This window comes from Adiantum capillus-veneris, chromosome 9 (genome assembly GCF_014529385.1).
Source record: "Adiantum capillus-veneris isolate H3 chromosome 9, ASM1452938v2, whole genome shotgun sequence".
Taxonomy (NCBI): Eukaryota; Viridiplantae; Streptophyta; class Polypodiopsida; order Polypodiales; family Pteridaceae; genus Adiantum; species Adiantum capillus-veneris.
Window position 1 is genome coordinate 91,695,948 of NC_140939.1, and position 144,179 is coordinate 91,840,126.

The window sequence follows — 144,179 nt, forward strand, 5'->3', positions numbered from 1 at the left end:
CCTTGTAGCTATGGTCTTTCAAGTTTATCTTTGTTGTGGTTTCCATATGTCTCAAGTAGATATAGTCATATCCCCAATCTTGGACCATTTTCAGTTGTCTCATGAATGGTCTTCCCAGAATGATGTCATAATTGTTCTTCTTGCCAAAATCAACAATAGCAAAGATTTGCTCATATTCATGCCACAAGAAGTAAAAATTACTTTTTCTAACAATCATATGGGCCGTTCCATGTGTCCGTCTGTAAGATGTGGTTTCATCCTTATAACCCTCACTGCTGGTTTTTTCCATTTTTTCCACACCTCTTTTGTTGCGATGGAAACGCCGGCTCCACTGTCAACGATTGCCATGGTTTTTACACCTTGAAATTCCACAGGAAGAGTGGTGTTCCCATCTTCTCCCTCATAGTACTTGCCTACCTTGTTTAAAGGTACTGGCCTAGTATTTAGCTGAGGTATTTCAAGCTCTTTTATCCCTTCCTCAATCTGAGTCATTGGTTTTTTAACGCCAAATTCTCTAGGCATTTTCCCATAGTTGCCCACATGTTTGGTCGTATTCTAAGCAACTCGGCCAACGTTATTGTACAGGTCACTAGTGTCAACAATATTTCTATCAGACCTTCAAATTGATGACCTTGTTGGGAGACAGTCTCTGTGATGGGACTGCAACAACCTCTGACTTGGCCTCGTACTCTCCTGTATAGGATGGTAGTATTCTTAATGAATGGGGTTGACTATCCATAGACTGTACATATCCTTTGTCTCCCCAATATGATTCCACTTCTAGATTCATTTGAGATACAGCTTCAAATTCCTCTATTGGTGGAAGAGACACTCCTCTTCCATCACTCGTTTGGTTTACTCGTCTACTTATCTTACTTGCTTCATTGGCCTCTCAGACTTGTTTCCACAATTTGTCAAGACCATCTATTTCTTTACAGCTCTTACGTATAGCTATGTGAAATCCCTTGGAAGAGTTATCCATAGTATTCAACACTATCCTTGGTGCTAATGTTGTGTCCTTGAGCTTTGGTTTGTGCTCGTGACTATAATGTGTCTCTTTTTGTTTCTGGTTTGGTGGTATTACTGGTGTAGGTGGGACAGGGATGAAACCCTCAGGTTTTCCAATTTGTGGTTCTAGTAAAGCTTGGGATTTTTGAATCATTTTCTTGCATATTTCAAGCCTATCCCTTTCTAGTTCCGCATATGGATATGTCATCCAGCTTTGTTCTTGGGTTTGGTTGTTTTTGAGCCCTGTTTCATAGGCTTTTCGGAGGGCGTCTAAATGCTCATTAACCTTCTCCACCAACACTGATCCTCCTGAGCTAGCACTTTTTGGCTCACTTTCCGTTGATGGTTCTATTGGAGGTTGAGATGCCTCCGCAAGAGAAGATGCAACCTTTTCCTCATGTTGTCTTATCTTCTCTTCAGCTTGGGTAATCTTCTCAGCTAGGGATTTCTGCTCTTGTTCCCTACGTGCTTTCATCCTAGCCTTTCTAGCTTTCCAGTTGTTCTGTTTGCTCTTGGTTTTTTTAACTAGGTGTATCCGTCTTTGGCTCACCCATCTTTGGACTCATGTCAGTTTCTGTTTTCTATGTCTCTCTGGGTTCTCAGCAGCTTCCTTTTGAGCTTACGCTCGCGTAATACTTGAACTGGTATAACGTTTTCATTTTCCAAGCTACTGGGTAGCTGAACAATTCCCGAGACAATTGTCATGATCTTTCTGACTCGATTTGGGTTTTTTGGACAATTTGGGATCAAGTAAATGACACCACAGTCAATACAATAGGCATTCACTTGAGTGATCTTCGTTTGAGACCATGGTTTGACCAAGTGTTTTCCATGGCTTTTGTGACAATCTACCTCTGGATGAGAAGCTTCTTCTTGCAATTCCTCTTGGCTGTAAACAAGATTTGACCTTGCTAAGCTGCTATTCGCAATGAACCACAATGTCCTTTTGTCCATCTCGTACCTTCTTTCTTCAGGTTGAAACGTGGGAGGTAGAGGTTGTACCGGCCTCACCACTCCATTTGTTTCTCTCATCTTCTGCTACTTCGAAGGGCAATACCCACTTTGGTTGTTATAATACATTGTATCTGGTACTAGAGATTGTTTGTTAGATGCTTTCATCATCGGTGTGTATCTCATGTCTATAGGCATTCTAGCACCTGGCAATAGAGGTTGTTGTCTTAAGACAAGCTGTGGCATTGAAACTCCTATTGGTCCCGGCACATTCTCCATAGCGTATCTAGGTGGAGGAGGTGCTACTGGAATAGGTTGCACATATCTGTCCCTATCGTTTTCCATGCCATAGTAACACTCTTCTCTCATATGGTTTGTCCATTTTCTCTCAATTTTACACCATTGAGGTTCTTGGAGGTGAGATTTAACCAGAGGAGCAAGTCTTTGAGCTAATCCTTCTATAAGCTTCATTTGCTCACTAGATACCTCTATCTTTATTGTGGGTTGGATTCTTGGTGAATCACTCCTCTGAGAATATGTGTCACTCTCACTCTCAGTATCAAATCTTCTCAAGGTTCTGCTCTGATTTGGATACGAGTAAGTTATAGGGGGTGCTGATGGTACATATGGTCCTGTTGTGGCCGTAATTCCACCTCTATAAAAGTCACGTTCTATGGTTGCATCTAGGCAGATTCACTTGAGAAGGCATGTCTGCCATCTCTGTGATCATTTCATCTCTCGTTATCACAGGTGGAGGTGTGGTAGAGGTATGCTCTGCTTGAGGGTTAGAGCGTTCTTTTTCAGCCCCTCCCTCTGCATAAAATTCATCCTTCTGAAGCTCTCCAAGTGCAGAGGAAGTTTTAACATTTATTTCTTTCTCAATCTGTGTGATCTTGCTCCTGTGTGGCCTTCCTCTCATTTGGACTTTTCTCCTTGTCAAACTCTCCCTCTGCAGCATTTCTCATCTTGGAAGTCCATCCCTTCTTTTTCTCATGTCCTTTCTCAGCTGCCCTTATGGAATCTGTTTGTTGCAGTCCATCAGCAGTCATTATTAACTCTACAACGTGGTCATCCAGCAGGGTTTGTTCTGCATCCATGCTCACAGTATGTGAAATTGCAAGCAGTTGTTGGATTAGGGTGGCACAGTATCAGTGCAAATACTCTATGGTGTACTTCTCAAATGGACTCTGCAAAAGATAAACAAACTGTCACAATGTTATAGTAATGCAGTGAAAAATGCATATCTTTGACATGAATGGCTTTAATGCACTCTGGAAGGGAATCTAGGTGGCTCCATTTTTGGAATTCTTGTAGGAATTCTCGTGCTTGGTGGAGATATTTGTGGTCCTTCATTGACCAAATATCCACCTCTTTCTAATGCATTGTGTGGGTTTGTGCCAAAATGTGGATAGATTGGCATTTCAGCACTTCTAGCTTGGCTTTTCATACCTCTGGTCATATCTACAAAAGGATTGATAGATTGGCTTTCCATCCTGATGATCTTAGCTTTCTTAATGTCAGGCCCACTCAATACTCTCAAGATAGTCCTTAATAAGCACCTTTGGCCTAGTGCAACTCATCCCTTTTTGCACTTGATCAGATCTCTCAGAAGTCAGGAATTTGTGACTCTTTTGGTCTCTGGAAACTAGTTCTGGGTACCCTAAAAGTTTGGATTTAGGAAACCTTGTAAAATTCAGCTCTAAAACAAAAACCTATTGGTGTGTCCTATTGCCCGTAAGCTTTCTTCCCGGCTATACATGACTCAATTTGGAGTTGTCTATCAAAATCTAGAGCAGTTTTGGTGAACTGCACTTGAAACAGCACTCAAAACAGTTTCAAGACTAAGGATTTTTGCTTGTATCTTGACCAAATGTGACCCAAATTTGTTGAAACTTGGTTACTAGGCTTCTTTTATGTTGGCAAACACTTTTTTGAGTTCAGATGTAACGTTTGACCTCTACTTTGGCACTTGAGACATCATATGTGTATAATGTCTTTTGTGGCAGAATGGGGTGACTTTTGTTTCATTGATTCCTTATCACTCAAGCAACTCTCAACAAGTTTCAGAATTCAATTTGGACATTTTTTTTAGTAAGTTAAGACCAATACAAGTCTGAATCTTCAATTTTCTATCTTTTGCTCTCTGCAAGCCCAAATGAGCTCCAAATTGTATGAAATTTTGGCTAGGGACTTCTTTTATGCTCTAGGACACTGAGGTATACTCAAATGTCGGATTTGACCCAGATCTCGCTTGTGAGACTTTATACGCGTATAAAGTCTTTTTGCTCAGATTTCACTTAGATTTCTACCCAAGGTACTCCTTGATGCATACAACAAGAATATGTGATTACAACAAATTTTGGATGTCAAAAATGCTCACCTTTTCAATCTTGTATCTACAAAATTCTCTTTAAATGCAAAAGTATGTGTCCAAATGAGTTGAAATTCTGCAAGCAAGCTTAACACATCATCTCCCAACCCCTATGTGGTCAAAAGTGAAATTTGACTTTCATATCCGGTCTTGAGACATCATACGCGTATAATGTCTATGTGCTTAGATTTTGACAAAATGTAGTCTATGAGCTTGTCTTCTGGTGCTTAACACCCTGGTATGCTCAGATCTAAATTTTGGTCTCTAAAAGTGCCCTTTAGACATCATACGCGTATAATGTCTAACTGGTCAGAATGAAGTGAATTTCACTCCAGAGGTTCCTCACTACACTGGCAACTAGTTTCATATTTGAATTTTGACACTTTTTGAGCAAGTTATGGCCAATACATGCATTCACTTGCCTAGATGCGACTTATGGTCTTTGGAAGCTCAAAAATGCTTCAAATTTGATGAAATTTGGCATGCATGCTTCCTAGCTGCTCTAGATCACAAGGGTACATTAGTTGTGACTTTTGACCTTAGATATGGCCTTGAGACATTATACGTGTATAAAGTCTTTTTGCTCAGATTTTAGTTATGTTTCTACCAGAGGTGCCCCTTAGTGTGTAGATCAAGAATATGTGCTCACAACAATTTTTGGATGTCAAAATTGCACAAAATCATCAATTTTACAAGGAAATCTCTTGGAAGAGTAAAATCCCCTTAACTCTCAATCTATATGTCCAAATGACATGAGATTTGGTGGGTGTGCTCAACACATCATGTAGAAGATGGATATAATGTCAAAAGTTCACAATTCTTGCCAGACTCACCCTTGAGACATCATATGCGTATGATCTCTACCGATGAATTTTTGGACAGAATTCATTTACATGCATCCCCAAGTGTCTAGCACTGGTTTTCTAGCACTTCTACTAATTTTCATGCAAAAATATGCTCAGAATCTCAAGTTTTCCTTTTTCCCGTTTTCAACACTCCGTCTTTTGTCTTTTGGGTGTCAAGAGTTGGTAAAAACTCTAGTTTCAATGTATACCTAGGGTAAAACCCCCCTTCTGAACACACTGATGCATTTAGAATTTTTAGTTTTGGTCTCCAGATGCCCCTTGAGACATTATACGCGTATAATGCCCAAGTTTACAGAATTTCAATTTTTGTACAGAGACCTCTTGCACATGCCCTCTTATATGCTCAGCACCAATCAGCCATGCAAAAATGTCAACAGAACTCTTATTATTGCATTTTTTTTCCTCAAAAGTAGACTTTATCGTGATTTCAAATACAAACAAGCACTTTAGCAAATAAATCAATGATGAATAGCTCTATATCATAATCAGATCACTTACCTAAAGCTACTCCTACAAATCATATGTGGTTTTGCATCTATGAGTAGAAAAAACGCTTCAATGCCACACACTGTCTAGCAAACGCTTTTATCACCTCACAAACCACTCGACCACCAACAATTACTCTAATCTACAAATCCTAACTAAATTTACATAGTCACAGACCCTCGGCAAGACACACGCTTCCTGGCTATCCACTTGATCTCGGAATACCCTCTTCCGGATCCACTTAAGAAAATGCTTTCTTTAGCCAAAACTAAAGCAAGCAACCATCACACAAGTGTTAGTAGGAATACCTACCTAAGTCCTTGTATCCCCGGCAATGGCACCAATGTTGCGGGAGTGAATCACACCGCCCATAAAGTGTATGCAACACAACCTAGATCAACATGATGTCAATCGAGGACGCAGATGACACGATAGGCATACGGAGGAAATCTCTTTAGCTTGTCAGGCTGAGACCATCCTACACATACAACACTCTGGAAGGCCAACTAAACCATAACCTAGAGTCTCACTACTCTCAACAACACCACCTAGCCACATACACACAAACGGAAGGAAACTCATCAAACCATGTCAGAATCATACGAAACTTAAGGAACACCATCCCCTCACTAGGATACACATGTCCCAATGCCTCTACACTCAAAACCCTAGCTCTAAATCCATCTGCAAAAAACACATATAAAGACAGAGCCGAATTTTGAAAGTGCCCGAAACTAAAATCTATGAGTACCTATGCGTAGCTTATGTTGCCACGATTCTAACGACTACTTGCACGCAAAAAACAGACATCGTTTGATATACTTACAGCCGTAAATAGCTCGTAGATGAGCGAGCTCGTATGCTCCGCTCCACGAGGAATGCTTGGCATTGATGCGTAGCTCTTTCCGAGTCTAGCCAGTCGGATCTACAATGTGATGAACGAGCGGGGAGTAGCGCCAGGATGAATCTCATGCTCTCTCTCTCTCTCTCTCTCTTCCTCTCTCACACACAGTCGACGACAGCATAAAACTTATGATTATGATAAAAGTTGTCTTTACAAAATGACCTAGGTACCTTATATACTAAGGATACCTTAGGTTAACCAAAAGAAAATGACATCTTTTTTTAGTGGAGTGGATGCCCTCATCATGTGAATCCTCCACTTTGAATTCTTCTCAAGCCAAGCCATTCTCCACTTCGGTTGCCGCTAGCTTGGTTGGGCTTCTGACGTTTCTTGTTCAATGGCAACTTTCTTGCAAAGACATTCATATCATATTAGAGAAAGTGGAAGTGAGCATGTGTGCCAATCTTCATTGATTGTCATCAGCTTCAAAACCTGTAGATTAACTGAATGGAGGATTCTAATCTCCCGTTCTAGTGCTTTTTTTCAATGCTCCTCCTCCCATTCCAGTGCTTTTTTCCAATGCTCCTCCTCTGTACATGCAATCTGTTCTTTCATTTTTGCAATGGCCTTTTTTTTAAAGCGGTGGGTTCTTTCAGCTACAGTTTTAGGCACCGCAGGCTCGTTTGTATCCTCTACTCTTGTCTCTAGAGCTATACTTGTTTCAGGTGCTTCTTGGGTAGTCTACTATTTCCCTTTATCTACTAGTGGTGGGGATGTTAAAAAAGGGAGCTTTTCACTTAGAGCTTTTCCAAAAATTATAGAGCTTTTTTTAAAAAGTCACTTGATTTTTGTCAAATGTTTGGAGTAAACCCCAACCACACATACAAGGCACAGTAAAAGAGCTCAACATTCCAGAGACAGAAGATGAGAAACCATGAAGAGAAATGCACATTGTATGATGAAGATAGGATGAATTGATAAGAGGAAAATTTTCTATTAAAAACCTCAAAATAGTTCTATAAAATGGACTCCAAAAACATTCTCTAAAAGATGAGTGTGTAACAGAACAATAGCCCAAGTGTTATGTGAGAGGCTTCCCAAATCCAAACCCTACTTTAGAAAGAAAACAAAAGTTGAAAGGCTATTACTGAGCACTGGCTATACAATCCTTGTGCATTTGCTTTTGGCTTTGCATTCTTTACCAAAAAAATTGATGGTTTCCTTGAGAACTTTGGTCGAGCATAGACAACTAACTAGGTGATGGTCGATCCACTCTCCATATCCATTTGTTGGTATTGTCATGGTTCTCCTTTGATGGTGAGGCAACGCGGTAATGACCGTTGAAGGGTCATAAAAATTGTCCGAAGGCCAATGACTCTACAACATATCAAAATGCACCCACTTTGAATGTACCCTACGGGATGACATCTCAAGATGCTCTGCCAAAATGCCATGCTCACAAAGGCATTCCAAAACATGAGCCGCAAAACACTATCCAAAAAGAGGGAATTCAATAGGCATTTTGAAATGCACCAAGTCGGTGAGAGCTTCAACACTGTCAAGCTTGCTACCTCCCCAAGCCTTGTGTATCAAAACGAAGGCACTTGTAGCCAAAGACACCTTGGCCACTGAAAAAAGGTGTTTCAAGATGTTGCTAGCAGAGACCTCCTCACGCTGCTCTTTGTCGTCCCTTTCTTTGTCACATGCATCCCCAACTAGCTCGCCAATGGCATTTTGAAACGCACAACGAAGTGCCACCTGTACCTTGCGTTGTGTCGCCCATAGTTGTTGGTGCCCTCCTATGCCCACTTAGCCTTGCATTATCTCTAGCATCTGAAAATGTCGTAGCAAAGTAAAATGCCAAGAGCAAGCCAATCCTCTAAGCATCAAAAAAACACCCACCAAATGAGCCTTCCTTGCCACTGCCATTCCTTTCCCACACGTACGGGATCTGATACCATGTCAAAGTCGATGATGCGGAGGTGTACATAAGCAGGAGAATACATGGAGAGAGAGAGAGAGAGAGAGAGAGAGAGAGAGAGAGAGAGAGAGAGAGAGAGAGAGAGAGAGACTCTTGAACCAACCAACCTTGGCAATGGATTGATGATACTACGATGGGGGCTAAGTGTGCTTATATGGCCACCTCAGTAAATTTCCCTACCAAGACTTTGAAAAATAAGAAAATAAGTGAAATAAATGCCTAAACACAAAAATAAATGTTGGGATCACATTGGGTAGCTCATTTGAGATGCCATAACCTTAACGTGTTGCCCATTGTACTCTAACCAGGATGCCTTAATGCTCTAGTATTGGAGGAGGGTCTTGGAGTGACAGAACATGAGTAGAGTCTAGAGGTTGAGGGTTGAAATTGATAGTTATTAAGTTTATAAACATTTAATACAATAGTGTTCGATGGTCAACTGAACCTCTCAAGCCAAAGAGTATTATCTATAGCAACTGAATGATAGCACACACTGCTCTAGACCAAGTCCAACATGATATAATGAGGATGTCAAGGCTCAATAGTCCATGGAGTGTGCTTTTAGACCATGGCAACTAACTTGAGACTCTAGATCAGACTCTAGAACAAAAAACTTCTAGACTAATGATCATCCAATGATAAGGGATTTCATCCAAGAGCAGAATATGTCTATGAGATGCTACCCGAATTCAACACAAAATCTCCACGAAACACATATTTAGGAATATAGGAAAAAATGCATAAATTTGGGACAATTCTTTGTGTCACATGAACTTGAAGTGAGGTTGTGTTGTGCTACGTTGTTGCACACAAGAAAGCTATGGTACAATGTTTAGTGGATGCTAATGAGTATGCAAGATCTAATATTGTGTGTTGTCAACAACCATATGATACACTAGGGTGTGTTTTCACATGATAATCTACAAATACACACACACACACACACACCGAAAATCAAGTTTTCCACCCACACATGCTTCATTGTCAAAATGATTGAAATGTGAGTTGCAAGAGAGACGGGTAACTAAATTGAAAAGAACGCCATTCATATTGAATGAGATTTCTTGAAGATTACAATGTTGATAATGACTCTATGAGTCTACTAACTTGAAGCATTGCTAGAAGATTACAAAGCTGTAATGCCAATGCTAAGCAAATCATTCCTCCTCATTTGCACTGACATTTGATGTTGTCTCATAATCTGAATCTCTTTGGCTTTCAAGATTATTGCCTTTGGAGTCTTAATTTTTTTCAAAAACTGTCAGATCTGACTAAGTACCGTGACTATGAACCAGCACTTGATTGTGCATTGTATACTTAATGTGGTAATTACGACAGGTAATTGCTAAATCCAACTAAGTGGTTTGACTATGAACTAGCGCATGACTAACGCCCATTCCCACTGTCTACATCAGTCCTCCCCGTTCGTTGAATTTTTGCATTCCAAAATTTTAGATATCCATCTGTTGATGTTAACTAGATCCACAAGGATGATTTCATAATACTTATAGGTGGAATCCTGGTTAATCCAATATGATTTGAGCACTCTCAATCGACCCCAATTCTCTTACGACCACTCTCGGCATCAATGCTTCTGCTTTCCTCTCGTCTAGAGCCTTCTCAGTGTCGTCTACTGAACAGTCTGGGGTGGGACCTGAAATGTCCCAAGTTGACTTGTTCCTTGAGCACCGGAGCCAACATCGTCCTTCTAGATGAGCCTGTAGATTGCCTTATGCTCCAGTTTCTCCCTTTGGTCAGTCATCATCTCGACTTCATATGGTGTCAGAGCATTCCATGTCTTTGTATCAACATCAAAGAGAGTTTTCTTTCCTCCAGTAGGTCTAATTGTGGCCAACTTATGACAAATCGATGTGGTGTGAATCCAACTAGTTGTATCTGTTTGGTAAGGCTTGATCCGAGCCTTAAAAAAATATTAGCCATTTCTCTGAACTGAGGTTCCAAGGCTGCTTTGTTGGCAAGCTCCTTCTTTAGAATCTTTGATGTCTCGACAGACAATTGAAGTAGCTCATTGGTGTACTTGATCAATATACTGATCTGGCTCCTCCATCGGGTCATCATGCCTCTGAAGTTGATTAACTCATCCTTCAGTGCTAATATTGTTGTCTTCTATTCAATATCATTAAGAAGCTCGATTTACCTATGTCTAAGAGGAGCTCAATGTAAATTCCAAAGACGAGGATTAATCAAGCATAGTATTTTAGTTGTTCTTTTCAGATTGTGTCTACTCTCATTGTGCTCCATCACCCATGAACACTACTTTAACTTATCCCCTGTCAGCGCAACACTTGTTAAGATTTCGCTAGTTTCTCAAGAGAGTTATCTTGAGAGGCTAGAGGCATACAATTGTATCTCCTTTTTGAGTTAGCTCATAAGGTAGTTGCGCACTTGGCATTATAGCATTAAGCACATCCATCCTCTTAGGCAATACCATCACTTCTCTCGCGGGCTCATGGTGCCTGACAAAAGGCGGGTCTTTTTCCGACCATTCCAAAAAGATCCCACAAGCTTTTAAAAATGAACCCTCTTCACTGGGCTAAACTTAATTCGCCTATAAGATGCTAGTAGCAGCCTTTACTTGCGTTAGCTTATCCTGGGTCTCCTTCTCCTCCATGACTTGGGATCTAAGAAGATCCACTATCTCTTAAGGCACGATTATTGTGTCACATGCAAATACTTGAATACAATGGTACACCTTGGTGCTATCATCTCTAGACGCTTGCATATTCTTGAGCAAGTGGATTAAAATTCCCTTCCCATCTCCATAGAAGGGCAAATTCTCGTCACATAAATACACTATAATGACCTAAGTAAAGCCTTAAGACCCAAAACACATTTTCTTCATATTCAAACCATAAATATATGCCATGATTATGTAGACATGACACATGAAGTGGCATAATACCACCAAAATCACAATTCAATAATCAAACCAAAAGTCTGATGTGTAGTCATGCCATGAATATATAGGAATAGCACATAATAGACAACAAATTGCCATGCATAGCTAGATCAGAGTCTAATTTCTATGATGTTATAGATCTCTACTCAAATCTTAGATGTAGCTGAACTAGATAAGCCATTAGTCTCACAATCATGCCGAGAAGTAGTAGTGCAATCTATTGTTTTGCATTGGAGATGTGTAGTCGAGCAAGTCGATTATGAGAATCTTATCACATCCTCATGAATGAAAGTTATATGCATCATTCTTTGAGGCTGAATGCTAGAGATATCTCTAGCATCAACTTTAATCTCATGATGATCTATTGGCCATAGCACCTAGATCCTTCAATTTCCCCAACCTTCTCCAAATCTCAAAGATTTGCATTAGCAATTTCCGGCTTATCAAGTTGGGGCGCGTTGAGTGTAAAATGATATGTGAAAAGCTAGTAATTTATGTTTATAATGTGCATGAAATTGTATTTAATGGAATCCTGACTCTTTAAAGCATGAAAATGTACGTATTTTGATCTTTGGTATGCATGTCTCCTATAGTGCTCTGAGTTCACCACTTGTGAGAACACTTGCAAAACCAAAGACTGTGGGGACTATAGCCATCCAATTTCCCCAAGCAAGAGATTGGGAGTGCTTCATTCTTGAGGCACTTTGCAATGGCACGACTAAAATTGCATCAGCTACCTAATTTGCAAACAAAAATAGCTCACATGGATGAGAAGTGTAACCATAATTCGACAGAGTAGAGAGAAACCATCGCTTGCAAAATGAGAGTACTTCCTCTGTACTCCCAACAAATCCTCCTCCAATTGCTTTTTCACAACTGTGGTCTCATGAAAAATGCTCTCTACATAGGCATTCCTCGTTGAAAGGAGCACTGGATCGCATCTCTGAGCATCACTTATCCAAGGGTGAACACTATCGGCCATCAAAACGAAGCCCATCTTGCATCTCCTCTGCCTTGCATCCACAACATGCATGTAAATAATCATGTTACTTCCATGGACAGCAATAAAAGGGCATTTACTTCTCAGGGCTAATAATAAGAATTGTATAATTGGGCATGCCTCAGTCCATCAATGAGCTCATGGTGGATCCCTCGATATTGCATACATGTAGCACACTTACAATCACAAGAAGATTTAGAAATTCTTTCATGTAGGAATTTGGAGTCTTTTCCAAGTGTTTTTCATACAATGAATAACATCATGAGCTTCTGTGAGGAGGCACCGCATAGCTAGGTACGATTCGGGGCACGGGACCGCCGGCCACCGTCCCCTGCCCGCAATTGTACCTAGCTAGGTATGCGGTGCCTCCCTCACAGGGCCGGCAGTCCCCTGCCCTCAATCGCACCTAGCTAGGTATGTGGTGCCTCCCTCACAGAAGCTCACGATGTTGAGGTAAGTCACAATGTGGGAATTATTGTGAGAAATTGTCCATAACTTCTTGTGAATGGACAAAAGAGGTGATTGACAAGCGTCAACGTCCCCGTTATTGCAGATAATGCCATCTACATTAGCCACAGCTGCCAGTGATGTAGATTATGCCTGCTCAGTCCATTTATTATCAACTACCATGTGTCTCAATCCATCTTTACACTTCACTAGTATGCAAAGAACCATTCCATTAAAAAAATTCATGCACCACTCAGTATTGCAAGCTTTACTTGTGATACGTTTAGCAATTCTTACCGCCTGAGCACAAGAAATGTCTATGGTAAACACATTCTGTAGGGCTTCTTCAGAACCCATTTAAAAGATGCAAGGGTTGATCAACAATGGTTGAACCCCGTGTTAGCTACCCATTATCCTCCATCATAAGATCAAGCAAGTGTGCCTTGCCTCCATGTACATTTTTGCATGCATATAGAAAACCCTTCAGAGCTAGGAGTCCCCTTGACACCTTAATTGCTAAAATTCAGATTTGATTTCGCACCAAAGATGGAGAATGAAGTCCAAACAAAAACAAAACAAAACAAAAAAAGAGCTCCAAATTTCAAGCATTCTTGTAAAGCTTACTGTTTGGGGTGTTTGTCCTGTATATTTTTGTTGGCCGTTCGAGCTTGCACACCTTGCCAAAGGGGTGATTGGCAGCAATCTTATCATTGGATGGATCTTCATCACCAATGTCCTTTGCAATTCTTTCCTCCCCTTCACAAGAAGATTTAGAAATCCTTTCATGTAGGAAAACACAGTCTTTTTCAGTGTTTCTCATACAACGCATAACATCATGAGCTTCTGCTTGAGAGGCACAGCATACCTAGCTAGGTGCGATGCCTCCCTCACAAGAGCTCATGACGTTGAGGTAAGTCACAATCTGGGAATTGTTGTGAGAATTTGTCCAAAACTTCTTGTGCTTATACGCATTGCATGTTTCTGTTTAAGCATGGTATGTGGGTCAGGAATCTCATATTGACTAGGCTCCTTGGGATACAGGGACTTACTGTCTCATGGTTTGAGCGGCTGGCAGCTCTTTAGACGCATGGATGCCTAATATGTATGGTATTGTAGCAAATTTATGATATTCACAAAGGAGGCCATGAGTACTTCCTCGAGCTTAGAGGTGATATTCTCTTTGCATGGGAGCATGCCATGCTTCACACACATGCAGATTTTTCAATGAGATGGTGGGGTTCTTACTCAAACTAGCCCCCCTACTCTCACTCCACCAAGGCATTTTCAATGCTGGCCATGATCTTCGTGTCTCATATCATCCTGATCACCTTACTTTCACATGGTGTCAAGTGGTAGGCCAGCTTAGCCTTCTTGTGCATCCACCAGCCCATGTACATCGAGTTTATCAGGCATGCCTTCCGGAGATTTGTCGCGTGCTCGCGTGGTATGGAGAGCTGTCCATTTACTTCTTTCAAGAGCTGGTCTTAGTACTCAGTTGCAGAGCAGATGGGCTCAATTATCTAGTTCGAGCTCTTGAGTCACTTGAAGAGTTACCCAGAGGCTCGGATTTGCTTCTAGAGCTGGTTTGGATATTGGCTACATTTCTAGGGGCATGATGAGCTTTCTTCATCATATGTTGGGGCCTCATTATACCAGGGATGGGCCTGTAAGTCAATGTCTAGCAACGGTCAGCTTTTATTTCCTAATGAAGTCAGACTTGCATCGTCACCACCCAGCCCATTTGGGCTTACATCTGGTTTCTTACCCGAACGGGAACGCATGGAACGGGAACGCGGAACAAAATGCCATTCCCTGTTACGGGTACTCACGTTTGAAACACGAAACGGGGATTCGGAACGGGAACTTGGAATGGGAACGGGGAATGGAGACCTGAAAACGGCCATTCCCTGTTACTATGCATATTAGCCACGATGATGTATTGAGTAGAGTCTCAGGTTATCCAGCACATTAAGATTTTCTCATGTTAAACTGATCATTCAATATGGGGAAGTGCCAGGGGAGAAACAGCTAGAATATTGGTTAAGTTGGCAGACTGGCCACAATAGGGATCCAAAGGAGGGAAAATAGGGATCCAAAGGGGGGGGCATCTGCAAAAGAGCAATGTGCAACAATGGGCTTTAAAGACCCTAAGGTTCAGTCCATTAAGACTTCCAAAATTCAAAGGTTGTGTCCAATGGTCAAGCTTAGTTAAATTGGATGCTTAGTGAGTGTGCCAAAAAGTCTTCAAGGCTCCTACATAGGAGGGGGCGAGCCCTGTAAGGAGGGGATGAGAGAGAGACACACACAGACACACTCATAGGCTCCCTGTACACAAAGGGAATAAGGGACACATGTCAGCTCCCTAGACCAATTGCCCACAAGGTGCACTTAAATCCTATTGGATGGCCATAGAGGTGGACCAATGAGAATTAGACTTGACCTATGAGACCAAAGCGTTACAATGTGGTGAATCTGATACAAAGTCAGAGTAACAAAATGAAATGACAAAATGATAAAATAAAAGTACTCTGGGATCCTAAACTAGTAGGCGTGAACTAAGCAGCTATCTAAGGTAGCTAAATCACAAGTCACAAGAGATCCAGCATCGGTCGTTGGTGGATCTCATCAATTGCCTCCATGGATAACAATCTGATCGGGCGTCGTGCATGTCGGACCAAAGTGATCCGAATCCTCTAATGTAGCCTCTGTCGATGCTGTGTAGTCCTCCGCCATCGTGGGCGTCTCGGTCTCTCCAGCTCAATCGCTCAATCGATCAGTGTGCCTCTAGTGTGAGGCGACCAGATCTGTTGTCGTAGTAGCTCCTCTGGAGTCCAGTGTCTACTCTAAAGAAGTCTATGATGTGTCTCTGAGACTGGCTAGCCTCTCCTCTCATCATGCTCTCTCTGTGTCTGCGCAGCTCGAGCAAAAACCCACCCAGGCATCTCTGATTCTCGTACCTCATTACTCTGGAGAGTGGTCCAAAGCCTTCTCTAAACAAGCAATGGAAGCGGCCTCGTATCTCGTATTAGAAAGGACAGTGGCATGTGTAGTGTAACTCTGTCTCAGACTCCATGTCACATAGGGTGCATGTCCTGGCCTCTACTGGCACTCCGCTGTATCTCCCAGTCTCGATCCGCAGCTGGTGTGAAGATGTGAATATCTCGCCAATAGCACACCGTATCCCATGAGACAAGTGGGTGTCCATGTATCTGGGCCTCGTCACAAAACCGTCCGCCGTAAGCCGGAGAAGATGCTCTCTATAGAAAGCCATCTTCGTGCCCAGCTCCTGTGCTGGTTGTACCCATGTCCTCCTGGTGTCTAGCTGAGCCAGGTCCTCGCAGATGAGCCTGGTGGTCTCGAACTATGTAAGAGTCAAAGAGGGTGCATCCACAGTGAGTACTAGAAGGGGGGTAGTGTGTCTATACTGAGCCCATGTGCCTAGAACCATGACGTCATCTTCCCATACCAACATGCTGTGTCTCCCTGCCTGGCTAACTGTCGAGAGGACTCAAGTGAAAGGTGGTCGTATCTGTCTCTAGGAAGTTCCGACAAGCGGTGTATGAAGGAAACAGATCTAGTGAGCGCCTCAACCACTAGTGAGGGGGCAACTAGCTCTACTCCGATAATGGCACGTGATACTGAAGCCTTGGCTCTAATGAGCCGCGAGATCATGGAGACCAGAGGCTTCTCCATGTCACCCCATCCATCAGTACGACCTGTTCTCCCGTGATGATCCAATGAAGGCCCCCATATTTCAACTCCATAGAGCAATGCAGAAGCCACCAAAGTGTCAAAGAGCCAGAGCTTCGTCCAAGGCTCCTGAAACTGAATTTGTGAACACATCCTCTCCAATTTCCCCTATGCCGAATGGACTTTGCTCAATCTAGTCTCTACTGCTCTCCTCAAAGAAAATGTTGGTCCACTAAAAACCACTCCAAGGTAAGTGTAAGCATTTGTAGATTCCACCGTCTTCTGGCCATATGCAAATGCGGGCACTAACCTCCTGATCCACTGTGGGGTGGTATTAAATACCATGACCTTGGTTTTACCAAGGTTGACAGACAAGCCACTCATGGGCAAACTTATGCAAAACATCCAAGTGACGTTGCATCCCCTCCGGAGACTCGGAGATCAACACAATATCATCAACATATAACAATAGCGGAATCCATGTCCCTGCCAGCGGTGCACCTCTATCACCATCTCTCTCAATGTAGTCAGAAACCTCATCCAAATACATACCAAATAGAGTAGGAGAGGGCGGGCATCCATGTTTCATCCCAATAGTGGAGTGAACCGGTGTAGATAGACCCTCTGAGTTGCGTACATGTCCTACTACTGATCTGTACAGTGCCATGATCCCCCAAATGAGCTATGTGGGTACTCCCATCTCCTGTAATATGCGCATCAATCTAGCTCGGGTATTGTGTCAAATGCTTTGCGGAAGTCCCCCATGGGATCTGCCCTCCTCGATGATGGCCCTGAGTCTCAAGATATGGTCAAGAGTAGAAAAAACTCTCTTGAACCCTGCCTGCCCAGCAACACGCATTCCCTCCCTCTCTACCCATCTACTCAGTTGCTGCTCAAGAATGGATGCGTACAACCGTGCCAATGTGTGTCCAATCATGATAGTGCAATAATTTCCAGGCTCCATAGGGTTTCTTGACTTGAAGATAGGTACAATCGTAGATAAACTCCAAGTATCAAGCAAGCCCTCACACATGGCACGGTTAAACGTAACTGCTAGAAGCTCTGCTAGTAGATCTCTGGCATGCATGAAATGCTCAGTCAGTAAACCATCATGATCATATGCTCTCCCAGTCCTCATCCTGTCAATGGCCTTCTTCACTGGTGAAAAAAGCTGTCCATGGATCGAGGGCCCGGGGGGGGGGGGAGGGTGGCTGCTGTCCAAAAACTGTGTACAAAGATGATGCGTACTGACCCGAGGTCTCTATAGAGGTAATGGCCCAGGGGAGGGGAGGGGAGGGGGGGGGGGGGGGGGGGGGGGGGAGAGAGAGAGAGAGAGAGAGAGAGAGAGAGAGAGAGAGAGAGAGAGAATTTTAACGTTGTAAGAAGCTATCCCCAGAGACCTCAAAGATCTATCCGAAGAGAGAGAGAGAGAGAGAGAGAGAGAGAGAGAGAGAGAGAGAGAGAGAGATGAAATGAAATGTTATATTAACGTCTTCAAAAGGCCAAAGTGACCTATGAGACGAGAGAGAGAGAGAGAGAGAGAGAGAGAGAGAGAGAGAGAGAGAGAGCTTATTTACTTGCATTCCAGAACAAATGTCTGAATGTACCAAGGCCTGTGAAGAGAGCTCAATGTAAGTTACCACCTTTTAATATCCTACATGAGATCAAAAATAATAAAACAAAAAACACTTCCAAACAAACCCCACAGAAACCTCCCTCCGTGTGCGGTGCACTCCAATTTTTATCTATGAAAATTATCAAACCTTTTTGAGTACACAAAAGTATTAATTGCAGCGAGTGCACAGGCCTTGCATGCCCAAAAAAGCAACATATGAAAGGATGAGAAAACCAGGGTATCCTTCATTTGCCGTAATTCAAGGCCAATAAGAAGGTAGCTCTAACAGTGGAAATTCCAAGCATAATTCTACAAGAAAGGACTTCAATGTACTGTGAGTGTTGTGATCCAGAACCACCACCAGCACAACTTTACAATGTGGCCACTGGCCACAACAAGTTCACACCCCACATAGTTGCTAACACAGAAAAAGGCCACAAGATAACGCAAAGGCAAAGACAAATCAACTTCTAAGTGAACAACTAATCAATACAACTAAACACAAAATCACCCATGGAAGATTCCCTCCATAACAGTAGTGGCATCAAGAAAGAAGATGACTGCATACAATGGACGATGCTCTCGTTCCACATAGAACGCAAAGACCAGCCGTCCTTTTAGTTACACATAGGAAAGATTAACTATACCTGCAGAAGCATGGGCTTCCAACTCCGAATGAAATTAAGCCATATGTTACTTCTGTGAGGCATTCAGCAGCTACTCATGGGTACACATGCTTACACAATTCGACATCTGGACTGTAACACAAGGTCCGAACTTCTCAAATTTAAGTTTCTACCCCCCAAAACAGCCCATATTTTACTCCAGTGCCTATACGAACTCTGCATACTGGATGAAATTTTGGTATGACAGCACCCAATCGTATCATTTTTAGAAGCCTTAAGCGCCTCATTTCTGTCATCCTTGTAACCAATGAAGAATTTACTCAACTGGCAAAGCCATTAAATTACAGGAAGATGAAGCTTTGCCGCAGGTGAAAATTGGATGTTCAAATGGCTATCATACAACATCTGCCAGCAAGCTTCTGGCCGATGAATATACAGCTGAATGTCTCAGGTGCTTACGTTGAACACCGGGGAGTATACACGTGAAGGAGCTTACAATAACAATGCAAAGCTATCAGGCTACATAAGGTGACCCTGTATGTAAATTTTGAGGAGCTAGTTGACCTTGCTACAATCGTAAGCTCATCGAAGTCTGACACTTTGGCATGCTATTGTTTGTTGACTAAATGGGAAATTTCCATATTGACAAGTATTCTGGAATTCGTTTGTATCCTTGTTAAAATTTGCTACATCATCAACCTCTGACATCCTGGTATTCAAAATAATAAATACAACATGAAAACGTCACAGAAATTTATGACAGCTGTGCATAATGATTCTTACCTTTGGGGCTAGATCATTGAGCTCTTTTATAGCAGATAATGCAGCATGCAGCACCATCTTTTTTATCTGCTTAAATGGCAGCCCGAAGCACACAATGTCAGTCCCATACGAGATCAGAAGCTTGGTATGAAAAAATCACACCAACCGCATCAAAACCATGCACATAAAAACAGCACAAGTGCCTAATGGTAAAAATTTACACTTTTCACCAGTAAAACTCGACAAGTTTCAGAAGATCTCTCTTTAACAGAATTGCAACTTCTTCACAACTGCATACCTCAAGCTTATCCTCCTTTGCTCTATGATCTTTGGGCAAGAACCGATACTCTTCCGCAAGGCGTACACATTGATCAACATTTTCAGGTGAGACAAAGTCCAGAGCTACTTTAATACAGGACTGAAAACCAAAAAAAAAAACAATGGTGAAGTCACAACTCACAAGAACACCAGAACAGAATATGTTAAAAAGATTGATAGATCTAAGCGAGTGGTATAGAGTCCTAGAGATCAACAAATAGGTTAGACATTAATAACTAATACCCCAATGGACCTTACATCAAATGTAAACACTATTCTTTTTCACCAAACACATTAGGCCAAGTATATAGCATCCTAAAGTTGGTAGGCGCAAGAACTGTGGGTAAGTGAGCAAAGTAGCACCCTCTCACATGCACATGGCTCTATGTGCCAGTGGACATGCTTCATCGACTTCCAGAGCCAATTTTTCACCTATCCCTAAATAGGAGTGTCTAGAATCTAGGAGAATTAGCACCGGCAGTTTTGTGAGCTTGTTCGCAGTACTTGCATGTCCGGACAAGTCCATTAGATAAGGTTTTCCAGTTTTGCAACCCTCTTGCATAAATGGTTTGTACACGCGTTTTGACAAATGTTATGAGGATTCCCACGTGAGCAGATGTGTGATTGTTTCAACCAGAAACTAACCCCCGGTCAAACATATTAATAAATCATTTCAATGACTTATTTTTAAGGGATATGACAGAGGTTTTGCCCTACCTAGTCCTTGAGTGATTTATAACACCCATCGAATCATCTATTGGCATCATCTTGCACTAGCGCCAATGGCAGAGTTCTCACAGTGTTTTGCTCCAGATCAACCCCTAGCGTTTTTGCAGCAATCAGCTAGCAATTGCAGATATCAGCCCTAGAGCTAGCCTTCCACTTGCAGATCAGCCAGCATTTTCAGTTTTCAGCCCTTCCGTCGCCGAAGGTGCGCGAGATCTACGAGCACTAACCTCTCAGATGTGGTCCAGTACTTCAGCATCCCATTAGCTTCTCCTCAGCCTCGCCACATCTTGTGCTCCCATTTCTGCCCATCATTGGCATCAGGGGAGCGCAAATCAGTGCCAGATCTACCCCTTGCTGGCCATCCGCAATCCCTCATCGAGAGAGATCCAAAACTGCATGAAATCAGGCCCGGAGGTGCTTCATCTTATCTTGTCCCTCTCTCCCTCTCATCTCTCATGTCTAGGCTAAAAGAGAGCTACATTGAGGAGCCATAGCGGTAATCATCTATGTCAACCCCACATCAAGGAACATGGGTATTCCTGCTTCTAGGCGTGGAACTCCGCCATAGCCGTATCGACTCCATCTCTCTCTCGTAAAGTTCAATGATTTTGCAATTTATCTTCGTGTGTTGCTATTTATTTCTCACTTGGAGTGTCCAAGCCTGTAATAGTGGTATCAGAGCTCAGAAGATTTTCTTCTACGCAGAATCCGATCCCTTTTGCAGCACACATAGGTTCTCGAGGAGAACTTGACAGAGCAGTCAAAACTTTGTTTGTCAAAGAATCTTCGTGTCCTTGCCTCGGACTTATTAGCCACTCACCCTTAGTCCATCGCGCATCGACGCACTCCCGTCTTCATCGCTCTAGCTTAAGGGGCATAAGCCATAAAGAACCCAAGAGCACACATCAGTTTTCGCCGAAATCCTAACAGAGATAACACCTCTCAGTGGGGAGGCGAAGAAAAGTTGAAACCCAACGCGGGAGCTAAAGAAAAGAATGAAGAATTGGGCAAACTTTCGGCGGGGAAATTTGCAAGAGTAGAGTACGGACATCAACTACAGGTTGACACGCCTGTGAAAAAATTAGTAAGGACTCCGAAGCATCTATAGACGTACCCGATGAATGAGAGTAGAGTACGGACATCAACTACAGGTTGACATGCGTGTGAAAAAATTAATAAAGTACTCCCAGAACCTGAATCATGTGAAGCATCTATAGACATACCCGATGGATGAGATTCACCCAAGATGGCGAGAGTCCATTGATTCTCCTCTCCATTCAGGAAGAAAGCTGAAAGGACACACGAGTGCAGACAAGCGGAAACTGTACTCGCAGAAAGAGTTGGGCAGAGCTCTTGACAATAAGATGAACCAGATAATGAAAGGCTTGAAGCACTCTCGGAAGAAGAGGAAATTGGTGGATTTCCCCCGTTATTTGAGTTGGAGCCTACTTTCGAGGTGGCAAGCAGGTCCAAGAAACGTGCTCGTTTCAAGGATGACCCAGGTTTTTCTTCGTCTTCAAAGAGTTCTCACAATTCATCGTTCTCTAGTTCCAATGAGGATGAGAAAAGGCAAAAGAAACAGAGATAAAGCAAGGAAAGCAGATTTCTGAAAAAGTCCAGAAGGCATGGGAGGCCATCTAGCAATTCAGAGGAGAGCTCGTCCTCTTCTGACAGTGACCAAATCAGCAAGAAGACCAAGGAGTTCAAGGAAGGGGGTCAAGCCGTCATGTTTGAGACATTTTCACGCTACCAGGACACCCATTAAGACTTGAGTTTATATAGTAGTTTGATGTTGCCATCTCTGGAGGTTGGTTCATGGAACACTCCAAGGTGCGGAGGGTGGCTTCCTACTTCACAAGAACTGCACAGACATGGTGGTCTACTCTGTTGTTACGCAAAGAAGTACCTACGACGTGGGTAAGATTCAAGAAAATTTTCACGTCAACTTTAATATGATACGAATATGAAAGAGATGTTATCGCGGCTTGCCATCATTTGAGAATGACTAAGAAAGAAACGTTGGATGACTACTGCCATACGTTTTGGGATACTTACTTGCCAGGGTCCTCGTTTCGGAAGATTACTTTGAGGGACCAGATTGAGCACTTTTGTGGAGCTTTGCCAAAAGAAACTCGACAGTATTGTTCCTCTAAAGGCTTACCATGAGAGTTACCTCCTCACAGTCCTGAAGATCACACCATTGATTTGATTCCCGGCAATGCGCCACCGAACCAGCCACCTTACAAAGTTAGCAAAGCCCCAAACGAGGAAATTATGAACCAAGTGAAAGAGCTTCTAGAGAAGGGTCTCATTCAGCCCATTAGATCACCTTACTGTTCGCCAGTGTTAAAAGATGGCTCTTGGAGAACGTGCACTAACTGCAGAGCTCTCAACAAAATCACCATCAAGAATAGGTCTCCAATACCCAGGATCAATGATGTACTGGATAGGCTACAGGGTTCTACTTGTTTCAGAAGAATCGACCTAAAAAGTGGCTATCATCATATCAAGATTGCTCCTGGAGATGTATACAAGACCATGTTCAGGACATCCTTTGGATTGTACGAGTATTTGGTGATGCCTTTCGGTCTCACAAATGCTCCTACAACGTTCAATAAGATGATGACAGGATTTTTCGGGAGTAATGTCACAAAGTGATCACGTGGCATGACCACCAGGACACACCCTAGCAACTAGCAGATGATAAAATGATTTTATAGGTTGTTCCAACTTATGGGCCCCTTTCCGACAGGGCCCAGGGGACACTAGAGTTACTGAAATAACGAAAATAGCGTGGCTAGCTGACGTGGCAGGTTGTACGGACATCGTAAACGCGCTGACTACTGGCATGGCACAGTGTACAGATTTTCGCGATTTGCATTGCAACTTTTGGGAGCACCATCTTTTGGGACAAGGTGCTTTTGAGTTGAAGCTTTTCTTGTAATTGATTTTTTGAAGGCCATGGGCCTATAATATGTACTCAAGGGCACTCCCTCTCTCAGTTTTGCCAGAGAGCACTGAGCAGAGAGGACCCTCGAACTTTGTACTTTGCTCAAGCATTACTAAAAAAATAAATACTGAAAGGGGCACCAGACTTTGGGACCAATACCTCTGGGCACAAAACTACGCCGGGCCGTGTCGACTCCATTGAATTGTGATAAAGTTTGTGAAGTGTTTTTAATCATGTGTCATGCCAAATTCCCAACTTGGGGTGTCGAAGTTTGTTACAGTGGTATCAGTGCTCAGTCGATTTTCCTCCTACCGAGAATCCGATCCCTTTGGTCGAAACACACATGGATTCAATCAACGAATCTCGCAAAGACCAAAGTAATCCACCTTACAATTCAGGGTCGGGTTAGAGCACGGGAAATTCAAATGGATGACAACCAGCTCCTGATGATTCAAAAGAAGAGTACAGGCCACCACGACCTACGGAGTGTGAACGAATGGAGATGCAACGTCAACAGCAGGTTGATGCTTGTGCTAAGCAGATGCTCCATTATTCGAAGCATCCCCAATATGCAAAATTTTTTACCAAGCATCCGATCGACAAAATGCATACTCGGTGGCATGCAGCCATCAACTCACCTTTAAAGTCAGCATTGAAGAAACCACATGTTCCGCGGGTGTACACTAAAGATGAACTTGATGATGTGGTAGAACGACGAGTCAACCAAATATTGAGGACCATGAAGCATTCAAAGAGACACAGCCGAGGAGCAGACTACCCTAGTTATTTGGGTCGTCGGTCTTCTTTTGCAGATGCATGAAAGCCAAAGAAGCACATACATTTTGAGGGTGTTTCCACTTCATCCTCATCCTCTTCTAATTGTTCAGATAGCTCCTCTAATTCAAGTAATGAGGACCAAAAGAGTAGGAAGCGAAGAAACACTTAAGACACTGTAAGAACAAGAAGAAGGCCAAGAAGCAGATCCCACTGAAGATCTCGGAAATCTTTTGAAGCTCTGAGGAGGATTCATCCTCTTCTGAGAGTTCGGACTGTGATCAAATGTTTTATTCTAAGAGGAAGCATTTTTATAGAGCCAATCAATACGACTTTCTCAAGGATAAGAGAAAGAAGACCAAAGAATTCGAGGGTGACAAGCACTAAAATTTGATATCCTTTTAGGTTTTCGAGATTCTCACAAGGCCCTAGCTTTTATTCAACAATTTGACATAGCTTTTTCTGGAGGGTGCTATTCAGAGCACTCCAAGATCAGGAGGGCAGCATCTTATTTGAAAAGAAATGCACGGACATGGTGGTCGACTCTTGTGTTACGAAAAGAAGCACCGACAAAGTGGCTAAATTTCAAGCGACTTTTTATTTCCTCTTGCCTCACTCAAGAGTACGAACGTGATGTGATTACCACTTGGAATCATCTTCGGATCACTAAGGGAGATACTTTGGATATATATTGAGAGAGATTTTGGAATGCTTTTCTACCTGCCTCCTCTTTTAAAAAGATCACCTTTAAGCAGCAAATCGAGCGATTTTTTTGTGAACTTGCCAAAGAGATAGGAGATTACTGCTTACTACAGAAGACCGAGTCCTCCATACAGCAATTGATGGGACATGCTAAGCAAGGGTTTGCTATGCATTCGGGTAATTTGACTTATCCAACTGATCAACTTTTGACGCCGAGGACCGGACAAAATTCAACAATTGATAACAGAAGAGAAGGGAAGTTTCAAAAAAAGAAAGATACACATCCCCGACTGACAGAGGAACAGAAATCCAAGTACCTCAAAATAGGGAAGTGCTTTGATTGTGGGGAACAAGATATATTTCCGCACGGTGCCCCAAAAAGGCACCTAGTGGACAATCAGAAGATAGGCCAGAGAGTTCCAGAGCAGCCGAAGAACGTGGAAGAAAAGGAAAGACAAAACAAGACTAGTACCAATTGTGTGGGGACCGACCCGGATCAGATGGATAAAAGCACTGAACTTTGCCGCGCATGGGGCAAAGTGCGAGACCAAGAAGCCCTAATCTTTTTTGACGGAGGAGCCAAAGCCAATTTTATTTCACCCAAATTGACGGCTCGACTTGGAATTACGCCCAAGCAAATGGGGCCACAGGCAGAGGCTGTTCTAGCAGCATCCGGACGGGATGTTGCCATTAAACCTGTCACTAGCAAACTTCGTTTGCGTTGTCAGGGGTATTTAGGGCACGAGGACTTTTACATCATGCCTTTGGAAGGGTGTGACGTCCTCCTCGAAATCCCTTGGTTCCACAAGAACAGCGCCGTGGTTGATTATAGGGCCAAGAAAGCGACTTTGAAGAATGAGAAGGGCCGAGAGATTGTACTTGATGTAAAACTGAAGGGCGAGTCCTTCCTACTTGTATCGGCTTCGGCCATTTCCAAATTAATGAAATCCAGTCTTTTTGTCACTCGATCTTCTTGAAGGAACTAAATGATGAACAAAGGTCAAATATGTCTAATTTAGAAAACAGACGACAAGAATTTCCACACGCACAGGCTGACTGTTTCTCTGAAGGCCTACCAGGTGAGTTACTGTAACAGACTTGGACACTCCAAGTCAAAAATCAATCGCGACAGCACCAAATAACCACTTCAAAACAATTCACAGATCACAATAGATTTGCACTGGCCGGCGGAGTTCCGTGCCTAGAGATATTGGCCCCAAAGACTAGCGCCCCTTTCGGTATTTCTTCAATCATCAAAGTACAAGAGAGTAGTTAGGGTTTCACTCTCAGACTCTGCGTCCGGATGCTCTCAGAAGTGAAGCCCTCACCACTTATTTAAAGATACAAGGGATGCCCAAAAGCAGAGCCCCAAAAGCTTTTAAAATAAAAAGCATCAGTTCTCTCTCTTAGAGAGTCTTTTCTCTCTTTTTTTTTTTTAAAGCAAGATTCGCGTCGCTCATCATTTTCCAAAAAAATATATATCAGCCTCCGCGATTTCCGGAAATTAGGGTTTCTGGCAGAAATTAGGGTTTTTGTTGTCCCCCACGTCATCACTTTGTGACATACCCCCCTCTTGAAAGCATTGTAATCGACCGCGATTACGCCTGCAAAACCGACAAAAGCCATAAACCGTCTTAGCAGACAGTGACTGTTAGTACCTACGTACTAGGAACACACATCTAGGACATGTACAAAATGGACAGTCATATCACACGACATCACAGGACATCACATGACATTCAACATTCATTCGGATCTTAGACCATGATTTATCGGCAATGTAGCTAGCAATCACATCTAGGTCCAATCGGGACCTCATCGATGTCCGATTGACTAACCCCTATTGCAACCATGTCTATTCGAGATCAATCAGACCAAAATGCTGCAGTCATTTTGGCTATCAGTTCCTGCACTCACAAGAAGTCAAGAACAAATCAGTATCATTATAAGGAATTCCATTTCATAAAGTCATCCAGCAGAATACTGTCAGCTCTCAGTATCCCTGAAGCTCAAAGAGACATCAGTGACTTTAGTATCAAAATCAAGGCATCTGTTGACAAAGGAGCGGAGTAACTCCCCTATTGTGCATCCCACTGTACCAGATCTTCGGCCAAGTTGAGTTTCTGGGTTTCGTTTGGAGTAGACTATGCTAAACCAAAACATCGAGGTAAAGTTTCACAATCCGAGGAGTATCTGCTAGATCCTCCTCCTCCATCCACTTCGCATCAAATGCAGGAAAGTTCTTGAACTAAACCAAGAACCGCCTTCGGACTTTACCTTTCTTCGTATCGTTATGTGCCAAAATCTGTTTAGGAACAAGGATCTCCTCATTTTCTTCCACTTCGGGTTGCTCATCAGGCTCCCCATCATCAGGCACATCACCCTTAACAGGGTTCAAGAGACTCACATGCAATGCATTATGAATCCTCCAAGTATCTGGCAGTCTCAATCGGAAGGAGACATCATTTATCTTGTCAGTGATCTGGAAAGGTCCGTGGTATCGCATACTAAGCTTTGGAAAAAGCCTCTCCTTTCCCTTTTTCTTTCGTAGGCGTGCCTTCTCAAAAGTAAGAGCACCCAATCATCCTCCTTCAATTTCAAGTCATGACAATGGCGATCCGCTGCCTTTTTCTGTCGTTCTTGAGACTCCTGCAAAGTCTCGCGAACCTTGGCAAAAGCCGTATCCAAATCTCGCGAATATTCATCCGCTTCAAATTTCTAATCTTTCGTGCTCAGGAAGGATGGAACCTTCGCAGCACTTTCAACAATCTCACATGGCGTCTTCCCCGTCGAAGAGTGTATCGTGTTATTGTAGGCAAATTCCACCAAAGGTAAGTTCTTTTCCCATTGAGTCTTCTGATCCGAGATACAAGACTTCAATAAATCTAAAACCACTGAATTGGCAATCTCAAATTGCCCGTCAGTCTGCAAGTGGAACGATGACGAGAACTGCAACCGCGTGCCAATGTTCTCCCAAATTGCCTTCCAAAACAAACTCATAAATCTGGGGTCTCTGTCAGAAACAATCGTCTCAGGCGTGCCATGTAATCGGAAAATCATCGTGATCATTCTGTGTTCTTGGGAGATCAAAAATGAAATCCATTGCAATACTTTCCCAGGGGTGGGTGGGTATGGGTAAAGGCTGTAACAATCCCTATGCCTTATGCCTGTCAAACTTGACCTTCTAGCATACCAAGCAACTGCGCACAAACTCTTCCACATCCTTTTTTAATCTAGGCCCAAAGAAGTATCTCTCTACCCCCTTCATGGTGGTAGCAATGCCGCGGTGACCCGTAAAAGGTGGACAGTGGCATTCAGTCATAACCTTATCCCTCAACGGTTGTGTAACACACAACATAATCTTTTTCATCAAGTAGCCTTCCCGAAGGGAGTATCCAGCTACTGTCTCCCCATCCCGTATCCGTGTGAAAATATCTACAAAATCTGTATCTGTGGCATACTGATCGACCATATCCTCGAAGCTCCTATGATGTATCGCGGAAATGGTCAGAACCAACGGTTTCCGAGACAAAGCATCTGCCACCACATTCTTCTGTCCCTGCACATGGACAATCTCGAAGTGGAACTGTGACAAGATGTTCACCCACCGCATGTGCTTTTTCGAAAGTTGCTTCTGTGACGAGAAGTAGTGCAAACTCTGATGGTCTGTAAAGACAGTAAAATCTGCTCCGAGAAGGTAATGCCGCCACTGAGTAAGAGCATGGATAACCGCCAAAAGCTCTTTCTCATAGATCTGTGCTGTCATCTCCGGCCTAGAGAACAAACGGCTCTCGTAAGCTATGACATGGCCTTCTTGCATCAAGACCGCACCCAGACTACGACCACAAGCATCACAATATACTTCAAATGACATCTGCAAGTCCGGCAAAGTCAAAATAGGTCTCGTAGTCAATTTCTCTTTCAATGTCCGAAAGGCAGTCACCTCTGTGGGCCCCCACGAAAAAGGTACTCCTTTCTGTGCCAAGGTATGCAAAGGGGAAGCAACCTCTGCAAAGTTTCGTATGAACCGCCTGTAGTACGAACACAGTCCCAAGAAGCTTCTAACTTCATGGACATTCCTCAAATCGGGCCAATCATGCATAGTCTCTATCTTGGCCGGGTCCATTTTCACTCCTGCTGCTGACACAATGTGTACCAAAAAGTGTATCTCTGGTAGGAAAAATTCACTTTTCTTTGCATTAATCACTAACGTGTGATCGCGTAATGCCTGAAAGACTTGAAGCAGATGATCTCTGTGTTCTGCCTCATTCTTGGAGAAAACAATGATGTCGTCAAAGAAAGTGCCAACAAATAGTCTGTACTCTCAAAAAAATCCTGTCCATCATCTGGTTAAATGTCGCAAGAGCATTGGTTAAGCCAAAAGGCATCACCAAAAACTCAAATAACCCAAAAGTCGTCCGAAAAGCTGTCTTGTAGACATCTCCTGGCGCTATCCTAATTTGATGATATCCACTCTTCAAGTCAATCCTGCTAAAGCAAGAGGATCCTTGTAACTTGTTGAGTATATCATCGATCCTAGGAATCGGAAATCTGTTCTTGATGGTGATTTCGTTGAGAGTGCTATAATCGATGCACATTCTCCAAGATCCGTCTTTCGTCAAAACCAACAACACTGGAGAGCAATACGGTGAAGTACTAGGCTGGACAAGACCCTTTTCCAAGAGGTCTTTCACTAGGTTCATAATCTTTTCATTCTGTACTCGGCTCACACGGTAAGGTGGCCGATTCGGTGGCGTGCTTCCAGGTATCAGATCAATGGTTTGATCTTCAGGCCCTCTCAAAAGCAATCGGCATGAGCGTGGAGAAAAAAATCTTGGCGTTCTTTTCTTCAGGTTAAAACATATTCAACCTTTATCCATCGTTCAGTTCTCCCAAAGGAATGAGTAAGAAAACTGAAGTTCATCAAGTACAATCTCTAAGCCCTTCATTTATCAAAGTCGCTTTCTCGGCCCGGTAGTCAACCACGGCGTAGTTCTTGTGGTACCAAGGGATCCTGAGTAGAACGTCACTCGCGTGCCCTGAACACCCCTGTCATTGCAAACGAAGTTTGCCAATGCTCGGTGTAATGGCAACATCCCATCCGGGTGCCAGTCGAACTACCTCCGCCTGTGGCGTCAATCTGTCGGGCGTAATTCCAAATCGAGCCGCCAATTCCAAGTGAAAAGAAGTTGGCCTTGGCTCCTTCAAAAGAGCTTCTTGATCCTTCACTTTGCCCCAAAAAGTGGCAAAGTTTGTACTTTCATTCATTTGATTCGGTGCAAGTCCCATGCCATGTGGTACCAGTTCTGCTTTTCTATCTCCCTTTCTTGCCACATTCTTCAACTGCTCTCGAACTCTCAGACTTGTCGTCGTCTTTACCATTCTGTTCTTTCTGTGCCTTTTTAGGGCACTTCGCGAAGATATGTCCATGTTCCCCGCATCCAAAGCACTTCCCCTCTCTGATGAAGCGAGCTCTCTCCTCAGGAGTAAGCTTGGGTCGTGTATCCTTTTTCTCTCGGTTGCTCTTTTTCTTTCTACTTTCATTCCCAGAAGTCTGTTCGGCTCGTTGTGTCGTGGCCTCATCTGTGGGGTAGGTCAGACTGCCAGAGTGAATGGCAAAGCCCCGCTTCGCATGACTCATCAACTCCTAAATAGAAGTTGACTTCTGTTCCAAGCAGTGATCTCGGATCTCTGTAGGTAGACCCAAGGAAAACCGCTCAATCTGTTCTCTGAACGAGATCTTCTTGAATGAAGAGGCGGGTAGAAAAGAGCTCCAGAATCTTTCACAATAAGCATTTACTGTATCGCTCTTGGTCATCCGAAGATGGTTCCAAGCAGCTCATATATCTCTTTCATATTCTTGCGTCAACCAAGAAGAAATAAAAAGCTTCTTAAATTTCAACCATTTAACTGGCGCAGTCTTGTTTAAAAGAAGCGTGGACCACCAAGTACGAGCATTCCTCTTAAAGTAAGAGGCAGCTCTCCGAATCTTGGAGTGCTCTGAATAGCGTCGTCCCGCGAAAGCGATGTCAAACTGCTGTATAAAAGACAAAGCCTTCGAAACATCTGAGTATCCTGAAAAAGTATCAAACTTGATCGAGTGGCCACCTTCCTTAAACTCTCGGACTTTCTTGCTTTTAACTTCGAGAAAGTCATACTGGTTGGCTTTGTAAAAATTCTTCTTGTTCGCATAAAACTTTCCGTCATCCGAATCTGAGTTGTCTGTACACGAGTCCTCAGTAGGACTATCAGTCTCTGGGCGAGATATAGCCTTCTTTGCCTTTTTCTTGCCCTTTCCCAAGCTTTGTTTCTTGCTTTGCTTTTTGCTTTTTCTCTTGTCTTCTTGGCTCGAGTCTGAAGAGCTAGAAGAACTGTCAGAAGAAGAAGAAGAACTGGGTAGGTCTTCAAACTTGACGCGCTTCTTCAATTTCTTTGCCTTGTCAAATGTCGACCGACAACCCAAAAATCCCGGGAAGTCAGTGCGTTTCTTCAGCTTTTTGCCGTGCTTTTTGGCTTTCTTTTGCGCGTCAAAAAGCTGAGCAATCCGTGCATCAACCACGTTCTCCAGTTCCTTCTCCGTATATTTCTTGGAGGCAGAAGGTTTCTTGAGAGCGGGTTTCTCGAGTGGTGTTGTGGTTCTCTGCCACTCCATCTGTACCTCTTCCAAAGAGGTCTGGTTCATATATTTTGCCATCTTTGGGTCCTTGGCAAAATTGAGCATCATCTTTGTTGCATCGCCAATCAATTGACGACGCTCCATCTCTCTTTGCTCCGCCTGAGTAGGCCGAAGTGGGCCATACTCTCTGTCTGAATCTTCGTTGTGATCCCAGCCCGCATCTCCAGATGCAGAGGGAGTCCATTGATCATTGTCTGAAGCCATAGGTACCGCGGAAAAAAAATTCGGGGATCGGATTTCCCGTAGAAGAGAAATCGGCCGTGCTCTGATACCACTATAACAAACTTGGACACTCCAAGTCAAAAATCAATCACGACAGCACCAAATAACCACTTCAAAACAATTCACAGATCACAATAGATTTGCACTGGCCCGGCGGAGTTCCGTGCCTAGAGATATTGGCCCCAAAGACTGGCGCCCCTTTCGGTATTTCTTTTTATATTAATCAATCATCAAAGTACAAGAGAGCGGTTAGGGTTTCACTCTCAGACTCTACGTCCAGACGCTCTCAGAAGTGAAGCCCTCACCACTTATTTAAAGATACAAGGGATGCCCAAAAGCAGAGCCCCAACTTTTAAAATAAAAAGCATCAGTTCTCTCTCTCTCTTAGAGAGTCTTTTCTCTTTTTTTATAAAAAAAAGCAAGATTCGCGTCGCTCATCATTTTCCAAAAAAAAAAACAGCCTCCGCGATTTCCGAAAATTAGGGTTTCTAGCAGAAATTAGGGTTTTTGCTGTCCGCCACGTCATCACTTTGTGACAATTACATCCTTCTCGTCCTGAGGATCACACGATTGATTTGATTCCGGTAGTACACCACCGAACTGGCCACCTTATCAAGTTAGCCGAGCCAGAAATAATGAACCAAGTAAAAGAACTTCTTGAAAAGGGTCTCATCCAACCTAGCACTTCGCCTTTCTCATCACCAATATTGCTAGTACTAAAGAAAGATGGATCGTGAAGAATGTGCATTGACTACAGAGCTCTCAATAAAATCACCATCAAGAACAGGTTCTGTCACGTGACACATCCAACCCTATGTGTCCGTGGACAAGCTTCAGCACGACAAGGGTTCAGTCAGTCCAGTCAATCTAGATTTAGAAGTGATCTGGCACTTTTGTGAGTCTGTTCGCAGACCGTGCATGCCCAGTCACTTAGTGTAGATGCATATCCTCTAGTTGCACGCAGCATGATCATAAGCATTCCCATCAAAATCCTTCAAGGGAATTTTCCAGTGCATTTAGCCTATTTTACCTATTTTTTACATTTTTCACTTATTATTTTTAAGTGACTTTTGTTGGAAAGTAGGTTTCTCAAGCAAGACTCCCAACTCTAGGCGATTCTACCCCAAGTAGAGCTTCCTAGTGTTTTCCTCAAGAAGCATCGCCAGACATCAGCCTTGGCGTTTTCCATCAAGCCCCATCGCCATCCACACCACAAGCCTAGCATTTTCATCCACTAACGCCAGCAATAGCAAATTCAGTTAGTGTTTTCAGCCCTCGTTGAACCAGCGTTTTCAGCCATCTATAGCAGCGTTTTTCAGCAATGAAGCAGTCTCAGATTCAGCCCTAAAAGACCTGCAGTTTCAGCCCTAAAGAAGTGCAGTTTTCAACCCTAAGACCTGCAAATTTTCAGCAACAAAGATCAGCAGAAAGCAGCCGCAAAATCAGCGTTTTGGATTTGCAGCGGATTTCAGCCCATAGTGTTTTCGGACAGCAGAAAAAAGATTGCAGATTTTAGCACTTAGGTCGGTCTCGCCATCCCCGTCGTCGACACCGACATAGCCTAGACTTGCATCAGTCACATGCATCCGCATTGTACCAGTTTGTGCGATCAATAGTAGACCACTCTCACCGACGAGAGTGGGGCCTTCGGAGGAGGGTTTACAACGTCTCTGGTGTCGTATCTCTCTTCTCTCTCTACCTCTCAATCTCATCCACTTGCACGCACAGTGTCCATTCACTTTGTTTGTGATCATAGCACTCTCTCATTAAGAACGGAAGGCTCTACCTTCCATAAGAACAAAAGGAACCTTGAGCACAATTCGGAGCACTCATCTTGAGCAAAGCGCAAACATTCATTCCGCTACACCTTACACGTTCCCTATTCCAAGGATCGATGATATTCTCGACAGACTTCAAGGGTCCTCTTGTTTCAGCAGAATTGATTTGAAGAGTAGATATCATCAGATCCGAATTGCTCATGGAGACATCTACAAGACAACTTTCAAGACAACTTTTGGTTTGTACGGATATTTGGTTATTCCATTTGGCCTGACGAACGCTCCAGTGACATTCAACCGAATGATAGATAGGATTTTCAAAGAGTATCGATCGTTTGTGGAAACTTTCTTTGACGACATCATCGTCTTCTCTAAGAATGAAGCAAAACACAGACACCACCTTTTGCAGGTCTTTCAGGCACTGCGGAAGCATAAATTGGTTGTAAATGCAAAAAAGAGCAAATTTTTCTTGCCTGAGATACACTTCTTGGGAAAAATCGTCTCGGCAAAAGGGATAAAGATGGACCCAACCAAAATTGAGACTTCGTGATTGGCCTGATTTATAGAATATTCATGAAGTTCGAAGCTTTCTGGGCGTCATTCGAAAATTTGCAGAGATAGCTTCTCCTTTGCATATACTCACTCAGAAAGGGGGTCCTTTCACTTGGGGACCGACAGAGATTACCGCCTTTCTAGACTCTCAAAAGAAAAGTTGACTATTGGACCAATGTTGTCCTTGCCAGACTTGCAAAAGCCATTCAAAGTTTACTGTGATGCTTGTGGTCGCAGTCTGGTCGCAGTTTTGATGCAAGAAGGCCATGTGATTGCTTACGAGAGCGGGATGTTTTCACGTCTTGTGTTGGTTGCACAGATTAACGAGAAAGAGTTGTTGACCGTTATCCATGCTCTTACGTAGTGACTACTCGGAGCTGACTTTACCGTCTTCATAGATCATCAAAGTTTACGCTACTTGTCGCAGAAGCAGCTTTCGGAAAAGCAGATGCGGTGGGCTAACATCTTGTCGCAGTTCCACTTCCAGATAGTCCATGTTCAGGGACAAAAGAACTTAGTGGTAGATGCATTGTCTCGAAAGCCATTGGTTCTGGCTATCTCCACGATACATCATCGAAGCTTCGAGGATATTGTAGATCAGTACGCCACAGATCCTAACTTTGCATGCATCTTTCATCTGATACAGAGTGGAAGAAAGTTGCAGGCTATTCCATGTTGCACAGCTATTTGATGCGAAAAAAGATGTTGTGTGTTACATAGCCTTTGAGGGAAAAGGTTTTGACAAAGTGCCACTGTCCACCTTTTTTGGGCCACCGCGGCATAGATACCACCTTGAAGAGTGTTGAGCATTACTTTTACCGGCCGATAGATCCTAACTTTGCAGGCATCTTTCATATGATACAGAGTGGGAAGACAGTTGCAGGCTATTTCATACGGGACAGCTATTTGATGCGAAAAACGATGTTGTGTTACATAGCCTTGAAGGAAAAGGTTTTGACAAAGTGCCACTGTCCACCTTTTTTGGGTCATCGCGGCATAGATACCACCTTGAAGAGTGTTGAGCATTACTTTTACCGGCGGAGGCTCAAAAAGGATGTGGATGAGTTTGTCGCACTTGTTTAGTATGCCAAAAGGTCAAGTTTGACAGGCATAAGGCACCAAGACTTCTACAGCCTTTACCCATATCCTCTCGCCCTTGAGAAATCATTGCTATGGATTTCATTTTTTATCTTCCCAAAACCCAAAGTGGACATAATGGCATTTGGACAGTCACTGACAGATATAGCAAGTAGGCCCACTTCATTCCAGTAAAGAAGACAGTTAAGCCTGACCATTTGGCGAGACTATTCATCTCATAAATTTTTCGGTTACATGGCATGCCCGAGTCCATAGTCTCGGACAGAGACCCCCGATTCACCAGTTTGTTTCGGAGGGCAATCTCATTCCACCAACAGACGGACGGGCAGTCTGAAATAGCAAATTCAGTGGTTTTGAGTTTATTGAAGTCTTACATTTCGGATCAAAAGACTCAATGGAAAAGTACTTGCCCTTGGTGGAATTGGCCTACAACAACACGGTTCATTCATCTACGGGGAAGGCGCCATTTGAAGTAATCGAGGGTGCTAGGAAGGTTCCTCCATTTCTAAGCACCAAAGACAAGATTTTTTAAGCGGATCAGTACACAAGAGATTTGGATACTGCTTTTGCCAAGGTTCGCGAGGCTCTTGAGAAGTCTTAAGCACAGCATAAGAAGACAGCTCATAAACATCGACGCGACTTGCAATTGAAGGAAGATGATTGGGTGCTCTTACGATTTGAGAAGGCACGCCTGAGGAAAAGAAGGGGAAAGGAGCAACTTTTTCCAAAGCTAAGTATGCAATATTATGGCCTTTCCAGATTCAAGAGAAGATAAATGATGCATCCTTCAGACTGAAGTTGCCAGGTGCTTGGAAGATTCACAATGCTTTTCATGTGAGTCTCTTGAAACCTTTCAAGGGTGAGGTGTCAGTCGGCAGGGAGCCTGAGGAGCAACTTGAAGTAAAAGAGAGCGAGGAGATACTTGTTCCTCAACAGATACTGGCTCACAAGGAAAGGAAAGTGAAAGGTAAAGTAATACGGAAGTTCCTAGTGAAATTCAAGAACTATCCGGATTCCGGCATCGGATGCGAAGTGTATGGAGGAGGATATGGCATATACTCCTCAGATATTAAAACTTTACCTTGAGGCTTTCGAACTAGCTGCCTCTATTCCAAGAGATCCCGCACATCAGCAGGGTTGAATCTGGTACAAACGGGACTACACAAGAGGGGAGTTACTCCGCTCCTTTGTCACAAATTACCCAGATGGAATAAAGTCACTGATTTTCCTTTGGATTTTAAGGATACTGATGTGCTAAAAGTATTCTACTTTATGACTTTATGAATGAAGTACTTTAAAATGGGAATTCCCAAAAATGGATCTCATTTATGTGTCCTCTCTCATGTGATTGTGTTTGAGTGCAGGTTTGAAAGACAAAATCACTGCAGCATTTCGGTCTTGAGATTCTATGGACCACCGTCGATAGGGAAGGGCTCGCCACGCCGCCCCTTGGGCGGCCGACGTCCTACAACCCAACAGCATTGGGTTCTCGCAGGGAACCGTTTCAACCCTTTGTAGCAGGATTCCCTTGAGGAGTCTCCCTCCACCTCCAACAAACACCCCCCTTCCCCCCCCGCCACGCCTGCCGATTCCTCAGATCTAACCCCTCCCCCCCTACTCCCACTCTCCCCCCACCCCACCCCCCGTGCCACCACCCCCCCCCCCCCCCCCCTCCCTCGATGGGCCCTTTGCCTCATCACCCGACCCATCCCGTACTCCCCCTCCAACACAAGGGCCAGGTCACTCATTCGAAGCTCGACGCTCACTTAGTGGACACCACTTCTCGTACAAATCTCTCCTTTTGCATCACTCCCTCGTGGGCTGACCAATTTTGACATTGGTCGACAGTGGGATTTCTTTGACTACAGTTTCACCCGATTCCTCGGCGAACCGTCTCCTGACCTTGAGGCAGCTTGCTTCCGAGTTCACGTCCTCTTTCAACTGGATACAAGGGTAGGCTTCTCCTTTCCATTGTGTGGCAAGGATCACACAGAGTGGATCTTGCACACAGTTTTGGATTGGCTCCAGGTCTCTAGAGTTTTCACACCACACAGGGGACCTCGGGGTGACATATTTGATACAGACACTTTGGCCTTTCGCCAGATTCAATGTGACGCCACCAGATGCAGTAGGATGTAGGCACATTGTGGTTCACTTTTTTACCGACATTCAAAACCCTCCTTGCTATGTATTTGTACAAGAGGATTCTTGGACAGAGGATGTAGCCCTACGGACTGCACGCTCTGCCTGGGCCTGGGTGGGACAGTCACTTCAGACACGCCTATTTAGAGGTCGCTCGGATGCAGATTATTCCCAATCCAAGCCGGCCTCGAAGATAGCGAGGTTGGTTGTTGCTATAGCATCAGTCTTTTCTCACTTATCCCCATGAGGATTGTCTCATGGAATGTATAGGGTTTACATGGGCCCCAGTTTCAACATGCATCAAGAGCTTCAGAGATGCCTTGTGGGTGGGATGATTGATATTCTTATGCTTCAAGAGCACCATCTTTGCGAGAGCCGCATTCGGCGATGTGGTCAGATTCTACGTGGCCACTATGAGACATTCTCATTAGCTGCTTTTCGGCTTGGAGGCATCCAGGGAGGTTTATGTATGACTATTGCAGACTCATGGCAACAAGCCATTGTGGGCAGAGGTATTATTGTGCAGGTTCACGGTTGCCTCCTGAGCTTCCTAAACATCTATGCGTCCAATGTGGCAAGTGCACGAGCTGAGTTTTCATCGCATATTGTGGAATCCCTACCGCATGCAGAGCAGTGGTGTGTCAGGGGAGACTTCAACATGTTGGAGGACCCCTCTGAAAAGATTGGAAGTAGATATGCTATCGTGCCCGAGGCTGAGTTGGTAGCTTGGGAGCGCTTATGTAAGACCTTGAGGATTTCAGATGTTTGGCATCATGCAGGCTTTGTGCGACCCCCAGAAAGCTTATCTTTCTCACATTTTGACCGCACAATAGAAGGAATGAATCTCTCTCGGATATATCGTCTCTACCCCAATAACAACATATGTGACATGGGAAAATCTGTTTGCATTTTGGCAGGGACTACATTTCCAGATCATGCGCCAGTGGTTCTTACTGTGATACACAACCAGAGGAGTGGGAGTGCCATGTTACGCATCCCAGAGAGGATTTTGCTGGATATAGAGCTCAAAGATCGGGTGGTGCCACTTTGCACGGAGCATTTGGGCACTCAGGGCACCCCTGCTAGTAGAGTGGCCACTGAACTTCCTAAGCTTAGTTAGTCGCTTCTTCCTCCAGGAGTCTACAGCTCACCTAGCTACAACCAAGGAGGAGGAGAAGCGTCTCAGACGGGGAATTGTTTCCTTACAACAGATGCAGGAGCACCACCCTAACAGTCTTCGGTTGGAGCAGCAGATGCAACACACTCGACAAGAGCTGACCACCATTGAGGAGCAGCATCAATGAGTTTGCCTTTCATCGGCAGACATCTCAGTGGACCCAGGTGGGCGACACAGTTACTCGTGAGTTCTTTGAGACTGTGGGGCCCCGCCATGCGTGCACCAGTGTTGGTCAGTTGAGGAGACTCGATGGGTCGGTTGCTTCAAAGCCTGAGGATATGCGGCAATTGCTACTAACTTCTACTGTGAGTTGCTTTTAGCTGAGCCACAATCAAAGCGCCAAGATGCATGTAGAGAGCATGTTTGGACACAGATGCCTTGCCTAGAGACTGAGGAGATGCATCAGAGACTAGAGATGCCTTTCCACCTAGAGGAGCTCCACGCAGCCCTCTGTCTAGGGGAGGATGGGTTGACTCCTAGCTTTTTCTTGTAGTACTGAAAGCTCCTTGGTTCGGATCTTTGTAGCGCCTACCAGCACATTTTGCACACTAATGAGATGCCCGACAGCATGAGTGAGGGTCTAATTTATCTTATCCCCAAAGAGAGAGGCTCCTTGGATGAGATTCGGCAGTGGTGGCCCATCACCATTCTCAACTCAACCTACAAAATCTTAGCAAAGGCTCTGAGTTTGAGGATTCAGCCGCTACTTGAGACTATTATACATCAGACCCAAACAAGATTTGTCAAGGAGCGCAATATCCTTGACAACATCTTTACCTTTTGGGAGGCATCTGTCCTCACACGTCTTCCAGGCAAGGATCTTGTGATACTACTACTCCATTTTGAGAAGGCTTACGATAGAGTTGACAGGGATTTCCTCGAGGGCACTCTGTGTCACAATCTGCTGACGTGTCAAAGCCCTGAAGAATGGACCCAACTTACAGATCCCAGCCGAGGGGCCTAAACCCTAAGAAGAACAAGTAACAGAAGAAGATGTCCTACCAACTTATGGGGACCCCATCCGATGGGGCCCCAAGTGACATAAAGGATTAGAATAAAGCTGGACCCTGACACACACACACAGCGTGGCACTGATGACGTGGAAGATTTTCGGAAATTACACTGACACTGCTAACGTGGTAGGCTGTATGGATTTTCGTGTTTTGCACTGACTGCTGACGTGGCAGTTGTACAGATTCCGTGATTTACGCTAGTAGTTTTTTGGCATTGCTTTTGGACCAGAAGCTTTCGAGTTTGAAGGCTTTTCATGTAAACTGCTTTTCATGTAAAATGCTTTTCATGTAAAATGCTTTTCATAGGCCAAGGGCCTTTAAATATGTGCTAAGGGCTCATTCTCTGGCATGCTTCCTAGAGAAGGTGCAGAGTCTGGAGTACCGGCTTGTATTGTGTTGATGCAATATAAAGAAATACCGAAAGGGGCGCCAAGGTTTTGGGCCAATACTCTCTGGGGTGGAATTCCGCCTCTCTGTGTCGCGTGTCGCCTCTCTCTCTCATTTCAGTTGTTATTGAAGTGCAAAAAGTCTGTTTAGTATGTTCTTTTCTATTGGCACGTGGTACCCGTCTTGTGACAGTGATATCAGAGCGCGGCCGTTTTCTCTGCTACCGGGAAATCCGATCCTTTTCTCGCGACACTCATGGATTCAAGCAGAGATTAGTCGACTTCCTTTGCGTCTGGGGATGCGGGAAGAGATCACGAAGAAGATTCTCGCGAGGAGTATGGCCCGCCTCGGCCTACTCAGGCGGAGATTGAAGAGATGGAGCGTCACCAATTGGTTGGCGATGCGACAAAGATTGATGATCAATCTTGCGAAGGACCGGAAATTTGTCAAATTTTTGACTCAGCAATCCTTCTACAAAAGTGCACACCCAGTGACAGAAAGCCACAGAGCCACGCATCAAACCGGCGCTCAAAAAACCTCCTACTCCGAGGATGTTTACAGAGCTAGAATTGGAAGAGGTGGTTGCTACACGAATAAGTCAGCTTTTGGACGCGAACAATAAAGTCAAAAAGCACGACAAAAAGCAGAAGAAACGTGTACGATTTGAAGGACCACCCAGTTCTTCTTCTTCTTCTTCTTCTTCTTCTTCTTCTTCTTCTTCTTCTGACAATTCTTCTAGCTCTTTTGATTCGAGCGAAGAAGACAGACAAGGGAGAAAGCGAAGCAAAAAGCAAAGCTTCGGAAAGGGCAAAAAAAAGGCTAGAAATAAATAAATCTTGCCCAGTTTCTGACAATTCTATCGAGGATTCATCCTCCGACAGTTCAGACTCTGACGATCACCGGTTTTATGCCAAGAGAAAGCATTTTTACAAAGCCAATCAATATGATTTCCTCGACAACAAGGGCAAAAAGGCCAAAGAATTCAAGGACAGAGGACAAGCGGTATAGTTTGAACACTTTTCAGGGTTTCGAGATGCTCCCAAGACTTCAGCGCCTCTATCCAACAGTTTGACAGAGCATTCTCTGGAGGCCGCTATACACAGCACTCCAAGATCAGACGGGCAACATCTTTTCTGAAAGGCAATGCACAGACATGGTAGTCCACTCTCTTGTTAAGGAAACGAGCGCCAACAAAGTGGTTGAAATTTAAGAAACTCTTTATCTCTTCCTGACTTACACAAGAAGATGAACGAGACGTGATTACTGACTGGAACCATGTTCGGATGGTCAAGACAAAATCATTGGATTCTTACTGTGAAAGATTCTAGGAAATTTTTCTACCTGTTTCATCCTTTAAGAAGATCAGTTTTAGGGAACAGATTCAACGATTTAGTTGTGGGCTTCCCCAAGAAATTTGAGACTACTGTCTCAAACAGAAGTCCGAGTCTATACAACAGTTGATGGGACATGCGAAGCGAGGATTTGCTATACATTCGGGTAAATTGACTTACCCATCAGATGAACCTTCAACAAGTCATAGCAGAAACAATCGACAAAAAGATAGACGACCTTCACCGACAGAAGACCAAAGAGATGAATATTTCAAAGCAGGGAAGTGTTTTGAATGTGGTATCGCTACAAAGTGTCCCAAAAGGGCACAACAATCAGAATGACTAGCACATTGACAGAACAGCAGGATGAGGCGATACTCATTCCAGGACAACTTTTTGAATTAGCATTATTTTGCTTTATGGATTTATGAAACAAAAACTTTTGTTTCGGGAGATGATTTTGAATTTTTAATAAAACTGATGTTTTCTAAAAGAATCTAGATTTAAAAAAAAGAGTAGGACTTAGAATGAGATCGAGCAATGACAGCTCCTGAAAGAACCTGATAATGAATCATGAATCACGACTGATTCAATGGAATGAATGATTGGACCACTTTGTTCAATATGAACTTAGTGATGGATTGGGATCCCCGGAAAATATTTCTCGCACACGACAATGCTTGAGGGAAAAGATTCGTCGCACACGATAGTGCTTGACGCGAATGACTACTTGCACACCACAATGCTTGAGTCGAAAAAAATCTCTATAGACATGATCGCAATATGGGATTAGTTAACCCGACATCACTGAGGTCCGAAATGGAACTAGATGTGGTTACTAAATACGTTGCTGGCAGTCATGGTTTGAGATGTGGAATGAACGTTTTTGTGATTGGAATGATTGTTGAATGTGATATCAAGTGATGTCTTGTGATGTCCTGTGATGTGACTGTCGATTGACGTAATCGAGGGCGATAACAATGAATTCAAGAGGGGGGTATGTCACAAACTAGTGACGTGACATGGCATGACCCTGAACACAAATACAATGGGGTAGCAGAGCAACACACACACTCTCTGGCTGGCAATAAATCCCGGAAATTGTGTTGCACTGCTGAAGTGGCAGAATCCCAGAAATCATGCTGATATGTTGCCATGGCAGTCCATAAGGTGCTTACGTGGCAAGGCCAGAAATCGCGCTGACATGCTGTACGGATTTCAGCAAATCACATTGATACTTTTGAAAGCTTTTTGGAATTTGCTTTTGGAACAATTGCTTTATTTTACAAGCTTTTAAAGTTCGAAAGCTTTTGAGTTTAACTGATTTTGATTTTGGGGCTCTGCTTTTGGCATCCCTTGTAAGAATAAAAGAGCCCTCAGGGCCTCACTCTTCAGAGCATCTAGACGTAGAGTCTGAGAGCAGAGGTTCCTGTGGGAGTTGTACTTCGCTCAAAGATTAATATAAAAGAAATACCGAAAGGGGATCCAGTCTTTGGGACCAATCTCTCTTGGCACGGAACTACGTCGGGCCGTGTCGACCACATTAAAGTGTGATTTTGAAGTAGTGAAGTCTTTTAAGCGATTCTCTCCCGTGTCGCAGTAGTATCTTGACTTAGAGTGTCCAAGTCTGTTGAGCTCAAGAGTTCCTGCCGGATGAGATGGCTACACAGGGATCTAGGTGCATTCTCGACGGATGAGACGACTAGATGATTGAAACACTGTGTTCAGTATGAACTAACCGTGTAAATGAAGAATTTTGAAATAGGAATTTTCGAACATGAGTTTGATTTACGTATGAGATTAATGTTCTCTGAAAGAACTTGTTAGATGTGTGCAGATAATAGGTGAAATCGATGATAATGGATGACAAATTCGGAGCAATGACAGCTCCAGAATGAACCTGACAACGATAAGTATCATGAATTTTGAAGGAAACTAATAGAACATGTTGTTTGTGAACAGATAACAGGAATAAGAATGAGATGATGATGATTTTGGAGCAGTGGCACCTCCCGAATGAACTTGATAACAAATCATGAATTACGACTGATTCAATGGAATGAATGACTGGACCACTCTGTTCGGTATGAACTTAGTGATGTATTGAGATCCCCGGAAAAGATTTCTCGCACATGACAGTGCTTAAGGCAACAGATTCTCGCACATAACAATGCTCAAGGTGAAAGATTTCTCGCACAGGACAGTGTTTGAGGCGAATGACTACTTGCATACGACAGTACTTGAGTCAAAAAAAATCTCTATTGACATGATCTCAATATGGGATTAGTTAACCCAACATTAGTGAGGTCCGGAATGGATATAGATGTGCTTATTCAATACGTTGCTGGCAGTCATTGTCTGAGATTTGGAATGAGTTTTGATTGTGATTTGTCATGTGATGTCATGTGCAATAATGTGATTTGTGGTATTTGTACATGTGCTAGATGTCGAGTGTCTAGTGCATCGGTACTAATAGTCAGTGTCTACTAAGATAGTTTATGGCCTCTGTCTGTTTTGGCAGGTCCTTGAACAAACACACACACACACACACATGCTGATGTGGCAGTCGAGTACGGACAGGTGCTAACGTGGCAGAAACAGTACGAACAGCAGTGCTGACGTGGCAAATAACAGTACGGAGAACAGTACGGATCTCCGCATATCGCGTTGACATGTTGGCGTGGCTGTTGTACAGATTTCCGCAAATTGCGCTGATGCTTTTTGTTGGGCAGATTTTGGGATTAGTTGCTTTTGGAACAATTGCTTTATTCTAAAAGCTTTTAAAGTTTGAAAGCTTTTGAGTTTAACTGCTTTTGGGGCTCTGCTTTTGGCATCCCTTGTGAGAATAAAAGAGCCCTCAGGGCCTCACTCTTCAGAGCATCTGGACGCAGTCTAAGAGCAAAGGTTCCTGCGGGAGTTGTATTTTGCTCAAAGATTAATATAAAAGAAATACCGAAAGGGACGCCAGTGTTTGGGACCAATCTCTCTTGCCACGAAACTACGTCGGGCCGTGTCGACCAGATTGAAGTGTGATTTTGAAGTTGTGAAGTATTTTAAGTGATTCTCTCCCGTGTCGCGGTAGAATCTTGACTTGGAGTGTCCAAGTCTGTTACAGTGGTATCAGAGCATCAAGCGTGTGCTTTTCTGAAAACACACCGGTCCTACCAAAGAGCAGACAGAGCAAGATCGCACTTCCAAAGTTCATTGGAAATTTTAGCTTCGTGTTTCGATCCCGGACTTATTAGCCACTCCCACCCTTACTTCATGCGCATCGGGCGCGCTCCCCTCTTCACCGCTCATGTCTTACAGGGCATAAGCCATAAAGATCACTTGCAAGAGAAGGATCCAGGATTTGTTTCGAGCTGCTGTTTTTCTCAGAGGCGGTGCCATGGAGATGTTGATGTGTATAGCTACCAAGCAGCATACTCCAAGTACTTGGTGTCTCACACGGGGAATTGTTTCCTTACAACAGATGCAGGAGCACCACCCTAACAGTCTTCGGTTGGAGCAGCAGATGCACAAGAATCGACAAGAGCTGACCACCATTGAGGAGCAGCATCAATGAGTTTGCCTTTCATCGGCAGACATCTCAGTGGACCCAGGTGAGCGAGAGAGTTATTGGTGAGTTCTTTGAGACTCTGGGGCCCCACCATGCGTGCACCAGTGTTAGTCAGTTGAGAAGACCCGATGGGTCGATTGCTTCAGAGCCTGAGGATAAGCGGAAATTGCTACTAACTTCTACTGTGAGTTGCTTTTAGCTGAGCCACAATCAAAGTGCCAAGATGTATGTAGAGAGCATGTTTGGACACAGATGCCTTGCCTAGAGACTGAGGAGATGCATCAGAGACTAGAGATGCCTTTCCACCTAGAGGAGCTCCACGCAACCCTCTGTCTAGGGGAGGATGGGCTGACTCCTAGCTTTTTCTTGTAGTACTGAAAGCTCCTTGGTTCGGATCTTTGTAGCGCCTACCAGCACATTTTGCACACTAGTGAGATGCCCGACAACATGAGTGAGGGTCTGGTTTATCTTATCCCCAAAGAGAGAGGCTCCTTGGATGAGATTCGGCAATGGCGGCTCATCACCATTCTCAACTCAACCTACAAAATCTTAGCAAAGGCTCTGAGTTTGAGAATTCAGCCGCTACTTGAGACTATTATACATCAGACCCAAACAAGATTTGTCAAGGAGCGCAATATCCTTGACAACATCTTTACCTTTTGGGAGGCGTCTGTCCTCACACGTCTTCCAGGCAAGGATCTTGTGATACTACTACTCCATTTTGAGAAGGCTTACGATAGAGTTGACAGGATTTTCTCGAGGGCAGGGATTTCCTCGAGGGCACTCTGTGTCACAAACTGCTGACGTGTCAAAGCCCTAAAGAATGGATCCAACTTACAGATCCCAGCCGAGGGGCCTAAACCCTAAGAAGAACAAGTAACAGAAGAAGAAGTCCTACCGACTTATGGGGACCCCGTCCGATGGGGCCCCAAGTGACATAAAGGATTAGAATAAAGCTGGACCCTCACACACACACAACGTGGTACTGATGACGTGGTAGATTTTCGAAAAATACACTGGCATTGCTGACGTGGCAGGCTGTACGGATTTTCGTGTTTTGCGCTGACTGCTGACGTGGCAGTTGTACAGATTCCGTGATTTATGCTGGTAGTTTTTTGGCATTGCTTTTGGACCAGAAGCTTTTGAGTTTGAAGGCTTTTCATGTAAACTGCTTTTCATAGGCCAAGGGCCTTTAAATATGTGCTAAGGGCTCATTCTTTGGCATGCTTCCTAGAGAAGGTGCAGAGTCTGGAGTACCGGTTTGTATTGTGTTGATGCAATATAAAGAAATACCGAAAGGGCCGCCAAGGTTTTGGGCCAATACTCTCTAGGGTGGAATTCCGCCACTCCGTGTCGCGTGTCGTTTCTCTCTCTCAGTTCAGTTGTTATTAAAGTGCTAAAAGTCTGTTTAGTCTATTCTTTTCTATTGGCACGTGGTACCCGTCTTGTGACAGTGATATCAGAGCGCAGCCGATTTCTCTTCTATCGGGAAATCCGATCCTTTTCTCGCGACACTCATGGATTCAAGCAGAGATCAGTCGTCTTCCTTTGCCTCTGGGGATGCGGGAAGAGATCACGAAGAAGATTCTCGCCAGGAGTAAGGCCCGCCTCGGCCTACTCAGGCGGAGATTGAAGAGATGGAGCGTCGACAATTGGTTGACGATGCGACAAAGATTCATGATCAATCTTGTGAAGGACCCGAAATTTGTCAAATTTCTGACTCAGCAATCCTTCTACGAAGTGCACACCCAATGACAGAAATCCACAGAGCCACCCATCAAACCGGTGCTCAAAAAACCTCCTACTCCGAGGATGTTTACAGAGCAAGAATTGGAAGAGGTGGTTGATACACGGATAAGTCAGCTTTTCGACACGAACAATAAAGTCAAAAAGCACAACAAAAAGCAGATAAAGCGTGTACGATTTGAAGGACCACCCAATTCTTCTCCTTCTTCTTCTTCTTCTTCTGACAGTTCTTCTAGCTCTTGTAATTCGAGCGAGCCACATTTCTACCCCGTACGGACAGTTCGGACTCTGACGATCACCGGTTTTATGCCAAGAGAAAGCATTTTTACAAAGCCAATCAATATGATTTCCTCGACAACAAGGGCAAAAAGGCCAAAGAATTCAAGGACGGAGGACAGGCGGTATAGTTTGAGCACTTTTAAGGGTTTCGTGATGCTCCCAATACTCTAGCGCCTCTATCCAACAGTTTGACATAGCATTCTCCGGAGGCCACTATACACAGCACTCCAAGATCAAACGGGCGACATCTTTACTGAAAGGCAATGCACGGACATGGTAGTCCACTCTCTTGTTAAGGAAACAAGCGCCAACAAAGTGGTTGAAATTTAAGAAACTCTTTATCTCTTCCTGACTCACACAAGAATATGAACGAGACGTGATTACTGACTGGAACCATGTTCGGATGGTCAAGACAGAATCATTGGATTCTTACTGTGAAAGATTCTAGGAAATTTTTCTACCTGTTTCATCCTTTAAGAAGATCAGTTTTTGGGAACAGATTCAACGATTTAGTTGTGGGCTTCCCAAAGAAATTTGAGACTACTGTCTCGAACAGAAGTCTGAGTCTATACAACAGTTGATGGGACATGCAAACCGAGGATTTTCTATACATTCGGGTAAATTGACTTACCCATCAGATGAACCTTCAACAAGTCATAGCAGAAACAATCGACGAAAAGATAGACGACCTTCACTGACAGAAGACCAAAGAGATGAATATTTCAAAGTAGGGAAGTGTTTTGAATGCGGTATCGCTACAAAGTGTCCCAAAAGGGCACAAGAATCAGAATGACTAGCACATTGACAGAACAGCAGGACGAGGCGATACTCATTCCAGAACAACTTTTCGAATTAGCATTATTTTCCTTTATGGATTTATGAAACAAAAACTTTTGTTTGGGGAGATGATTTTGAATTTTTAATAAAACTGATGTTTTCTAATAGAATCTAGAATTAAAAAAAAGACCAAGACTTAGAATGAGATCGAGCAATGAGAGCTCCTGAAAGAACCTGATAACGAATCATAAATCACGACTGACTCACTCGAATGAATGACTGGACCACTTTGTTCAATATGAACTTAGTGATGGATTGGGATCCCCGGAAAAGATTTCTCGCACACTACAGTGCTTGAGGAAAAAGATTTCTCGCACACGATAGTGCTTGACGCGAATGACTACTTGCACACCACAATGCTTGAGTCGAAAAAAATCTCTATAGACATGATCGCAATATGGGATTAGTTAACCCGACATCACTGAGGTCCGAAATGGAACTAGATGTGGTTACTAAATACGTTGCTAGCAGTCATGGTTTGAGATTTGGAATGAACGTTTTTGTGATTGGAATGATTGTTGAATGTGATGTCAAGAGATGTCTTGTGATGTCCTGTGATGTGACTGTCGATTGGCGTAATCGAGGGCGATTACAATGCTTTCAAGACAGGGGTATGTCACAAACTAGTGACGTGACATGGCATGACACTGAACATAAATACAATGGGGCAGCAGAGCAACACACACTCTCTCTCCGGTTGGCAGTAAATCCCGAAAATTGTGTTGCACTGCTGAAGTGGCAGAATCCCAGAAATCACGCTGATATGTTGACGTGGCATTCCATAAGGTGCTAACGTGGCAAGGCCGGAAATCATGCTGACATGCTGTACGGATTTCGACAAATCACGCTGATGCTTTTGAAAGCTTTTTCGGATGGTTGCTTTTGGAACAATTGCTTTATTTTAAAAGCTTTTAAAGTTTGAAAGCTTTTGAGTTTAACTGATTTTGATTTTGGGGCTCTGCTTTTGGCATCCCTTGTAAGAATAAACGAGCCCTCAGGGCCTCACTCTTCAGAGCATCTAGACATAGAGTCTGAGAGCAGAGGTTCCTGTGGGAGTTGTACTTCGCTCAAAGATTAATATAAAAGAAATACCGAAAGGGGATCCAGTCTTTGGGACCAATCTCTCTTGGCACGGAACTACGTCGGGCCGTGTCGACCACATTAAAGTGTGATTTTGAAGTAGTGAAGTCTTTTAAGCGATTCTCTCCCGTGTCGCAGTAGTATCTTGACTTGGAGTGTCCAAGTCTGTTGAGCTCAAGAGTTCCTGCCGGATGAGATGGCTACACAGGGATCTAAGTGCATTCTGGACGGATGAGACGACTAGATGATTGAAACACTGTGTTCAGTATGAACTAACCGTGTAAATGAAGAATTTTGAAATAGGAATTTTCGAACATGAGTTTGATTTACGTATGAGATTAATGTTCTCTGAAAGAACTTGTTAGATGTGTGCAGATAATAGGTGAAATCGATGATAATGGATGACAAATTCGGAGCAATGACAGCTCCAGAATGAACCTGACAACGATAAGTATCATGAATTTTGAAGGAAACTAATAGAACATGTTGTTTGTGAACAGATAACAGGAATAAGAATGAGATGATGATGATTTTGGAGCAGTGGCACCTCCCGAATGAACTTGATAACAAATCATGAATTACGACTGATTCAATGGAATGAATGACTGGACCACTCTGTTCGGTATGAACTTAGTGATGTATTGAGATCCCCGGAAAAGATTTCTCGCACATGACAGTGCTTAAGGCAACAGATTCTCGCACATAACAATGCTCAAGGTGAAAGATTTCTCGCACAGGACAGTGTTTGAGGCGAATGACTACTTGCATACGACAGTACTTGAGTCAAAAAAAATCTCTATTGACATGATCTCAATATGGGATTAGTTAACCCAACATTAGTGAGGTCCGGAATGGATCTAGATGTGCTTATTCAATACGTTGCTGGCAGTCATTGTCTGAGATTTGGAATGAGTTTTGATTGTGATTTGTCATGTGATGTCATGTGCAATAATGTGATTTGTGGTATTTGTACATGTGCTAGATGTCGAGTGTCTAGTGCATCGGTACTAATAGTCAGTGTCTACTAAGATAGTTTATGGCCTCTGTCTGTTTTGCAGGCATAATCGAGGGCGATTAAAGTTCCAGTTCTTTCAAGAGGGGGGTATGTCACAAACTAGTGACGTGGCAGGTCCTTGGACAAACACACACACACACACACACATGCTGATGTGGCAGTCGAGTACGGACAAGTGCTAACGTGGCAGAAACAGTACGGACAATAGTGCTGTCGTGGCAGAGAACAGTACGGAGAACAGTACCGATCTCTGCATATCGCGCTGACATGTTGGCGTGGCTGTTGTACGGATTTCCGCAAATTGCGCGGATGCTTTTTGTTGGGCAGATTTTGGGATTAGTTGCTTTTGGAACAATTGCTTTATTTTAAAAGCTTTTAAAGTTTGAAAGCTTTTGAGTTTAACTGCTTTTGGGGTTCTGCTTTTGGCATCCCTTGTAAGAATAAAAGAGCCCTCAGGGCCTCACTCTTCAGAGCATCTGGACGCAGAGTCTGAGAGCAAAGGTTCCTGCGGGAGTTGTATTTTGCTCAAAGATTAATATAAAAGAAATACCGAAAGGGACGCCAGTCTTTAGGGCCAATCTCTCTTGGCACAAAACTACGTCGAGCCGTGTCGACCAAATTGAAGTGTGATTTTGAAGTTGTGAAGTATTTTAAGTGATTGTCTCCCGTGTCGCGGTAGAGTCTTGACTTGGAGTGTCCAAGTCTGTTACAGTGGTATCAGAGCATCAAGCGTGTGCTTTTCTGAAAACACACCGGTCCTACCAAAGAGCAGACAGAGCAAGATCGCACTTCCAAAGTTCATTGGAAATTTTAGCTTTGTGTTTCGATCCCGGAGTTATTAGCCACTCCCACCCTTACTTCGTCGCGCATGGGGCGCGCTCCAGTCTTCACCGCTCATGTCTTACAGGGCATAAGCCATAAAGATCACTTGCAAGAGAAGGATCCAAGATTTGTTTCGAGCTGTTGTTTTTCTCAGAGGCAGTGCCATGCAGATGTTGATGTGTATAGCGACCAAGCAGCGTACTCCAAGTACTTGGCAAGCTTTCAAGAAAATTTTTGCCCGAAGTTATATGGTGTAAGGTGCAACGGAAATGAATGTTGAACTTTGCTCAAGATGAGTGCTCCGAACTATGCTCAAGGTTCCTTTTACTTACGGAAGGGAGAGCCTTCCGTTCCTTTAGTGAGAGAGTGCAATGGACACAAACAAAGTGAATAGACACCGTGAATGAAGGTGCATGAGACTGAGAGATAGAGAGAGAAGAGAATACGACACCAGAATAGTTGTCAAACCCTCCTCCGAAGGCCCCACTCTCTATGGCGCGAGCGGTCTACTATTGATTGCACAAATCTCTACAATGCTTGGACTTGCCGACGATGTCGACGACGATGAGGACGACGACGAGATGGGCTGAAATCTAAAAACGCTGAGGGCTGAAATCTGCAAATCTTTTATCTGTTGAATTTTGACTCTATGTTGGTGACGATGTCGATAACGACGATGCGACGACGATGCGCTGAAAACGCAGATGCTGAAATCTGCGTTTTTCGGGCTGAAACTGTAAACGTTGATGAATCTCACCGTGCGGCAAGGATCTATTGCAGGAAGGTGAGATCTGCGAGGTTTGGCACTTGTTCTGCTATGTCTAAGTGCTGAAAACTGAAAACGCGGAGTCTAGGGCTGATTCCGTCGCAAAGATCTGCAAAAACGCTGAGGTTGATCTGGAAATCAAAAACGCTAGGGCCCAATTTTGCTGTCTGGTGAAATCTGCTATGGATTTGCTGATGCAACTACTAACGCTAGGGGATCTGTTGTCTCATGGTTGTCGGAGCTGCTCTGCAATGAAAAAACGCCAGGCTGATCTGGAACTGAAAATGCTAACCTCTACTGTTGGGCAAAAACGCTAGGCTTTTGTGGTGGTCCTGCTGAGAAGTTGCCTGCTGAGCAAGGTGCTCCTGCTACCTCTTCTTCCAGAAAGTGCTAGCGCTAGGTTTCTATATAAAGAAGCTTAGTAAATTTGCCCTACCTACTTTCCAACAAAAGTCGCTTAAAAATAATAAGTGAAAATGTCAAAAATAGGGAAAATAGGTCTATGCACTGTAACAATGCTCCTGATGGGTTCTGATGGAAATCTCATGATCATGTTGTGTGCAACCAGAGGATATGCATCTAACCTAAGTGTCTGGACATGCACGGTCTGCGCACAGACTTACAAAAGTGTCAGATCACTTCCTATTCTAGACTGACTTGACTGAACTGAACCCTGGTCATGTTGTAGCTTGTCCACGGACGCATAGGGTTGGATGTGTCACGTGACATATGGTTTCTGACATCTTCCTTCGGAGTGCAACTTCTGGCAGAGTGGGGTATCCTAAAATGCTTGCCATGGAAACCCTAACAAATTATAACTTGAAATTTCTCGACATCACTCAAAAGATGTCTCTTCACGAGTTGATGACCTTGGAGATCCGATGCGATTGTTGCCTTGGGACTACCATTGCCACTAGAGGAACACTATCTGTCCAAGAGTTGATGGACTATGCTGTGGTCGGCTACGACCTTATGGAAGGAATCTAACCCTAATTTTTGGTACAGGTTTCAGGATGGAAAGCCAGTCGCCTTTTCGAGCTCGATTGAGGTCGAGATTGTTTTTTTTAAGTTTGAGTTCTGTTTGAGAACTTGTTTGGTGATCTTGTTTGAAATTTGTTTGAAATGGATGGTATCTGTTTTGAACCTGTTTTGGTGCCGATTTGAATTGTTTGACTCTGGTTTTAATATTGGTTTCATTGATTGGTGATTTTACTCCCGGGTGGAGAAGTGAGAAATATTGTTTTGGTATTGTTTTTACCTCGGAACAAGGCAAGCCGATGCCTGGGGAGCGTTTCATTGTATGTTTGAAAACCTCGAAACGACGCAAGCCGATGTCTGGGGAGCAATCTGTTGTATGCTAGAAAACCTCCGAACGACGCAGGCCGATGCCTGGGGAGCGTTTGGTTGTATGCTTGTAAAATAATTGTTGTCGTGACTCCCGGCCTGGACCTGGATGGTTATATGGGAGGAGTATTAAGAAGTCTGAGCAGTGGTTACGCTCAGCACCTCCAAACGACGCAAGCTGTGGTCTGGGGGGCGTTTGGTTGTAAAAGGCCTCTATATCTCCCGGCCGGCCCGGACCTTTTTAGGTTATACGAGAGGAGTGATGAGTGAGTCGTTGAATATCTCCCGGCCCGGACCTTGTTAGGTTATGCGGGAGGAGTGTTCATCGATGACTTTATGTTTCTATGTCTTGTAACATGCACATGTGAGCATTTGTGTTGCATTGTGGTGTGCCAGCCACCACTGAATATTCCTAATTGGATGAGATTGCCTGGGTATATAATTTTAGTGTATCAAGACACCCGTGGAAGATCAGTGCGGTCTCGATGTAATGGCTAATTTTACTATGCCGGAATATCAAGAGTTCCGATCTGGACGAAAGGAGAAGCCAACTCCTTGATCAAAAGAGCCGAAAGGAGAAGCTAACTCCTTAACAAAAAGAGAAAGCTGATTGTCCCTCGAAATGTCCCTCAGTATGACCCTCGGAAATAGCTAACTAGTTGTTTTGCAGATATGTTGTAATCGCGGACGACTACTCTCTTTCAAGAAGGGGAGATGTCACAAACTGCTGACGTGTCAACGCCCTGAAGAATGGAGCCAACTTACAGATGTCGGGCGAGGGGCCTAAACCCTAAGAAGAACAAGTAACAGAAAAAGAAGTCCTACCAACTTATGGGGACCCCGTCCGATGGGGCCCCAAGTGACATAAAGGATTAGAATCAAGCTAGACCCTCACACACACACAACGTGGTACTGTTGACGTGGCAGATTCCGGAAATGACGCTAACAGTGCTGACGTGGCATACTGTTCGGATTTCCGCGTTTTGCGCTGACTGCTGGCGTGACAGTTGTACGGAATTCCGTGATTTATGTGGCAATTTTTTGGCATTGCTTTTGGACCAGAAGCTTTTGAGTTTGAAAGCTTTTCATGTAAACTGCTTTTCGGGCCTTTAAATATGTGCTAAGGGCTCATTCTCTGGCATGCTTCCTAGAGAAGGTACAGAGTCTGGAGTACCGGCTTGTACTGTGTTGATGCAATATAAAGAAATAGCAAAAGGGGCGCCAAGGTTTGGGGCCAATACTCTCTGGGTGGAATTCCGCCACTCCATGTCGCGTGTCGTCTCTCTCTCTCTCTCTCTCTCTCTCTCTCTCTCTCTCTCTCTCTCTCTCTCTCTCTCTCTCTCTCTCTCTCTCTCTCTCTCTCTCTCTCTCTCTCTCTCTCTCTCTCTCTCTCTCTCTCTCAGTTCAGTTGTTATTGAAGTGCTAAAGTCTGTTCAGTCTGTTCTTTTCTATTGGCACGTGGTGCCCGTCTTGTGACACTCTGTACGGTTTTCAGATGCTTGGATCAGAGGGGTGTCAGCTCTCTACACATGTGCGCACAGTCAGGTGCTCTTGGCAAGGGGAAGAGGGAAACATTTCATGCTCACGCATTCGGTTAGACAGGGTTGTCCTCTTGCCCCCCTCCTCTTTCTCTTCTATGCTGAGGCGATGAGCAGATTTTTTAATTTACAGAAGGTTGGTTTGCGTGGTTTAGAGCTCCCTACTAGGGGAGACGAGTTGCTTGACATTGAGTTTGCTGACGACTCAGGCATGTACTTGGAGGGCCATGAGGCCAATCTGCACAGGTGTGAGCAAGCTCTTGAGGTGCTTTGTTGCGCATCAGGGGCACTGATCAAGTGGAGGAAGACTATGGCTTTCTGGGTTGGCAGTGCTCCTACACTTGATTGGTCGCCAGGAGAGGGCTTCAAGTGGATCATAGTTACCCGGAACGGGAAATCGGAACGGGAACGGGGAACGGCAACATGCATGAAATTCCATTCCCTGTTGTGGATACTCACGTTTGAAACACGGAACGGGGATCCGGAACGGGAAATTGGGATGGGAACGGGGAATGGGGACCTGAAAATGGCCATTCCCTGTAACTATGAAGTGGATCCCCCCCAAGACTTTTGTTCGTTAGTTGGGCTCTCAAGTTGGCTTGGATTTATCTCTTGAGTAGCGGACTGCTCCCCTCCTCCTCTCCATTAGGAGGAAACTGCTGCATTGGAGTTCGGCACGGCTCGCTTTGGCTTGCAGTAGTGGCGAACCAAGTGCTTTTGGCTACTATGCGGTACATCACGTTTTGCTGGATCTTTTCGAGCTCCTCCATCAGCCAGCTGGAGAGGATGATCGCGATCTTTTGGTGGTCAAGGAGTGACACCCAGTCAGCTAGGCCAAAGTGTCTTGGCATGTCATCACCTTACCTTGTTCTCAAGGAGGGTTGGGGATCATCGACCTAGCATGGCAGAGGAAAGCCGTCCTTGGGAAACTTGTGGTTCCAAGGGAGGAGCACTAGAAGGAGTTGTTGCTACAGCGAGTTTCCCATGCAGGTGGCCCTTGGAACGCTCCCTAAGTCCCTGCAATGTCTGCATACAGTATACAGAGAGGGGCGCAACCAAACTTTGTATGCTCGCGCGGCCAAAAAACTGAAGCCGAATAAATTTTGCCCCCAAATTTTTTTCCCGCTGGCTGACCGTACGGGAAAGGATTCCGTACTCCTTCCACACTCGGACCCGTACGGATGGGCGGCTAACCAATCAGACGCGTACGGAAGAAACTATCTGTCAGGATATTACAGAGGCTATACCAATTGAGTGGCATACCCATCTTGAGGCAACAGCTCCCAGATGGATGGGTGCCTTCACAAGTCTGGAGATCCTCATTACAGTTAGGGCTTGCTCGGAGCCAGTACCCCATATGTTTTTTGAGGTTCAGGGAGAGGGTCGTCTTCACGAAGACTCAGTAAAGGCACCACAGGTTGCACAATGTTGTTTTAAAAGGATCCGAATTATGGGCATCTGTGGGAGGACTTGTGTCACAGATCCTAACCCAACAGATCTTGAGTCAAGAAATTGGCGGCTTTGGGCTTGGGAGAGCCGCCCTCTTGTACGAGTGCAATGGGACCCGGGAGAGTGATTCTGGTCACAGATTCTAACCCAACAGATCTTGAGTCAGGACACTGGCAGCTTTGGGCTTGGGAGAGCCGCCCTCTTGTGCGAGTGACCCGGGAGAGTGATTCTCGCACGATCCTTTCTCTTCAACAGATCACCCATGGACTCCTTTTTTCCAGTACACAGCTCGCTTGGAGCGACACATACTACCAGCACCGAGCGAGGCTCGCCCAGCTGCAGTACTAAACTGGCAAGAGGAGGGTCTCACAGCCGAGTTCTAATCATGCTTCTGGGAGAGGTTGTGGGATAGTAGGCAGTCGAGGCAAGTTACTATGTTTCAGTGGCTAGTTGCACACAAGGCTACAGCACCTAGGAGTTGGTTGGTACAAAGTGGCTTCTCAGCAACATGTGCAGTCATTGGCCATCCTTTGGAGAGTCAGCGTCATTGTTTGTGGGACTACCCCATGGCACAACAGGTTTGGGTTCAAGTTCTGCCGCTGATGCCATCCCTCTCCAAAGCTCGACAGTACACTTGGGGTGTTGCAGCCTGGTCCACTCTCACGCGCCCGGAGCTCAATTTTGAGTTGGCTTCCACCAACAGAATGACAGTGATTCAGGGGGTCCCCCTATACTTCAGCTTTCCACAGAGCTCATCCCCCAGGAGTGGTGCGGTGATAGAGAGTGGTGTTGGGAGCTCGTTTGCGGCCTGACACTCTGGTTCATCTGGCAGGCTCGCTGCTTTCGCATCTTCGAGGCTCGTCCTGTCCCATCGGCAAAGATTGTTCCTGACATTTGGCTGGAGTTGATTCATACACTCAAGAGTCAGTTTGCGAGATTTCAGGGCAGCTCCGACCGCATGCGGGAGCGCTTTCTTGCAACTTTGGGGCCCAGAGCCTTTCTTCACCATGATTCAGGGCGTGCCTAGACGGCACTACCGGCCACCAGTGTGACTCTTTCCTCCTCCCATCTTGTGATCTGGCCCTCATTGTACATACTTTGTTTTCGCACTTGGAGAGTATCACAAACAGGAGCACGTAGCAATATAAAATATACTCTAACAAATAGAATTTATCACTTAATACTGAAGCCAGAGGATATAGAGAGAAAGATAGAGAGTGAAAAGATCGACAAAGTACTGGGGACCACAAGATGGACTGATCCCCCACCCATAATAGTATCTTTATTACTGAGGAGAAGTCTATACAAGCACTTGAACCGAACGTACTACCACGTTCGTTCTAGAATAAGACTTGATGGTTCTCGGAAGCCTTAGCTTCCATCCTCACGGCAAAGCCCTATTCCTAGGAACTTCCATTCCTTATTCTGAATCCTCAAGAATCTAAGTTCTCGCCTCTCCATCTCACCTTCCAAACTCAGGGCATGGCAACCCTTTTTCAACTCTACTCCCAGAGTCCTCTTTCTACAGAACAACTCTGCTTTCTCGGACACGAAGTCCTTCCTTGGGGAATCTCAAATCCCTAATCCCAACTCGAGAGTCTATCACTCTCAGATTCGTGAATCTACTTTCCCATCTCGGGTACAAAACCCTTGGGCTGATCTGGCTCTAGTTCCTCAAAGAGCTTTTCTCCTTCAGAGGCTCGTGCCTTCCTCTATTCCTACTCCCTCACTAAGAGTAAGTGCACCTATAAAAAATACCCATAGATCATAACTAGACAACGTTACCTTCAAAGTCTCGACGCTCAAAACGCAACTCGGTCCTCAAAATGCAACTTCCCGGAAGAGATCTCACCTCAAAAAACCTTCTCTTCCAATCCTACACACAGAAGAGGTGTGTTCTCTTGTTCCTTCTCATAAATCAGCCCCGTCAACGATGTTTATGGGCTGAAAACAGAAAAAACAGCACTTGTCACGATGGAAACACTTACCATAGGCACTTCTTCGCGATGGAATTATTGCACCGAGTCTTGGCGACATCTGGTACACTTAGGGCAGCCAAGGGCATCACCAGCGGCGTCGACTCCATGGCGGAAATCTGCAGCAGCTTCCTTGTTCCACTAGCGCTAGCTTTCTCCCTCCCTGAGAGTGTGATTCAATTGCTCCTCGCAGCTGGCCTGAATAGGGGCCACCTCGCCCCCTTACTTCTCTCTTGGCTTGTCATGGCTTCTTGCCGTATCTTCCCAGATTCTTCCTCCTTTACACACACACACACACACACACACACACACCTTGCTCTGATACCACTGTCACAAACGGGAGAGCATAGCAATATAAAGTATACTTGGATAAATAGAATTTATCACTTAATACTAAAGCCAGAGGATCGCCTCAACAAGATATCTTTATGGTAACGCTCGCTGCTGCTGCACGCCCCCCCCCCCCCCCTCTCTCTCTCGCCCTCGCACTGCCTCCACCCCCCGCGCTGCCCCCTCGCCCTCGCGCTGCCTCCCTCGCCCAGCCCTGCCCGCCACCCTTGCCCTCTGCTGCCCGCCGCCCTCGCCCCTAGCTGCCCCCAAGCCTGTTCGCTGCCCCCCCATCCCCCCCCCCCCCCCTGTCCTCATCGCTCCCAAAGGTCTTCTGCACCTGGCTCTGCATCACTTTTTCTTCGGACAAGTGCTCGACGTTCTCGGTTGCAGATTTTCTTCACCGTCCGCTTCTTCGACTCAGCAGTAGACACAGATGGAGGCTCCAGCTCCGCCACAGAGGGACTCGCCTGAAGCCCCCTCGCCCGACCCCACTGAGCCCACCATTCGACTTGCTCTTTCGCCGACAGAGCAAGCGAGCCTTGCCGCAGAGGTAGAGCGCTTGCAGGCGACTTCTGTCATCTGCAAGGTTCTCGGCACCCGTCCTAGCAGAGGAGAGCTGCGAGACCTTCTCCAGGCCCGCCTTCTCGCAGAGGTGGGCAAGATCTTGGATGTCCACATTCTCGGACGGGGGTACTACCAAATCGAGTTCGAGACTTCCAAGATGGCCTCCAAGGTCATAGCTATGAGTCCACTCGCCATCCGAGCATCACGCGCCCACTTTCGACAGTGGCGACATGGTTTTGACCCGACTTCGGATGTGCTAGTAGAGGAGGCAGACATCCCCATCTCAGTCTGCTTTTCGGGTTTACGGAGGGAGTACCTTCCACTTCTCTCCAGGATTGGCTCCGCCATCGGGACTGTCCTGGAGACACCTCGTACGGCAGCATCAGTAGCTGCCAAGGCGGCTGGCATCCCTTCAATTCGAGTTTTGGTCAGAGATACCCACACGCTCCCGAAGGTCATCCTTCTGCCTCGGGTGAGTGGGGGTTGGTTTAGACAGAGTGTGGAGTACTCGGGTCTCCCGAACCAGTGCTTCATTTGTAGACAGATGGGCCACCTAGTGAAGGCCTGTCCATGGAGGAGGCCACGACCTGCACCTCAACCTCAGCCCCAGTCTGCCAAGGCTGGGCCGCAGCCACAGCCAGCGACACAGCGCACAGATTCAGAGCCACCCTCCGAGCCTGGGGCTCCAGCGGAGGAGGGGTGGCAGCAGGCCCGTGGCCGTCGACGCCATGGGCCACAGCGACAGCCTGGCACTCAGAGTGGCCCTCAGGTGCCTACTCAACAGCAGTGGGTTCCCACGGGGAATCGCTTTGGTCGTCTTGAGCAGGAGGAGCTCCCTACACTAGCCTCCACCTCCGCTTCACCCTCGCCAGCCGCCCCACCTTCAGATTGCCCCTCCTCCTCATCCCCTTCCCCGCCCTCTGCTCCCACCCACTCCCCTCCTCGCCCCTCTGTCTCTGTCGCCCCACCCCATTTCTCTTCTCCTCCACCCACCCCCCCCCCCCCCCCCCAAGCTCCTTCTCCCCCTCCTCCTGCTTCAGTACCACAGTCGACTCAGGAGATTGGTCCCTCGCCGGCGGCTAGGAGATCTCTTGGCAGCGCCTTTGCCACGAGTCGCCTAGCGAGAGAGGGTCAGCCCTTCTTGCGGCCCCCTCTGCAGATTCAGACATCTTCCCTTGCAGCTATCCCTCGTGGTGTGATGAGCATGACCTCCGACGCCGCTGGGATTTCTTCGATTACGGGTTCACTCGCTTTCTCGGCGATTCCACAGCAGACCACGAGGCAGCCTGCTTCAGAGTCCACGCTTTGTTCCTTGCCGCTAGGGGGACAAAGGCCTTGGACTCAGCAGTTGGTTTCTCCTTCCCCCTCTGTGGTAGGACCGAGACAAAGTGGTCCCTCGACTCAGTGGTGGGATGGTTGCATACACAGATTCTCGAGTTCTCTCACCACTTGGGAGAACTTGGAGTTACAGATTTGTTGCAGACTTTGTGGCCACTGGCCAAGTTTGCGGTGACACCCCCAGACTCAGCAGGATGTAGGCACATTGTGGTGTACTTTTTTGCTGATACGCAGTGTTTGCCTTTTTATGTATACATTCATGAGGACTCCTGGACAGAGGAGGTTGCTTTACGCACGGCTCGCTCTGCTTGGGTTTGGGCCAGGCACTCACTGCAGTCTCGCCTATCTAGAGGACACTCGGATGCGGATTACTCCCCATCCAAGCCAGCCTCGAAGATAGCCCGTCTTGCTGCTGCGGCAGCATCTGTTCTCTCTCGCTCCCCATGAGGATCGTCTCGTGGAACGTGCAGGGACTAGGTGGGCCCCAGTTTCAGCGACAGCGGGGCCGATTGCGTCAGGAGCTTCAACGTTGCCGTGTGGGAGGAGAGATTGATCTCCTTATGCTTCAAGAGCACCATTTGTCTGAGAGCCGCATTCAGCGATGTGGTCAGATTTTGCGTGGACGTTATGATACCTTTTGGTCAGCTGCTTTTGGACCTGGAGGCATCCAGGGTGGGGTATGTATGACTATTGCGGACTCATTGCAGCAGGCCATTGTGGGCAGAGGGATTATTGTGCCAGGCAGGGCTCTGTGGATTACTATGCAGGTTCAGGGTGGCCTTGTGGGCTTCCTAAACATCTATGCACCCAATGTGGCGAGTGCTCGTGCAGAGTTTTGGTCACAGATTGTTGAGTCTTTGCCACAGGTTGACCATTGGTGTGTAGGAGGGGACTTCAACATGTTGGAGGACCCTTCTGACAGGATCGGAGGCAGCCATGCTACTGTGCATGGAGTCGAGTTAGCAGCTTGGGAGAGGTTGTGTATGACTTTGAGGGTCTCGGATACATGGCAGCATTCTGGCTTTGTGAGGCCTCCAGAGAGTCTTGCCTTCTCTAGATCGGACCGCAGAGTGGGAGGAGTGAATCTATCGCAAATAGATCGCTTCTACACTAGTGACCACTTCAGTGACTTGAGGGGATTAGTGGGCATCCTGGTACGGACATCCTTCTCGGACCATGCACCAGTGATCCTCACAGTGGCAGACAGGCAGAGGCATGGGAGCATGATGCTTCGCATCCCAGAGCGGGTCTTGTTGGACTCAGCACTCAAAGAGAGGGTAGAGGCTCTCTGGACAGAGGGCATGGACAGCCACGCTCTACCTGCAGACAGAGTGGCCTTAGGCCTAGCTCAGCTTAGCCACTTTTTTCTCCAGGAGTCTCTGGCTCGACGGTCTGCAACGAGAGAGGAGGAGCAGTGTCTCAGACGAGGCATTGCTTCACTACAGAGGATGCAGGAGCAGCATCCAGACAGTCCATGGTTGGAGAAGCAGTTACAGCAAGCTCGACAGGAGCTTGCTTGCATGGAGGAGAGACGCCATGAGTTTGCCTTTCACCGACAGGCATCTCAGTGGACTCAGGTGGGTGACAGAGTGACAGGTGCTTTCTTTGAGACAGTGGGACCTCGGCACTCGCATGCCAAGGTCAATCAGTTGAGGAGACCCGAGGATATGCGTGTAGTTGCTACTGACTTTTACCGTGAGTTACTGTTGGCTGAGCCCCAGTCAAAGAGACAAGATGCATGCAGGGAGCAGGTTTGGGCACAGATGCCTTGTCTTGTGACTGAGGAGATGCGCCAGAGGCTAGAGATACCTCTTCAGCTTGAGGAGCTGCACACGGCTCTTAAGGCCCTACCCCGTGGTAGCTGTCCAGGTGAGGATGGGCTGACTCCCAGCTTCTTCTTGGAGTACTGGGACCTGCTTGGCCCAGATCTTTGTAGTGCCTTTCAGTACATTCTGCACACAGGAGTGATGCCGAATAGCATGAGTGAGGGCCTGATTTACCTCATTCCAAAGGAGGGTGGCTCCTTGGATGAGATTCGACAGTGGCGCCCCATCACCATCCTCAACTCAGCCTACAAAATTCTTGCCAAGGCTCTGAGTTTGAGGATTCGGCCACTTTTGGAGAGCCTTATACATGGGACTCAGACAGGTTTTGTCAAGGAACGCAGTATCCTTGACAACATCTTCACTTTCTGGGAGGCTTCTGCCCTAGCACGACTCCGTGGGGAGGACCTTGTGATTCTTCTTCTCGATTTTGAGAAGGCATACAACAAAGTTGATTGGGACTTTCTAGAGGGCACGCTACGCAAGATAGGCTTCTCAGATGCTTGGATCAAAGGGGTGTCAGCTTTGTACAGGCAGGCTCACAGTCATGTGCTTTTGACAGGAGGCAGAGGTGAGCGCTTCATGCTCACACGATCGGTCAGACAAGGTTGTCCTCTTGCCCCCTTTCTCTTTTTGTTCTATGCGGAGGCGATGAGCAGATTTTTGGTGTCACAGCAGGTTGGTCTGAGGGGCTTAGCACTCCCTATACGGGGAGATGAGCTTCTGGACGCTGAGTTTGCCGACGACTCAGCCTTGTACTTAGAGGGCCAGGAGGACAATTTACACAGATGTGAGCAGGCTTTGGAGACCTTCTGCTGTGCATCGGGCGCACTGATCAACTGGAGAAAGACAGTGGCTTTCTCGGTTGGCAGTGCTCCTGTGCCAGATTGGATGCCAGGAGAGGGTTTCAGGTGGATTCCTCCAGGGACTGCAGTTCGGTACTTGGGTTGTCAGGTTGGTTCGGACTTGTCCCCCGAGCAGCAGATTGCTCCTCTTCTCCTGTCCATCAGGAGAAAGCACGACTTTCGCTGGCTGGTAGAGTAGTAGTTGCCAACCAGGTGTTGTTGGTGACTGTGGTACATCACTTCTTGTTGGATCTTCTTGAGTTCTTGTATCAGCCAGGTAGAGAGGCTGATCAGGAACTTCCTTTGGTCAGGTCGCGACACTCAAATTGCCCGAGCCAAGGTGGCTTGGTCGGTCATCACACTTCCTTGTTCTCAGGGAGGGCTTGGGATCATTGATCAAGCACAGCAGAGCAGAGCCCTTCTTGGGAAGTTCATCGTCAGAGGACTTCTTCCAGGCGAGGAGCCCTGGAAGGAGTTCTTGCTGCAAAGGCTTCGTGCCAGGGTGCCTCAGGCAGGAGGCCCTTGGCAACCTTCGACCAGATGGATCTTTACAGAGTTGCGCCGAGTTGGTTTGAGCAGGAGATTGGAGGACCGATTCGCTGCGAGTTTGCTTCGATCTTGGGAGCTCTTACGGCATGGCCTAGAGCAGAGACAGCCGACGTGCACGGAGGAGCGCCTACGGTAGCCCCTCGTCTAGAACCCCATGGTTAGCACTCAAAGAGGCCACTTGGTTGGGAGTCGGCCTCATGTTTCTTGGGGTCCCATGGCAGCAGGTCCAGCGCGCTCTCTAGGTGACTGGCTAGAGTTCACAGGTTTGTCAAGAGGAGGTGCAGGCTGTCCAGCTACAGGGCATGAGAGGGGTGCAGAGCATGTGTCAGGACATCTCAGAGTCAGTTCCAGCTGAGTGGCTCACGCCTCTCGAGCCAGCAGCACCCCGGTGGATGGGAGCCTTCACACGACTGGAGGTTCTCATTTCAATCAGAGCTTGCTCAGAGACTATCCCAGTCCTGTTCTTCGAGCTTCAGGGTGGGGGACAATTACAGCGAGTTGCAGTAGAGGCCCCGCAGGTAGCAGAGTGTTGTTTCCAGAGGATCCGAGTTGTGGGCATCTGTGGGAGGACTTGCGTCATAGACCCTGACCCAACAGCTCTTGAGACAGGACACTGGAGGCTATGGGCTTGGGAGTGCTGTCCACTGGCACGAGTACAGTGAGATCTTGGAGAGTGGCTATGGAGGGACCCCTTCTCTTCTGCAAACCGCCCAAGAGTCCCCTTCTTCCAGTACACTGTTCGGCTTGGACGTCATGTACTTGCAGCACAGAGAGAAGCCCACCCCGCTGCAGCACGTCATTGGCAGGAGGAGGGCCTCACAGTCGAGTTCTTGGCAGCTTTTTGGCAGAGGCTGTGGGACTCCAGACAACCGAGGCGTGTCACTTTGTTCCAGTGGCTGGTTGCACACAGAGCCACAGCAGTAGGGAGCTGGCTTGTGCATAGTGGTCTCTCGGCCGCATGTGCAGCCTGTGACCAGTTGGTGGAGAGTCAGCGTCACTGTCTTTGGGACTGTCCCTCGGCCCAGCAGGTGTGGCTACGAGTTCTTCGGCTGATGCCTGCCCTCTCCACAGCTCGACAGTACACTTGGGGGGCAGCGGCTTGGTCCACCCTCACGGGCCCGGCACTTCAGTTTGAGCTATCTTCCACCAGCAGGATGATAGTTATGCAGGGGGGGCGACCTACACTCCAGCCTGCTCAAGATCTTACTCCACAGGAGTGGTGCAGTGAGAGAGAGGAGTGTTGGGAGCTCATCAGCGGCCTAGCTCTCTGGTTCATCTGGAGGGCCCGCTGTTTCCGCATCTTTGAGGCTCGCCTTGTGCCACCAGCAGAGACTGTTCGTGACTTTTGGCTAGAGCTGATCCATACTCTCAAAGGACAGCTTGAGGGACTCCAGGGCAGCTCCAACCGCATGCGGGAGCGCCGCGAGGCTTTCCTTCGACTCTGGCGCCTTGGGCCTTTCTACACCATTGTCCAGGGGGTGCTCAGATGGCACTACTGTCCACCTGTGTGGCTCTTCCCTCCTCCCATCTCTTGATTTAGCCTCATTGTATATATGCTGTTTTTTCATTGGGAGAGTCTCCCCATCATGCTTGTTGTAGCCCTCTCCTGCAGAGGTGGATGTAGCCCTATGGGCAGTTTTCATTAACTAATAGAAGGATCTTTTTCTCGGAAAAAAAATACTAAAGCCAGAGGATATAGAGAGAAAGATAGAGGGTGAAAAGATCGACAAAGTATTGGGGACCAGAAGATGGGCTGCCCCCCCCCCCCCCCCCCCTAATAGTATCTTTATTACTAAGGAGAAGTCTATACAAGCACATGAACCGAAACGTATTACCACGATCGTTCTAGAATAAGACTTGATGGTTCCGGAAGTCTCAGCTTCCATCCTCAGGCAAAGCCCTATTCCTAGGAACCTCCGTTTCTTATTCTGAATCCTCAAGAATCTAAGTTCTCACCTTCCAAACTCAAGGCATGGCATCCCTGCAACCCTTTTTCAACTCTACTCCCAGAGTCCTCTTCCTGCAGAGTCGGACACGAAGTCCCTTCCTTGGGAATCTCAAATTCCTAATCCCAACTCAAGAGTCTACCACTCTCAGATTCGTGAATCTACTTCCCCATCTCAGGTACAAAACCCTTGGGCTGATCTAGCTCAAGTTCCTCAAAGCGCTTTTCTCCTTTAGAGGCTTGTGCCTTCCTCTGTTCCTACTCCCTCACGAAGAGGAAGTACGCCTGCAAACAAATACTCATAGATCATAACAGGAAAACGTTACCTTCAAAGTCTCGACACTCGAAACACAACTCGGTCCTCCAAATGCAACTTCCCGGGAAGAGATCTCACCGCAAAGAACCTTCTCTTCCAATCCTACACACAGAAGAGCTGTGTTCTCATGTTCCTTCTCGTAAATCAGCCCCGTCAACGACGTTTATGGGCTGAAAACAGAGAAAAACAGCAGCTTGTTGCGATGGAAACACTTTCCGTAGGCACTTCTTCGCGATTGAATTCTCGCACTGGGTTTTGGCGGCATCTGGTACACTCGGGGCAACCAAGGGCATCACCGGCGGCGTCGACTCCATGGCGGAAATCTGCAGTAGCTTCCTTGTTCCACTAGCACTGGCTTTCTCCCTCCTTGAGAAAGTGATTTAATTGCTCCTGGCAGCCGGCCTAAATAGGAGCCACCTCACATACTTACTTCTCTCTTGGCTTGTCATGGCTTCTTCCTGTATCTTCCCATATTTGTCCTCTTTTACAGAGAGAGAGAGAGAGAGAGAGGGGGGAGACCATGCTCTGATACCACTGTCACAAACAAGAGAGCATAGCAATATAAAATATACTCAGATTAATAGAATTCATCACTTAATACTAAAGCCAGAGGATATAGAGAGAAAGATAGAGAATGAAAAGATCGACAAAGTACTGGGGACCACAAGATGGGTTGGACCCCCCCGTAATAGTATCTTGATTACTAAGGAGAAGTCTATACAAGCACTTGAACCGAACATATTACCACGATCGTTCTAGAATAAGACTTGATGGTTCCCGGAAGCCTCAGCTTCTATCCTCAGGGCAAAGTCCTATTCCTAGGAACCTCCGTTCCTTATTATGAATCCTCGAGAATCTAAGTTCTCGCCTCTGGATCCCACGAAATTTCAAGTTCCTAATCCCAACACGAGAGTCTATCACTCTCAGATTCGTGAATCTACTTCCCAATCTCGGGTACAAAACCCTTGGGCTGATCTGGCTCTAGTTCCTCAAAGCGCTTTTCTCCTTCAAAGGCTCGTGCCTTCCTCTGTTCCTACTCCCTCACAAAAAGGAAGTACACCTGCAAACAAATACTCATAGATCATAACAAGAAAACGTTACCTTCAGAGTCTCGACACTCGAAACGCGACTCGGTCCTCGAAATGCAACTTCCCCGGAAGAGATCTCATCTCAACGAACCTTCTCTTCCAATCCTACACACAGAAGAGCTGTGTTCTCATGTTCCTTCTCGTAAATCAGCCCCGTCAACGACGTTTATGGGCTGAAAACAGAGAAAAACAGCAGCTTGTCACGATGGAAACACTTTCCATAGGCACTTCTTCACGATTGAATTCTTGCGCTGAGTTTTGGCAACATCTGGTACACTCAAGGCAACCAAGAACATCACCGGCGGCGTCGACTCCATGGCAAAAATCTGCAGCAGCTTCCTTGTTCCACTAGCGCTGGCTTTCTCCCTCCCTGAGAGTGTGATTTAATTGCTCATGGTGGCCGGCCTGAATAGGGGCCACCTCGCCCACTTACTTCTCTCTTGGCTTGTCATGGCTTCTTCCCGTATCTTCCCAGATTTGTCCTCCTTTACATGTGTTACACAAGCGTTGCAGAATAAGGTTTTGACAAAGTGCCACTGTCCACCTTTTTCAAGCCATCGCGACATGGAAACCGCCTTGAAAAGTGTGGCACGGTTTTTCTATTGGCCTCAGAGGCTCAAAAAGCATCTAGACAAGTTTGTTAGCAGTTGTTTAGTATGCCAAAAGGTCAAGTTCGACAGATAGCATAATGCACTAGGTCTTCTGCAACCTGTACCTATACCTAGCCGACCTTGGGAAAGTATAGCAATGGATTTCATTTTTTATCTTCCCAACACTCAGAGTGGACATGATGGCATTTGGACAGTCATCGCCGAACTTAGCAAGCAGGCTCATTTTGTTCCGGTCAAGAAGACAATTAAGCCCAATCATTTGACTAAACTATTTGTCTCACAGATTTTTCGACTAAATGGTATGCTGAGTCCATTGTTTCAGATAGTGATCCCCGTTTTACCGGTTTGTTTTGGAGGGCAATCTGGAAGAATATTGATACATGGTTACAATTCGCATCCTTTTTCCACCGACAAACAAATGGGCAATCACTGATAGCAAACTAAATGGTTTTGGACTTATTAAAGTCATACATCTCTGATCAGAAGGCTCAGTGGGAGAAGTATTTTCCTTTGGTGCAATTTGACTATGACAATACAGTACATACATCAACGGGGAAGGCGCCATTTGAGATTCTCGACGATGCTAGGAAGGTTGAAGGTTCCACCTATTCTAAGCACCAAGGATAAGATTTGTGAAGCAGATCAGTACGTTGAGGATCTGGACACTGCCTTTGCTAAGGTGCATGAGGATGTGGAGAAGTCTCACGCACAACATAAGAAGGCAACAGACAAGCATCGACGTGACTTGCAGGTGAAGGAAGATGATTGCGTGCTTTTACGGTTTGAGAAGGCACACCTACGGAAACAAAGGGTAAGGTGTGATTTTTTCCAAAGTTGAGTATGAGATACTACAACCTTTCCAGATTCAAGAGAAGATCAATGAAGTATCCTTCAGACTGAAGTTACCAAATACTTGGAAGATACACAATGCATTCCATGTGAGTGTATTGAGACCTTTCCAACGTGAAGTACCAGTGGACAGGGCACCAGAGAGCAACCCTAAGTGGAAGAGACAGAGGAGATTCTCATTCCAAAACAAGTCCTAGCTCACAAGGTGAGGAAAGTGAAAGGGATCAGCAAATAGCGCATCTCAAAGTTTCAACGATTAAGAATGATGTGCCAACTGATAGGGGAGGCTACCCACACGTCCTAAGGCACAAGAAAAGAAAGGAAAGGGAATCAGCTGTGGTAGATCAGAGAATTCCACGCATCCAGATTGAGGTGCCAAGGACAGGGAGGCCAGTAGGGCTACCATCAGGTCAAAGAGCATAAGAAAGAAACAGAAACGTAAGCTAGGTGCTCCAGATAATCTGGTCAAGGGTACTTTTTTGGCCCTCGATGCAAAGTGAATGGAGCAAGAGAACCTCCTAAATTCTCTTCAGAGAGAGTTGAAGCTTTTGGACTATTAGCAATGTTTATGCCAAAAGTTACCAATGAATCCATAGGTTGAATCTGGTGCAGTGCGGGCTGCACAAGAGAGGTGTCACTCCACTCCTTTGTCACAAATTGCCTAGATTGAAAAAAGTCACTTTCTTCTCTTTGAGATTTTAGAATATTGACAGGCTGACAATATTTTGCGGAATGACTTTGTGAAATGTGTGCATTGAATTGGAAACCTCAACTAAATCAAAAACATGTGCTCTTTCATGTTAGACACGTGTAGAGAAAGATAAAATATCTACAACATTATGTCTGATGAATGATTTGAACTTAGAGGATTTAGACATCTGTTAGAGATCAGCGAGATCTAGATGTGATAGCTAAGTGAATTGAATGTGAACTAAATGAGATTCTAGTGCATCAGAATGTCTATGTCACGTGACACATCCAACCGTGTGTGTCCGTGGACAAGCTACTTCATAACAAGGGTTCAGTCAGTCCAGTCAGTCTAGATTAGCAAGTGTTCTGGCACTTTTGTGAGTGTTCGCAGACTGTGCATGCCCAGGCACTTAGTGTAGATACATATCCTCTGGTTACACACAGCATGATCATAAGCATTCCCATTAGAATCCTTTAGGGGAATTTTCCAGTGTATTTAGCCTACTTTCCCTATTTTTGACATTTTTCGCTTATTATTTTTAAGTGACTTTTGTTGGAAAGTAGGAGTAAATTTGTATATAAGCAAACCTAGCTAGCACTAATTGGCAGAAGAGGCAGCAGGAGCACCATTGCTCAACAGGCAACTTCTCAGTAAGAACCTTGGTGGCGTTTTCTCCTCCAATCAAGATCCCCCATCTCCTAGCGTTTTTCGTGCGAGCAACCTTCGCCACAGATCCCAAGCATTGGCGTTTTCAGCACTCAGCAGACCATCGCCATCAAGTTCAACAAATCTATCGCCAGAAGCCCTAGCGTTTCCAGATTTGCTGCCTCGATCCATAGCGTTTTTCAGCCCTAAGGACCAGCAGATTTCAGCCCTAAGAACCAGCAGAAATTCAGCCATAAAGACCAGCAAAGGCAGCGTTTTCTCTTGCATTTTCAGCAGCCGCAGAATTCAGCCATTTGCGTTTTTGGACAGCAGATAGAAAGCATCAGATTTCAGCCATTTGCATCTTTGGACGGCAGTACAAAGGCATCAATTTTCAGCCCTTAGATCGGTCTCGCCATCCCCGTAGTCTTCATCGATCTAGCTTAGATTTGCATCAGTCACATGCATCCACTTTGTACCAGATTGTGCAATCAATAGTAGACCACTCTCGCCGACGAGAGTGGGGCCTTCAGAGGAGGGTTTTACAACGTCTCTGGTGTCGTATTCTCTTCTCTCTCTATCTCTCAGTCTCATACACTTTCACGCACAATGTCCATTCACTTTGTTTGTGATCATTGCACTCTCTCATTAAGGACAGAAGGCTTTCCCTTCCATAAGAACAAAAAGGAACCTTGAGCACAGTTCGGAGCACTCATCTTGAGCAAAGTTCAAACATTCATTCCGCTGCACCTTACAATCTAAATGAGATGACTGGATACTGTTGTGACTGCATCAAGAGAGTTCCGGAAGGATGAGATGGTTGCACAGTGATCGAGATGCATCAAGAGTTCTAAATGGAATGAGATGGCTAGATTGAATGATTGAAACACGCTGTTCAGTGTAAACTAAGTGTCTGATTTTGTGAATTGCATGCTATGTGGATGTATAGTCTTGTGGGGATATTCATGGGTATGGTTTGCTTGATTGAAATATGAAATGAAAGGATTTGAATATGATAGTGAAAAGATTTAGTAGATCAAGACATCCGTGAAAAGATCAACACGGTCTGGATATGATTGCTAAATGTTTACAATTGTAATATTTTAGCTACGGCTACAGATATATAAAAATGATTTTTGTGCACATAGAATGGATTATGAATTTATGGTACCAATTAGTTATAAATGCGTAAATTTTCCAGTGCAATGTGCCATGTGGGAATTTTTCCATGCCCGGGTAGCATGATAAGTAGAACAGTAGTCGGACGCATTGCAGAATAGGTCAGAACAAGCACATGAATCAAATGGTGTTCCTAGTTCGCTTAGAAAAGCTATAACATAATAGTTTTTGCAGTGGCCACCCACGAAGTGACAGGCCGGACACACTGGAAATACAACCCGACGGGAGCTGGCAAACTTAGACAACAGTCACGAAATCGGCTGAGTTATAATAGCTCCAGATCGGCCAAAAAACTGTGTTTTAATGCCCGTTTTAAGTAAAAAGTTTAATACCTTTAAAAAATAAGCGACCGAACCAGTTTGAACACGGCCAGATAAAATAAACTTAAAAACCTTAAGCATTTCATGTGAGTCTTCTAAGACCTTTTGTGGATGATGTGCCGGAAGATATGCTAGATGAACATCAACAAGAAGCTGAGGAACTTGATGAGATCCTGGTACCTGAGCAGATTTTGGCACATAAAGAAAGAAAACTTAATGAAGTTCAAAAACTATCCACCTATAGACGCAAAGTGGATGGAAGAAAGTGAATTAATAGAGTCACCAAATGTATTGCAGCTTTACCTTGAAGCTTTTGGTTACAACCCACGTACTCTCCAACTCAGATCACTTCAGTAGAGCAAAGATCAAAGGGCTTGACACGTGCTTAAAAGAGGGGTGATGCTGGAGCTAGCACTTTATGTCACCAGCGTGTGACTACTATCTATCCTTTTTGTTGATTTCTTTCTTATTATCTATTTACTTTCACTTTTTGGAAACACCCCTCGGGAAATCTAACTGCCCTGCATTGCATAGCTAGTGTGGAACTGTCCAGAGGGAGTCCAGGCCTGAGGGCAAAAGAGCACTAAGGTTGGACAAGGACTATGGTTAGCCAAGTGGGGTCATTGACTAACCAAAGTGGAATCCTTTGCTACAGAGGCTACATTTCAGTTCTGGATGTGGCCACAGTGTACAAAGAGGGTCGGATGACCTAGAAAGATACAATGGCAGCATCTCCTAAAATTTAGGGAACTGCTATTTTGGGACCTGAAAATGTGTTGACGTCATTACCTCCGGAATGACAAGGGGAACATTTTCTTACTCTACCGTGAAGTCAATTGGGCAGCCGGTTGGGAGATTTTTAGACGGCAACCCCGAAACGGGAAAATGCTTATAAATGTGCCAAGTGGCACCTTCTGGTGCACTTGCCTCATGCATCAAGAAGTGGCGCTGAATTTAGGAGGGGGAGAGGCTCATTTGCAGCTTTTGTCACAGGTTAAGAGCTATGGAGTGCTTGCTTTCCCTCTTATACACAGTGCGGTGCCAGGAGTGATGCCCTGCACGCTACGCACTGCCCCCTCTCTCCCCTTTGGCAGTATGTTATGCCCCTCTAGTGGGCTCTTCATTTGACCAATGTACAGTTGTGTGGGTTCATGCGCGATTGCCGAGGCAAGAGCCTCTTGCACAAGTACTGGATTAGCTAGCGGCTAATCCCCCCGCAGGTACAGGTGAATTCGGAGAGGTTTCACGCCAGAAATCTCGTCCGATGCAAAGGGCAAGTAGCCCTACAGGTGCGGGAGCTCGAGGACTTGCTACGGATGCGACCGGCACGCGAAATGGAGCCCGAAACAGTGAATTACAGCTTACTGTGTATTTTTGCAGGTTTAGGGTTTTGGCCCTAAACGGACCCTAATACCCCCAGGAGGTTCGGGGACGCAAGGGGACCGCTGTACAGGTGATTTGGCGCATTTTCAGGGCTGAAAACAGAGAATTCAGCGTGCTGCAGATTCTCGCCAGGTTTTGCAAAGTGCCCGTATGCGTCGGGAAAGTCAACCAATGCGTGGGAATACTGACCGTGAAGGGTTCTAGTACAGTTATGCTGCCGAAATCGGGCTCGAAGGTTTAAAGTAAAGTCTACCGCCCTTTTTGGATTGAACAGGCCGGTTTCATGGTTCCATCGACGGGATTAAATCACTTTTTCCCATAGAAGTGAGCCTTGGTCAGTTTTGGACTTGAAGACACAGGGGATCATAGACCAGACACAGGGAATTGCAATTATGGCTGACAGACCAGATGATGTGACTGAAGAGGTTTCCTCTTCACAGGGTCAACAGACACATGAAGTGGGTGAGTCCTCAAGACCACCACAGACAGATGACGATATATTCAGGACCCAGTTGGCTACTGCTGTGGCTATGTTTACACAAGTAATGCAGAATCCGAGGTTTTTAGCCTTTCTGCAACCTCCTGTTCCGTCTCAGCAAGTTGGGTCACTGGATCATATTCAAAAGCCTGTTAAGGCTCGAGCACAGGTGATTCATACCGCACAGTCAATGGAAACACCTGTACACTTGACGGAGAACATGCAGTCTCCACAACCTATGCCTAAGGTGCAAGAACAGGTGGCTGAGATGCCAGTCTTTCAAGCTGTACCAGTTCAGCCCGCCACCTTTCAGCAGCCTATAGCTGGTTCTAATGGGCAGGGAAGCAACTTACAGGCTATGCAACAAGTCTTCCCACCACCTTCAGTACACCCTGGCTATTTTGGAGGTGGATCCGTATTCCAGAGCATGGCTGGTCATGCACCTGGAAATCAGTTTTACACGCCAGGAACAGTGTTTGGGAGTGCTCAAACGATGATGCCTAACCCCATGTACAGTGTCATGGGTATGCAACAAGGATTTCAGAGCACTCAGGGCCAATTCGGGATGCCACAAGCAAATTTTGGTATGGCTTGAATTACAAATCAGCAGCCAAATATGGCATTTCCAGGTCAAGTTAATAGCGGCCAAGGAACACAGATGAACCCTATTAGTGTTCCCATGTTTCAGTCACTTCCATATGACAATTTAACGCCGCTGGAGAGGCCAACTCCGTACAAAGGTGGTGGCAAAGGTGTGTCATTCACGACCTTTACAGGGTTTGATGACAGGAAGAAGGCTCTCTCATTCCTCCAGCAGTTTGGCAAGGCCTATGCAGGGGGAAACTTTACAGAGGCTTCAAAGGTCCGCAAGGTAGCCACTTTCTTGACAGGGAATGCGGGACAATGGTGGACAACTTTATTGCTTCAAGGGCAAGCTCCGTCCACATGGATTTACTTCAAGCAGATTTTTGCAGCAGCATGGTTATCTGATGACTTTGAAGCAGATGTCATGACAGAATGGCACCAGCTAAATGCTGCCACTTGCAGAAATCTGGATGATTACAATCGGAAGTTTTGGAAAGCTCTACTTCCAGTAACTTCCTATAGGTTTGTGCCATTGACAGAACAGATTGAAAAATACTGTTGTGGCCTACCTAAAGGATTGAGAAAGTACTGTACAAAGACAAAAGTCACTACTTTGACGCAGCTCATCGAGGTAGCAAACATTGGGAATGGTTTGCTCAAGGGAGAAGATTGTGAATTTAACACTGGCGTCAAGGCAGGATCAGGCAAGAAAAATTCAGCCAAGAAGCACGTTCCCAATGAGGCTGCTAAAGGGACTCACGAGTCAGCCAACGCAGGGAAAGATAAAGCTACAGCTGAATCAGAAAAAGGACCAGCAAAGAAATGGAAAAGACGTTTTCCTCGCAAGTCAGAAGAGCAAAAGAAGGTCCTGAGGACAGAGAACAAATGCTTTATATGTGAGCAGCCTGGCCACATTGCTTACAACTGTCCTACAAAGAAAAGGCCAGCTGATTCTGAAGACAAGGAGGACAGGAAAGGAAAGAAGCCCATGGCTGGTCTAGTGCCAGATATGGTGGGCGACAAGCCAAATTCAGATGCAAGTGAGCTTTGCAGAGCATGGGGAAAGGTCAGAGATCAAACAGTGCTTATCTTCTTTGATCCTGGTGCCAAAGCCAACTTCATTTCCCCAGAATTGGCTTCAAAGTTGGGAATCAGACCTGAAGAGATGGGGTATACAGCAGAGGCAGGTTTGGCATGTCCTGGCCATACAGAGGCTGTGACACCCATCATTGGAAAGTTGCGTCTACATATCCAGTCCTATGTAGATGCTGAAGAATTTTACATCATGCCACTGGACGGATGTGATGTGTTGTTAGGTATTCCTTGGTTGTTTCGTGTACAGGGAATCATGGATGCCTACAACAAAAAGATCACAATACAGAGCAGGGGAAAGACTGTATCAGCTTCTGCTATTACTTGTGTAATGAAAAAGCATCTTTCTGCGTACTTGGTTTTTGCACGTGAAGTGTCAGATTGTGATGAATCAAATTTATCTATGCTAGATAAAGAAAGGTCAATGTTTTTACAACAGTATAGTGATTGTTTTTCCGATTCATTACCGTCTCAATTACAGCCAGAGAGACCCGAGGACCATGCGATAGATTTGGTGCCAGGCAGTAGCCCACCAAATAAGCCTCCGTACAGGGTTAGTGCGGCTCAGCAGAAAGAGATAATGGGCCAAGTACAAGAGCTGTTAGAAAAGGGGCTGATTCAGCCCAGTTCATCTCCCTTCTGTTCTCCAGTGTTGTTGGTGCAGAAAAAGGATGGCTCATGGCGTATGTGCATCGACTACCGTGCACTGAACAAGAATACCATCAAGAATAGGTTCCCTATACCTAGAATTGATGATATTATGGACAAATTAGAAGGAGCAGCTATGTTTAGCAGGATAGATCTAAAGAGTGGGTACCATCAGATCCGCATTAGATCAGAGGATGTGCACAAGACTGCTTTTAGAACGACGTTTGGCCTTTACGAATTTTTAGTGATGCCCTTTGGTCTCACAAATGCTCCTGCTACGTTCAATAGGATGATGGACAGAATTTTCCGTCCACACCAGCAGTTTGTTGGTACATTCTTTGATGACATGATAGTCTACTCAAAGAATGAAGAGGAGCATAGGCATCACTTGGCCATTGTGTTCAAAGAGCTACGCAGTCATAGGTTGCTCATCAATGCAAAGAAAAGTGAGTTTTTTCTGGAAGAGATTCACTTTCTGGGACACATTGTCTCAAAGGATGGTGTCAGAATGGATCCTGCAAAAGTTGAAGCGATCAAGTCATGGCCAAATTTGAAGACGGTGCATGATGTCCGAAGCTTTTTGGGACTATGCTCCTATTACAGAAGGTTTATCCGAAATTTCGCTGAGATTGCTTCACCTTTACATGCTCTTCAAAAGAAGGCAGCCACTTTTAGATGGACACAAAAAGAGATTTCAGCTTTTAATCTCTTAAAGGAAAAGATGACTTCGGATCCAGTCATTGTGTTGCCAGATCTTAGGAAGTCATTTGTGGTCCAGTGTGACGCCTGCGGTAGTAGCATTGGTGCAGTGCTAATGCAAGATGGCAGGGTAGTAGCCTATGAGAGCAGAATTTTGCAAGGGCCAGAGATGACCATGCAGGTCTATGAGAAAGAGTTACTGGCTGTGATTCATGCGCTCTTAAGTTGGAAACACTACCTGCTAGGTGCAGATTTCGTTGTCCAAACGGATCATCAGACCTTGCGATACTTCTTGACACAAACAAAGTTATCTGAGAAGCATATGCGATGGGCAAATATCTTGTCCATGTTCCATTTTCAGATTGTGCATGTGGAAGGCAAGAAGAACGTTGTGGTTGATGCCTTGTCAAGGAAGCCACAAATTTCAGCTGTGTCAATTCCTTATCATCACGAGCTTGATGATATGAGACAACAGTATGCAAATGATGAAGATTTTGCAAGGGTCTTCGAGCAACTAATAGATGGACAACGTCATGAACACTATCTTCTTAAAGACCGGTTCATGATGATGCATGGAAGATTGTGTCACAAAGCCATTGCGACGCAAAGTTATGGAAGAGAGTCATGTCCCACCGTATGCAGGGCATCGTGGTATTGATGCTACAGTTAAAGCGGTTGAGACATTCTTCTACTGGCCTACATTGAGAAGAGATGTGGATGCCTTTGTGCGAGAATGCCTAATATGCCAAAAGGTCAAGTTTGACAGGCAAAAGGCACCAGGGTTATTGCAACCACTACCTATTCCAGATAAACCATGGGAAAGTATTGCTATGGATTTTATCTTTGATCTTCCGAGAACGCAGACAGGAAACGATGGTATTTGGACCATTATTTGCAGATTCAGCAAACAGGCTCATTTTATTCCTGTCAGGAAGAAGATAAAGCCAGATCAGATGGCACGCTTGTTTATGAGCAATATTTTCAAGTATCATGGCATGCCACAGTCGATTGTTAGCGACCGTGATCCACGCATGACAAGTTTGTTCTGGAGAGGTTTGTTTGAGAATATGGGCACCACGCTCAAATTCTCTTCGTCATTTCATCCTCAAACAGATGGGCAGTCAGAAGAGACAAATTCTACTGTCCTAGATCTGCTGAAGTCCTATGTGTCAGAGCATAAAGGAAAGTGGGAGCAGTATTTGCCATTGGTGGAGTATGCATACAATAATACAGTGCATTCATCAACTGGCAAGGCACCCTTTGAGATAGTTGAAGGTGGCAAGAAAGTTCCTCCCATACTGCATACAAAGGACAAGATATTTGAAGCAGATAAGTATGTTCAGGACATGGATGAAATGTACAAGAAGGTCAAAGTGGCCTTAGAAAGGACTCAGGCAAAACAAAAGAAAGCAGCTGATCGTCACCGTCGTGAAGTGGTATATTCACTTGGTGATTGGGTGCTTTTACGCTTTGAAAAGGCAAGGTTAAAGAAGATGAAGGGCAAGGAAAGACTGTTTCCAAAGCTCAGCATGCGTTACTATGGGCCTTTTCAAGTGTGCGACATAATCAGTGATGTTGCATATAGGCTGAAATTGCCTGACAGTTGGAAGATTCACAATGCGTTTCATGTGAGTCTTCTCAGACCCTATGTGGGTGATATGCCAGCTGAAGATCAGCCGGAAGTCGAGGAACTTGACGAGATCTTGGTCCCGGAACAGATTTTGGCACACAAAGAAAGGAAAGTGAAAGGCAAGGTTGCTAGGCGATACTTAGTAAAGTTCAGAAACTATCCACCAATGGATGCTAAGTGGATGGAAGAAGGTGAACTTGCAAAGTCACCAACTGTGTTATCACTTTACCTTGAAGCCTTCGGTTTGCAACCTACCTTGACCCCTTTAGTTTCAAAGCTAAATGGATTGTCAGTGTGACAATGGCTTCTGAAACAAATGATGTACATGGTATTTAAAGTGAGCTCAAATCAAATACCTGTTACATGAATGTTAGAGCTGTACAGATTGTCAGTTTGGCAATTGCTCTTATGGAATGTCCAAAAGTTTGGTTAGTGCTATAGAAGTGAGTATTTCTTGTCAGTTTGTCAAGGATACAGTGATTGCTTCTATTGAAGAGTACATGTGTAACTGCATTCTTAAACTGTCGGTTTGGGTATGCTCGAAAGTGTTACGGGATCCAACGTGTACTATAAGACAGTGGCAAAATGTGCAGCTACCATTTTGTCATTTGAAAGTTAGTGACTCAAAGCAATGGCACAGTGCGCAGCTACCACTATGTCATTGGGACAAGGTTCACACGCAGGCAATACATGAGTCGACGAGGTGTTGAATACACCAGGGTTGACAATGAGCATGTATGTGTCGTACATGTGTCGACAGGTGTTGAATACATCAGTGTTGACTAGGAGCATGAACGACATAGATGCAAACGAGGACGTTTGAGATTTCAAGAGGGGGGTATGTCACCAGCGTGTGACTACTATCTATCCTTTTTGTTGATTTCTTTCTTATTATCTATTTACTTTCACTTTTTGGAAACACCCCTCGGGAAATCTAACTGCCCTGCATTGCATAGCTAGTGTGGAACTGTCCAGAGGGAGTCCAGGCCTGAGGGCAAAAGAGCACTAAGGTTGGACAAGGACTATGGTTAGCCAAGTGGGGTCATTGACTAACCAAAGTGGAATCCTTTGCTACAGAGGCTACATTTCAGTTCTGGATGTGGCCACAGTGTACAAAGAGGGTCGGATGACCTAGAAAGATACAATGGCAGCATCTCCTAAAATTTAGGGAACTGCTATTTTGGGACCTGAAAATGTGTTGACGTCATTACCTCCGGAATGACAAGGGGAACATTTTCTTAGTCTGCCGTGAAGTCAACTGGGCAGCCGGTTGGGAGATTTTTAGACGGCAACCCCGAAACGGGAAAATGCTTATAAATGTGCCAAGTGGCACCTTCTGGTGCACTTGCCTCATGCATCAAGAAGTGGCGCTGAATTTAGGAGGGGGAGAGGCTCATTTGCAGCTTTTGTCACAGGTTAAGAGCTATGGAGTGCTTGCTTTCCCTCTTATGCACAGTGCGGTGCCAGGAGTGATGCCCTGCACGCTATGCACTGCCCCCTCTCTCCCCTTTGGCAGTATGTTATGCCCCTCTAGTGGGCTCTTCATTTGACCAATGTACAGTTGTGTGGGTTCATGCGCGATTGCCGAGGCAAGAGCCTCTTGCACAAGTACTGGATTAGCTAGCGGCTAATCCCCCCGCACGTACAGGTGAATTCGGAGAGGTTTCACGCCAGAAATCTCGTCCGATGCAAAGGGCAAGTAGCCCTACAGGTGCGGGAGCTCGAGGACTTGCTACGGATGCGACCGGCACGCGAAACGGAGCCCGAAACAGTGAATTACAGCTTGCTGTGTATTTTTGCAGGTTTAGGGTTTTGGCCCTAAACGGACCCTAATACCCCCAGGAGGTTCGGGGACGCAAGGGGACCGCTGTACAGGTGATTTGGCGCATTTTCAGGGCTGAAAACAGAGAATTCAGCGTGCTGCAGATTCTCGCCAGGTTTTGCAAAGTGCCCGTATGCGTCGGGAAAGTCAGCCAATGCGTGGGAATACTGACCGTGAAGGGTTCTAGTACAGTTATGCTGCCGAAATCGAGCTGGAACAGTGGAAATTCAGCCGAGTTTGTGCGGGGCAGCTTGTAGGAACCACAACGTTTATTCCCTCTTTTGAACAATAAAGAAATACCGAAAGGGGCGCCTAAGTTAGGGGCCAATCTAGTGTCTGTCTACTCATACAGGTGCAATCTAGCAGCCTGTATCCCTCTCCCCTTTGTTGTGTCTTGAAAGTACAGGTAAAATAGACGATTAATAATGGGTGAAAGCTAAATCAAGGTTTAAAATAAAGTCTACCGCCCTTTTTGGATTGAACAGGCCGGTTACACTTTACATGTACATACCGATTTTGTGCAATAGAAATTTACATTGCTTAAAATGTTAAAGGTATAATGCTCACGTCTATGATAGACAAAAATGACAAAAGTATGAAGGTTTCATTAAGTCATTTGTATCTATGTTTCATCACCTTTCTTGCGGATACATGTAATAATAAAAGGGTGCTAATCACACTAAATCATCTGTGGCATGTATATCTGGCATACAATCGAGGACGTTTGCGATTTCAAGAGGCGGGTATGTCACTGCTGTGACAATCACTTACTTTATTTGTTGGTTTCCTTCCCTTGATTTTTATTTAATTTTTGGGACCCTCTATTTAAAGTCACAAATGGCCGGACATTGTATAGACAGTGTGAAACGGCCAATGGCCAAGAGTTTCACCCACAACAGTAAAAGCCAAGTCGCCACGAGATGGTGCGGCCGATAGGCACTCAAATCTGAGTAGGAAAAGGGTGGCTAGGCTAAGTAAAACTCATTTAGGCCCCTCGGTAAGACGTGGATACTAAGAAATTGAACCAAAAGGAGTAAAGTGGACACATGGCAGTAGGAGAGCAACCTGTAGGCCAACACACACTCCAAAAGCTCATCCCAAGAGGTGGTGCCCAAATTTGAAGAGGGGGCTGATTTTTACTCCATTGTGAACTACTGGGCATATGTGAGTAGTGGGTGCAGGTGATATTCTTTAAGAAAATTTGAGTGATAATACCGAACACTGCTAGAGAGCTTTGATACCAACGTAATGAGCAGCAACTTCAAATCAATGATTGATGGTAAATGCTCAGGATGAGTGCTCAATGCAAAGACTAGAGAGAGAATGATATTGTGAGTGAAGGTTCTATGAGTGAAAGAGAGAGAGTAAGGAGACTAACACCAAATGGGGTCCCAAACCCCCTTCCAATGACCCCTCTCTCTATCGCTAGAGAGGCATTTGCTTTAGATTGCACAAATGCTGATACAATGGTTCTACATGTTGAGATGCTCAAGCCTCATGGTGTAAGGTGCAGCGGAATGAATGTTTGCGCTTTGCTCAAGATGAGTGCTCCGAACTGTGCTCAAGGTTCCTTTTGTTCTTATGAAAGGTAGAGCCTTCCGTTCTTAATGAGAGAGTGCTATGATCACAAACAAGTGAATGGACACTGTGCGTGCAAGTGTATGAGACTGAGAGATAGAGAGAGAAGAGAATACGACACCAGAGACTGTTAAAAAACCCTCCTTCGAAGGCCCCACTCTCGTCGGCGAGAGTGGTCTACTTAAATTGCACAACTTGGTACAAATGGAATGCATGGGACTAATGCAAGTCTAGGCTATGTTGACGACGACGACAGGGATGACGAGGCCGACACTAGGGCTGAAATCTGCGATCTTTCTACTACTGTCCAAAAACGCTATCGGCTGAAATCTGCTACGAGTCCAAAAACGCTGATTTTGGGGGTTGTTTCTGTGTGTCTTTGTCGCTGAAAATCTGCAGGTTAAGGGCTGAAAACTGAGGTTCTTAAAGGCTGAATCTGATGGTCTATCCGGGCTGAATCTGCTACTCTTTAAGGGTTGAATCTGCAAGTACTTCATTGCTGAAAAACGCTGCAGGCTGAGGTCATAAACGTTGCAAATCTGCAATCGCTGGGACATGCAAAAACGCAAGGCTGAGGTGTTTCCTAAAACGCTAGGTCAAGGCTCTGCAAAAACGCTATCTGCTGGGGGCTCTGGCGATGATGCTGAGTGAAAACGCTAGGGGATGTTGCTTGCTTCTGCTGGCGATCCTTGCTGATGCAAAACGCTAGGTCAGGCTTGTTGAAGAAAACGCTAGCATGGGGGGGATCTGCTACTTGGAGGGAAAGTCCACCAAGGGGTCTTGCTGAGAAGTTGCCTGCTAAGCTTGGCTCCTGTTGCCTCTTCTGCCATTTAGTGCTAGCTCTGATTTGCTTATATACAAACTTACTCAATTTGCCCTACCTACTTTCCAACTAAAGTCACTTAAAAATAATAAGTGAAAAATGTCAAAAATAGGGAAAATAGGCTAAATGCACTGGAAAATTCCCTTGAAGGATTCTGATGGATTCTGATGGGAATGCTTATGATCATGTTGTGTGCAACCAGAGGATATGCATCTACACTAAGTGACTGGGCATGCACGGTCTATGAATAGAATCACAAAAGTGCCAGATCACTTCTAATCTAGACTGACTGGACTGACTGAACCCTGATCATGCTGTAGCTTGTCCACGGACACATAGGGTTGGATGTGTCACGTGACACATGGTATCTTGCAGTAGATGCTTGGATCTACGAGACTAAAGGCTGGATACTTAAAACGCTGGGGATGTTGAATGGGATCTACAACTGCAACGAGGCTATGGGCTGATCTACTGTCGCCGATGTCGGCGATGGGCTGAAAACTGGAAAGCATTGGCTGATTTGAGGGTTGAATCTGAAAACGCTAGCTGAACTGCTGTCTTGGGCTGAAAACTAAACACGTTGGTACCGATGGCTATATCTACAACAGTACGGTGAGGTTATGGCTGAAAGCTGAAAACGTTGGTGCTTGTACTAAGGATACTGACTTATGCTTGAGAAGTGACCCCTAGGGTCACTTATATATGGGATTAAAGCTGGTTCAGGCAATCTCATAAAAAAATTCCACAATTTATAATTGTTGGCTGAAATGTCACTTATTAATAAGCTGATGAACTACTAATAAGAGGTGCTTCGTATGCAATTATTACCTAAGCTTGGTAGTAATGCAATTGTATGGGAACACTCCCCAGTGCCTACAGACACTGGTTATGCTCATCTGGAATCAGAGAGTATGCATACTCTAAAGTGTCTAGGCATGCAGGTCCTACGTACAGGCTCACAAGGATGCCAGAACACTTCCTAGGTAGGAGTTAGCTTGTCCACATGGCACATGCACATAGGGTTAGATGTGCACATGACAGGGTACCATTCACTTGGGGGACCTTCGCACATTATAGCCCATGAGACACTTAAGCAGAAGTTCACTAGTGGGCTAGTATGAAGGTATCAGACTTGCATAAATCTTTGAGGTCTACTATGATGCTTGTTGAAGCAATTTGGGTGCGGTCTTAACACAAGAGGGCCATGTCATAGCTTATGAGAGTCGGATGTTGTCAAACCCAGAGAGTGTAGCATAGGTTTATGAAAAGGAGCTCTTAGCAGCTGTCACAAACTGATGATGTGGCATGTCCACGGGGATGATGACGTGGCACAACAGTACGGACAATGACGTGGCTGACTATACGGATTTCCGAGATTTGCGCTGACAGTGCTAACGTGGCAGCCTGTACGAATTTCTCCAAATTGCGCTGGTGCTTTTTGCTGGCAGATTTTGGGAATCATCTGTTTTTGGAACTCATTGCTTTTGAGTTTAATGCTTTTGGGGCTCTGCTTTTAGCAACCCTTGTAATCTTTATAAGTGACCCAAGGGGGCTCACTTCTCACAGCATATGGACGCAGAGTCTAAGAGAGAGCACCCGCGGGAGTTGTACTTTGCTCAAAGATTAATATAAAAAGAAATACCGAAAGGGGCGCCAGTCTTTGGGGCCAATATCTCTGGGCACCGAACTCCGTCGGGCCGTGTCAACTCTCTCTCTCTCTCCCCATTAAAATTCAGCCATTATGAAGTTTATGTTCGTGTGTTACTATTGATTTCTCGCTTGGAGTGCCCAAGCCAGTTACAGCAGCCGTTATTCACGCTTTGACTCAATGGTGGCATTACTTGCTTGGTGCAAATTTTCCAGTGTATACGGATCATTAAGGTTTGTTATACTAGAACAACCTATCAAAAAAGAAAATGAGATGGGAAAATATTTTGTCATGGTTCCATTTTCAAATAGTCTCGCAAGCCACATATATCTACTGCTACATCAATGTATCATCGGGACTTCGACGCGATGTGAAAGCAGTATGCTATAGATCCAGATTTTGGTGAGATTTTTGAAAGGATACAAAGTGGGGGGACAGTTTAAGGGCACCCTCTCAAGGAAGGGTTTTTGATACAAAAGATTGTTGTGTGTGGCACGTGGTTTGAGACAAAGGTGCTGACAAAGTGTCACAATCATCCTTTTGTTGGGCATAGGAGCATCGATGGACACTTAAGGGTGTTAAGACTTCCCTATACTGGCCATAGCTCAAGAAGAAGTGGATGAGTTTGTGCGTACTTGCTTAATATGTTAGAAAGTGAAGTATGACAGGCACAAAAGTGACAAGACTTCTACAACCTTTACCAATTCCAGATCAACCACAAGAGAGTATAGTGATGGACTTCATCTTTGATCTTCCCAAGACTCGAAGTGGGCATGATAGTATTCTGGACTAGTGTGGATAGATTCAGCAAACATGCTCGTTTTGTACCATTGAAGAAGACAGTGAAAGCCAATCATTTGGCAAAATTGTTGTTGCACATTGAAACCCTTGATTTACTAGTTCGAGAAGTGTCTGAGAACGTGGGCACTATGCTTAAATTCTCTTCTTCATTTCATCCACAGACCAATGGACAATCAGAGATTACCAACTAAGTGGTATTAGCCTTGTTGAAGTGCTCTCTCTCTCAAAATAAGCCTCAGTATAAGTGTACGGTGAGGGATTGGACAGAAACCATAGTTACCGGGGAACGCCCCCTAGCCCCCGTTCCGGCGTTCCGGGGGGCAGTTCCCTTCTCGAACGTTCAGGAACGTCCCGGAATGTCTGACGTTCCGGGTGGCCAATGCAAAACCGGAACGGCCGTTCCGAAACGCCCCCGGACCGTTCCGGAATGCCCCTAGAACGGCCAACGGCTACAAACAAATTTGGCAAAAATTGAAAAAATTGAAGTAAATGTTTGGGCTTCTTTTGAAAGTGTGTAAGGCCTCAAGGACTCATAAAATGCACCCCCCTCCCCCTTTATCTTCACAAGCTAATCCTCAAGGCTCAAGCTCTCTCCCTCTCACTCTCAAGATCTCTCCCTCTCAAGACTCACTCTCTCAAGGCTCAAGGCTTCAAGCCTTCAAGCTCTCTTCCTCTCCCTCCCACTCTCTCAAATCTCTCCCTCTCTCTCTCTCTCTCTCTCTCTCTCTCTCTCTCATCATCTAGTCATAGAAAGGTTGAATGGTCTTCAAAACGAGTTTTTTGTGAGTATTAGAGTCAAAGCACTCTAATACTCCTTGTATTTAAACACAAGGAGCTAAAAATTGCACTATTTGGGTGTTTTTTATACCTCCCGTTCCGCGACGTTCCCGTTCCGAACCCCTAGCCGTTCCCCCGTTCCGCGGGGATCCCGTTGCCGTTCCCGTTCCGCGTTCCGGGTAACTATGACAGAAACACAAATATAACTACAATCTGCAAAACTTTGTACACTTTTAGCACATCAAAACTTGAATAATTGAGAGAATGTCACGTGCGACTGCAATTGCGCTACATGGACAAGCTTTTGCCACAGTCTAGCGTCTGTCTTAGCTTAGAACCTAGCCTGGCACTCTTGTGAGCCTCTAGCAGGACGTGCATGTCCAGGCCAGTCATAGTTGCATACCCTCACTTGCACAGTTAAGTCACTTAAGCATATAGGCATATGAAGAGTCACTTAAGACATTTATTAATAAGTGACTTTGATATGACATTTATTAAAAGTAGGTAGGGCAAATGGCTAAAGGACCTACAAAAGAAACCCTCTGGCACCAGTAGAAGGTAGAGGAGCAGTAGAAGAGCCTCTCAGCAATACCGGCACTTGGGCAGCCATCAGCGTTTTCAGCCCTATGACCACCATCAGGTTTCAGCCCTCAGCGTTTTCAGCATAGCCTCGTCGCAGTTGCAGTCCTTGCCGCATTACCACCAGCATTTTCAGATTTCAGTCATTGTCATCTTCAGCGTTTTCAGTTTTTAGCCCATAGCCGTCCCCGGTGATAGCAGATCAGCTCATAGCCTCCTCGTCGCCGTCGTCATCGCAGTACAAAGCATCTCTAGCAGTACCCATTAGTACCTCAGCAGCACCTCAGTACAAGTACCCCTCGTCGTCGTAATTGTCAACGCAGTACCCCAACATCTAGCAACCCTTGCGCTTTGGCTTGGCCCCTCCCTAGCTCAGCATAGGGATCATCAAGATGTCCATGTCCTTAGCACCCAAGTACCTTCAATACCCAGCAGTACATGCAGCATCAAGTACCAAGAACCCACGGTACCAAGTACCAAGTACCCGCAGTACCTGTCAGTATCTCAATAGTACCAAGCATCTCTATCAAGTACCCATTAGCATCTCAGCATTAGCATCATTGTATCAGCATTTTGTGCAAGTAATAAAGCAAGTACTTGCTCTAGCAACAAGGCAAGGGGGGCCTTAAGGGTGGTTGGGACCCAACATGGGGTGTCGTCTCTCTCTCTCTCTCTCTCTCTCTCTCTCTCTCTCTCTCTCTCTCTCTCTCTCTCTCTCTCTCTCTCTCTCTGACCATGGAGGAGGTTGATGAGATTCGACAGCGACCGATGAGAGATTTCATTTGAGCCCACCAACCTCCTCCTCCCCCCCCCCCCCCCCCCCCCCCCCCTTCCCCTATATCTCGTCTCAATTTCGAATCAGCTTTAGATTCATTTCCTTTTTCCTTAGTGTTTTTCACTGTTAGTTCTTTGTAATTTCCGTTCTCAAACATGATATCAGATTCACCAATTGTAACTTTTTTGTCTCATATGTCATTTTGGCCTTTCGAAGAGGTTAATATAACATATCTCTCTCTCTCTCTCTCTCTCTCTCTCTCTCTCTCTCTCTCTCTCTCTCTCTCTCTCTCTCTCATTCATTGTCTTCAGTTTCAGTTTCTCTTTCAAGCGAAGTAAAGTAACCTTGTGTTTGTGCAGACTACTAGATCCGAGCCCTTAAACACTTCCGTTGCACCTAAGAGAGAGAGAGAGAGAAGAAGAAGAAGAAGAAGATTGTTTTAACATCGTAGGAAACTATCCCAAGAGACTTTAAAGATCTATCCGACGAGGAGAGTTGAACTCAAGACACAAAGTGGTGAAGTTCATCTCCCAACGTGCACTGATCCCAAAGAGGGCCCACGAGGCTAATCTTTAAAGGTCCAAGGCCAAAAAGCATCAGATATGAAAAGCTGACACCAAAAAAAAGTTTCCTAAAATTTAGGGATTTTCCTAAAACTCTGCCAAGATTTCCGGGACGTCGGTTGAAGTGTCACATTATCATATTTTGAGATTACAAATATGTCTGTTGACTTCGTTTTGGCCACTTTCAGACACTTTAAACAGGTTTCTTTGACTTGTAGGTTTTAAGGCCCCTCAGACACTGATCTGCAAGTTGGTCGGGTTAGGAGTTAATCCTAATCCCTTTGTATCTCTAGGCCACTCGGCCGGTTTTCAGAAAGTTGGTAGGTCTTCTATTGATGCTTCTTCTGCTAGGGTTTACACCCCTTGGCCAGAATTTGCAAAACTCAATAAAGTTAGTTCAAAATTTGAGGGTCATTCCGAGAAACCATCGGTGTCTGTGATTCCATAATTGCAACACAAATGCTTACAGATGCAAGTACAAGACATAAAAGAGGAGAGAAAATATGTGCGCGGCATAGGGAATTCTAGCTCTGACAAAGAGATTAGCATGGACCACCTTTCTAGGGAAAAGAGTTTGTGATTGGTTGAACAAACAGTCATCAAATGCATCTATGACCTTGACGCAAAACCCTAACCCTAAATCCCGTCACAAGGAGAATTATTTACCATTGGGAGAGTTTGCTTATAACAACAATGTTCACACTTCAACGAGGAGAGCACCATTTGAGATTGTTAGGGTTTCTCCTTTTTTGTGCTCCAAGGACAAGATAATTTAGGCAGATCATTTTGTACAAAATCAAGACATTGCTTGTGCTAAAGTGAAGGAGGTTTTAGAGAAGTCTCAAGAATGGCATACAATACTATAGGCCCTCCTAGGTTTCCAAAAAGATCAACGATGTGTCCCTCGAACTGAAGTTGCCAGTGACTTGAAAGATTCACAATGCTTTTCATGTGAGTCTATCGAGACCTTTCAGGGGTGAAGTGCCAAAGGACAGGGAGCCAGGGGTGGAAGAAACCGATGAGATTTTTAAATCTAAATAGGTCCTAGCACAAAAGGAAAGGGAAGTGAAGGGTAAGCTGGTCCATCAATATTTGAAGAATTATCCAACTGTTGATGCAAAGTGGATGGAGGAGGAGAACTTGGCAGAAACTCCTCAGATACTAGAGTTTTTACCTTTGCAGCTTTTGGTTTAACTCTGTCAAATCAGCAAGTTGAATTTGGTGCGGTGCATGCTGCATAAGAGGAGAGCCACTCCAATTCATTGTCACTAATTGCCCCTTGTCATGAGATGACAAAATTCAGCGCCTCTAGCCTTGAAAGCACTTGTGATAATCAATAAACTCTTCAAAAGGAACTCTCTCTGAGACTTTGGGGGTGTTGACAAGCTGACAATACTCTGCTAAATGACTTTATGATATGTAAATAAAAGTTGACCATAAAACTTGGGATTGTGGTTAGGAATTCCTTTATAACTGAATTATTCATGTATTCTTACAATTGTTGTTTTTGTCTGAGTATGTGTGAAAAATTAAATGGCTGCAGCATTTAGTCTCAAGGATGTGAATCCGGAGTGATGAAATTTAATGCATCAAGACGTCCGTGCAAGATCGGTGCGGTCTGAATGTGATGGCTAAATAAATCAAAATGATCACAGTTCATGTGATTTTAAGGAGGATAGTGATATGAAGGTGATTATCATTGTTCAGTGACTTGTGTCTGTGTGTTAGGTGCATGGTTTGCGCCGTCAAATGCATGCATGCATAGAGTCAATGGCTACCGAATTATTTTTATATCTGCTGTCTGTTTTGCAGGCGTAATCGAGGGCCATTACCTTTCTTCGACAGGGGAAGTATGCCACAAAGTGATGACGTGGCAACGAATATCTGCTTTTCCGGGTTGGTTAGTTTTGAAGTTCTCTACCGCCTGTCAAAATAGTGCCAACCAGTTTCGCTTCAGCTGATGAGACGACTCCTAGGGCTGAATGGACCAGATTCTGAGGCTGACTTCCAACCTAGACTAGGCTTGAAAACCAAAGCCAAGTATATGACTGCAAACGCGCTACCTTGGTGCAGTAAAAACACTATCCGGTGGCTGAGCCAGCTGCAATATTTCACAAATCTGTAGGCACTCTAAGCAATGATTCCTGGCGATACAGTGATATGGCTGCCACCAAAACGCAAGTTTCAAAAAGTGGGGGGGGGGGGGGGGGGGGGGGGGGGGGGGGGGGGGGCTCTACTTTCCCATGCACTACCTGAGGCTAGCAATGTCTCCTGGAAGCAAAACGCTGAATTAAAGGTGGAAAACGCTGATCAAAGATGTGTCCAGACTCTGAGCTACCTTGGTGCAAACCAATGGCATCACTTCTTAGAATTTCAGAGCCATCCTAGATCCTATAGCTTGTAAGTCCTCTCATATAGTCAATGCATTTCCGGGAATTCCATGATGGCTACGCTCCTAGGATTTCAGAATAGGCCAGTTATAGACTGGCAGTTGATTGAAGAAGCCATGCTATTTCTTAACATGCTTGTGCATGTGCCCCTCAAACAGATGTCGAGGAAAATGGATCTAATGCCTAGATAATTGTTTTCTGCCCACTGCAATGGCTGTCCCCAAGGGGTCAAAATGGCACTTAGCTCACTATGTGCCAAGTCCTTTGCAGAAGTTTCACACAACCAAGGCAAGCATCACTAATAACTATTATGCAGAAGGGACAAAAAGAATTGAGGCATTCTAAGAACTTCACTTAAGAAACTGCCCAACCTACCTGCATATTCCTCACTTGGTGAGGGCAACCAGCTGGTATGAACACTACTTCTCCCAAATGCTGTTCAAATGTCCACGGTTCGATCCCTGTCAGACATCATTCATAAGCTGAAAGCTTAGGATGGCTCCAAACACCAAGCAGTCTCATAAACATACCATATTCTTCTTTTAGCTTCTTCTTATGCTCCTGATCTACATAGATAGTCTGATCAAGAATTGGGTGTGCTACCTGCAGCAATTGGAATTTGAGCCAACAATACCAACCACCATATTGAAACATGAAAGACAAATTCAGCTTACATAATCCAGGGGCTTCTCTTTTATGTGTCGAAACTCTCTCCAATGGCAATTCAGATATGATTCGAGCTTGGGCACATCTTCTCGTCTGAAAATATCCCACACAGCGGCCCCACCAGACTTTGCCTTCTTCACTTGGCACCCACTTTTTGAATTCAAATTTGTGCATGGAAACCCAGCTGTTTTATTTGCCTCAGTTGCAGTGAAAGAATCCCTTTCATTTTGTCCATGAGAAGCATTCAAAGAAGGGTTTATTCCGTGATTTATCTCTAATTTATGTTGGCATGAAGCCAGAGTGGCACCTTGATCCAGCACAGAAAGTTCCTTGCAGCTGGTATCTCCAGCTAGGGCTCCATTGGTAGTAATAGTAGTGGTTAGAATTTTGCAGTCTGAGGTGCCATCAGGATTACAAACGACTTCACTTCCACTCTGGTTCTCTTCTATACGCCTTTGCTTGTGTCCAACGCTTACATCCACATTCTACAAAAGACGAAAACAATATGAAGAGCACAGACAATGTTCAAAACCTTGTCACATAAGCTTCCTCTAAGTTACTAACAAACCTGATCATTATCACTTTGAAATGTTTGCTCATCCAAGACACACTCGTTTTCTAGTCGACTAGAAGCATTTGGATGATTTTTCACGGACTTCTGCTTATATCTGTTAATCTTCTTGACTTGCATGTCTGTCAGCTTCACCTCCTTTGAGTGAGTGAGAACGTTAGCCTACAAAAACATCAGTAAAGGAAGAAGATACTTCATTTGTTATCCAACAACCCCAGACTGAGATTGAACATACATGCTAAAACTGTTACCGCATCTGACAAGTCACAATGCAGTTTTGTCACTGAATCGCCCCTTCCAATCTCATCTTTGAAACCATACGCAATGTATGTTTTAGGCCCCAAATCAGGTCTCGAGACCCCCTTGGGAAGCTTTGCAGCTAAGTTTAACAACCCCTGATTCGGATGAGTGTAATGCTGGAAGGGTAGTGCACTGACGAACTCTGCACCATGGCGAGGCAACCTTTCATGAAAAAAGTTTGAAGGTGGCCAATCTTTCAATTTGAGGACTTCAGGCCAGCCATCTCTGTGCATACGGCCTTCCTCATACCCTTTGAAAAACTGGTGGATGTTGATCTCGACCTGTGACCAAAAGTTCAAGATATAATCAGTCACTAACTAATAGCAAAATGGATGCATAAGTTTCTCCTATGCAGATAGTCAAAGACAGGTTCATTGATCATCCTTACTTCACACCAATCAAGGCAATCTAAAGCTTTCACAGTTTTAAAGCCCTCAGCAAGCTTGTTCTTGGTCTCCCTAACTGCCCTCCACATGACCATAGGCTCCCAGCTCAAACCATTTGAATTGTTGATCGCATCCCTTACAATGACAGGCTCCCCTCTGAGCCAATGTTTTTGGAAATGCTGCAGGCTATCTTTAGGCATGTCCAAAACCGAAGGACAGTAAAGGCAATTATCAGTGGAAGCGACCCTGTCTGCAGCAAGGCGTAGGTTCTTATCCGCAACTAAACCACCTTCAAAACACAAAACGCATGGTCCAAAACCAGCAGACTGCGCTGGGCCTTTGTCATTTAGTGCCCTGTCTGCCTCAAGTGGCCCTTCAATCACCATTGCCTTCTCCATCTCAGCAGCTACCCGAGAAATGTCCATCATGCCAGTGCGTCGCAAGCAAAGCTGAGAAGAGCCACACCCACCTCTCTCTTCAGGTGGACAAGGAATGGCACACTCATGATACACCTTCCAAGTTGGTAGCTTCTTCTGGTTACTTTTGGGGCTTGACTGCTGATCAGAAGAACATGCTTTCTCACCACCTGGCTGCTCACCACGACGAAGCTCCCGACAGCAAGCTAAGCATAAGTCATAGTGGCAGTCAGGACAGCTTCGATATAAGTCAACAATGGAAGTGCTGCAGTTGTCACTGCCATGTATACACATAAAGACAACCCATTAACATAAGCAAGTACAACAAGCTAATAATGCCACCTTTTAGATATATATACAAGTACATATATGTGTTTTATTACATCCTTTATTTCTTATTTATCTATACTTAATCTAGTACGCATATACATATATGTATATATATTTATACGAACATATATTCATGTGTGTGTATGTATATGTATCTACAGAAATATCGTTTGCATATACATTCATACAAATATACATATATGCAATCCCACGGTCGCAAGGGTTCACCATTCCAAGCAATCCAGAAACTCACCAATACAGCCGCTCATCGGCCTTGAGCTCTGAGCTTTCTATGTCTTCAGCAATTTCTCCTGCAAGGCAAAACATTCATCCTGTAGCTGATTATATGGATGCGATAACCATCAAGCTTAACAAGCAAGAACGTTAAAGACTTTCATATGAACCTACCTTTGAACGTTACTTCAAGTTTTATTTCTTCGTTTTGTTCCTCATGCAGTTGCTGTATGAGAGGAGAAATGAAGGACAGCATGTATTGCAAAGCAGAAATTTTTTCTAGGTTGCTCACTTGCACCATGCTCTGTAACATTTTGAGCACATTAAGAAATATAGTCCAAAAGAGGTTGCAACTGAGAGCATAAAAAGCATACCTCTTTCAAGCTTGTAGACTTCGGCATCAACATTCGTAGGCAGGCCTTGCAATTGCAGTTCTTCCTGCAAACTGGGCAAGCCTTTTCAAAATCTTTCTTCGTCATGGTTGGGTACCTGGTACAAATTCAGCGCAATGATATTTACGATAACCATTGATGGTGAGACACAAGATTGAAGTCTGACAAAACAGTTGTTACCATCTTGTAATGCAGGGCATACAGTATCGCCTGTTTAAGCATTTCGAGCAATATATCACTTCCCCTTTGTCATTTCGTTGGCATTGATGGCACATTTTGCTGTTTGTATTTCTCCCTTTTTTCTTTGAGACGAATGCAGCAATTGAGTCAGAATCACCCTACCAACACACAATAAGGTGCACAATCATTGAAAACCTACAGCCAAGCTAATTAACTCTTCTTATTCACCACTTTTTTAATTAGACCTGTGTGTGGGGGAAAAAGGAAAACTTAAGTACGTTGAACAACACCAGCACGATGTAATACAGAACCTAGAGAAAGTGGATAGCTTTGCCTGCACCAGGCATAAAAGACCATCTTTCTTTTCCTGGTTTCAAACTTACCTGTCCTGTACCGCACAGTCCTCTTCCTTACTTTGTTCTAACCTGTGATAACACCATCATTACTATAATAATCACTGTATCTAATAAATAAATCACACGAAAATAAACTTAAAGAGTCTTCTGGATCAGGCTCAGCAGATCTCTCCTTTCTCCCGGTCTTTAAATCTTAACATGATATACCCTTCCAAGCAAAGTGATATCCTTTACAAAGCAACAGTGACTTTAATCATTTTATGCTTGAGGTTGCACAGTCTTTCGTTACATTCACTATCATTCACTTGCAACTATAATCATCTTCAGTATCTTCACTTGCAACTATAATCGTCTTCCTTACTGCACAACATGCCCAGGAACAAAAGGGACTTCTTTGCTATACATCCTCATTTTAATGAAGCACAATAAACTACCACAAGCAAGCACGATATGCTAAACAAAACTATGCATATGATTCATGAACTTCATAACTTCGTATAGTTTAAGAGGTGACAATATCCTGCTGATCTGCGAATGCTACAATGAACTCCGGAGCATGGAAGTCCTATGACTGCATTCTGAGGTCAGTGTTGCTTTTACTTATTGAAACGTGCTTCTATGTAAGTTTCCCATCTATACTATGTGTGTGCATGTATACTTAATCTCTTTCTTGTATGTGTCTTCCAAAATCAAAATTGCTAGAATCAACAGCATTTTAAGGATTTTCTAACCTTCCTTGAGATGACCGTTTCATTCTTTAAACGCTCTTCAGTCTTCTGTTTGTGTTTAGTAGCACCTAGAGTTGTTACAGCTTGCTCAGCAAGATTGCTGCCTGATCCTGATACCTTAGAGGCTTTCAACTTTTGTCCGGTTTGAACATCACAGCCAGCTGAATGCCCATTCATTGACGACTGCTGTTGAATTTTTGTTGCAGTAGATGCTGACACAGCAAACCCAGGCATACTCCCAAGAACATCCTCTCCATTGCTGCAGGCTCTCTGCTCTATTTCATTGATTGCAGTACGCTTTTTATTGCCAATAGCTGTTGCATCATGCAAACCGGCTGGTATTTCATATTGCGACCCGTGCTTCATACGCTTGACACCATTTGTTATTACCTCCTCAACAGCCCATGCTTTCCTTGGTTTACGTTTTGCTTCCTTGACATTTAAAGTTAGGGAGGGACAGGTGGGTGCAGACTCGATAAGTCGCATTTTGACATCTGAATCTTCAGTTTCATTCAAGCATTGTATTGGAACCTCTCTAAACAGTTTCTTCTCTTCCAAAGTGGTAAACAAAGAGAGGAGAGACGAAGGGGATGCAGGACGTTCTGTATCAGCAGATGGCGTCGTTGCATCAAATTGAGAAACTGTGATGTTATCATGACTTGTGTGGACAACTCTAGTTCTTCCAGACTTTTGACAGCTAGTCTCTTTGACTCCACTCAACGAATGCTTGCTTCTTTGACCTGTATGTGACCTCCTAAGACTATCACTGCCCTGGCCTTGATTCATTTGGTGATTGACACAATCAGCTGCTGGACTTGGACCTCTCCTCTCTATAACTTCTCCAATGCCGACTGCCAAGTGTTTCCCTTTCTTACCCATTTGTGACATATTAACCCTGTCATCAACCTGATTTTGATGCTTTTGGTCGTTCATATCTGCCGCTACTTCTTCTTTCATGTCTACGGCCTCTTTGAAACCGTCCACCAGGCGCTTGCCTTTCTTGTTTGTTAGCATTAATTTTGCACTTTTCGGCACTTGATTCTGGTAGTCCTGATGGTTGACATTCTCTGCTACAGAAGCTGGCCCCTTGCTTTCTATTGCCTGCCTCGTTTCCATCTCAAAGTGTCTGCCATTATCACCTGTTCTTGACGTTTTTAAATTGTCCTCAGGTTGATTTTGTCTCTCAAGATGGTCAACATCTTCTGCTATATTCACAGACCTTCTATATCCTACACTGTTCTCAAACTGCCTGTGCCCATAAATGTCTACAAGAGCTGACCCTTTCCAAATTTTTTTGGGCTTGCGTTTTCTGCTCTTGCTTGGAAAAGCGTGTACTGATTTGTGAGAGTCCCTGGGTGCCTCTTCCCCTGCGTTGCCAGTAAGGTTTTTTGTGGGCGCTTCATAAATTTCAGCCATATTCTCCAAAGTTGAAATTAAGGTGGTTAGGGCGGGTGCACCAGGAATTTCTCCTTCAGTAGTCTGTCCAAATAATGTGGAATTATCCATCTGTGCGCCGACCATGTCCACCTGCCCCTCTAACCATGGTTTTTCAGTCAATCTAGCATCACAGGTAAATGATACACCAACATCAGACTGACTCCGCACATGATTGCTTGCTTGAGTCATTTCATTCATTCCTGCATCATGTACTGTAGCACCATTTCTCGGTGCCCTGGCTTTTGGGACTTCTGCCTTGTGTAGGACAGCAAAAGCACCAGATGAAGGCACTTTATCAATCATGTCGAAGTTATTTGTGCTCGCTCCATTTTCTTCAAAAAAAGACCTCGCATCAAGATTCACATCAGAAACTGTCAAAGCTGGAGCTGAGGATACACCAAGTGTAGCCATTATTGTGTCCTTTTCACAAGCACTTGAACCATCTGTCCCCATGGTCTCCACATTTTTATCGCCGTTAGCTGTCACGACAAATGGTGAGAAAGCACTTGATAAGGGTCCATTCTTCAGAGCCTTCATCATGTCCAAGTTATAGGTATCTCCTCCATAAACCCCAGACCTTTCCGCAAATTTCACATCAAAAGCAGAGGCTAAGGAAATACCATATTGAGCCATCAGGGCATCCCTGGAACATATATTCACCTGTTCTGTCACACGTTTCTCCACAAATTTATCATGGATTGTCAAAACAGATGAAGGCCCACTGTAATGGGACTGCATCATGTCACCATAGCCTAAATGGGATTCATATGCCCCCATAAGATCAGCTGATTTTACATCATACGTTGCCAAAGCAGCTGATGTGGCAACTTCATATGGAGCTCCCACCATCTCGACATCACTTGAGCTCACCCTATTAACCCCAAATTTCTCAATGACAGCCTGCTTCATTTCTCGGTGGAGACCTTCACCTTTTTTATGATGCTTCTGACTCTTTTGGTCATCCATAATAACATCCTCCCATGCTCTCTTTGGTTTGCGCTTCCTTCCCTTGACATTCAATATAAGAGAGGGAAGGACGGGTGCAAAGTCCTTTCCCACATTCTCCACTTTGGTTTCCAAGAGCCCATCTTTGGACACCTCCACAAACTGGGCCACATTCTCCGAGCCTGAAAAGGGCAAGGATGGTAAGGCTGCAAAGCATCCAATGTCTTGGCTTGCTGAAGGGTCTAACGAGAAAACATCAGATGAAGCCCCTGTGACATCCGTCTGGGGGTTATTCACTACCTTTTTGGCAGACTTTCGAGGCTTTCGCTGCTTTGTTTCATTCAAAGGTTTTTCACGTTTCTTCCTTTCAGAACCTTTCGTCCCTATTCTCATATTGTACTTGAAGTAATCCCGATGTTTTTGACAATAGATATCATCTTGCACTGCCAGTTCCTTACATTGCCATACAGTGCCATTTGTTCTTCTACAGCGCGGGAGCTCCCCAGGGACAACACTCGGGTCAGATGTCATTGCAGGGACGACACTCGGGTCAGATGTCGTTGCAGGGATGACACTCACGTCAGATGTCATCTTTAGCTAGCAGATGATGCTTGTGCGAATACAAGTAGACAAAAGAAAATGCTTTTCACCTGTAATGCAAGGGAGAATTGTTAGGTGCTAGAATTGGAACCCAAAATGCAATGGGTGCTGTAACATCCAATCAACATCCATCATAGCATAGCGATTGAATGAGAAAATTGACGTTTGAATGTAAAAAATATGATGCAGTGAACGCAGGAAGAGAACAGAGAGAACTGAAAGGATGCAGTACGCACAGTTCAGCATGCATAAAAAAATGCAGCATTTGAGATTGTACGCTTCCGATCAAGAGAACCTACTCCAGCTGGATTGAAGTGGAGGATATGACCTCTTTCTCTTTCTCTCAACTCTTCTACTTTTTGCCCCCACACAAACACAGATCAGACATGGCTACAAGAAAATTCAAATCATCTTGCTACACAAATACCTGAACAGACGAGACATTTGCTCTGCGGCCTCTCCTCCATGGACTCGAGCCCTCCACTGCGTAGCGATGGAGAGAATCAAATGCAAGCTACACTGAATGTGTGTATCTTTGAACTTTTGGGCGTCATTTCTTAAACGGCACACTTTTGGTTACATTAGGCCAGTTGCAATTTATGTGCAATCGAAGCATGTCGTGTGAGTGCCTGATCGCAGGTGCATACATTAGACTCGATATAAAACAGCAATTTATGTGCGATTTGAGACAAAGTGTGAGTGCCTTAATTGTAGGTGCATACTTCCAAACTTGTATCACACGTGCATGGAGGAGATGATCGTCGATGGGATGATTGAGCATCGTAGATTAAGTAAACTCGAAACTTGGGTATACTTCGTCGCCCTTGCCTCCATCTCCCACTCTGGAGGGTTGAACCCACAACCCATGTGATGAGAGCCATGTGCCTTAACCACATCACGCAGGCATGTTGCTTGTGGAATGTACACGACTTTTTCGAGTTCTAATGAGCAAATGTACCGAGTCGGGGGAACGTAAACTCAAGTACAAAAGTAAACTCAAATACCCAAGTTTATATTTTTCATGAGTTTACTTTTGCGACAAAATCCACGGCGCCGGATTAATGTCGGGGCCCTAAATTGATTGTGGCCTTAGATCCTATCTACCCATGCCCATGTTAGATATAATTGAGGTGCATACATTAGACTCAATACAAAATAGCAATTTAAATGCAGTCTGAGCAAAGCACACATGTGTGCCTGTGTGTTTGTAGGTACATACATGCAAAGGCATTCGACAACTAAGAGGGGCAATGACTTACTCATATACCCTCCTACTCGCTCACTTTAAAAAAACAATTAGTTTGCAAGATTTCTTAAGAATCCCTCTTTCACCACCTTCCTACCTCCTCGTCTCCATCTCCCACCCTTGCTTTCCTCATATGCCCTCCCTCTGGGAAAGCCCTCTAGCTCTCTCCTAACTCAGGCACATTAGGTTGTTCCACTCCTTATTCTAACACATGAGGGTTTTCTACATGTTGTGGTTGTTGTTCAGGTACATTACGTACTCTATTATGCACTATCTCATTCTCTTGAATCACGACACGTCGAATCTCAACAGTAGGTATAGATTTCTTATGCATCTTCTACTCATTGAAGTACAAATCATTATTTTCGAATAATTATTTTGGCTTCGAGATCCCAAAGACGATATCCCATCTAACCAAACTTGCCATAACCTAAGAATGTACATTTCCTTGACTTGGGGTCAAGCTTGTTACACTTACTCTTAGGTACGTGACAAAATGCTTCGCAGCCAAAAACTCAAAGATGTTCATAAGAATGTACCTTTTTAGACTAAACCATCTTTAGAACCTGCTCATCTTGCACATGATGAGGTGACCTATTAATGAGATGAACTATAGTAGCCTTCCGGTAGATTGGCATTAGACAATATAGATTTAACTTTCTCTAGTATTGTTTTGTTCATTCTCTCTGCTACACCATTTTTTGGAGAATTGTAAGGAGTGGTCAACTCGTGTTTGATTCCCTTTGAATCACAAACGTCTTAAAAAGAATTTGAAACATACATCCCATTGTCAGTGCATAACTTGACCTTCTTTCCACTCTGATCCTCAACTAATGATACAAAAAATTTGATTACATCAAGCACTTGATCCTTGTGTTTAAGAAGATAATCCTGACTTGCAAGAATGTGGTAAATTAAGAAACACCCCCTAATGAGACATTAGGCATAGGACCACCAATGTCACTATGTATCATCTAAGCGCTCACTTCTTTCATAGCCACTTGCTTTATGAGGACTTTATGTTTGTTTACCATACAAACAATGCTCACACACCTTGAAGGTAGAATAATCAAGGCTCGATAAATAACTCAAAGGAGACAATGGTCTCATTCCCTTTTCACTTATATGACCAAACCGGTAATGCCACAAAGAGGTATTTGGCTACTCAGTTATAGATATAACATTGTTCTTAACAATAGCAACATATAGAGTGTAAAGAGTTCGTTATTTGAAACCCTTTTCTACAACCAAGAACCCTTTGACAATTTTCAAGAAGCATCTCAAAAGAGGTATGATACCCCTCATCATCAAATTGCCCAGTGCTAATCAAACTTTTGTCAACTTTGGAACGTGTCTCACATTCTTCAAAGTGAAGCTACAACCATTAGCAAATTGTAACTACACATCACTAGTGCTCACTATGTCACACACATAATTGTTTCCAAGACAGACTACGCCTTTCCTTGAAGCATCATAAGTAGAAAACCATTCTCTACATGAGTAACATGAAATGATGCACCAAAATCAATGATTTAGTTTTGAAAGATAGTAGTGGAACTTTCAACTAAAACATCATAGTCAAGAGATGATAAGAACAACACATATCCATGTGATTCCTTCATGTTTGCTTCTTCAATCTTCACACACGAAGCTTTCTGTTTACCTTTGTCTTGAACTTGCTTGCCTTTAGCTTTTCTTTGCTCTCTCTTCCATCTAAAACGATTCTTTTGTATATATTGCAATGGTAATAATTTATGTCATGACGAGAACGAGACTTGCTTATTGATTTTCCTCTTTCTACATATTCCTTTCTTTACTACAATCTATCATGAACATTAAGAGTAGTAGAACCTTTTCCACCGTCATTGTTCTTCTTGTTCATCTCTTCAATCAATGAAGAACTACCAACCTTCTTGTAAAGCCCCTGGTGGGACTGCTTGGAATGATCCTCCCAACCTCCTTTTATATACCCCCCTGGGCCTCATTCCCTCTCCACACTTGCGGTCGGCCCCTTGGGCCTAGTCCTTGACCACCGGGCTATTTCCTTAACATGACATTACTCCGCCCTTGGAGAAGCATTTTCGTCCTCAAAAACAAGAGTGGTGATACACTAATATGCGCCACAGTGGCATCCTTCATGGATCCATCTGTTCTACGGGAGGTTCAACAAAATCATGAATAACATCCTAATTTTCCACATTGTTGTCCCAGTGCAACCATCTTGGTGTAACCGTCTCATATGCAACAGAGTGTATAAACTCCTTTTAGAACTCACTTGAGTAGGCTAAGCGAGTTATCACAACTAAGATGTACCTAAAAGAGTACCCTTCACTGTCCATGAAAGTAACTTGTTTACGTAATAGTCCTTGACTTGTTATCTTCTCGTATCAGTAAACAACCCCACCATTGGTGGTCAAAGTTGAGAACCTAAATTATACTTGAAGAGACTAAACCTAGTCACAAACTTACTTCAGCTTATAGTAGGAAATTCCAACTAGAGCAATAAATGCATACTAATTGGATTGCTTGGTGTTGACGTATGCACTTTGCACATCCTTTAGCACAAGATTACGCTTTGTAATCTACCTAATCTGTTTATCCCCGTGGATACTGACAGTAGCATAAGTGTTGTAATCTGCCTATTCCCTTGGATACTGACAGTAGTGAAGTGTCCGGGATTCCCCACGATGTACAAAGAGTCTTCCAAATGACTTGTAAATAGGGAGTACAATGTCGTACAACATTGCTAAGAAAATGACAATTTCATGAATAACCATCTTGGTTAACTTGAAAGATCTACAAGCACCCAAACCGAGCCATGACCTCTATTGGCTATTGGTAGACACAAAAGTAATCTCATAGAGATACTGCACATAGAGTGCAAAATGCTTCATAAGCAACCAATGTGATGAATATGCATGCCGCTCCAAATCAGCCTTTTCTAAACACTAGGGCCCATAACACCTAGTGTGCATGCATTTAGCAAAAAACAGATCCAAACTTGTATATCCATGATCATCCTTGCCAATACTGATGGCGAATGTGATGCTCCTAGCACACATTAAAGAGGAATGTAAATAGTTCTGAAAGGAAACTAAATACTTTTTACTACAATCATTTGCAAGCCTTGCTAAAACATTTGAACCATAATAGAAGGTGAAACATTAAATCACTTCTAGGTACAAACAATGAAACCTTTTCATTAACAACTCATAGCTTGCTATAGGCATAAACAACCATCATCCGTTGATGTTGTTTAGCATCACTTGTACGTTTAACAAGTCATTCTAAGTATTCGACAATTTTTTGCCACTAAAATTGCTCTCGATACGTTGTGCTGAAAATGGTTTAGAAAACAGATTTGACTAGCACCTAGGGACATTGTCGCGACACAAAATTGAAGTAACGGCGCCAGTGTCTGTCCAGAAACTCATATTATCTACATGTGGAATATGTCTCAAGTAAGGATGTTTGAAAAAAAAACACCCTTTAAGTACGAGATGTACTTGGGTGTGGAGGCAATTGTAAACATGCATTGCGACGTGCGTGATAGAGACCCTCATATCCATGCTCCACACTGGCTAAACCGAACTCCTTGAGTTCCTAGACCATGTTGTATCCCATGTGACAACATGTGCCAAATCAAAACCTACAAGTGGGTCCATAACTGCGAAATGCAGAAATTTATTGTGGACACTGAAGCCCAAATTTCCTAGCTCTTACGTGACCTTCTCATCTCGCTGAAGAGCAAAAATGGAGGAAAACATAGAAGCTTATTCATCCAACTGGAAAAATTCAAGCAAAGCATATGCAAAAATGGAAAGGAACCAAATCATATGTGTACCTGGAGGTTGAACATAGTGTTCACTTAATAGTCAAAGGCACCTGCCTAAATTTCCCACCTGCAAAGGCCTGGGAGCACTAATTTGAAAATTAATAAAATGCAACTAATATTGCACATGTAATCTTGGGTGTTGCCGTTGCAATCCAAACCCCTCGGTTAAAATCGACATTGCAAAACCGCTTGGTAAGACTTTTGTATGGAAATTTCTCAACTAGCAGCCAACAATATCTTAATTCAACTTCGGAAGGTGAAATTATCCACGAGCCCTTGGTAGCTTATAGATTTCTTTCCTTGAAAATACAAGTGTGAAGATTCTAAGAATTGACCATCACACTTAATAAGTGATTTAGTAATCACAACCTGGGTCTTACCCCAAAATGGACTCATATAGACACTCTTTGTGCTATAGATAAAATAGGATATCCATTGAAGTTGGAACTGTATTCACAACTAGATCTTTTCCGGATCCGAAAATCCATAACTTTGGGTTTTTGTGACAGTCATGTTGTCTGAAATGTTGGCTTCATCTATATACCTTGGCAGAGATAAGCCCTTACGAGTTTAAGACGTTCAAAAACTCAACTTAATTTTCACACTCAGCGTGTGTTTTGCTAAAATAACATACAAAAAATCGCTAATGCCAAGACTCTTGCTTTCCATTAGAATTGAGGGATACTCAACTGAATAGAATTGTTCGATCTTGAAAGCAATCACTGATGGATTACAAACCGATGGCTCTTTAGCCATTCCAAAATAGGTGGTAATAGATGGCTCTAGCCCTTCCTGTTACCGTATTGACATAGAAACATTTTTATAAAATCATGCCTAGTTTCACCATTCCCGCAGAGAAGTTGGAAAGAGAGAGAGAAAGAGAGAATGTTGGGTTGAGGAAACCCCTTATTCTAATGTGTTGTATGCCCCTTGCAGATACTCCAGTGCATACCATGTCTGTGTCATAACTTATCCTATAAGCGTACAACAGTGTACGTGTACCACGTCCTCATAGAGAGAGGTACCGTAAGTCGCATCTTGATCCACTTACCTTGTATGTGATCGTGAATGTACCAGGCTGACTAAAACTATGAATAAACATAAAAGATATTTTAAGATATCAGTCACTTACCTTGTCCTTGACATAGTAGTTAGTGTTATAGCGGAAGCGTATGCAACGATGGGTGTCGTACGTCCATCATACTAGCACTAGAATCATCAGTAAGTGTAAAATCTGGCACACTATCCATCTCTACTGGCTAAATACTTCTCTTTGGCATAGGAGCAATCTCATTAGGCCGCACATCCTTTATTGAACAAGTAATAACCTCTAAAACAATCACTGTAGGTGAATCTATGGTAGTGCTCTCTGGTGTACTCATCCTGTCGTCAATATGGGAATTCATCTCCTTCATCTTTTTCACTATAGACCTCAAGTGATCAACTGTGCTGTGAGGCAAAATTTGTCTCTGTGATGGAGATTTGGGAGGTGACCTAGAAGGGGCAGTTTGTCTAGTAGGTGCCTATGGACTCGGTGTGGTCATCACTATAGGATCTTGACCATCCTATGGAGAATAGGGCAATTCAATTATCAAGGAATATCTAGTATATTTGTGTCCCTATAAATATTACCACAAGGATGTCCAACAAGATAACGTAATGCTCATGGTTGGCTCAAAACATCCCGCGGTTTTCTCTCATCAATATCTACGTCCACAATCATCAATATAAGTCAACATGTGCTCCAGTCTACGTAATTGCACTATCCTAGGATGTACATGGGTGTCCAAATAGTCATCGAGATGTGGTCTTCTATCATCGATATCTACATCCAGAATCATCAATATAAGTCAACATGTGCTCCAGTCTACGTAAGTGAACTATCCTAGGATGTACATGGGTGTCCAAACAGTCATCGAGATGTGCTCTGTCTAGAACATCATATGGGCTAATTGGTAGGGACTTGGTATGTGCCCTTGAGCTCATCAGTAAAGAGCTCAGTTAAACCAATGTGACGTCTATGAAGTCTAACTACCTGTTGTATCGAGGGATCAATTGCATGTGAGAAGGTGCCTCTGATGTAAGAATCCATCAAGGTCAACAAACCAAGGCATGACTTCTCTATAGCCTAAGAAATGTAGCACAAGATCATTATAGTGCTCTCTGCCCGTTGTGGCAACTCTATTCTCATGTGGTACTTGCATGGCATCTCTAGGTGGTGATGTATGACTCTCCATCATTACTAATGTATGTGATCTAACAAGCTCTTTGCTCGGTGTGCTCATGGTCTGCGGTGTGGTATGTGGGGAAGTATATATAACCTCTGTAGCATGTGTACTACTAACAGTCAAACCATATGATGTGGCAGTCTCTATGCATGGTAGCTCTGGTGGTGCAGTGGTGGTAAGGCTCTGACTCTGCCATGATCTCAACAAAGGTCTATCTCCTAGATGGTGTGGTTGATGTAAATCTTGGAAGCGATCTAAGTCATGTCGACTGTGTAGAGCGTATCATTGGATCTACTATAGGCTCAACATCACTACTCCGAGAAGGGAAATAGCATAGTCCACACAACAATGTATAGGGCTCATCATAAATTCTCCTATAGATACCTCATAAGAAATGTGGTGGGCTAGCACTATCTGTATCGTAGGGAGGGTCCTGTACTCTCTAAATCTGGCTCTCTTTCTCATATACATCCTCCAATCCTTATTAGCATGCAAAGATCTAGTGTAGAAGGCGAAGACAGTCCTAGCAGGCGGGAACTGTCCCTTAGAAGATTTACCAATGAAGGGCAATCAGACTGGTGGTAATTACCATGGACAGTTACTGTAGAACTCAGAAGAGCTATAATAGGGCCTACTACATTGTAATTGGGTCCTCGGAACAGTTTGTATTTGGATTTAGCTTCCTTAACACTTTCAAGCTCTTCGCCTCTAGACTCACTTTGTAATCATCAATTCTATAATCATCTAAGCTTAAGCCGTTACATTGTACTGATTGACCTTGAACTATTAATCTAAACTGGCAAATACTCTTCCTAGTTTTCCAGTTATGTCTCTTGTTCCAGTATCATATTCCAATCCAGTTATCTATTTCATTTCAATCAAAATTCTGTTCCAGTCTCACTACCTGAACTGACGGCATATCCAGTACCTTTAGATTTCAACACCGGAATCAGCTGTCTGAAGAGATCAGCTCCAATTCCATTTTGGCGATTATGGTGGTTAGAGCTGTTTGCTCTTTCCAAAAAACTCTTATCTCCCAGTTAGAATTTTCAGCCGTACTGATGGCGCCCAAAACTAGTCGTGGTCGCAAACCGTCAAACCATGTTGACCCTATTCCTGAGGAATCAGAGAGAGACTCTAATCCTAAGAAGGACCCGGTGAATGAGACTAAGGCTCATGAGGAGAATTGTTAGGCCAAGGGCCACCCTGGAGATCAAGGACCTGGCCAAGGGCCGGTTGCCCAGTGGAGAAGGGATCCTAGGGCCAAGAGGCTATAAAAGGGAGGTTGGGTGGAGGATTCAAACACGGTCTCTCTCTCTCTCTCTCTCTCTCTCTCTCTCTCTCTCTCATTCTGAAAAATTCGCATGGCGAAGCATGACTCTTGTTTTGGAGGAAGGCTACAGAGGACACGAGAAGCAAGGCAAAAACGTGTGCTGTTGTCCCAAGTCAGGGAGGAAGGGGAAGCCAAAGCTCTTGCTTGCATGCAGTGGCTCTAAGCCGGGTGGGAGAAGTCAGTTAAACGACAACGTGGGCATGAGGTCTTGTGGGGAAAGAAGGGCAGACGCGACCTGCTTCAAACCTAGCATGGTGATGGTCTACAGTGTCACGCCGGCCTGAGCCTTGTTTTTCGTCATTGCCAGGAGAGCCATGGCACCCTGCTGCGGCCCGCAGCGCATGTTTTTCCCCCCAAGTCGTCGATTACCTCTACCGCCATCGCCATGCCTAAACCCGATTTCATTTTGCTTATTATTTAGGTTACCATAAGGGTGCCCTCCCACGGATACACACACAGAAAAAAGGCCAGGACAGAGCCATGGTTGCATGGCATGTCCAATGTAGAAACGTTGAAAATCCGCAAGGTACCCAGGATGTATTCTTGAGCTGTAAGAACCCAGGTTTGTTTGATAATTGAGCAAGGCTCAAAGTATCCCGTAAAAAGAAAAACCATTCGTATGCCTCGAACTCTCTTCGATTCGAGTGAATTACATTCAAAAAGGTTTGCAGCCAAGAATTTGTAACTGATCCAAGCTTCACCATGAGTTGCGCATAAGGCAAGGCATTCCGAGAGAAGCCTTGCAACCAACCTCCATGAGGGTACATGAGGGCTGGACAAGCTATTGCAAGGATCGTGGAAGAACTACCACATAGGCCATGCGGCTAGCAAGGTAAGTCGGCACAAGTCAGTAATGAGGTATGCATTTGTTTTTGAAGTTGTTTGGCAAATTTGTTCGAACATGATGAGTGGTTCTTGTCCCAGCAAGGCTGTTGTACAAGTTATCAGTCTCCATTCATTTGCACAATTTTGCTAGCATGACTGATTATCACTTGCATATACAACTGAATTATGCCTATAATGTGCATGTTGCATTGTTACTTTGAAATTTACATAACATTTCGGGCAAGCAAGGTTTGCATTGCCTTCTAGCAAGGCTCGCATGCAATCGAGGGGAGTGCACTTTAGGCACTCCAAGCACAAGCACGGCTTGTGAAAGTTGTTTTAAGCATTACAATTTTGTTGGCATCGAACCAATGCTTGACCTGCCAACATGACTCAAGCATGGCTTGAGTACCTGCAGCCCTGACCTTTTGCACGGTTCAATAGCAGTTCAATTTTGATGCCCATGGAATCTCAAGGAGATTGGCACACACTGTGGCTCGACTTCATGAAGGGTGCACAGAGCTCGGCATGGCCGACTTCTTGTCACTGCTTCCAGAAGCCGGCAAAGATGCTCGCCACACGGCACTAGCCAATTTCAATTGAAATTGCTTGACAAGGTCAAATCTTGTTTGCCATGATCTTTGCACGTCGATACCAACATCTGTTGGCTACAATTTGGGCATCTCGCATTGAAGATTCCCACATTTGGACTATGATATGAGCATACAAACTTGGGGGGGAATTGGCAATACGCTTAAAGGTTATTTTGTTACATACTAGACGGGCATACACGATACAAGGGTGTATATGATACACACGACAATTCTCTCGGGACAACTGGTTACAACAACGACCAGGTTAGCCAATTTTATGTTCTTCTTATTTTTTCCATGTTTACACCTTTGCTTGGGACCTACTTGTTTTTTTGCAAAGCAAAGTGCTTTGACAGTTTTACACAAAGCAAGCCTTCTCACTTGTGCCAAGGTATTGTCCATTGACTTGGAATCAAGGGCATTGGCACATCAGTTTGGGGAACTGGCAAAATAGAGAATATCACTTCACAGAATCCCTACCAATTTAGACTGTGCAAGACACCTTATGGTTTTGGCTCTCATGTTTGAGGCCATCACTCTTGCCAAGGGCTTAAAAATCTGCATGCACAGTATGCTAGCTAGGTAGATTCAATTCTACTGCCTCATGAAATATGCTTCCGCTATAACACCAGACACTTTGTCAAGGACAAGATGAGTTTTGGATTGTTTAATATGATTTTTGGGTTGCTATCAACACATAACAACACTAAAAAGAACCTAAAAATCGGACTTAATTCAAAGGCAAAGTGCTTTCATTAAGTCACACTGGTGTCGTCACAACCACATACACGGTAGGTGGGTCAGTCAGTGACTTGTTTGTGTTTTTCTCTTACCTCTCTCGATGAGAGAGTCATAGTAGAAAACTGTTGCATGCCTATAGGATAAGCTACACATTAGGCATAAGATGCACAAGAGCATGGCAATCAACTATGCACGTCATAGTCGTTTAAGGAACATTCCTCAGTCCAGCATGCTCTTATTTTTTCTCTTTCTTCTTTCTCTTGAAGAATAGTGTAAACTTTTTAAGAATAAGCCAAGGTGCGCTAACTCTCAGCTAGTAAGTGGCTAAGACGCCACTCCAATTAGTCTTCATCAGTTCCTCGATTGAACACTAATTTTTTATTGGCATAAAGGCTAAGAGCCACACCGGCTAAGAGCCATAATCAACAGACCTAGGATAAGACCCAAATGACGGCATTTCTTCGGTGATTGTTCTCCAGCTTGAACAGATCTATCCAGTGGACTCCCCATCGACGTTAATGGCCAAGCAAGAGTCTTGCCATTACATATGGGTATTTCGTAAGCACTACATGTTTTGGTGCGATAATTGAGCTAAGTTTTGAATGAACTTACACTCGCATAGGCTAATCTATAATACGGCGTATAGATGCAGCAAGAATTTCAAACAGCATGGCCGTCCATAAGAGTTGGGCATTTCACTTGTGTGCTCTTTCTATAGCACTACGAGTGTCTATGGAAGTACAGGTTTGGGGTAAGACCCGGCGTGTGTTTACCAAATCATCCCATCGGCATTGAGGCTCACAATTTGATCTATTCCCATTATACTTTCAAGGAAAGCAGTCCGCAATCTACCACGCGGTAGTGGACAAATTCAACTTTTCAAGTTGACTGCAATCATTTTGTACATGGTTGACTATGTTGGTTACCATTCCCTGCTAATTGAGCAGTTCCTACAAAGGGTATTACCAAGGAGTTTGACTACGTAGATTCTAACCAAAGGGTTTGGATTGCGAAGACAACACCCAGGGTTTCCAGTGCAATGTTGCTTAGTTTTTTCATAGGTGGGCGACGTGCTCCGCTGCATTTGAATACAGGTAAGTGAACATTAAGTTCAACTCTCCAGGTACGCATCTATTGATTTGGTGTTCTTCCATTTTTTAGTATGTTTTGCTTGGGTTTTTCAAGCCATATAAATACGCTTGAATGTTTCAGAGACATGCCAAGGACATGTCGAAACACAACATTTTGGGCCGTCGTGTCCCATATATTTTTATGCATTATGTTGTTATGAATCCACGTGTAGGGTTCGATTTGGCACATGTTGTTACATGGGATACAACATGGTCTAGGAACTCAAGGTGTTCGGTTTAGCCAGTGTGGAGCAATGATAATGAGGGTCCCTCTCACTCGCGTCGCAGAGTGTTTGTAGTTACCTCCACACACAAGTACATCTCGTACTTAAAGGATGTTCTTTTACAGACATCCTTATTTGAGACATATTCCACATGTGGAGAATATGAGCCTCTGGGACTGACATTAGCGTCCAATTCCTAATGACGTGTCGCGATGATGTCCCTACGTGCTGGTCGCATCCGTTATTAGACCATTTGGAGCACACCGTATCAGGAACAATTTTAGTGGCCATAAATTGTCAGGTACTAAGTACATACTTGTTCCGATTACAAGTGCTGTGAAACCACCTTAACGGAGGGTTGTTTCTACATATAGCCAAGTATGCTACATTCATGAGAATGTCTCATGGTTGGTACCTAGGTGTGACTGGGTTGTCACATTCTATTATGGTCCAACTTTTGTTGCCAGGCTTTCTTGTATGTACCGTGGAAAGTCTCGTCATGGAATTGCGGTTTGGATAAGTTTGAGGTTAAATGCATGCACACTAGGTGTTATGGGCCCTAATGTTTAACACTGATTTATTTGGAGCGGCATGCAAATTCATGGACTTTATTCTTTCTACACCTTTTTACACTACAAGTGCAATCTCTATTGCAGATTTATCATGAGTTTACACCCTGCCATACAAGCTACTGGCTCAGGATGGGTATCTGTGGTTGGATGGTCTAAACTCTATGAGCTTACTGTAGTTCAACCCGCTTTCAACCTAGTTGGTTGTCTCCACTCCATATCAAATATATAGCTAGATACTCAATGGTTGAGTCATAGTTTATCGTCAGTCGTAAAAGACTGTCTGTAAGTGGTTGAGCATCCCGTGTTGGATGGACAGCTTACAAGGTTTTTTTGCTAAAGGATCTACTAAGAGCATACGTTAGCACAATGCATTCTGAATGGGCGATTCTCTCCCTATTCTAGAATTTGCTTAAGTAAGGTTTTTAACTTTGAACACCTGTTGTGGTGGGGTTGGATACGGTTTCAATAGTTTCATAAGTCAAGGACTCAATAGGTGTGCTGACAAAGTATGTTGGTAGGTAACCTTGATTAGGGGTGAACATGTTGTTCTGTGTGTTCAAAAACGTTCAGAAGTATGACATGAGGACACTCCCTATTCTGTCCCTTAGTAGCTATGAGCTTTTCTAGATACTCACACGGGTTGGAAATCTGGCTCACAACTTCATGGAAAGTTGCGCCAAGGTTTTCTAGTATTTTTCCAGTATCTTCAGAAAGTATGAAAACTAGTTATGTCTTTAGACACCTATTAGTTGTTGTTACTTCATTAAATTACTCAAGTGAGTTATAAATTGAGTTACCATTTAGATACAGGTGGTCGCAAAAGGACAACAATGTTGAAAATCAAGATGTTGCTTTTGGTTTCATTGAACCTCCTAACTGCACCAAGTATCATATGGACATTTGGCTCGCGTATGGGATGCCAATAAGGAAAACATCAATGTTCTTACGAAGATACTACCACTTGTGTTTTCGAGGACGAAAACGCTTCTCCAAGGGGGGAGTAATGTCAGGCCAAGGGCCACCCTAGAGATCAAGGACCTGGCCAAGGGCTGGGCACTGCCCAGTGGAGAATGGATCCTAGGGCTAGGAGGCTATAAAAGGGAGGTTGGGTGGAGGATTCAGACATGGCAGTTCCCAAGGTTTTACAAGAACAGTCATACTGAGGACGCTAAGGAATCTTAAAAATCTAGCCATTCCAAAAGGAGAAGGGCTGAGAGGGAAGAACGCAAAACCAATTCTCAATCCATGCATAAGACAGATGGGGCCAAAGGCAGTAAGGGCAGTCATCACAGTTTCAGCAGAAAAGCCAGAGAAGAAACAACGACTGAGACTGAAGAAGAAGTTGACTGGGATGCTAACACAAATAATTACAAAAAGTCTTCTCGCGAAGTCAGAGTAGAAGAAGTAGGGATGATGCTGTCCGACATGATTACACTTCTTCATTGAAGATTTCTTTTCCAGTATTCAAAGGAGGGAAGAAAGATGACCCATATGTTCATATCCAAGCTTTTGAATAGTATGCTGAGTTGAAGAACATTGATGAAGATGATTGGGGGGAATATTTTCCTCAGACACTCAAAGATGCAGCAAGGAAATGGTACTACCATTACCTTGCCTGCCAACTCGGATCATACAACAAATTGATGAAAGCTTTCATATTGAAATATTCAGATAATAGGGGTGATGTGGACATCCTCTGCGAGCTGGATAAGATTAAACAAGGGAAATTGTCAGTGAGGAGTTATGTTGAGAAAATTAAGGAGTTAACCAGGGAGTTGGAGGAGCCACCATCAGAAAAGAGGCTCCGAGCATGGTTTCTCAATGGGTTCCGCAGTAAGAAGCTCAGAGAACAGGAGGTGCCCGCACCAACAAAGAAATTTAATGATTTGGTGCAGCGAGCTCTGAAGCTTGAACAACAAGCTAAGAAGGAGAGAAGTCATAAAAAAAGGAGGTAAGACAGTAGAAGTTCTTCCACTGAGAATTTTGATTCCAGTAAGACCTCCAGTAGCTCTGAAAGCAGCTTAGATGAGAAGGGCAAGGACAAGACTAGGAAGGGTCTTAGTCCAGAAAGATTGATGAAATGACCTGGCAGATTGCTGAAATCAGCCAAACCAGACAATTAGTAAGAAAAATGGAAACCTGGTGCTCAAGGTGCAAATCTAAAGATCATGTTTCCAATGAGTGTCCATAGTGTACCTATTGTAAAGCATATGGTCATTTATGAAACAATTGTGGCATTTGCATTCATCACTTCAAAAAGGGAAAGGATTTGTCAGTAGTAACATTTACCAATGCTAAACCAGCCAGAGTAGAAATAACCAGTGTACCCCAAGAAGAGAAATCAGGTACCAGTGGTACTGGTACTGGGCGCGGGAGATACCAGGGCGGTACTGGCTGGGGCCGGGGTCATGGTAGTTTTCAAAACCGAAGCCTGAATTGTTATACTTGTGGCAAGTATGGGCACTTTGCGGCTCAATGTCCAGAGACGCCTACTACTGCGGCTACTGAGGTGAAAGTCCCAAAGCCAGTTCTAGTGAGAGCAATTACACGCAGTAAAGGTGTGGTCATTGAAGACATCCCAAAAGAGCCAGCAAAACCAATTAGTTTTGAAAGTAGCAAATGGGCTCAGCAGAAAGAGGTATGGAAGGCAAAGGGCAAAGGAAAGGTAGTAGAAAAATGGCAGAGCAGAGGGAACCGGTGACTAAGATCACTGAAGATCTAGCCAAGAAGCTACCAGAGCAGCCAGAAAGTTCTGATGCACGAGTCAGTCAGAAGATGCTAGCCCAGTATCTTGAGAAAGGACAGTCAGATCAGTTACGATCTGGACTTTCTAAGACCATGTTGGCTGCAGTCCAATGACTAACGGGGGATCTAGAAAATGACAAATCAGATATAATTGGGATAGGAAACAATGCAGAAGGGAAAGACGACATCCAAGTGGAAGATTGGCATTGTGCAGATGGTTCAGTTTCTTCAAATTCTGAGGACAACTCTGATCAAGAGAGAGAGGAAATACATGTAACGGTTTGTGAGAGAATTCAAAAACTGACAGTTGAGTTAGAAGACATTAGAAAGACAGTTGAGTTAGAAGACATCAGAAAGACTTTGCCTGAAGCAGCGAAGTTCATCAAACAATGAAGAAAAGCTGAGGCCGACGCTAGAGCAGTTGACCTTGCAGCTGTCAGGGATGATGAAGTGTCGGTGATCCAGGTAGACTACAAAGTCAGAAAACAATGGGAACCACTATCTGGTGTTATATTGGATGGAGGGGCAGGTGTCAACATCCTGGGGCACACCTTCAACAAAGAATGGGAATCACAAACTTGAAATCAGCACCATTCAAGATTTGGATGGCCGATCACAGAGTTGTGCAAGCAACTGGGATGATCGAGAATATGCAGATAAGGGTAGGAAAAGAAAATTTCAAAACCAATTTCTTAGTTCTGGATGAGCAAGGCGCGTATGGGATGTTACTAAGACAACCATGGATACGAATGGCACAGGCTGTTCACGATTATGCTAATCAAACTCTGAAAATCCAAGGTTCCGGTAGAAGAATTGAGGTCCAGACAAACAACACTAGAAACTGGAAGAAGGCATTGCGACCAGAAGAGCTTTGCCAGAAGTATGGGGTAAAGAAAATTGAGAGAATGCTGGCAACAATGAGCATTTTTCCATTGGCTAAGATAGATCTGAATGCAGTATTATTTGACAAGGGCCAGACGAAAAAGCAAAGGAAGCAATTTCCAGATCAGTTCACTGAACTGAATCTTGGAGAAAGGCCAATTCAGCTAATTGGACGGCCAGAGAACCCAATTGACTCCAAAGAAGATACACTAGGGACTATTGAAGAAATGCACTCTAAAAATTTTTCTGAAGTTCAGAATGACGGTTCAGAACTACAAGGACCGTCTTGGAATTATGCTGAGGAGTCAACCAAAAGGAAGGGAGGTGGGCTGACTGGTTGCTTCCAGATGACCAAGAAATCGAAGAACGGAATCTAGGTTCTGAGGAAAATCCTCGACTGATCAAGGTAACAAGCATATGAATCCGTAAATGAAAGAAAAAGCTCGACATATGTCCCAAAAGTACAAAGATGTATTTGCACGGAAACATACCGATCTAAAAGGTGTAGATCCAAAAGTCTGTCAACATAGAATACCTTTGAAGCCAGATGCCAGAACAGTGCGTCTGCAACAGTACAGAATGAATTTAAATTACACTAAGAAGGTCAAAGAAGAAATCAACAACCTTCTGAAGGCTGGATTCATCATAGAGGTAGCCAGTAGTGACTGGTTGTTTCCAATTGTGGTTGTGCCCAAGAAGAATGGAAAGCTTAGGGTGTGTGTGGATTATCCAAAGCTGAATGCTCAAACAATCAAGGATCCTTTTCCATTACCTTTTACAGACATGCTTCTTGATGAGATTACAGGCCATGAGATGTATAGCTTCATGGATGGCTATAGTGGTTATAATCAGCTAAAGATTGCTCTTGAAGATCGGAGTAAAACCACTTTTATCACTGTCTGGGTTGCATTCATGTATCTGGTGATGCCATTTGGTCTTTTCAATGCTCCAACAACTTTCCAATGGTGTATGATAGAAATATTCAGTGAATTCCTGCATCGATTTCTTGCCATATTTATGGATGATTTCATTGTGTTTTCAACAAAGGAGAAGCATTTATTATTTTTGGAAATGGTCTTTCAAAGATGTAAGGAAAAGAGGATCTATTTGAACCCATTCAAATCTATTTTTATGGTCTAGAAGGGACAGCAACTAGGACATATAGTGTCCATGAATGGCATTGAGATGGCCAATGATAAGATCCAGAGTGTTCAACAGGCCAAGGCACCTCGCACAACATCAGAGTTAAGTTCATTTGTGGGATATATCAATTTTATAGAAGATTTATTCATATGTTTGCTTCCAAGGCATTACTATGAGCTTACAAAGAAAACCAGCAAGTTTAATTGGACAACTGAATGTGAGGAGAGTTTTTAAAATTTGAAGAATGCCATAATCACTAAGCCCGTGCTCCGACAGCCAAATTGGGAAGTTATCTTCCATGTACATGTCGATGCATCAGGACTAGCAATGGGAGCAATCCTAGCTCAACCAAAAGGGAGGACTGACTATCCAATATATTTTGCTAGTCGGAGATTCAGTTAGGCTGAACAAGGTTACACTACTACGGAGAGAGAAGCTTTAGGGATGGTTTTCAGTGCCACTAAATTTTGACATTATTTGCTGGGCAAGTTGTTTCACTTTTATGTGGATCATCAAACATTGTTATTTTTGATCACCAAAGTCATTATTCAAGACCGATTGATTAGATGGATGGTGTTCCTCATGGAATTTGAATTCCCCATATTCCATAAGCCTGGTAAATCCCATTGTGGAGCTGATTTCCTGTCCAGAAGCATTGATGGTTATTCAAAAGTATCCTTGAGAAATGAGCTAGTGGACGCAAAATTGTTCCAAGTAACCGCTGAGGAAAACACAAATCCAGAATGGTCGGATATATATTAGTTCCTTTCCAAAGGAGGATTACCAGACAACTGGACTCAAAATCAGAAGAAGGCTATGATTACTAAGAGTTTGAAGTTCATCATCATTGAAGGGTTGCTCTATAGATTGGGAGTAGATGGGGTTCTTTGAAGGTGTGTGCCGATGGAAGAGAGGATGCAAGTTATTTTTGAAGCACACAAAGGGGATTCTGGAGGACATTTTTCCATTGATATTACTTACAAAAAGATTTTGCAGGTTGGATTGTGGTGGAAGTTTTCGATATATGATGTTTGAAGTTTTTGTAAAACCTGTGATATATGTCAGAGGATGGGCAGACCAACAACAGCAGATATGACTCCACTTACTCCAGTTCAGCCACTGACAGTATTTATGAAATGGGGTCTGGAATTCATGGGTCCATTCAAGAAGATTACTCCTAGGAAGAACCGGTATATATTCATGGCACTTGTTATGTCACCAAATGGGTTGAGGCCAAGGCTCTTCTAGATAACACCACGAAGTCCACTGCTGTCTTTTTATTTGAGAATATTATCTGTCGTTATGGATGCCCTGTGGAAATTGTGTTTGATCAAGGAACACACTTCATTAATGATACTATGGAGATACTAATGGAGATTCTCTCAGTGAGGCACATGAAATAAACTCCTTTTTATCCACGGTGTAATGGTCAAGAAGAGAGCAGCAACAAAACCATCAAGATTATTCTTACTAATATTGTTCAGAAGGAACCACATCAGTGGGATTTGAAGCTTCAAACTGCTTTATGGGCCTATAGGACAGCTTACAAAGTCACTACGGGAATGACACCTTTTAGAATGGTGTATGGTGCTGAAGCTGTAGTGCCTATGGAATTTGTAATTCCCAGTCTCAGGATGGCAGTGGAATATGGATTGGATTTCAATCATAATCTTAAGCGAAGACTGGAGGAGTTAACACAGTTGGATGAACTAAGACAGAGGGCTATGCTGGAATAGGAAATTGTTTAGCAAAGAAGAAAGCACTAGCATGACAGAAGAATCAAAGTCAGGGAGTTCCAGAAGGGAGATCTAGTGCTACTTTATCAATCCAAACTGGGTCCCGAAAAGCCGAACTTAAAGATAGCTTGGGCTGGTCCATATAAAGTTGACTGGGTATTTTCTAACGGCACAGTAAGGTTGAAGGATTTATCTGGAATACTATTGCCTAGTGTTTATAATGGGGCCAAAATCAAGCTGTACTATTCTAATGAAAAAGAGATTTCCAAAGAAAAGGATAATGGTTTTCAGGGTACTGAGGACTATGAATTTTCAGAGCCAGCTACTATGAACCTCTTCCATGTACAACCGATACCAAAACCACTGACATTAGGAAAATCTCAGTGTTGTAAATAAGTGCCAGTAGAGCTGCATCAAGAAAGTGTACATGTCAATACTAGTTCTTATGGGCACAAGGGCTAGTGGGAATGCATGTGGTCATCATTAAACGGACTATGGGAAGACTAAGCCAATGCATGTTTGCCACGTCACCGACAATGCACAGAACTCTAGGAACGGTAAGTAGTGGAGCTTTTATGGCACGAACGCATATAATAGTAAGGTGGGTTTGCATTTTTCCTCATAAATCTTCTGCACGACATTGGTGCGACCAAAGTTGTTCTGCGTTGGGAAGTGTGCTATGTAGTGCAAAGGGTGCTAACATGTGCATGGCAAAGGGATAAAGCCAATGTGGGAGACCTCAGCGGACAGTGTCAGCGGAAATGTATGCTTAATGTGGTTTTTTAAGGCAAAAAAGGCCCCAGAATGGTCCAGGTGGAATACCAGGTAAAGGTGCCCGGAATGTTGAGTCAGTGTTCTGGAATGTAGTATTTGAGATGCTCTAGAAGCTCGTCCAGACAGTTCGTCAAACGGAGCCCGGATGTGCGAGATATGGCAAGTTGAAGTGGGATGCGTTTGCAGATCCTCGTCGGATTGGGCGGGCACAAGTGGTTGGTCAAGGCGGGTGTGAAATGATACATGGGAAGTCCTCGAGTTGTGGGGCACGCCGGTCTTTTCGGATTGAGAATCGGGCTTCTGGATGGAAAGTTATGGAAAATCAAGGTTTGACAGGGGCCAATTTCGAGGCGTTTGGGAGCCGCATTGGGAAATGCGCAATTTGGTGTTTTCTCGAGCTCGCCAGGTGTCTGGTGGATAGTATGTAGCATGTGATGCTAGTCGGAGTCAACCGAACCTGAATCGGAGTCAGGGACATCGAGATGCGCCCACTTCAAGTTGACAGCCAATCGTTGCAGGGGAGCGAACTCGATTTTTTCCCACTTTGGCGACTTGCCAGTCGAAGGGTGTGAAGTGTTCGGAATGCGACAAAGCTCTCCAGGTTCAAAGCTGGCAGGGAGTAACTTGGTGAGAGAAGTGTTGTGCAAACCTAAGCACACGGAGCACTGACGGCGTGCGAATCAAATTATTAAATCCTCTTGCTTATAAATGGAAAGGGAGAGGAAGGCTGGAGTGTTTTTCATAAAAGAAATGTAAGCTCAAAAGTTAAAGGGAGTGGAAAAAAAGAAAAAAAGTCTTTGAAGACTAAGCCTAAGCCTAAGAGGCAGTGGCGCCAGGCCACTGCCAAAAAAGAAACTTTTTTTCTTTGCTTTGAAAAGAGAAGAGGAAGAAAAAGGAGGGAAACGGTTTCGAGAGGAGAGGGCTCCTTGGCTTTTTCTTGGAGAGAAGGAGGAAGAGAAAGAAGGGAGAGGATTTTCGTGTGCTCGATAGTCGAAGCCGGCACGCAAAGTGTTGTCCGTGAAGGTCTCGAAAGGGCGAGGGCCTGGCAGAGGAAGTAGCCAACGAAGGCTACCAAGAGGAAAGGCTGTTGTCAAAGCGAAGCCAGAGTTGAATTTTCTCGTCGATGTGTGTCGACGTAGTCAAGTGGCGAGGGAGGTGTGTGCCCCTCTGTGTGAAGCAGGTGATGGCCTTGTTGCGACCAAGAGCCGGCCATATGGATTTTGTACAGGTGTTTTTGTTTTGAAGGAGAAGCTTTCATTGTCGGTTTTGGCGTCGTCTTTCCCCCTTCCCCTCTTTCTTCTTTGCTCGTCTCCAAGGGGTGTGGCGCCGGTGTGTGTGAGCGTGTGCGCCCCCCCAGGCCCCCTGTGTGTGAGAGAGAGAAAGAGAGAGAGGTGTTGAGTTGTGGAAGAGCTGGAAGCGGGCAATATCGGTGTGGTAGCTTTCTGAGGATTGTGCAATGCGTGTGTGCGTTGGGCGAAGTGCAGGCGAGGCCCTGCTAGTGTGAATCATCTTTTTTGAAGGTGTTTTTGAGAGGACATGGGTGTTGTGAATACCCTGAGCTATATAGGGGCAGTTGTTTGTGTGTCGGGTGTGTTCTCCATTCCCCCTCTCCATCTTCTGGTGCCCCCATGGAGGAGCACACTGATTGCTCCATGGTGATACGTTTGTAAGCAAAAATGTGGCAGAGTGTTGGTCTGATTTTCAATGGTGATGAAGATGCGAATGAGTGGCTGGCAGATTTCGAGTTATTTATGCTCTCATTGCAAATGTGGAGCGATGAAGAAAAGCTGGAGACAGTTCCGTTGGTGCTACGAGGTAGGGCAAAGGCCTGGTTTGATGGTCTAGAAGCTGCAAATAAGCAGGATTGGGTTGGTTTCCAAGAGCAGTTTCTCTGCAAGTTTCACAAAGTGGTGTCGGATGCTGAAGCGGATGCAAAGATTAAAGAGCTGCGACAAGAAGTAAGTGAAAATTTTGATGCCTTCGTCGAAAAGTTTGAAGCAAATTGGAAGGATTTAGTGGCCGTAACCGGAGTGGTCAATGCGGATGGTTTCAAGTTGGAGAAATTCCTACCTTGCTTGTGTCCTCGAGTTTGAGATAAGGTGGATGATGAAGAGCCAAAGACTTATGCCGAGGCAATCAGAGTTGCCTGGGTGAAGAGCAGGAAAATGAAATGAAAGCTGGAGTTAAGCTTGTTAAAGCCTGCATATTGTGTGCATGTTGAAGCAGCAATTTGTTATATGGGCCCGTCGAGGATGGTGCCAGTGATGCAAAGTGTGGAGCCTGTTAGGATAAGGCCTATGATTGACTATGTTCCTTGGGAATTACCTGTTGGTGAAGCATCTATTCCATTTGTGGAAGAGCTTGTCAGTGAAGATGAGCCTTTTATTGAAGAGAGCCCATGTGTAGAGGAGTTAGCAGATGCCAAGTGTCCAATGCAACTTCAAGAGGTGGAGCCTGTTCTCGTGGAGTGCTTGTATGAAAGGGTAACGGATCGTGGCCAAATGGTTGGTGCCCAGAGCTTGGGATTGGATGATGAAAGTGGGCATGACGATGGTCCAACTTTTGTGGAGCAGCTAGAGGATGATGATGCAGGTGCCGAATCGGCCTATGGTAAAGATGATGAGGCTACAAGCTCGAGTTTCTGGGAAACGAGTGAGGAGGATAGAGATACAAGCTGGGAGATAGAATCCAAAGGGTCTATGTTGGTAAAGGTAAAGTTACCTTGTTATATGCATGAAGATGTGGTGGTTGCCTCTATGGATGAAGAGCAGGGAAGAGTGTCAGAGATTGGGAATAGAGACATGCAAGTGAGGGTGCTATGCGGCACCATGCTAATGATGATGCTCATCAAGGTAGCGATGGAAGGTGCTTTCATTGTACAGCAGATACAAAAGTTTCCCAAGAAGGAGAGTGTTGTTGCGGCTAAGGAAGAAGAACAGGTTGAAGAAGATGGCATGCAAGAGATATTGGACGCTCATAAAGAAGAAGAGCAGCTCCAGCTAGCCATGGATTGCACGAGAGATGCCTTGGATATGGGTGCTTTTGAGCAGGTATGCTTGGATGATGAGGTTGATTGGGGGTTTGATGACCCGGTGGGTCAGATGGATGAAGAGACACAGGTGCTTGCTGAGAAAGCTTTGACTAGAATGCAGGTGATACGAGGGTCTGTCCCTCTACAGCTGACGATTCCTTTCGGAGAGCAAAAGTCTGCTGCTATGGTGGTGCTGACAGAGGCAGGTATGGAGGTGAATATGGAATTGATGGTGACCGGAGTGCCTATATTGAAAGAGTTGCCCGCTAAGTGGAGTGGTCCTTTTGAGCATGAAGAGGCATCCAAGGGTGTGGACTTGTTCAAGCTGTCAAAGGAAATTTGCGTATGGTGGTTGAAGGGGATTCTGATAAACGCAACTGTGCAGGGGCTGTCGAACAGGTGCAGGATTTTCTCGAAGAGGATCTCGCTTTATATGGTTGGGAGGGAGGGCATGGTATATTCAATGTGAATGATGATGTACACTCGAAGAGTGGTGATGCTTTTGGTGGTGTTTTTTGGGAAGTGGACAGTATGCCTATGGATGCTTGGAGCAATGGAAGCATGGAGAGAACAAGTTATGTGGATTGTTGGCTAGATGCCTTAGTGCAGCAATATGTGAACATGTTACAGGTGGATGGACGGGATCAATGTCAGGTGTTTGATCCAGGCGGATGATGGCAGGTAAAGCAAGGGGTTGGGCAACCCGCATGAACAAAGGCAGCGGGTAGAAAATGCCAGGTTTTGTATATATGATAGGTGGTTTTGTGACGTGCAAAGAGTTTGTTTGGGTGTGATAGTTTTTTTAGTGCAATAAGCCTGTTTGTGGTTGAACATAAATGTTCAACAAGGGGGTGGGCAATGATGGTGCGACCAAAGTTGGTATGCGTTGGGAAGTGTGCTATGTAGTGCAAAGGGTGCTAGCATGTGCATGGAAAAGGGCTAAAGCCAGTGTGGGAGACCTCATCAGGATAGTGGCAGCGGAAATGTATGCTTAATGTGGTTTTTTAAGGCCAAAAAGGCCCCATAATGGTCCAGGTGGAATACCAGATAAAGGTGCGTGGAATGTTGAGTCAGTGTTCTGGAATGTAGTATTTGAGATGCTCTAGAAGCTCGTCCAGACAGCTCGTCAAACGGAGCCCGGATGTGCGAGATATGGCCAGTTGAAGTGGGATGCGTTTGCAGATCCTCGCCGGATTGGGCGGGCACAGGTGGTTGGTCAAGGCGGGTGTGAAATGATACATGGAAAGTCCTCGAGTTGTGGGGCATGCTGGTCTTTTCGGATTGAGAATCGGGCTTCTGGATGGAAAGTTATGGACAATCAAGGTTTGACAGGGGCCAGTTTCGAGGCGTTTGGGAGCCGCATTGGGAAATGCGCAATTTGGTGTTTTCTCGAGCTCGCCAGGTGTCTGGTGGATAGTATGCATCATGTGATGCTAGTCGGAGTCGATCGAACCTGAATAGGAGTCAGGGACATCGAGATGCGCCCACTTCAAGTTGATAGCCAATCGTTGCAAGGGAGCGAACTCGATTTTTTCCCACTTTGGCAACTTACCAGTCAAAGGGTGTGAAGTGTTCGAAAAGCGAGAAAGCTCTCCAGGTTTAAAGCTGGCAGGGAGTAACTTGGTGAGAGAAGTGTTGGGCAAACCTGAGCACACGGAGCACCGACGGCGTGCGGATCAAACTATTAAATCCTCTTGCTTATAAATGGAAAGGGAGAGGAAGGCTGGAGTGTTTTTCATAAAAGAAATGTAAGCTCAAAAGTTAAGGGGAGTGTAAAAAAAAGAAAAAAAGTCTTTGAAGACTAAGCCTAACAGGCAGTGGGGTAGTGGCGCTAAAAAGAAACTTTTTTTCTTTGCTTTGAAAAGAGAAGAGGAAGAAAAAGGAGGGGCAGCGGTTTCGAGAGGAGAGGGCTCCTTGGCTTTTTCTTGGAGAGAAGGAGGAAGAGAAAGAAGGGAGAGGGTTTTTGTGTGCTCGACAGTCGAAGCCGACACGCAAAGTGTTGTCCGTGAAGGTCCCGAAAGGGCAAGGGCCTGGCAGAGGAAGTAGCCAGCGAAGGCTACCAAGAGGAAAGGCTGCTGTCAAAGCGAAGCTAGAGTTGAATTTTCTCATCGATGTGTGTGCCGACGTAGTCAAGTGGCGAGGGAGGTGTGTGTCCCTCTGTGTGAAGCAGGTGATGGCCTTGTTGCGACCAAGAGCAGGCCATATGGATTTTGTACAAGTGTTTTTGTTTTGAAGGAGAAGCTTTCATTGTTAGTTTTGGCGTTGTCTTTCCCCCCTTCCCCTCTTTCTTCTTTGCTCATCTCCAGGGTGTGTGGCGCCAGTGTGTGTGAGCGTGTGCGCCCCCCCGAGCCCCCTGTGTGTGTGAGAGAGAAAGAGAGAGAGGTGTTGAGTTGTGGAAGAGATGGAAGCGGGCAATATCGGTGTGGTAGCTTTCTGAGGATTGTGCAACGCGTGTGTGCGTTGGGCGAAGTGCAGGCGAGGCCCTGCAAGTGTGAATCGTCTTTTTGAAGGTGTTTTTGAGAGGACAGGGGTGCTGTGAATACCCTGAGCTATATAGGGGCAGTTGTTTGTGTGTCGGGTGTGTTTCCCATTCCCCCTGTCCAACGTCTCCCTGCTGCTGTTACACATTTGCCATCGCCAAGCTATGAGGAGTCTTCACTACAACCACAAACTTCATCATCAGGCGAACTCTGTTAAACACTACCTATCTCTACCTAACACACCTGGCTACGGATTTGACTATCCAAGTACGTCTTTTGCCTCTACAGAATCATGATCCTCACAGTGCATGGGTAGGAAAACAATGTGAGAGAAGATGCAGGAAACCATAGATGAAACCTCGGCACTTATTGTTGCTGCTAAAGCTTCTCCCATAGCAAGATACAACCGTATGTGTTTACTGAGCAAGCGGAAGCATTGCTCTGACTGTGGGATTTTATGTAGTGGTGCAAGCCACAAGAGTAGATTTTGACTCGGCTATCATCAAGCAGGTTTTGTATTCCTTCAATGCCGAGGATGGTAGTACTGTAGTCAATGGTATGAAAGTGTCAGCAACTCTTGATGATATTGTGTATGCTTTCAAAATGCCTAATGAGCCAAAGCCGGCCACATCAACTACTGAACAGATAAGTGCAGCTCTTAAGGAAGATGAAGCAGCTAAGAGAAAACGCAAGGCTAGTGCACAAGGGGTTAGGACTAGACGTCCCCGTTGCTTACCGATTTGTGGCTGAAGGTGTCAGTCTGAAAATAACCCCACGTATGTGTCAGAAAAGCGGTTTGCTATGCTGCTTGCAAAAAGATTAGAGGCTACAACTCCAATCAACTTATGTCAGATCTTATCTCATAATGTGCTCTAGCAAACTGCTAAGTTGAAATCTCAGCATGTTTTCAAAGCTTGGTATGTCTGGAAGTTTCTTTACTGGGCAACTTCTCCAGATGCTCATTATCAGGTACGGATGGCTTGGAGTCAGAAGCTCATCCTAGAGACTACTAATGTTGAATTATCTTCAGACGTGGAAGCTGCAGGCACTCAGTTGACTGTAACTGGACAAAAGAGAAAGGCCACACAGGTGGAGGCCAGTAGTTCAAAAGAACCAAAGGCTACATTGGCTAAAAGCAGCACTTTCTTAAAGCAAATAGAAATTCACGTTAAGTCTTTGCCTGCTACTAAATTTTCAGCAGAATAGACTCCAACACAGAGCAATTCTGAGAAGGACCATCCATCAGAGCAGACTGCAGCACACAGCAGCACTGGGAAGGGCCAGGAAATAACGACAAGTGCTGAACAGGCGGTGGTCAAAGACAAGGGAATTGGCCCAGTACCTGACAGTTCCGCCAATAGAATTCTTTCAGTGAGTTGGCTTTTTCCATATCAAAGAAGGACAAACTGCAGCAGTTACAATGTCATCCTCTCAAAGTCCGATTAATTTTTCAGACATCTAATTTGTAGCACTTACCATACATGGCTCCCGTTATGACTTATGAGCCAGTCGAATTCGACCAGGCAACAATAGCTGATGACTGCTCAATGATTATCCAATCATCATGGAATACCATTGTCAACGCTTTAGGACATATGATGGAGGCATCGATTCCTAATGAGTAGCTGGCTAAGTTAACAGAAGAACTGGAAAGCAATAAGCAACATGTTAAGAAACTCAACAGGATGTAGCTGCACAAAGACTCATGCACACTATTGCTGAGAATCAGTCAATAAGGACAATCACTGATCTGCAAACAAAGCTGCTAAAAATAGAAATAGAAAATTGGCAGTTAAAGGAAGACAAGGTAGCAGCTTTGAGGGATGCTGATCACTTTCAGACTCTGCTTCGAATGAAGCGGACAGATTATAAAGAATTGATGACAGTTCACACTGCGATCAAGGCTTCTCTGACAGAGAGATATGTCTACAATAATCTTATTGATATTCTGAGTCTAGAGGGCAATGCCACTTTGAATATGGATAATCTGAAAGCCCTGATAGAGACTATTCAAAGTGATCTACATGATAAGCTCTCAGAATACAATACAGCATTGGTGAATCAAGCGATCATGGATTACATTGAGACACAGAATAATCCTGATGAGGATTCTGAGAGGGAAGAAGAGAAGGATGAAGAAGGAGAGGACAACCAGGCAGACAAGATAGATGGTGAAGATGATGATTTTCCTCCTTCTCTACCTTCAGGATTCAGAGATGGTGGATTTGCTGCCACAGGGGACAATCAGCTCAATCGAGACCGGCCAAATCAGTTCAAGGACAAGGCAGACTAGCGGTCTGATGATCAGCAGCCAGGCAGTGGGCAAAAGAGTGACACTGGAGATTCTCCAGAACACCAGTCACATCCCCTTGAGGGCAGTAAAGAAAAAGCCAAAGTTGTGATTGAGTCTCTAAAAGGTGATGACCAGCATTCAATACACCTCATCACACTGAATAAGAGATTGAGACATCAACAAAATCCTATTACAAGGATGTATTTGGAGGATGATACTCTGATCTCTAATTTGGCATGCTTTCAAATGCTATATGTTGGAGCCAGAGAAATGGTACAACACTAGAAATCGACTGCTTTTCATGATCAAGAAGTGTACCAATTGCCTGAGCATCCCAACAGAATTTAGCTACTAGATAGGGTACCTAAATGGGCTCTGACTTCTGATGATAAGCTGGTCAATCCACACTGGTAGCGACAATCTACTGCAGACTGTCATTCTCTAGCCATTGAATTAGAGCTACTGCTTGGTAACCGGCCTACATATAAATGTATGAAGGAGGGCCGGAATCAACTAAAAGAAGTTCTACTTCACATGCAAATTGCCAAAGGAGTCTTAGACCAGAGAGTGCACACTATCATTGAAGACCATGCTTCTAGTAGCAAAGGACCTTGGGTTCAAATGACAGTAGGAGAACATGCAGCTGCTCTCCGAAGACTTTTGTAGCTGGTCTGAGTCACCAGGAAGATGATGCAGCAGGAGAACCAGGCTGTTTTCAACTTTCTAGAGTTTGTAATGATTCCCCAGTTCTGCTGTATGCATTGGCTGCTAGAGAGGCTGAGCTGCCTAGGTTTTTCCCAGCTTTGTATCCTCAACATCTAGAACTAGTGGATCGGCTCACATACTTTAATATCACTACTGACCTTCAGGATTGGTACGAGCGAGCTACTATAGAATGGAAAACCTGGAAAAAACTGATCAATGATGCTCTCCAACTAAATGATATTATAAAACTACAAGAAGAAATGAAGAGAGTCAGAAGCTGTATGGGACAATGGAAGATCCAGCTCAGAGGTCTCACAAAGATCACAAATCAGTTGCTTCAACTGACTGTGGAGTCCTCTAAGATCCCTGAAAAGGATATTACGGCTAAACCAAGATTAGGGCCACAGTACAAGGAAATGGTTGAGATTCTCTTTGAAGCTAGGATTAAAATAAATCAGCAGGGTGGATCCACACATCTTTGCATTGTCATAAATTGGCCAAAATCCGTCTGACAAAGGGTGGACGCACTCTGTATGATCCCGACACCAAAACTTACAATCCTCTCATGCCTTATGAATTGGGGATGACTACTGAAAGGCGGGATCAATTTGAGCAGGAGGCCATTTATAGAATTATCTAGAAGGACAATGCTGGCACTGGGACTTCTGAGGCACCAACACCAAAGAAGGGCAAGAGGAAGCAGGTTTAGTGGAAGGATACTAGGTAGTTCCATCTCAGAATCAGACGGTGGATTTTCCCAGTTAGGCACTAGAATTCCTTGGCTAGGCACCCTTGGAATTGCAATTATAGGGGTGCTAATCACTCAACAAGCATGACGTATGGCATAAAGCTAGCAATATAGAAGAGCTAGCAATTCCAAAGTAGTACTATCATGAGGAACATAAGCCAACTCAAGAGAAACATAGGCCAACTCAGCCAATCCTTATCAACATACAAAGGTCTAGTGTCAAACAAGTATAAAGATATATTGTGGTGGTAGCTCAAGGGTGTCTGGGCGATCCTCACGAAGAGCTAACGTGATACTCTCTGAACCATCCTTCGTCATGTGTCTATATGATGTACCAAAACCATCAAGAATGTGATTTGGTACGGTTAGGTGTGCTTGGGCTCTAAACATATGAAATCTAGGTGCTAGATAGTCTATGGGCTGAAGCTGGATATACCTTTGATGGGTGTTTATATGTGTGTATATAGGCAATCCGTCCAAATAAACATGAATCCATAATAGCTTGTCAAACAAGGCCTTAGGATCCATGATCGCCAAAGTCTGTCAATCAAGGTCAAATGTAGTTTCAAGGAGGTCAATAAGCAAGTGCACTAACTAGGGTGCATAATTTGGCAATCAAAGACTAACTAAGCACATCTGGGGTCATTCCATGCGAACTGGCTTTAAAAGTCATCTCTAGACCCAAATTGCGTTAAAAAATCAATCAATGGATCAAATCGGGCTCTAATTGTGTTCAAGTGTGTGATCAACAACCAAAATCAAGCCAAGTAAAAATCTCACGTGAATGTGCTCTAAAAAGCTTTTCAATATGCAAAATGTAGGCCAAAATCAACGTCTGTGTGAGAACACAGTCTATGCGTACGTCTGACTCAAATTCAACATAATCTGCAAAATCTAACTCTTCATGCGTATCTAGTCTAAGCATATCTAACTGTGCGTAAATGTGCATATACGGGGCGTATATGAGGTGTGTGATGCATGTGCGAAGCAAGGAGAAAAAACAAGAGAGAAAAATGCAATTTTTTTCTATTTTTATGATATAAAAAACAAAATAAATAAATAAAATACAAATAAAAAAGTAGAACAAGCTCAAAAGAAAAATTAAAGTAAAAAAATATAAATATTTTTAGTTTTTACAAGAATTTTCATGAATTTTCTAGTGTTTGTCAGCTTTTTGGATTTTTGATATTTTCATTTTTTGTTTTTTTGATATTGTGGTGTGTGGTCATGCAGGTAGAGTCCGACCACACTAGGTGGCCGGACTCTTATGTGTGGAGCAAAAAAAGGTGTGAGCATATGGGATGACAACACCAGCCTTTCTCTAGTTCTCTCTCTCTTTACCCTGTGTCGAGCAAGAACTCCATGGCTGCGTGCAAAGAGCAAGAACTGAAAATAAACAAAGTTCCCTAACTACCCGTGCCCGTCTCCTCCACCAATGTGGTGTACACAAGATTAGGCTCAAAGTGAGTCTGCCTCCTGCATCCGAGAGCAGATCCTTATATTAAGTATAGAGAGAGTACATGCCAAGAATGGCTTCTACCAAGATCTACCACGAGTCTTCCCACACTAGATGGTCGGACACACGACCACACACCACAGTATGATAAAAATGCTCAAAATAGCCAAAAAATGTAAAAATTCATAAATTTGCAAATCATACGTTGGATTGATAACTTGCATCAAATTTTCTCATTTTAATCATTTTTTGATTAGAAATTAGCAATTAGCAATTTTAGATAATAAATTAGCAAAAAAGGGTTATAAAAAAAATTAGCCATTAGGTCTCCCCAATCCCAGGAAAAAAAAAAAGTTTTTCAAAATATATTAAGTGCATAAGTGAAGGGTGAGTTTAGGGAATGAAAAAATAGATGAAGGTGGAAAGTCAAAAGACCTCTTTTGTAATCTACGTACTTCGTCATTGCTCGTTGCTATGTGCTATAGACTAGCGCATCTTTGTTGTTATTGAGGGAACCTTTGAATTAGGAGTACTTTTTAATTTTTTTAAAGCCACTTAGAATACCTTTTAAAAATGCTAATAGCCAAAATGTTACCAAAAAAATTCTAAAAAATATGCAACCAAATCAACTCAAACTCCAACACTTAGCGATGCAATTAAACCATTTAATAAATCATTCCTCAAATTCCTAATCAAAATAAAAATATTTTAGACAGTTTTTATAGTTTTTGACTCAATTTTGATCCAGTATGTGCCAACGATTTTTAAAAAATCATTGATAGTTGGAATCTGGGCAGATGCCAGGCAGAGTCTAGCCAAATGAACGGAGTCTAGCAAAACGAAGTCAAAGTCGCTACATGGGATTTGGTAGCGACTGGCAGCTCCACTGCGCCATGGAACTTGAGTGCAGTGCATAACGGAGGCTCGTTGGTTTGTAGGTCTGCAGGGCGAGTTCCAGGAAGGCAAGTCCCATCGCTTGAAGGTGCTCCCTCTCCCTCTCTCTCTCTCTCTCTCTCTCTCTCTCTCTCTCTCTCTCTCTCTCTCTCTCTCTCTCTCTCTCTCTGAGGGTGGTCTCAGCAGCCACACAATCAAACGCAGAAAGCATCTGATAGCATCTTTGTCCTTGATTGTGATCAGTCGCTCCTTCTAAACTTTGATGTGTGTGTGCCAACACTGCCAGGTCCACAATCTCGTGTGTGTAGTGTGTGTGTGTGTGTGTGTGTGTGAGAGAGAGAGAGAGAGAGAGAGAGAGAGAGAGAGAGAGAGAGAGAGAGAGAGAGAGAGAGAGAGAGAGAGAGAGATAATTGAGAAGCTCTAGTCTAGACTTTTCTTTTCTCTCAACAAGAATTGGTGCGTTATAGAAATTGATTGAGAGCAGGTCTATTCATTGACTTCATTGAAAGCTGCCTGCAAGTTCTTCCGGGTACATGAATGTCAGGGTTATTTTGCGTTTTAGGTTTTTTTTAAAAAAAATAAGTCTCTACAAAAGAGCACATAAGCTTGCTTAAAGCTTTTTGTGTGACAGTAATGGTTTCTTTAAATTTGTTCATTTTTTGCTTTATTTAGAGAGAGCACGCATACACAATGGCTTTGTTGAAAAATAGTGCAAGAGGTGCGGCCAATAGCACAAGTGAAGAAGGCGTCCCCATTAAGAAGAGGAGGCGTCCTCGAATGACCGCAGAGGAGAGGTCCTCAAAGGAGTCGAAGAAGCCAAAAAAGCAAATGGAGGTGAGTGTCACAATCTCCCTGCAAGGGGAGGACATAGATACCTGTCTTCTTCCACGTGTGGTCGAATTCTTGCAGAAGGAAACATTAGCGGGGATGTGAGCCGTGGAAAGAGAAGGCAGTGTGTTCCATTTGCATTTTCAGATGGTGGTTCATATGCTGTCGTCGTCTCTTATTGCCATCAACAAGAAGTTGAAGTCATAGTTGGGTTGGGACAAGGAAGGGATGACAGGTGCGAACATCCTGTGCAGAGCTCTAAAGCAGAAAAATATGCATACCTTCCAGGGGATGGTAGGCTATTGCATGACGGACGAAGGGGAGGTGCATTTCCAGAAGCTGACTCACAATGTCACTGTTGACAATATCAACAAGGGTGTAGAGTTGTACACCCTTTACGGTGTAGATGACCTGAAGAATAGGGTATGTCTAACACTGAACAATATTTTCGATTGCGCTGCAATGTATTGGAAGTTTAAAATGCGGCACCCTCTAGGGAACGATTTCTTGTCTACCTTGCACATCATGGTGCGTATCGAAAAATACTACACTTCATTGTCGTGGATCATTCCTTACCAAGGCCGAGGAATGTACCTGAAAAAGATAAGAGCGATGTGGTGCTACATGGATTTTACTTCAATCGTGACTTACCAGGACATAGTGAGCATTTTTGTGGTTGATGACTTTTGTACACCAATGCACAACCAAGAGCCGATTGGTTTAGGTACCGATGGGATGCTATAGAAAGGTTAGCATCATATTATTTTGCTTTCTTTCCCACGCGTTCATTGCTTTAGGTACTTGTCATTGTATGTGAATAGCAAGGAGCTTATTGATACGACCGCATTTAAAGCGACCAATGTCGACGATCCAAAAGCCAATGTTATCATCATTGATGACAGTGACGATCATGACGAGGGCACACAGATAGGCGATGATTTCATGCCTCTCGTGCATCGTACAATGGCAATGCTTGTTCATCTTGAAGGTTTTTAACTCATGACTATTTATTTTCCTTGAACCTCATTCTTTTGCCATTGGAGTCTAAACTTGTTGGGTTCATTCTTGTTTATGCAGATCGTAATGGAGGAGGGGGGTCATTTAAATGCTGTGGAGGCCACTGACACGTAGGACACATTGGAGGGAGTGGAAGAAGGCCTTGTCGAAAGATTAAAGGAAATCCTGCTATAGATTTGGACTGAGGTCCATGGCCATGACAATGGCACCTTTAAGTCCTTCATAAAAGAGTATGTAGAGTCAATAAAAAATGCAGTTCGAGATTGTCAAATAAATGTAGCGGATATCCAAGTAGCTAAGCTAGAGGAGCAAATATTGTCATTACGCAAGGAGGTTTCATCTTTAAAAGTGCAATTGAATAAATTGAATGCACTTGTGATAAGACTCAACAATGTAATCGGACGTTTTTGTTCATGAATTTAATCTGATTAAGCTCTTCATTTTCTATCAGTGTCTCTTTATTTCTTGTAATTTGTTGTTTCTGTTTACTTGTCATTATAAGTCAACTTGAACTTGTGCCTTACCAGTTTTTATGAGTTGTTGTTTATTATGGCGATCCTTCACCTTCAAGATTCCTTGGCATCTTGAAAGAAATGAATTTATTTTAAAGTCTACCATTATGTACCAGTATGATCCAATATTTAGTCTAATACAATTTCTACACATCAACCAAATACACAATCAAAATTCACTCATTCAAATCAATTTTCAGATGTGTAAACTGCACATTAAGCACACACTTAACAAGCTGATATACACAAATTCAAACATAATTTTGATGGTATTTTGGTGATTTGAATAATCAAAACCATATACCATAAGCATGTCAATAACCACAAACATCTATTGGCTTTACATCAATTCATTGGCACCAAATTAGCCATACATTTATACCCAAATGTATGCACTTTGCCTACACATAGGCACACACTAATGCACATAAACTTGCCCCAAATTTGATGCACTTAATTAAATAACACTAGATTGGTAACATGACAGTTTTATGTCCTTGCACACTTTTATGTCCTCTTAACCAAGCAATTTCCTAGAATTATTACAAGGGACATCAATGAGGTCTTAGAGTGTTTGATATCCACAAAGATAGTTTTTGACCTAAAAAAACTTGGAAATTTTTTGGGTCTATGGTTTCCAAGTCTAGAATTGTCCTTCATAAGATGCTCGACATCGCACAATAGATGAATGACGACTTAGAAATGCAAACGAAGCACAAGAACAATTGAACTTGAAATCATAGATGAAAATTGATGCTCCTCGATTGCCAAAGCGGTGTTGTTAACGACACCGTTAATTGGATTAACTAAAAATTAAGGAGTTTATACACCTTTACAAAGGATTTAAGCCCCAATTAGTCTTGCATAAAATGAATTTGAACGCTCTGTGATGATGAAAGAGCATCGAACCAAGTGAAGGAGCTTGTGATGCTCTTGATCTTGTTGCTCTTCGCTGCTTACTTTTGTAGCAATGATGAAGCTCCTCTCCTCTTTAGTTGCCAAGAAGAGCCCTCCAATCCTACTCTTATCACTCTCAAAAAAATTCCTTTGTCTCCGTCTCTCATTGCCAAAAAACAAACTCTCTGAACTCCAAACAAAAATCCCTCTTCTAGGGTGTGTGTGTCTCCCCTTTCTATTTTTACCCAACTTTTCTCTTATTTTTAGCTCTCTTTTTGCATGAATCAGACTCTTGCTAATCTCAACAAAGACTTCAGCTCTATGGCTCATGGGAGTCCCCCTTGCTAGGAAGTAGCACCGATGCCACTGGTGGGAGCCCCCCATTTTTCTTTTTCCTTCAAAAGAATGGGCACACGGAAACAAGGTAGAAGGCAATTTCCACGTCAATAGATGGCCCCCAATAATGCCACAGTGTATAACGTTGCCACCAACCTTCCAAAAATGCCACACAACGCTCGTAAAAGGAAGGAAACATGACCGTCATAGCTCAACAATGAAGGAGCTATCTCTCCATGCTGGGTTGCCTTATGAGGGGACACCAAGCTCTATAAATACCCCCCCTTTCATCACTTGCACCCATATGTGGGTTCATCCCCCCTCCCCCCGCCCCTTTCATTCAATCCTACCACGTGGCACCTCCATTGTGTGCCCACCCTTCAACATCAAAAAAATCCTAAGTTGTATAAAATTGTTCCTATTTTCCCATCAATCTCATCACTACTTCTTTTTATGACATGTTTTAAGCCTGTGAGTCAAGTCAAAACTTAATTTGGCTTAAATTCTTAAGAAAATATAAATAATCTAAGTTTTTGCAAACTCTTGAAAATTTACCTCAAATGCATCCTTATGCTTACCTACTGGTTCATACAACTTTTATGAGCATAATCTTGAGCCGGTTTCAATGGTTGACAGTCTTTTGGTGTTATTTCAAGCTATAGACCTGAAATTCTACAACTTCACATAAACAACTCATAGATGATTCTTTGGGAGTGAGCAATGATTTGAGATCCCACCTCGGATTCTACTTATCCTACTCCTAGGTTCTACTGCAATTGGGTTGTGGAAGGGGTCCACAAACACTTTTTTTCTTGTCTTTTATGGTTTCTTGAACCTTGATCTTAAGACTTGTCTTGTCCAACAATCATTCCCAAAATCCTAACCTAATCCTACAAGGTACTTAGCAAGTAGAATCTACTCCCAAGATACCTCTACACAACAAAAAATGGCTCTCTTAAGCTATGCTATTTTAAAGAGAAAGTTTAACTCTAGGTGATCCTAGAGGAAGTTAAAGTGCAACTATACTTGTTTTCCCTAGTTTAGGTCTATTTGTCCCCAAAAGCGGCGCCAAATGTAGATGGGTTCCGTAACCTCACTCTTACCTCATTGCCATAGCTAGAACCACGAACATAATTGTCAATCCATGGGACGAAGCTGACTCGACTAGTGCATGAAGGCTACAAGAAGGTATTGACCTCTTAGAAAACAACGGAAAACTCGTATCTATCACAAGCTACACTCAAATGACCTAAGTCATCAAAAGCTACTAGTCACTAATCGGCAAACAAACCATGATCGTTACAATATCAAATGACATCCAAATGTTATGAAGCTTTTAGGACAAGTATATAAGACCTAAGCACACATGCTTATGGTCTCAGATCTCACTTTAGGTGAAGCGAAAAAATGCGATTAGTAACAACAGTGAAATTTTGACCTAGTCGTTTCTGACCTCGAATGCATCTAAATGCTTAGCAATGATGCTCCCATACCCCGCCTATGCTTATTTTGTGATTTCTTAGCTTAAATTCCTACTTATGAATGGAATTAGGTCGCGGGTTGGTGACGCCAAAATCTACTATTTACCGTGATATGTTTACGTCAATGCGTAGAGCTCTTACCTGTGGTTGCAACGCAATAGAGAAGGGAGATGGAAGCATGAGAAGGAGACAAGTGAGCGCCGTTAGCGCTCTATAATTCTTATCCAAAACTTAAAATTAACTTTACAAAATTGGCTTTTATACCTTAGCCAAGGTTTATTTGGTCAAAAAGTAATCATCTGGGAGCTGTAACTAAGGATAAATTGATGCAATCTGGAAGCTTATAGCTCCGGCTCATAAATTACAATATTCACTCGTTCAATAGGAGTTACAATATTCTCGATTTATCAAAAGAATAAGTGTTTTTACAATAAGGCTCCCAAAAAATGTTACATGGCTTAGCTTGCTACTAACATGACCCTTCATCAGTAGTTGCCCAATCTAGTACAGATCTGCAATCAATCCCAACTTCAAACTGCCATAAATTTCCCACCATAGCTCCAACTGATGAGTTGTAAAGACAGGCATGTAGAGCACTTTGATCACTGTAGTTCCAGTCCATAATCTTACAATTGTGATCACTTCAAACATCCTCACTTTTAGCATCAATAGCATAGTTTTTGGCCTGATCACTGATCGATAATCATGTAAGCTTTAATTAAGCACAATGTGCATCCTTCTAGCCTTTTTCTGATCATGGAAGCGGAGTGCACGACATCTACCCCCTCTAAACCTACACAACCTTCGGTCTATGCCAATCGGTCTTCAATCTGCATCTCCTATAAGCACTTAAAGCTCTTTGTGCCATCATCAAGCTCACATAACTGGTATCAAGCTCACATAACTGGTAAGTACATGAAAAAAAATAAGGCTTAAACCCTATCATCAATGATCTAGCTTCATCATTAGCTAGTTGTTCATGGAAAATCTTTGAACCATATTTGCCATATTTCTAAAGCACTCAATTATGGAAAACCTGTTTAGTGGACCCCGCCAGAATCAAGTGCTCCAATTAATTATGCACATGGCTTGACCATCAAGCTTGATTTAAAGAACTCTGTTAAGCTTAAGTATGCCTTAGTCTATCCGCACATGGAATGGCTGTCAAGTCCTTCTTTTCAAGTTTTGGTAGTAGAACCAACTCAAAAGATGTGAATATACTTCATCAATTGTCCAAAGAAGTCAATTGGAAGCTAGTCATGTAAGATTACTGACCACAAAATCCAAAACTCTTTCCTCTTAACTTAAATCCAAACATACAAAAACCTAGTGCCAAAATCAATCTACTATAAAAAATAATTGATATCCTTTGAATCTTTTGTAATTTCTAACTAATGCTAAGCTACCTTACATGAAATTTGCATGACTTTTTAATAATTTCATACTGTAAAGTATTATGATTATACTAAAAAGATTACAAATTGTGGCACTTACAAATCTATGGAGCTTTTCTTGATTTTATCTTATTTAAATGATTCATTCTTATATTTTTCTAGTTGTTGATTACATGGAAGTTAACATCCCCACTTTTGTTTAGTTCACAATTTTTTAAAGATAATCCAATTGTGTATCTTAAATGACATTGTTGTTGAACTTCATTTGAAGAACTTGTTTAGTATCTAACGCTTCACAAAGAGCTATGTGGAACATAACGTTGTCGTGCCATGGCACGTTCATAATGTGAAATTAAAGTATCTACCTCACTCTTAATGTTTATGATGTGCGGGACCAAATGCTATTATGTACATAGTGTGATACATGCGAAAATAGATGCCACGGTTGCAACTCTGTATATACCTTGCGGGGACAGCGAGGCCCTCGACGTGGCACTATAGCATGATTTTTTCACATAAATAAATGCCTAATTTGCTTTAGGAATGTACAAATGTCAAGTGTTTCGAAGTGGCACGCTCGTTTTGCCTAGAAAGTTCAATGCGGGCAATCTCGGCCAAAAATAACAGGTTTCGTGCGCTGGCGTGAAAGACGTGTCCAAAGTGCTTACCAAGTGGAAAAATGAGTTTCAACATGAAATTTGAGCCCAATGGGATTTTTCCAAATTTTTTAGGGATTTTTCTCAGCTCGTTTGGGCTTTTTATGGACAAAAAGTGACATTTTTGGAAAAAAATGGCTAAAAATGACCTAAAAATAGTCAAAAATAGCCTAAAAAATGCTCAAAATAGCTCAAAATTCCACATCAAAGACGTTGGAGTTGTTTCTCAAGTTGTGTGGGAATTTTTAGAGCCAAGAATGAGCTCATTTGGGCACATGAGCAAGGAGATACAGCCATTCCTCTACAGGGTGCTAGTGCAGTCCCGTGTTGCTTCCACTACATGGTTGAGGCTGTGAGGCCTCCAATTAGGGTTTCCCCTCCTCAAATAACTACTTGGGATTCTTCAATGAAGTACTGAAGCTTCCATGAAATGGTCACGACAAAGAATCGAAGCATAAATTTAGGGTTTTTAACAAGTCGAATGAGCACTGCATCTGTGTAATTGGGAGCGAGGCTACACCTAATCTTCACACACACAAGAGTTTTGAGTTAGTATTGGTTCTTTTTCAAAGTGGATCTTTCATGGCTGGAGTTTTGTTCTTTTTTAGTGTGTTTTTGGCTTCAAATCGTCTACGCCTTGCTTGATTTTGCAACGAATCCTCACAGTCAGAGGCCCGGCGCTTTCCTAGTCGCACTGCGCACTTCTTGACACGTTTTGGTGAACCCAACGCGAAGTAGGCTAGGGTGAGGGTTCAAAAGCTTCATTGAAGGTCTCAAAAGAAAGGTTTAAAGCTATGGAGCAACAAAAGCAACAGGGGGTTCGGTTTGATCCAGTCACAATGCAAATGTTTTAAGCTTTTGCAGTGTTTATGCAGCAGCAGCAAGCTGCAGAAAGGAGGGATCTCTCCTCAACCAAAGCGCTTCAATTTGTGGTGAAGAAATTGGACCAATTTAAAGGTAAAGATGTAACAAAGTGTCTTTGTGGATATGTAAAGGAGATGGAGCTTCATCGAGTGCCCGAAGCAGAGATGGTGCAAAGTTTTGACCTTGCTGTGGTTCCCGAGATCATAGAGCATGTAAGGGGAATTAGAAATGAGCATGGGGAAACTTGGGAAGCATTCAAATTAGCCTTGAAGGAAGAGTATTTCATGGAGGACTCCGAAAGGGTAACAATATGGACTTTCTTAGAGTGGGTAGTTCGGCCAAAAGAGGGTCTCTCGCCTACCGAACTGCTAAGGGAATTCGAACGTCGTTATGATCAACTTTCAAGAACTGAAAAGGCTACCCTAAACTCAGAGATGATAGAGCTCTTTTTGCAAGCCGCAGGTAAAGAGATTCAAGAGAAGTTAGAGCTACTACTTGAGGATAAGGATGCGGAACAGGGTTTGAAGATTGATTGGAATGAGGTCGAAGATGCCATTTCACTGCTAGCTAAGCGACAACGACGAAGAGACAAGATGATAGTCAGCGGTACTCAAGTCCCAAGTGTTCCAGAGAGTCCTATAAAACCTGTGATTGTGGTTCCAAAGAGTAACAAATCCATCCTAGATGATATTGTCAGAGGAATGCAAGAGCTCAAGTTAAAGCTTACAAGGCTAGAAGAAAAGGGGCAACCATTAGGTCAATCTACAGGGCAACGACCGCAAACTAGAGAAGGCTTTGTCAATAGATGCATATGGTGTGATAGTACTGACCATGGAAGGAGGGATTGTGAAAGTTTTAAAGACGCTTTGACAAAGGAGCTTGTTTTCTTTAAAGATGGAAAAATTCACTTAAGTGAAACAGGTAAGCTCTTGGGAACAAACTTTGGCAAAGGTGGGATGAAGAAACTAGTTGAGGACATGGCTACTAGCCATGCCATCTCAATGGTTGAGGTAGCCGCCTATGGGTTGAAGGTGGATCCTATTAGAAGAAAAGGATCAATCAAGTTTGGAGAAAAGGAATCTAATGGCATTGGAGAGCTATGGCCATGCACTATAGAGTCTGCTATGAAGGGTAAAATGATACAGAGGTTTTACATGAAGCTGGAGATTGCATTCGGCTTGAAACAGGTTGGAATGACCCTGTGGACTCTTTGTTAGTGCATGCATATATTGCCAAATGTCAAGAAAACGAGGCCATTGTTGAAGATAAACGTAGGCGCGAGAATGGGGATGAAGGGCCTTCAAAGCGGGCAACGAGGAGTGGAGGTAGAAATGACACAGTGCCTCCTAGATCACCTTCCCCGCAACAGATGCCTGTCCCTGAAGTGCCTATGCAAGAGGCCTCTAAAGACAAGAAGAAGGATGCAACAAAATCGAAAGCAAAGGGTCCGGCCTACAAACTCCAATCCGATATAGAGGCAGCAACGGATCTCAAAAAGGTTTTGGAAGAGAGGATTCTAAACAATAAGGTGGAATTTACCTTGGGCGAGGTCCTTGGTATAGCAAAGCGGGAATTCCACGAAGAAATAATTGATATCATAAAGAGGAAGCGACAGTCTCTTACTGAATCTATCCATGTACAGGGTGAAGAAGAGACTTTAAATGCACAGGGTGTACAGGTCTATGGCAAACAAGGTGATGAAACTATTGTTGGATGCTACAAGTCTAGGGGAGGAGTAAAACACGTTCGCTTCTTGGATGATCAAGATGAAGTGGAGACCACTCACAAGAGCTACTACTTGAATAGTCACTGGGCAAGAGCAACTACTATGACGCTGGTAAAAGTGGGAGACTTAGAAGAGCCATACATTGCGTTGATAGATCATGGGTCAGAAATTAACCTCATGTCAAAGAGTCTTTATCAAAAAGGGAAATGGCCAATTGATATAAATCATGGATGGATGATTCGTGCAGCAAACAACTCATCAGGGGAGCTGTACAGAGCTTGTCCAAATGTAAAGGTGACTATTGGGGATGTGAAAGATGATAAAAATTTCTTTGTACAGGAGATGTCTACATATCCTCTTATCCTTGGGCAGCCATACATCACTGCTACTCGCATGGAAACCAAGGTGATGGATGATGGGTCAGCTTATGCAAGAATAAGGAGCAGGGATGGAAAGCATGCAGTACAGTTCCTTACTATTTGTGTAGACCATGAAAGGAACCGTGAAAGTCTTAGAGAGCAACCCTTGCCAAAGACGAACAAAGAATTCAAGGACTACAGGGATATGAGAGGTTTTGGCCATGTACCATTGTAGAGCGGGATTTCAGTGGTACAAGAAGAGAAAGGTTCTCGCATGATGTATATGCAAAGCATACATTTTCTACAGGTTTTGTAGGATTATCAGACTATGGATCTATTGCTTTTACAGAGTGTGAGGACTTAAAGCGGGGTGAACGACAACATGTAAATAGTGTACAAAGAGGTTTGAAGATGAATGGTTTGCTAGAAGATGATGAATGCATTGCGGGTGTGTTTGATGAGTGTTTTTTTGTGGATACTATGCAAGATTTGGAGTCTTTAATGGATTGCAATTTGCATATGGGAAGTGAGGTTGTGAAAGTATGCTCAATAGAAATGTAAAAGGTCATTGAAGATTTAAAAAATTCTCAAGGGGTTGATGTACGAGTGGAGACTAAGTATAAGTCCGTGGCAAAGAAAGTGAAACCAGTGGCATTACCTCTACCAAAAGATTGCACAAATAAGATGGAGCAAGCTGTTTGCAACCCTGCCTTCATAACCCAAGCAAGATTGGACACAAGTTCACAAAGGATTCTTTGAAAGAGTTAAAGGTTGGTTGCGAGGATAGTTTGACAAAAGCTGAAAAGATATGCTTTGAAGACATGCTTGCCAAACACATAAAAGCTTTTTCATTTGAGCCTTATGAGATAGGGTGTGTTGATCCATCCATTGTTGCTCCTATGGTGATCTTCACTAGCCCTCATGTACCTTGGAACTTGAGACCTATTCCTGTTCCAAAAGCTCATTTGCCAAAACTCATTGAGTTGCTTAATGAAAAGATCAAGATGGGTATCTTGGAGCCTTCTTGTGCTCCATATTCAAACAGGTGGTTCACAGTTCCGAAGAAAAATAGTTCTATACGCTTTATTCAGGATATGCAACCTGTAAATAAGGTGACAATCAGAAATGTGGGTATAGGGCCAATTGTCGATGAGTTTGCAGAGGCATTTGCAGGAAGGGCAATATATTCTATGGGAGATTTGTACTCAGGGTATGATCAGTTCCAACTAGCAATGGAAAGCAGGGACCTGACTACCATGAGGACACCCTTGGGTTTAGTAAGGATGTGCACCTTACCTCAGGGGGCAAAGAATTCAGTTGCACACATGATGAATGGTATGAACAAAGTCCTACGTGACTTCATACCGCAAACTACAATGCCTTTCCTTGATGATGTGCCAATCAAAGGATGTGATGTAAGTGATAAAGATGTGGCTCTAGACTCGAGGGGGTGCCGAAAGTATGTGGCAACCCATATCAATGATTGTGATAATATCTTGTCAAGGTTGGAAGAGGTGAACCTTACCTTGTCTGGCCAAAAGTCAGTGTTTGGTGTAAATGAAGTTCTTATTGTGGGACATATGTGCGGGCCATATGGTAGAAGGCCTTGTCCTGCAAAGATTGATGTAATCCAGAGAATGAAAGAGAAATGTATAAATGTCACTGAGGTTCGAAGGTTATTGGGTGCATGCGTGTTTTATGTTATCTGGATTCCGCATTATGCACATGTAGCAGAGCCTTTGTATCAACTTTTGAGAAAGAACCAAAAGTTTCAATGGGAAGAAATGCATACACATGCCATGAGGAAATTAAAGAAGTTGTTGCTTATGTCTCCAACTTTGAGGAAAGCAAACTATGAATGTGAAAGATATGTAATTGTGACAGTGGATACTAGCCCCACAGGAATTGGATGGGTGATTGGGCAAGATGATAATGATGGCAAGCGATATGTGGTGAGGTTTGGAGCAAAAGTCCTAAGTGCTCGTCAACGCAACTATCCACAGGTAAAAAGAGAGTTATGGGGAGTAGTCACAGCTTTAGAATGTGACAAAGAGTACTTGATAGGAGCAAATGTAATAGTGGAGACTGATTGTCTACCCCTTCTTGGAATGATCACAAGTTGCTCAACTCCTGACATTGCTATGTTGAGATGGATTGCCTACATAAAGTCCTTGAACCCAGAATTTAAGCATATTGCAGGGAAAGATAATCCAGTTGCAGATATGCTTTCAAGAGCAAGGTATGAAAAAGAAGAAGACATGGTTGTCGAGGGCGATGATGTAGGCACACAGTTCTATAGTATCTCTCATGCCAAGGGCGATCATGTTTGTCTGTCAAATGCACTTGAGTCATTTACAGAGGACCTATATCAAGGTGACTGGTTGCTCATTGGACGCTATCTAAGCACTTTGACAAGGCAAGAAGGGGTGACTGATCAAGAGTTCAAAAGAATACGGAGAAAGTCCTATGGATACTTTTTGAAAGATGGGTACTTATGGAAGCGTCCAAAACAAAGAAATGGAATGCCAATAGGAGTCGTGAATGATAAGGATGCTCAAAATGAGCTTATGAAAAAGTTTCATGAGAGTCTTTATGCTGGACATAGAGGTGTATGGGCCACCTTTACTAAAATGAAAGAGAGATATTGGTGGAAAGGTATGTATAAAGATGTATCTCACTTTGTGGAGTCCTGCGAAACCTGTCAAATGTATTCAAATGTACGTCATCGTGATGGGTTGCACCCTACTTACCCATTGGTCATGCATTACAAGTGGGTAGTAGATCTGGTTACAATGCCATTGGGCTTATGGCAAATGAGATGCATAGTGCTTGCACGAGAAGACTTAACCAATCAAGTTGAAGGTCGTGCTCTAAGAACAAAAAGCACAGAAGGGGTATGTAAGTTCCTCTTGGATGATGTAATTAGCTGTTATGGATGTGTTGGGAAAATAACAGCGGACAGGGGTGAGTTGGATGTTGACAAAGCAAGGGAGTTTTTCTCTAGGTTGGGCATTAAACTTGCTCTCACTACTGCATATAATCCTGAGGGAAATGGTAAATTGGAGCGTGGGCATCCTCCTATCATTAAAGCTTTAGCTAAGGCCTGCAAAGGTAAAATGGGAGAGTGGCCTAGGTTGTTGCCTTATGCTTTATGGGCTGATCATACAACTCATAGCTCGGTTACTGGTTATATGCCTTTTGAGTTGATGTATGGTCAGAAACCTATAATGCCAATTGAGGATGTAATTCCCACATGGAATGTATTACCTTGGGAAGATGGAATGAGTAGGGAAGACCTTCTTGCTTTGCGCATACAACAGTTAGAAAGAAGGCCCCAAGATACTGAGATTGCAGTAGCACGATTAAAAGATGCAAGGTTAAAGAATAAGGACAGATTTGACAAGAGGCATAGGCTCAAACCTAAAGCTATTGAGGAAGGTGATTGGGTGTTGGTGTATGACAGTAGTCTTGAAAACCAACATTCAACAGTAAGAAAGCTTTCAAAGAGATGGTTTGGTCCTTATGTGGTTCAACATGTACATGGGAATGCAACTTATACCTTGCACTAATTAGATGGGACAAAAATGAATATTCCCATTGCAGGGAAAAGAATCAAGTTATTCAAAAGAAGAGGTGATACAGATCCCTTTGATTCACAGGAAGGTCAAAATGAAGGCTCTGGTGAAAATGCTATGGATGTGGATGAAGAACAAGAGGATGATGCATTAGATTTCATTGCAAGTGATGACGAAGTTGATATGTATGTTGACTTGGATGAAGACTGAACCTGCAAAAGATATGTGTGGCACATGCCGGAGGATGTGCAAGTTTAGAGGGGGTGGATGTCGTGCCATGGCACGTTCATAATGTGAAATTCAGTATCTACCTCACTCTTAATGTTTATGATGTGCGGGACCAAATGCTATTATGTACATAGTGTGATATATGCGAAAATAGATGCCACGGTTGCAGCTCTGTATATACCTTGCGGGGACAGCGAGGCCCTCGACGTGGCACTATAGCATGATTTTTTCACATAAATAAATGCCCAATTTGCTTTAGGAATGTACAAATGTCAAGTGTTTCGAAGTGGCACGCTCGTTTTGCCTAGAAAGTTCAATGCGGGCAATCTCGGCCAAAAATAGCAAGTTTCGTGCGCTGGCGTGAAAGACGTGTCCAAAGTGCTTACCAAGTGGAAAAATGAGTTTCAACATGAAATTTGAGCCCAATGGGATTTTTCCACAATTTTAGGGATTTTTTCCAGCTCGTTTGGGCTTTTTACGGACAAAAAGTTACATTTTTGGGGGAAAAAATGGCATAAAAATAGTCAAAAATAGCCTAAAAAATGCTCAAAATAGTTCAAAATTCCACATCAACGACGCTGGAGTTGCTGCTCAAGTTGTGTGGGAATTTTTAGAGCCAAGAATGAGCTTATTTGGGCACATGAGCAAGGAGATACAGCCATTCCTCTACAGGGTGCTAGTGCAGTCCCGTGCTGCTGCCACTGCATGGTTGAGGCTGTGAGGCCTCCAATTAGGGTTTCCCCTCATCAAATAACTACTTGGGCTTCTCCAATGAAGTACTAAAGCTTCCATGAAATGGTCACGACGAAGAATCGAAGCATAAATTTAGGGTTTTTAACAGGTCGAATGAGCACTGTATCTGTGTAATTGGGAGCGAGGCTACACCTAATCTTCACACACACAAGAGTTTTGAGTTAGTATTGGTTCTTTTTCAAAGTGGAGCTTTCATGGTTGAAGTTTTGTTCTTTTTTAGTGTGTTTTTGGCTTCAAATTGTCTACGCCTTGCTTGATTTTGCAACGAATCCTCACAGTCAGAGGCTCGGCGCTTTCCTAGTCGCATTGCGCACTTCTGACAACGTGTCCTACAACCAACATTCATGAGCTTAATGCATGCAAGAAGAAGCACATTTGGAGAGAAACTTGGAGAGAAACGGACTAGTAATCCTCTCGTCACTTTAATTGTTTATATTTGCACTTCAAAAAGGAGATAATTATACACTATCCACATTCCGATACTTAGCTAACCCATAACTTATAACACTTGGTTGGTTGTCCATACTAACTCTCTAAAACAAGACCAGGCCAATATCTTAGAAGTGCTTAATGTTCCCATTCAAAGAGAACAACCAAGAAACACAATCTTAGATTATATGGCTCCATTATCACTTTGACTACTAGCCATATCTTCATGTGCTCTCTAAGTACATAATTTCTTGGTGCATTTTTATAATAGACAAGTAACTCAGGTGTGCAAAACATGTAAATTTGGGCGCCCCCTCCCCCCCGGTCTCGGGCCCGAAATCTCACCTTTGCAAGCCTATCACCTTAACCACCTCACCCATTAGGAAAAAATTGGACCCCCTTGGGGCCATGTAAGGATCCCTAATTTTAAGGGATTAAAGCTAATTTTGTAGGGGATGGAGGGAACAAAGACAATAAATAGGGCTACTTTTGTAGCTCTCTCTCTAACTTCTCTCTAGACAGGGGAGGGGGGGAAAGTAGGGAATGAGGGTGGTAAAGTAGGAGGAATAGGGGGGATAAAGTAGGAGAGAGAGGGGAGTAAAAAGAGAGAGAGGAGTAAAGGTAGAGAGAAGAACCATTCTCTCTCTACCTATCACCAAACAAAGAGAGTAAATAGTTATGACAAAAGCCACTTTTCAGTTCGTGCATCAATTTACCCCCAAAAAATGAATTTTTTATAAAATCTTCAAAATGGATCTTTTAAGTTTTCAAAAGGTCC

At 44.0% G+C, this 144,179-nt stretch overlaps 1 protein-coding gene across 2 annotated transcripts; it reads right to left on the reverse strand.

Annotated features, from left to right (window-relative positions):
• Positions 1 to 18,675: 18,675 nt before the first annotated feature.
• On the reverse strand, positions 18,676 to 97,379 carry LOC147450799 (uncharacterized). Of its 2 annotated transcripts, XM_086519833.1 has the most exons (15): positions 97,160 to 97,378; positions 93,754 to 96,782; positions 92,667 to 92,824; positions 92,469 to 92,583; positions 92,269 to 92,398; positions 92,114 to 92,171; positions 91,117 to 91,807; positions 90,680 to 91,009; positions 90,426 to 90,590; positions 89,866 to 90,342; positions 89,722 to 89,794; positions 89,567 to 89,652; positions 19,866 to 19,985; positions 19,589 to 19,654; positions 18,676 to 19,514 (listed from the first exon to the last, which is right to left on the reverse strand). In XM_086519833.1, exons 2-15 carry the CDS (start codon positions 96,721 to 96,723, stop codon positions 19,500 to 19,502), a joined length of 5,454 nt encoding a protein of 1,817 aa, XP_086375959.1. In that variant the 5' UTR covers positions 96,724 to 96,782; positions 97,160 to 97,378; the 3' UTR covers positions 18,676 to 19,499. The 2 variants fall into 2 exon arrangements, with proteins under 2 accessions (XP_086375959.1, XP_086375960.1); XM_086519834.1 differs by lacking the exons at positions 18,676 to 19,514; positions 19,589 to 19,654; positions 19,866 to 19,985 and having other exon boundaries at positions 89,531 to 89,652; positions 97,160 to 97,379.
• Positions 97,380 to 144,179: the final 46,800 nt, after the last annotated feature.

What these genes read in the sequence shown, in the direction of transcription:
- LOC147450799 (XM_086519833.1), bottom strand. Translation starts at nt 96,723, where the DNA reads ATGACATCTGACGTGAGTGTCATCCCTGCAACGACATCTGACCCGAGT. An exon ending in GCCGATGAGCGGCTGTATTG is followed by an intron (nt 91,808 to 92,113) that starts GTGAGTTTCTGG and finishes TATACATGGCAG; the next exon opens with TGACAACTGCAGCACTTCCA. An exon ending in ATTGTGACTTGTCAGATGCG is followed by an intron (nt 90,591 to 90,679) that starts GTAACAGTTTTA and finishes ATGTTTTTGTAG; the next exon opens with GCTAACGTTCTCACTCACTC.